Source organism: Aotus nancymaae, unplaced genomic scaffold (genome assembly GCF_030222135.1).
Source record: "Aotus nancymaae isolate 86718 unplaced genomic scaffold, 86718_ANA_hifiasm-v0.15.2.pri h1tg000079l, whole genome shotgun sequence".
Lineage (NCBI taxonomy): Eukaryota > Metazoa > Chordata > Mammalia > Primates > Aotidae > Aotus > Aotus nancymaae.
In genome coordinates this window covers 8,052,427-8,154,256 of record NW_026988494.1, presented here as the reverse complement: position 1 = coordinate 8,154,256, position 101,830 = coordinate 8,052,427, and the positions used below count along the sequence as shown (strand labels likewise).

Here is a 101,830-nt window from a genome sequence, read left to right as displayed (position 1 = left end):
ATGGAAAGGAAAATCTTGAGTTCTCTCAAGGGACATTCCAGGCACCTAACTTCCTCGAGAAGTCAATGAGCAACCTCATAAGAAGATAATAAAAGCTCAAGACAGTAACCAAGGACGTTAGATTCACAAAATGTTAAGTTCCCTATAGAAACTAAAGAGGACGATGTCCCTGAGTTGTTTTTTAGAAACCTGGACCCTCACCAAATGGAAAGTGCTGTCCACTGGCACGGAGACTTCAAACTATCTATCTTTGTTCTAAATTTCTTACTGAGGAGCCTGGAAAAATTCACAAAGGTTTGCCTCCTTAACCAGTTGCAAATCAGAAAATCTTTGAATCCACCTATGACCTGTGGGTCCCTGCTTCAGATATCTTGGCTTTTTAGATCAAACTCATGTATGGTCTCCATGTATTGATTTATGACTTTGCCTGTAACCTCTACCTCCCTGCCTTTAAAAACCCTTACCTGGGCTGGGCGCAGTGGCTCACACCTGTAATCCCAGCACTTTGGGAGGCTGAGGTAGGTGGATCACCTGAGATCAGGAGTTCGAGACCAGCCTGGCCAACATGGTGAAACCCGTTTCTACTAAAAATACGAAAATTAGCCGGGCATGGTGGTGGGCACCTGTAATAATCCCAGCTACTCGGGAGGCTGAGGCAGAAGAATCACTTGATATCAGAAGGCAGAGGTTGCCCTATGAGCCAAGATCTGGCTATTGCACTCCAGCCTGGCGACAAGAGTGAAACTCAGTTTAAAAAAAAAAAAAAAAAAAGGAAACACACACACAAAAAACCCTTACCTGTAAACCATCAGGGAATTGGGGTCTTAAGCATGAGCTGCCTGATTCTTCTTGCTTGGTGCGATGCAATAAATGCCTCACTTTCTCTCACTGCAAGTCCCAATGCCAGTGTTTGGCTTTGCTGTGCTGGTGGGAGGACCTAAATTCAGGTAACATGAGCAGCTGCTAGCTGCCAGATGCCTGGAATAGCACGTGCTAAATGATCATACTGTGTCTATTAGAGGTACATACTACTGCTACTGAACCTTCCAGCATGGAAGGTAACATCCGATATCAGAAGGCTTCTTATGTTTGCTAACTTCCTAGCTATGTTTTTGAGCAATCATCAAACCTCCTCAAGCCTCAAATTCTTCATCTGTTAAAATCAATAAAAGGCCTGACTTTGTGAAGATTAAGTTTAAAAAGTGCCTCCCCAATAGTACGTTGTGGGAGTGATGTGTTAGTTGCCTTATCCCTCCTAGGGAACAATTACAGAAGGCTTTAGAAAGGTGGTATTTGAACTGAATTTTCAACCTTCTCCCTAGGCAAAACCTTGAAGTTGCCTGGAGAAGAGGAAAGAAGGCCTAAGGAAGTGTGTGTGTGTGTGTGTGTGTGTGTGTGTGTGTGTGTGTGTGCCAGAAGACAAATGGGTGAAAGTCCATTCATTGCCTGTTTGGAAAGCTATAAATTCTCCTAGCAACAGAAATAGATCACATTGTTGGAAATAAGGCTGGAAGAGCTTCTGCTCTCAAGCAACTTGTAAATAGTAGCAAACCAGTTAAAGTACAAAAAGTGATGAAATAATACTGGTGAGGTATCATTACAATAGATATTACATTCTCTGAGGAGGTTAGTCTATAAAGCTTTAAAGGAGGCTGGGCCAGGTGCAGTGGCTCATGTACTTGGGAGGCTGATGTGGGAGGATCACTTGAGCCCATGAGTTTGAGACCAGCCTGGGCAACATGGCAAAACCCTGTCTCTAGAAAAAATCAGCTGGGCATGGTGGTGCATGCCTGTAGTCCCAGGAGGCTGAGGTGGGAGGATCATTTGAGTCCAGGAGGCAGAAGTTGCAGTGAGCCGAGATTGCACCACTGCACTCCAGCCTGGGCAACAAGTGAGATCCTGTCTCAATAAATAAATAAACATAAATAAATTAAAAAGGAAGCTGATTTTCAGCTAAGCTTGGAAAGCTCAGAACAAAAGTGAGAATGAGAATATTTTCAGTGTTCCTAGAGAAGATGGACTGAAAACAAAATATACCCTGAGGGCAAGTGGGAACTGTGGATAGTAGTTAGGGAGGGAGGTCCTGGAAATAGAAGCAAATGTGTTTGAAATTAATGTGAGAGAATGTTCTTGAGAGTTAGAGGTGAGTAGATGTTTGTGAAAATAGTACTTCCAAGAAATTTAGTCAAGTAGTGATGTAGAACAAAGAAAAATACTTTTAGTGCTTCCTATATACGGATGTTTTTACATGTAGCTTCTCATTTAATGCTCCAGTAACCTCCTGAGGCTGGTGTTATTACTTTCCATTTTACAGATGAAAAAAAGACAGGTAGAGGTTTAAATACATGTTCAAGTCACACAGATAGTACCAGCGGAGTACAGATTAACACATACATATGAGTTCCACTCCATGCTTTATGCTTAATGTTCTATGGCCCCTACAGTGTGCATGGGAGCATGGAAAGCCCGAGAATGGCAAATTGGCCAAGGGGCTTGGTGACTGCAATATCAGTTTCTGCTATTTTGGTTGTGATGGCCTCTTAATTAGAAATAAGAACAATAATTCTTTTTTGTTTGTTTGCTTTTTTGAGATATAGTCTCACTCTGTTGCCCAGACTGGAGTGCAGTGGCATGATCTTGGCTCACTGCAACCTCTGCCTCCTAGGCTCAAGCGATTCTCCTGCCTCAGTTTCCCGAGTAGCTGGGATTACAGGTGCACACCACTACCGCATGGCTAATTTTTGTATTTTTAGTAGAGATGGGGTTTCACCATATGAGCCAGGCTGGAAGAACAGCAATTCTTCAACTTATTTTTTTGCTTTTTGCTTCTGTCAGGGGTGTGTGTGTGTGTATGTGTGCACGCGCACGTGTGTATGTGTGTGTGTTCTCCTGCAGAACATAACCATGAACCTCCAATCCTTGGTAAATTACTTGTCATGCCAAACTGCACTTAATCTTAGGTTTATAGGCCAGATCTAATTTTCTTTGTTGACCCAGAAGTTTTCTTATTTTTATTCTGTTTACCTCTCTCTTTTTGGTCAAATAATACAAAAAAAACTTCCATAGATCATTTTCCTTAAGAGTATGTGTCAGATTTTCTTCTTACACAATTGACTAGGCTCTTTTAAAATATACAAACAGGTTGGACGCAGTGGCTCACGTCTGTAATCCCAGCACTTTGGGAGGCTGAGGCAGGTGGATCACGAGGTTAGAAGTTTGAGACAAGCCTGACCAACATGGTGAAACCCCATTTCTACTAAAAATACAAAAATTAGCTGGGCATGGTGCCGTGCACCTGTAATCCCAGCTACTTGGGAGGCTGAGGCAGGAGAACTGCTTGAACCCAGGAGGCAGAGGTTGTGGTGAGCCAAGAGTGTGCCATTGCACTCTGCCTGGGCAACAGAGCAAGACTCTGTTAAAAGAAAAAATATATATATATATATACACATTGATATTTTTCTTAATATATTGTATACCATTTAAAATATGAAATATGAATCATTTTTGTCTTGTAATGTATCCAGAGAATTATATGCTACAATTATACATTGTATGGGTCTAAAAATGATTCTTCTATATCACTGTAATCCCCAAATGATTAAAGAAATATTTTTACTTCCAGTTCAAATACCTTCTGATACTTAGAATGTGAATATGATATTATTAAAATTGTCACAGGGAATTCTGCATATCTATTGATAATGATTATAAAAATTAAAATTAAAATAGAAAAAGCCAAATTGGGAATTCTTTCTTTGTATTTAAAAACAAATCACAACCAATAAAAAGATCATAGTTCTCATCCTCTCTTCTCACCCTTCTGTCAAAAAATGTAGTTCTAAAAACTTTTCAAATTTATCAACCAAGAGATGGAATTATTCAAAGACAAAGGAATCAGAGCAGATACTATGTTGAACATTTTGTTCTTCTTTGTTGACCTCAGTAAAAGGGCTGGTTCAAATTTCTTACTACAACATACAAAAGTGGAGTCCTTTATATCTTTAAACATTTTTATACCCAGCTATTCTATGTTATGTACCTGACAATTTTTAAGTGACTGAAGATGTTTTTCTTGTTTCCACTGACTCTTACTCATAGGGGTTTGCCTTCTAGTGTATATGAGTTCACAGCTTAAACAGATTTTGTGGGATTCCTGTGGGCCCACCTTGGGAAGGCTTATCTTCTAGAAAGTTTGCATCTCTCTCTCTGGTAGTCAAGACATATCCTTAATCCAGTACCACTTCCGCCAGAGTTTGGCTCACAATGAGAGTGTCAGATCCCCTACCTCACTGCAGTTTCAAGGTTCAGTGTCCTTACAGCAAAGTTGCTTTAGGAATTCAATCTCAGAGGAATCTCACACCTTCTGGCAGACACCAAGTAGCTGGGATTACAGATACCCACCACCATGCCCAGCTAAGTTTTGCATTTTTAGTAGAGGCATGGTTACACTGTGTTGGTCACGTTTTCTTTATTCATTCGTCCATTGGTGGACATGAAAGCTGATTCCGTATCTTGGCTATTGTGAATAGTGCTGTAACAAACATGGGAGTGCAGATATTTCTCTGATATACTGATTTAATTTACTTTGGATAAATACCCAAGAGGGGAACTGCTGGATCATATGGTACCTCTAGACTTCATATAAGAGAAAAAGAAAACTTATATTTAAGCTACATTTGGGAGTTTTGTTATTTACATTGGAACACAAACTTGACTGATGCAATTGGGTACTATTCATTTTAAGCTTTGACCAAATGGTAGCTGAAAATATACTTTTTTGTGGTTAGTGGGGTTTAGCAACTATTGATGTTTTTTTGACACTTAGGTATTTTCGTGTGCAAATTGAGTGTTTATTAGGTTTTTCACTTTCTTATTATTAATTTATAGGCTGCTTAATATGTATGTTTCAAGTATTTTCCCCAGTTACTTGGATTTTGTATTTGAGTCTTGGCATACAAAAGTTTTAAATCTTTGTATCATAATAAGAGTACGTATGAATCAGGTGGTGGTCTAAGTGCTTAGATTATTACTTCATTTATTCCCTTCATAACAACTCTATGAAGTAGGCTATTATTATCATTCTGATTAATCAGATGGGGATACTGAGGTAGAGGTCACAAGTGACTGGGGCCGAGTTCTCTCACCTTGAGCTGGGAAATGAAGCCATGTGGTCTGACTCAGAACCTATGTTCCCCCTATTCTCTCCTTCACCAATCCTGTCAGTAATTTTGCATAAGCTTATTTAGAAAGGTTCCCCTGTCCCAAGATTGCATGAATATTATATCATATATTTAAGTGAAATAGATAATTTATTGTGGATTTTCTACTAAAATCTCTTTACAACTCAATTTCTTTGATGGTTTTGGTTACTGGAGCAAAATATAACATTTACCATGAAACCATTTTTAAGCAGGCAATTCAGTGGCATTAAGTACATTCCCAATGTTATGCACCCATCACTACTATCATCTCTGGAACTTTTTCATCATCCCAAACAGAAACTCTGTACCCATTAAGCAGTAACACCCCATTTAGCCTAATATACTTACATCTTCTGATAATATACATATTACTTGCTGATATTAATAGAAAAGTCCTACCCTAACACCTCAAAGAAGCTTTCTGGTTTTTATTCTAATACTCTTGAGTTACCTGAAGTCTTGGTTTAATTTCCATTTGCATTTTCCCATATATCATATTTTGCTGATTCTAAGTTACCATTTTTTCAGTTTGTCTCTAAAATTAATTTCATAATCAACGGAATCTTAGATTAAAAAAATAGCATATTTTAAAAAATCAACTCTATTGAGGTATGATTTGTGTGCAATAGTTATTTATCAATTTAAAATGGGCATTTAGTTGAACTGTAACAAATGTATACAGTCATCTACCCATCACCCACCACACAATACTGATGTAGAACACTTCCTTCAACCTGAAACTTCCATGATGTTCCTTGTGACACTCCTTTCCCCAACCACGACCCCTAGCAACCACTGATCTGCCTTCTAACATCATAGTTTACCTTCTTCTGGAATTTCATACAAATGGGATAAGTCTTGTGTGTCTGGTTTCTTTAGTTTATATAACTGTTGAGACTCATTTAAATGGTGTATTAGTTTGTTCCTTTTTATTGTCCAGTATTCCATGATATACTATAATTTATTCAATTTGCTTATCCATTCATAGGTTGAGGCATCCTTGGGTTGTTTCCAACTTTTGGTTATGAATAAAATTGCTATGAACATTCAAATACAAGTGGTGGGTAGACATATGTTTCCATTTCTCTTTGGTAAATGTCTAGGAGTGGGTTTTCTGGGTCATATGGTGATTGCTTAAAGTTTCTGTCAAGCAGTTTTCCAAAGTGGTTGTACAACTCAGCATTCCCACTAGCAATGCGTGAGAGTGCGAGTTACACTAGGTCTTCACTAGAACTTAGTATGGCCAGTCTTAAAAGTTTAGACATTCGGCTGGGCATGGTGGCTCACGCCTATAATCCCAGCACTTTGGGAGGCCAAGGCAGGAGGATCACCTCAGGTCAGGAGTTTGACCAGCCTGGCCAACATGGTGAAACCCCATCTCTACTAAAAACACAAAAAATTAGCTGGGCATAGTGGTGGGTGCCTGTAATCTCAGCTACTTGGGAGGCTTAAGCAGGAGAATCACTTGAACCCAGGAGGCTGAGGTTGTAGTGGAGCCAAGATCATGCCATTGCACTCCAGCCTGGGCAAAAAGAATGAAACTCCATCTCAAAAAAAAAAAAAAGTTTAGACATTAGGTGAGTGTGTTATTGAGGTTCTCTTTCTCTTTGGGTTCATTGAGTTTCTTGGAACTGTGGGTTTATAGTTTTGATCGTTTGGAAACTTTCATCTATTATTTCTTCAAAACCTCTTTTTTTCCTGTTCCTGCCTCACTCTCCTCTTATCCTTAGACTGCTTGGTATTGTTTCACAGGGCACTGATGCTCTGGCGTTTTGTTTTTCTTTTCCCATTCTTTTTCGTCTCTGTGCTTCATTTTGAGTAGTTTCTATGGTTATGTTCTTAAGTCTACTGATTTGTCTTCTTCATTGTCTAATCTTCTCTTGTACCAGTGTATTTTTCATTTCAGATAAAAGTTCCTTTTGCATACTTTTTATATCTTCCATTTGTCTCCTATGTTATTTGCCTCTATATTCTTGACCATATGAAGTATATTTATAATTGCTGATTTTATATCCTTGTTCAGTAATTTCATCATTTCTGTCATTTCACTGTTTGTTTTCCTAGCGATGGGTCATATTTTTGTGTTGTTTTGCCAGCCTAGTAATGTTTGATTAGATGACAGATGAATTTTACACGTTGATTGGATTTTGCTGTGGTTATTTAACTAGTGTTGAGCTTTGTTCTAGTGTGTGATTACTTGGAATTAGTTGGATTTTTTCAAGGCAAGTCTTGCTTTTGAGCTTTTAAAGGAGGGAGGGTTCAGAGCAGCTTTTAGTCAAGGGCTAACGTGGCCCCATACTAAGATGATATCCTTCTGAAGACCCTACTGTATGTTTTCTATATTACAAGGCCTTTTCACCCTAGCTGGTGGGAACACAAACTATTCCCAGTCCTGTATGAGCCTTGGGAATTGTTTCACCACAGCTTCCTGATGGTTCCTTCCCCTCGCAGACTGGGTAGTTATCTCAATGCATAGATTAGTAATTAGTCAAATACTTAAGAGGGCTTAATTTATACTGATATCTATTTTATTTTTATTTTTTGAGATGGAGTCTCACTCTGTCTCCCAGGCTGGAGTACAGTGGTACCATCTTGGCTCACTGCAACCTCCACCTCCTGGGTTCAAGCAATTCTCACGCCTTGGCTCCAAAGCAGCTGGGATTACAGACATGCACCACCACACCTGGTTAATTTTTGTATTTTTAGTAGAGATAGGGTTTCACCATGTTGGCCAGGCTGGCCTCGAACTCCTGATCTCAGGTGATCTGTCTGCCTCAGCCTCCCAAAGTACTGAGATTACAGACATGAATCACTGTCCTCATCCCTTTGAGGACTCTTATCCTCCCTTCTTCCACAATGAGACCTCTGACTCCCCAAAACATCAAATGACATTTACTCATTTGTTCAATTCGATATACATAAATGGTTTCAGAACTGCTATGCCTATTTATTGCTGTGAAAAATAAATCTACTAAAAAGCTTCCAAGACTTGTCTGTAGTTCTTTTTTATTCCTCTTATAACAGAATGAAAGTTTATAGCCCCTGCTCCTAGCATTAATAAATCCTTTGACAGCTGAATTTATAACTTTTACAGTCCTGGTTAGCACTATAGTTGGCTTGTTATATAACACTTTTTAAAACAGTTGAATTTTGGCTGGGCATGGTGGCTCATGCCTGTATTCCAAACATGTTGGGAGGCCAAGGCAGGAGGATAACTTGAGGCCAGGAGTTCAAGACCAGCCTGGGCAACATGGCAAGACCCTGTCTCTAGAAAAAAAAATTAAAAATTAGCTGGACGTGGCAGTGTGAGCCTGAAGTCCTAGCTACTTGTGAGGCTGAGATGGTAGGATTGCTTGAGCACTGGAGTTCAAGACTGCAGTAAGCCATGACCACACCACTGCAATCCAGCCTGGGCAACAGATCTAGACTCTGTCTCAGGGTGGGTAAATAAACAAATAAATACAGTTGAATTTTAAGTTGTCATAGTTACATGATAATTTTTTAATGCATGCATATAATGTATATGCTTTCATAGTTTGCTACAGAAATTAACTCCTTACTTTCCGTTTTAAAAAATTTTTACTACAATTTTTATTATCCTTCTCATATACAGAACAAAGTATATAAATTCAGACCATCAAGTTCTGGCAAAGAATGAGTCATTAACTCATGTTTCTTATTATTCTTTCTTCATACACTAAAAACATAAATTATGGTGCCCTAGGAGTCATTTGGGCCTCTCTCCTCTCTGTTATCACTTATATCCAATCAGTCACAAAATCCTGCCAACTCTTTCCTTCTCAAATGCCTCTAGAATCCAATCCTTCACTCTCACAGCCACCCTCTAGGCAGGGCCCTTATCACACTAGGCTTGGTTTGGCACAACAGACTTACACATAGATCATCTACTATTGCTTGCCAGATGTTTCAAAATCTACTAATCAATCTCATGTAAGAATTATCTCTCCATCTTTGTATCACTGCAAATCTAGACAATTTTTTTTGTGGCCAACATTTATTTAAACTTTTAACTTTAGGTTTGGGGGTACGTGTGGAGGCTTGTTACATAGGTGAACTTGTGTCATGGGGGTTTGCTGTACAGATTATTTCGTCACCCAGGTATTAAGCCCAGTACTCAATAGTTATCTTTTCTGCTCCTCTCCCTTCTCCCACCCTCAACCCCTAACTAGACTCCAGTGTCTGTTGTTCCCACCCTCAACCCCTAAATAGACTCGAGTGTCTGTTGTTCCCTCCTTTGTGTTCATGAGTTCTCATCATGTAGCTCCCACTTATGAGAACATGTGGTACTTGGTTTTCTGCTTCTGCCTTAGTTTGCTAAGGATGACAGCCTCTAGCACAATCCAGGTTCCCATATAAGACATGATCTTGTTCTCTTTTTATGCTGTATAGTATCCCATGGCATATACGTACCATATTTTCTGTATTCGGTCTGTCATTAATAGGCATTTAGGTTGATTCCATGTCTTTACTATTGGGAATTGTGCTACAATGAACATTCACATGTGTCTTTATGGTACAATGATTTATATTCCTCTGGGTACATACCTAGTAATGGGATTGCTGGGCCAAATGGTAGTTCTGCTTTTAGCTCTTTGAGGAATCACCATACTATTTTCCATAATGGTTGAACTAATTTATCTTCCCACTGACAGTGTCTAAGTGTTCCCTTTTCTCCACAACCTTGCCAGTATCTGTTATTTTTTGACTTTTTAACTTAAAAATAGCTGCTGGGTGCGGTGGCTCACGCCTGTAATCCCAGCACTTTGGGATGCTGAGGCAGGCAGATCACAAGGACAAGAGATGGAGACCATCCTGGCTGACATGGTGAAACCCCATCTCTACTAAAAATAATTAGTTGGGCATGTTGGTGCACGCCTGTAGTCCCAGTTACTTGGGAGGCTGAGACAGGAGAATTGCTTGATCCCGGGAGGCAGAGGTTGCAGTAAGCCAAGATTATGCCACTGCACTCTAGCCTGGCAACAGAGCGAGACTCCATTTCTCACCAAAAAAAAAAAAAAAAAAAAAAAAAAAATGCATTCTGACTGGTGTGAGATGGTATCTAATTGTAGTTTTGATTTGCATTTCTCATCAGTGACGTTGAACTTGAGCTTTTTTTCATATGCTTGTTGGCTGCATGTATGTCTTTTTTTTTTTTTTTTTTTTTTGAGACGGCATTTTGCTCTTGTTGCCCAGGCTGGAGTGCAATGGCATCATCTCAGCTCACTGCAACCTCTGCCTTCTGGGTTCAAGCGATTCTCCTGCCTCAGCCTCCCGAGTAGCTGGGATTACAGGCATGCACCACCACACTCGGCTAATTTTTGTATTTTTAGTAGAGACAGGGTTTTGCCATGTTGACCAGGCTGGTCTTGATCTCCTGACCTCAGGTGATCTGTCTGCCTTGGCCTCCCAAAGTGCTGGGAATACAGGCGTGAGCCACTGCGCCTGGCTGTAATCTTTAAACAAATATCCTCAACTGACTAGACCATCTTCTCAATCTGAACTCTCATTCACATTTGAAAAAAGAAACCTGTCAAAGCCCTATATTCTTACTTAATAAAGTAGACTCCTAAAATATAGACTAAAATAGACTCCTAAAATAGACTCCTAAAAAATAATCACTGGCTAGGTGTGGTGGCTCATGCCTGTTCTCAGCACTTTGGGAGGCCGAGGTGGGCGGATCACGAGGTCAGGAGTTCAAGATCAGCCTGCCCAACATGGTGAAACCCTGTCTCTACTAAAAATACAAAAATTAGCTAAGCATGGTGGGAGGTGCCTGGAATCCCAGCTACTTGGGAGGCTGAGGCAGAAGAATTGCTTGAACCTGGAAGGTGGAGGTTGCAGTGAGCCAAGATTGCACCACTGCACTTCAGCCTGGGCGACAGAGCGAGACTCTGTCTCAAAAAAAATTTTTTTTTAAGTTCTAGGGTACATGTGCAGGATGTGCAGGTTTGTTACATAGGGTAAATGTGCTATAGTGGTTTGCTGCACCTATCAACCCATCACCCAGGTATTAAACCCAGCATACATTAGCTCAATAAAGGTAAATAGACTTTAAAAATAAAAAAGTGGCCAGGTGGCATAGTTCACATCTGTAATCCCAGCACTTCTGGAGTCTGGGGTGGGAGGATCACTTGAACCCAGGAGTTTGAGATCAGCTTGGGTAACATGGCAAAACTCTGTCTCTATGAAAAATATAAAAATTAGCTAGGCATGGTGGTGTGTGTCTGTAGTCCCAGCTACTTGGGAGGCTGAGGTGGGAGGATCACTTGAGCCTGAGAGGGTGAGGCTACAGTGTGCAAAGATCATGCCACTGCACTCCAGCCTGGGTGACAGAGACCCTGTCTCAAAACAAGTTAAGGGCCAGGTGTGGTGGCTCATGCCTGTAATCTCAGAACTTTGGGAGGCCAAGGTGACTAGATCACGACATCAGGAGTTCAAGACCAGATGTCCAAGATGGTGAAACCCCATCTCTACTAAAAATGCAAAAATAAGCCAGGCATGGTGGTGGGTGTCTGTAATCCCAGCTACTCAGGAGGCTGAGGCAGAAGAATCTCTTGAACCCAGGAGGCAGAGGCAGAAGAATCTCTTGAACCCAGGAGGCAGAGGTTGCAGTGAGCTGAGATTGCTCCACTGCACTCTAGCCTGGGAGACAGAGCAAGACTCCATCTCAAACAGACAGACAAATAAAAAAAGTTATGAATCTGAAGATAAATGCTGTTTGCCATTTTAAAATGCAGGGTTTCTTCTTCTTTTTTCTTTTTTTGTATAGATGGGGTCTTGCCATGTTTCCCAGGCTGGTCTTGAACTTTTGGGCTCAAAAGATCCCCCTGCCTTGGCTTCTAAAGCATTGGGATTACAGGCATGAGCCACTATGTCTGGCCAGAATGCAGTATTTTGAGATTAATGGCTCTACAGGTTATCTTAAAGAAGTCTTCTGCCTGGGTTTGGTGGCTCACACCTGTAATACCAATGCTTTGGGAGGCTGAGGATGCTTACCTTGTCAAAAGAGGCCATCACTGAATATCTCAGTTTATGTATCATCCATTCTCTGGTCCATTACTTAGTTTTTCTTTCTTTTTTTTTCTTTTTTTAACATACCACTGCTTATGACGCAAAATAATTATACATGTGTTATTTGTCTTCCTTGACTGGAATGAGAATTGTAAATGAGGGCAGGGACTTTGGCTTGTCATATGAAACTGCAGGCTGTAATGTAGTTTTTAACATCGAGAGGAAAGGGCGGGGGTGAAGGCAAACGCAGCTGGAGCGGAAAAGGTGTTCCAGCAGTTTATTTAGTTATCTAATTGCTAAGGTTTGAATGTATCCCCCAAGGTTCATATGTTGGAATGTTAATCCCCAATGCCAACATTGTTGACAGGTGGGACCTTTAAGAGGTGATTAGGTCATGACGGCTGTGCCCTCATGAATAGATTAATGCCGTTGTTGTGGGAATGGGTTAGTCTGTGGCAGTGCATCCTTATAAAGGATGAGCTCAATCTCTTGCTCTCTCACGCCATTTTATGCTCTCACAAGATGCAGCTCCTTAGATCTTGGACATCCCAGGTTCAAGGACTGTGAGCCAAATATATTTCTTGCCTTTATAAATTACCTAGCCTGTGATATTCTGTTACAAGCAACAGAAAATGAAGTAAGACACAAGGTCAGTTCCTCGTGGATTGTTTTTACTGTAATAGGTATGTGTAAACCTAGGACCACCTACATGTTTTTTGTTGTTGCTTTCATTGAGACAGTGTCTCGTTCTGTTGCTCAGGTTGGAGTGCAGTTGTACTATCTCAGCTCATGGCAACCTCTGCCTCCTGAGTTTAAGCTATTCTCCTGCCTCAGCCTTCTGAGTAGCTAGGATTACAGGCACCCACCACCACGCCTGGCTAATTCTTGTATTTTTAGTAAAGACAGAGTTTTGTCATGTTGCCCATGCTGGTGTTGAACTCCTGACCTCAGGTGATCTGCCTGCCTCAGCCTCCCAAAGTGTTGGGATTACAGGTCTGAGCCATCACACCCAACCCATATTTACACTTGTTATTCAAGAAATACAAAAGAAAAACCCCTGAAACTAGAAGGAATCCAGTTTATTCAAATAATTCTTCTTTAACAAAAATATTTACAAACAGGTTTTTCTTGTTTATAAAATTTGCTCAATTTTAATTTGTTCTATTTTAACATTTAGAATCAAACCATATAATTGAGAGAAAAATATTCAATTTTTTAGTATTCTGTCAAGTACAGATTTTTGAAAAATGTAACTGAATATTCTTTAAGAGAAATTAAAACCCATGAAAGAAAAATATCACAAAGACAATGTCAACAGAATCTGAAAGTTTAGAGTCCTTAACAAGAATGTTTAATTTCTGGTTTACCTATTAGAAGTAGTATTAACAATAAATGCTGTAACATCTTTCCATAACCAAACATAAACCAAATGACTGAGGGAAGCATAAATCAAATGGCTGTTATTCATTTTTGAATACCAGTTAATATTATTGCTTTCCAAGTTGTTCAGGAGTTCCGATTCTGACAGACTATTTTAAAATAAAACTACATGACCAAAATATAAATGTTATTTTAATATTGCTTTAACTCTATCATCTTTTCAAATCCCTGATTTCTTTCAGTTACTGTTCTTTGCTTGACCTTCAGCTTTTTAAACATCTGTATGTTAAAGAAGCAGCTTAGGTATTCTGAATTCCATCCTAGTTGGTTAAAGTGACTATAAAGAGGCTTATCCTGGGGATTCTCATTGTCTTTCTAAATTGAAAAATTATTTTTTGTTTACATTAAGTAGAATTAGTCTGTTCAAAGGCCTGTGCCAGATAACACAAAAAATTTGCTTATATAAAAAGTTTGCAAAAACACTGAAGTTTTGCTAATTATTTGTTTAGATTCAGCCAAACCGATTCTCTGTCACATTTTAGGGCTAACACTTGGGAAAGGTCTATCCAGTTGTAAGGGCTTTGTCTGACTAGGGTCTTACAGAAAACAGGAATAGTTGTTGAGCAAGAAAGGTAATGTATGAACAGAGACCACTCAAGACTGCAGTTACATACTATATACTATGCCCTATGATGATTATTACTAAGAGAGCTTTCACTTTTGCAGAATGTAAAAGAAAAATTTATGACTGGAGCATGAAAAAACTGTATTTGTGCTACATTTTAAAAATTATTATAATAAACTAACTGCATAAGCATAAACATTGTTCTAGATTGTCTGCTACAAAATCATTAAAATAACTATTTAAATTGTGAAATCCAAAAACAAAATAATCTTCTGGAAATGGCTCTTGTAGAAAAAGGCACTGAAAGTGCTTCAATGCCAATATAATTAACTACAATTGCTTCCAATATAAAAGTTAAAAAAATCTGTACTCAAGGAAACACTGAAAGTATGCAAACCAATTTTTCTTATTAAAAATATTTTACGAGTAAAAACTATAAAATATTGAAATTGAAGGAATTTGCCATATATGGCATAGAATTGTAAATTATATAATAAAGTGTCAAGAATTATCAAATTGTTGGTTTGATGACTAATGAAAAAAATCCTACTTTCAGCTCAAATGGCACAATGCCATCAACAATGTATTAAAACATCAGAAGCAAGAATGCTTTAAAGATTTTACCACTACTGCTTAATCTTGATCATAATATCTTCCCCTTATAACTGCATGGAAATAATGCTGGTATATCAGATGTTAGAAACTGACGTCCTATGTGATATGTGCTGGACTGTTTTATTTGCATATTTTACAAAGAACCATATGAGACACATTAAAAATCATTAAATGTTAAAAAAAAAAAAAAGTAAAAAATACTTGGAAAAACTTGTTATGTCTCCTTTATTTCAGTAGACAGAAGACTATTTTCAGTGTCCTGGATGAAAGGATTGTTGGTGCCATGGAGCTGGAAGGAAAAACACCGCAAAGATTTAAAGAAGCAAATAATTTAGACTAATGGTACATGATAGTATAGTGGAAAGAATCTGAGTTTAAATTACAGCTAAAGAGATCAAAGTGCTTATCTGCCCTTAAGTAGCCATAGGATCACTGGATCCTATGAAAGTTATTTAAGGCTCTCTGAGGAGTGGTTTCCTCATCTGTAGAAGAGCAGTATTTCTGCATCTCTCTAAGGTATCCTGTGAAATTAAATGTAATAAAAGACATAATGTGACTGGGACACAGGGCTCACTCAAGCACAGTCCTTTAGTTCCATTTTCCGGTGTTGAATACAAGAACCATGAAAAATGCAGTGACAAATGGGTCCAAGAGATTTTCACATATTTAAGAATGCCGTTCCCATTAAGTGTGAGAGGTGATTTCTGTGGATTATTTGCACTCACGGTAACTCAAAGATGTGCTTATAACATTGCAACTGCCTCCTTAACTTTTTCAGAGCGACTTTTGGATATTATAATAAATAAATAATTATTTCTTTTTCTTTTATTTTCACTGGACTAATACAACCAAGGAGGTAATTCCAGAGCTATCTTTTTTTTTTTTTTAACATCACAAATAGCTTAACTATTAAGAACAAAAGAAAACCCAAACTATGAGAACCTGTCTGTCTGAAGCAATTACAATCAAGATTTCCTATCTCAGAAATTAAAGTATCTACTTTAATTCATAGGTTTGCCCCATCTACTATGCTTTGTGTTCATCCTTACAGCATCAGCAATGGTATCAAATTAATCAAAAAGGAAAAAAGTCATTATAGACTTTCTTCCTCTTTTTGCTTCTTTTTTTTTCCTTTGAGATGGAGTTTCACTCTGTCACCCAGTCTAGAGTGCAGAAGCGTGATCTTGGCTCACTGCAACCTCCGCTTCCTGGGTTCAAGCCATTCTCCTGCCTCAGCCTCCCAAGTAGCTGAGATTACAGGCATGCACCACCACATCCGACTAATTCTGTATTTTTAGTAGAGACAGGGTTTCGCTAAGTTGGCCAGGCTGGTCTTGAACTCCTGACCTCAAGTGATCCGCCCACCTCGGCCTCCCAGAATGCTGGGATTACAGGTGTGAGCTACTGCACCCAGCCTTTTCTCCCCTCTTTTATCATTTTCCTTATGTTCTACCTTAGGTGAAAAATTTCTAGCCCTGTGTAAAGTCATTTACAGTGGTAGGGAAGAAAGGGAAAGATACAGAGATTATTACGATGCCGTTTAATACTCACATGTCTTACATGAAAAAAGCACACAAAAAGTACTACAGAAGTACGAAACAGATTGTCCTATGGGAGAACATTAAGCTGTCCAATGTGGCTTGAATGCAGAAGTGGAAGTGGTGGGAGATAAGGTTGAATATACAGGACTGTGAAGGGCTCTGCATTACAGGCTCAATTATTTGAATTTTACCCTATAGGTTATAGTGATCAGTGATATAACTCCAATGCAGAGGTACTGATGTAATCAGATTTCTCAATTAGAAATAGAACTATGTGAACAGGTTGCTTCTTGCTCAATTCAGACTTATGGCCTCTCATTTTTTTCTACATATTAATTTGTAACAATATCCAGGGTTTAGAAACTTTTTAAATGAAATTCTCTGGGCCTGATGCCTTACACCTGTAATCCCACACTTTGGAAGGCAGGGGCAGGAGGATCACTTAAGGCCAGGAGTCCGAGACCACCCTAGGCAACACAGTAAAACCTCGTCTCTACTAATATATATATCTCCCTCTGTCGCCCAGGCTGGAGTACAGTGGCATGATCTTGGCTCACTGCAACGTCTGCCTCCTGAGTTGCAGTGATTCTCATGCCTCAGCTTCCTGAGTAGCTGGGATTACAGGTGTGTGCTACCACGTCCAGCTAATTTTCGTATTTTCAGTAGAGATGGGGTTCTGCCATGTTGGCAGAACTCCTGGCCTCAAGTGATCTGCCCACTTCCACCTCCCAAAATGTTGGGCTTATAGGTGCTCAGCCTCTACTAAAAATTAATTAAAAATAATTTGCTGGACATGGTGGTGCATGCCTGTAGTTCCAGCTACTTGGGATGCTGAGATGGGAGGATAGCTTGAGCTCAGGAGTTTGAGGTTTCAATAGCTATGAACATGCCACTGGACTCCAGCCTAGGCAATGGAATGAAACACTGCCTAAAATATATATATATATATCTTGCATTTCTCTGTATATTAAAAGATGGTTATTTTTATTTAAAGTACTTTTTATCTCCGATGGTAGAATATTTGGTTGTTAGTGTAACTTCTTCTGCAGGATTAATAATTGTTTTTATATTTTGCTTTAACTCTGGTAAATGCACATTTCAATGTAATTAAAACACCTATATTCTTATCATGGTATTTTACAAGTAGAATTAAGCATTTTAGAGGGAAAAATTTTCATGTTACAGAGCAAACTACCAAGTTCTTTACCAATACATTTCAGTTAACTCTATTCACTTACACTAAGATACTGTATTAGATAACTGAGAGAAAGAGAAGAATTAATTTAAATTTCTTTTCCCATTTTAGTTCTTTACTGTGTTTTTCCTCTAATTATCAAAATAATGTATGTTTCACAGTAGATAATCTAGAAAATACAGGAAAACATTCTCTACATATCCCAAATTTTATTACCTGAAGACAGACGAATTAAAATATTGGTATATTTTATTTCAGTATGTCTATGTATTTCCAGATTTATGTAGGTAAGTTTGTATGATATATTTTTAAAAAATGTCACATTATTAATGGCCGGGCATGGTGGCTCATGCCTGTAATCCCAGCACTTTGGGAGGCCGAGGCGGGCAGATCACCTGAGGTTGAGAGTTCAAGACCAGCCTGACCAACATGAATAAACACCTTCTCTACTAAAAATACAAAATTAGCGGGCGTAGTGGTACATGACTGTAATCCCAGCTACTCGGGAGGCTGAGGCAGGAGAATTGCTTGAACCTGGGAGGCAGATGTTGCAGTAGCTGAGATAGAGCCATTGCACTCCAGCCTGGCCGACAAGAGAGAACTCCAACTCAAAAAAAAAAAAGTTACGTTATTAAAAACCCTTCAATGGTTGCATCATATTTCACTGTATGGATTAACTGTAAGTTACTTAACTATTCCCTACAGTTGGGTTTTACTGAAGAACACATGAAGAATATATTAGTGATACTACCAGGTTTTTTTTGCTTGAATTTTCGACAACCTAGATTTTCACCCTTTCTGCCCAGTCCATGAGCAATTCTACAGATCTGTACAGAAAAATGACTGCTTTCTCTCCTTCTAACTCATCACTTACTGTAAATTCTACTTACATAAATGGACATAGTTAAAAGTAACAACTCGATAAAGCAGGCATTAAAATGTGAAACTCACCATAAGTCCAAGGAACTTCTGGAGGCACATCTAGATTAGCAAGGTAAGGGTATGTAGCTTGTGGTAATGGCTGATGAGAAGCATATTGTGAAAAAATTGGTTGCTGAAAATTATCAGCAGCAGGTATTTGAGATTGACAATACCCATTCACTGGCACAAAATTATTTGCTTGTGGCTCCCTAGCAAAGTAAGTAAAATATTGCGAGGACAGAAGATTAGAATGTGTGCTCTGGGTAGTACTTGCCACTGTGGTCAACAGCCCAGAAGAAGGTGGCTGTACTTCATATGATGTTATTTCTTGGTATGTCTGGGTAATGGCATTGCCATTGCTGCTGCTGTAATGATAAACATACCAAGAATAGTATGGATATGAAGTTCCAAATAAATTCTCAGAAGAATTATATACTGGAGTACATGCAGACTGTGGAAGTTCATTCCAATATGTGGCAGCATTCTGAGGTAGGACTTTGGAATTTTCGTCATTCTGTTGTTCAGAAAAAGAGTACTCTGCTGTTTGATTCACATTAAGAGTTATAGGCCCAGATGCTCCAAAAGTATGTACTATATTGGGATTCAATGTATCCTTCATGTATTTGTCCTCTGACTCAGTTTCTGCAGGCTGTAGTTTATTTATCTGTAGAGTAGGAATTTTGTTCTGGATAAAAATGGGTTCTGGAGAAGTCATGCATGTGGAATTTTTAATAGATGAATTTACTATATCATTATCTTGAAGTTTAAAGACTGTGTCATTCATTTCTAGATCAATATGGCCATCTTTCTCAAAACAGATAATTGACTTTGAGAGCACTGATGTATCAGGCACAAGAGAAACATCAGTTCCTGGGTTCATGTCAGAAAGACAGGATTTTTGGGTGGGATCTGGGGAATTTTTAAGAAATTTCTTCATAACTGTCTCATGGTCTGGAGAAAATGTGCCATGTACACTTTTTTGGTCACAAATTGCAAAAGCAGCACAATCTTTGTTATCACTTTTTGTTTCAGCAGCGCTGAAGTTCACATTTGTTTTCTTTATGTTAGTTAAATTTTCCTGTTGTCCAGTGAAGTGTTCTGACACAGTTAAGTCTATTTTGATTTCTGACTTTGACGTGCAAGTGTCTTTTGGGTTCTCTAAAAGTGAGCCAGGTAATGATCTTTGCATTTCAACCTTTTTTGGAGTTAAATGGTTTCTTTTCAGATTGTTAGATGAACTTGATACTATTTTCTTTTCACTTTCGGGTTGAGATCCTGTAGTCCTATTAGGTGCAATACACACATAAAAATGACTTTAAATATATAGTGTCACAACATTTTAATGGAAATATATATTTGAAATTTTTACCTAGGAGAAGAGTTCTTAAGATTTACATTTTCTCATTCTATTGGCGCTATACAAGTAACATATTTTCCCAGTTTTGACTGCCGTGGTTTGGATTTAGATAATTTTTCCTACCAAAGATGATATGCTCTACATTTTAAATACATTTCCAATATTGTAATAAACTATTTTGTGCCTTAGACATTTTCTAATGGAGGCTTTTAAAAGTAGGAAACTGATCACTAGTCAATTGTTCAGTATAGCTTTTTAAATTCATATGCCTCCTGCCTGCTGATGATCCTCATTACTTGTAAATAGCTATAAATAACAGCAAACTACTAGCTGTGGCCCCTGCCTTCTCACCAAAGACTTCTTCCCTCTCTGTTATAACAGACTAAGATGTTTTTGTCTGTTCATCTTTGAGAATAGGAAAAGCACACCTCCAAAATTTCTTGCCAACTTAATAGCCTTGAAATTATTAGCTAAATTCAGACAGTCTCAAGCAGCTAAGAGAATCATCCATTGGACGGGCATGGTGGCTCATGCCTGTAATCCCAGCACTTTGAGAGGCCGAGGCAGGTGGATCATGAGGTCAGGAATTCAAGACCAGTCTGACCAACATGGTGAAACCCCGCCCCTACCAAAAATACAAAAATTAGCTAGGCGCGGTGGCGCGTGCCTGTAATCTCAGCTACTCAGGAGGCTGAGGCAGAAGAATCACCTGAACCTGGGAAGTGGAGGTTGCAGGGAGTTGAGATCGCACCACTGCATTCCAGCCTGGGCAACAGAGTGTGACTCTGTCTCAAAAAAAAAAAAAAAAAAAAGAAGTATCCATATGGGAATGTCTAGAGCCAGAAAGTTAATGCAGGTCCCCAAGATAATTTTATATATATAATATATATGAAATATTTCTGTATTTTTATATATATATATATGCATATATATATATATATATTTAATTTATTCTTTTGAAACAGAGTCTCATCTGTTGACCAGGCTGGATTGCAGTGGTGCCATGTTGGCTCACTGCAATCTCCGCCTCCCGGGTTCAAGTGATTCTCCTGCCTCAGCCTCCCAAGTAGCTGGGATTACAGGTGCCTGCCACCGCGCCTGGATAATTTTTGTATATTCAGTAGAGATGGGGTTTCACCATGCTGGTCAGGTTGGTCTCAATCTCCTGACCTCAGGCGATCCACCTGCCTTGGCCTCCCAAACTGCAGGAATTACAGGTGTGAGCTACCGCACCTGGCCCGTAATTATATTTTTTGGTGCTTTATGAAATTGTTAAATTGTATGAGGAAATATGTTGAGATGGGAAAAGAAGTACTATTTCTCTATAGTCAAGAGGAATTCATCTTTGGCCTGGAATTCCTATGTTTCATTCAAGAAACTAAAAGCCCCATATTTTATTGAATTCATCCCCACTGAAACATCACTATAAACACAATTAAAATCAAAATTATGCTTTCTGAGAACTCAAAGTATTATATGGGAATTGATGACGATGTAGGTTCTCATTAAAATGGCAATTTTGAAATCTGCTGTTCTTCAAAATGCACAAGTTAAAAAAAAAAGTAGGCCGGGCACGGTGGCTCACGCCTGTAATCCCAGCACTTTGGGAGGCCAAGGTGAGCGGATCACAAGGTCAAGAGATCAAGACCATCCTGACTAACATGGTGAAACTCTGTCTGTACTAAAAAAATACAAAAATTAGCTGGGTGTTGTGGTGCACCCCTGTAGTCCCAGCTACTCGGGGCTGAGGCAGGAGAGGCTTGAACCTGGGAGGTGGAGGTTGCAGTGAGCCGAGATTGCACCACTGCACTCCAGCCTGGTGTCAGAGCAAGACACTGTCAAAAAAAAAAATAATAATAATCTTATCACTTGTCCTATTTTTAAAAGTCCCTTTTTTGTTTTAAAAGTCCTTTTTTAGTAAACCAGTTACTAAGCCCTATCAATTCTTTTAAGTATTGTCTATCAGATATGAATTTTTCTTTCTTATTCTGTGAAACAATGACCCTTTTCTAAGCCTTGGCTGACTTACTTCTAACAATACTCAGAATGTATTAAGTCACTGAAAAAACTTATTTAACTTTTAAGTCACTGAAAAAACACATTTCACATGACTTTAGCCTTTAATACTTATAGAATGAAGTTCAAACTCCTTAGGCTGAATTTCAGAAACTGTATAATTTCAAAGAAATTTCTTTTTTCTTAGCTTACTCTTATCCCTTAAGTTATACGTATGATCCAATGGCATTATATATAAACAATTAGTTTATTCTAGTTGTTCAGTATTTGCCCAATTTTGTTCATTTTTTTTTCACATAAGGCTGATGGCAACTCCTACCTTGGATGCTTGAAAGTTGCCTTTTCTCTGCTGATTTTTGTGACATCTTTCATGTCCACCTGTGTTTAAAAGATACAAAGAAAATCTACATTAGTGATGACAAACTATAATACAAATAATTATTATTTCAATATTAGATATTTGTAATTTCTTGTTCTGACATCATCTGAAGTTAACTCATTAATTATCACCTTCCTGCAGAAAGCAGTGACTCTCCTAGACTTCCCATATTTCACATATGTTTGGAGTAACTTTAAAAAAAAGAAATTTGCAACATAATTCTTATCCTCACATCTTTTTTTTTTTTTTTTTTGAGATGGAGTCTTGCTCTGTCACCCAGGCTGCAGCGCAGTGGTGTGATCTCGGCTCACTGTAACCTCCACCTCCTTGGTTAAAGCGATTCTCCTGCCTCAGCCTCCCGAGTAGTGGGGACTAAAGGTGCCCACTACCACACCCAGCTGATTTTTATATTTTTAGTAGAAATGGGGTTTCACTATGTTGGCCAGGCTGGTCTCAAACTCCTGACCTCAGGTGATCCACCTGCCTCAGCCTCCCAAAGTGGATTACAGGCATAAGCCATGGTACCTGGCCCTTAAAACTAATCTTGAAGTCCATTTATGACTGCTTCCTCCCTCTTTTATGCCCTTTCTTGTAAACCAGTTGCTAAGCACCATCAATTCTTTAAGTCATGTCTGTCAAATATGAATTTTCCTTTCTAACACCTTTTTCTAAGCTATGACTAACTTATCACTATAAGTATATAGTACTACTATATATAGTACTACTACTTACTACTACAAATACTTTTATAGAAGATGTATATGACTTATATACTCAGAATCTATCCATTACACCATTGGAAAAAAACATTTCATATGACAGTATACTTCAATGTGTACAGAATGAAGTTCAAACTCCTTAGTTCTAATTTAAGACATTCCATAATCTAAAATAACCTTCTCTAGCCATAGATTATTCTTACCCACTAAGTTAAATTGTTTCAGACTACAAATATATTATTTTTTTCTTGAAACAGAGTCTTACTCCGTCACCCAGTTTGAAGTGTAGTGGTGTAATCTCAGCTCACTGCAACCTCTGCCTCTGTGCTCAAGCAATCCTCCTACTTCAACCTCCCAAGTAGCTGGGAGTACAGGTGTATGCCACCCCACGTCCAGCTTTTTTGGTATTGTTAGTAGAGACGAGGTCTTACTATGTTGCCCAGGCATCTTAAACTCCTGGGCTCAAGCAGTCTGCCCGCCTTGGCCTCCCAAAGTGCTGGGATTACGGGTAGGAGCTATTGTGCCCAGCTGCATATAGGTTTCTTTTCTATACTTCTGAACTAAGAAGTCTTGAACAGTTTGTAAGAGAAACCTCTTACAGCAGAGCTGGGACAACTGTCAGTAAGGGATGTGGAGGCCAGACTGCCTTCTTTAGAGCTGGGTGCTCCCATTTACTAAACTCTGTGACCTCGGATACTCATTTCCTCTATGTCCCAATTTCCTTATCTTTAAGATAACAGGAGATACATCATAAGGGATTTTGTATAAAATAAATCACTGCCAGGTACATATTAAATGCTATAGACAATTTGTTAAAATGTATTTAACATAGAACTTTTAACTCCTTGATAATTATCTCTCGAAAAATATTTGTCATATTTCTCCATTCAGATGATAATGGTCAAGAAGACAGACTTTGTTAGCCAGTTTTTAACATTCACTATACTGGGCATAGGCTTGTTATGTAGAAGCTACACAGTAAATACTGGTCATTCACTTAATATTCATAATATTGAACTCTCCCTTAAGAAGCTATTAAAATTCATGTGCTTCCAAAAGATGATTTCTAAGTTAAAACATTTATGTTTAAAAAGTAGACATTTTCAAGGTATCACCTATATATATATATCATCTTATAGATAATATGAATAGTTTAATTCAATATTATAGTTAGTAAATTCATTTTGCCAGACAATACATCATTCTCAACTTCTAGAATTCTGCAAACTACTTGTCTGCTTAATGAGTAAACCTGTTTTCAAAAAGAATACTTACGAAAGTTTTGTTTAAAACATTCATACCTTTAGCTTTTTACAACAGGAAACAGTATTTTTCTGTTGTTCTTGAGAGTCTTCACATTTGTCTGCACTGCTAGGTGGTTTTTTAGAGGACTTTGAAATGTTTTTGATTAAGCACTCTGATATTGGGGGAATCATCATAGAAATACTAGACTTATTGATATTTTCCTCAGGTTTTACAACATGAATATTCAAGTTTTCTTTTCTCTTCAGCTGTAAAATCTTCCTTCGGTTCCATAGCATTTGGTATAGAATAAAGGAAATGGTTAATTCAGCATTTTTAGCACATATAATCTTCATATGTTCAATCGTTTTCAAGACTTTCATAATATGGGCCATTTTTCCTAAATCTCTCCTAGGGGCAGACATTATATTCTTCAGCAGTGTAGAAAATTGATTGTAGTTGTATTCTAACTCCGTAATAGTGCTTCCATAATTTATGGATGCTATATATGGCACAAATTCAATATATGTGGAAGTGGGATACTCGGACTTCCTCAGAAGCTTTTTTATTTCTGAAAGTTCTTGAAGTTCTCTTGAGAGTAAATGAAGAGCATATGAGCAATTAACAGCTTCATTACATTTGTAGATAATATCCAGATCTTTCTTAAGTTCAGAAATAGCAGTTTCTATCACTTTCCAAAGGCAAACATCTGTTGAGTATTCTTTAAGAAATGAAAAAGAAGCCATTTTTTCTTGGCATTGAACCAGCTCAGGAAGAAGTGACAAATCAAACCAAAGCATACCTCGAAACCTCTGTTTCTCTAGTTTCTTTGCTATTGAGTTTTTAAGAAAGTGAATTGTTTCTGAGACCATGACGATTTCAATATACATTTCAATAGCTTCAGGCTTTAAAATTACAGCTGCATGGCTGTGGTTTTTCACCGTATCTAAAACATTTTCTTCTGTGATAAAAATATTATCTATGTTATCATCTTGCAACATCTGAAAGTATTTTTTTAAAATTTCTAAGTGATCTGTACAACTCAAGGTGAGATCCTGTAATTTTTTAAGGTCTGCAAATTCAGCTTGATCCAATATTTCACTAATACAACAAATATCTGGGTGTGCAAGCAAAGTACTGTTAAACTTACAATTTTCTGTGCTAATTGTTGCTTTGTTTATTGGATGATTTCTGGAAGCAATTATAGTATCCTCAAGTCCAATACTGGAAATTTGTTCATTGTTTAAATCTTTAGACAAAGTATCATATATCTTCTGCAATTTAGAAAAAGCATATTTATTCACTGTGAGTAGTCTTTCTTCATCCTTTTTTTGTGAGTTTTTGCTGAAAGACTGTCCTCTCTCTTTCCAAACAAGATTTTTTGCAGCATCAAAAAAGATATGTTCCAGACCATAAAGAGATATTTTAATACATACTACCTCATTGTTCTTGATAAAATTAACCTTTGAGGAGATAATTTCTATGATAATCCACAGATGGTCCTGTTTTCCTGGATATGAATGAACTTTAGGAGAGTCCCCATGTACACTGATCAACTTTAAAGTACTTCTTCTTAAGATTTCCAGGTCTTCTAAACTATCTCCAAAGTTAACTCCACAAGTAAATGGAACAGAAAGAGAAAAGTCAAAGCAATCAGAACAATGCTTCATTATGGCTTCACATTCATTAACCTGTCGCTTGTACTTTAAGAATGCATAGTATGAATTCTTTTCCCTTTTTGTTTCTTCGAGCAATTCAACTAATTGATCATGGTAAGTCTGTAACTCACAGAATGCATCGTATTTTAACCTTCCTTGAAAACCAGGATAGAAATTAGACTGCTGTTGAAATCCACGTGGTTTTCCAAGAAGCTCAGCGTACAGCGTCTCATCATACCAAAGCAAGCTTCGGAATGTTGGTTTACCTTCTAAGCGCCTTTTTTTGTTTTCAATGAATTGAATTGTTTCCATCATCATTTGAAGTTCTACCAACGTGTCAACAGCACATGGTTTTAATGTGTGTTTCCAATTATTCCACAGGTTTTGGTCTACTAACAGTTCTCTTGAAATCAGGATTTGTTCAACTGAACATTCTTGCTTTCTTTCAAAAGCTTCCACAAATAAAGGGAGAATATTTAGACAAACCTTAGTTTCTTCCTGTAGAATCTGCAAAGATGATGCTTCATCTGCCCTCTGCAAAATTTGAGACAGTTGAGCTATAAGGGCTGTATGATTAGCTGAGGAATGTTTGTCTTTAAATTCACTCACATATGATGTAGGTTTCTTCAGAAAAGTAGTGACTTTACAGGTTTCAGAGTGAGCAGGTAAAACAGGCATATGATTAACTCCTAGAATCTCTGGTTTGGAAATACAGGCTATTTCTGAATGTAACGTCAAGTCAGACTGAGAGATATTACTAACTTTAATTTCCCCTTTCTTCTCTCTTTTGTTAAGTGGATTAGAAACCGTGTTCTTCAAAGAGATTGACTCAGTAGTAGTACTTTCAGAGCTTAGATGGGAATCAATCAAGTTAGTTTTAATCATTTTCTCATTTAAGGATTCTTCTGAGATCTGATTCTTTTGATTTTTGTACTCAGTCTTAACAGTTGATCCTTCAGTCATGCTTTTGTAAACAGAACCTTTTGCTTTTTCTGCTTGTTTAACTTTCTGCATTATCCTGTCCTCAGTGTCTTTCTTTACAATACATGTTTCTGAAGAAGAGCCCTTTACAGTATCTTTTAAAAGCAGAGAACTATCACTGGAAGATAATTTCACTATATTTTCCCCATAACTTTTACTTTCTTCAGTTACTGATGTTACATCCAACTCATAATTCTCAGTGACATTTGTTTCACTCCCATTTGTATGGAGGCAATTACCTGAAGAGCACTGTTCTGTCTTTAGAAGCTCCTTTCCTCTACAGCTTTGCTCACAATTTGATACAGTAGTGGATGCTGCAAAAGAATCTATAGTAAGAATTCTCTGCTTATCCAAGTAAGATTTTGAAGATTCTCCCTCACTATCTGTCACTGCAGCGGCTGATAACAATTGAGGAACACTATACTTTTTACTTGCTATCAAGGTTCGGTTTAATGGGTCCATAAGGAAGTTTCCCGTAATAATGTTTTGTTTGGATCTCTCAATAGGAACTGTACACTTTTCTATAGGAAAATTGACTTCCAGGTTTCTTTTACAATCAGATAAAATAAGGTTATTTTGTTGGTAGAGATCAACATTTAAAAAGTGCTCCATGTTTGAATCTAAGACTGAAATAAGTACGTCAGTTTTCACCTTTGTGTGATCCATGCAAGTGGCATCATAATTGTTGCCTGTACTATAATCTATGTTGTTTTCTTTTATGCAACTTGAAGATATGGAATTACTTTCATTTATTACTTCATTAATCTCACAACTGTTTTCTTTAGTTGCATCTTTATGATTTGCTGAATGGTTCTCAAGCTTTTCATATTTACCAATGCTAGATAAAAATTCTGTATCAATTTGATTTTCTTTTTCAATTAGTTTCTCATCTGAGTGGTTTGGGGAAAACAGACATCTAGTTTTTCCAGAAAAGAGCTGACGCTCTTCTGATAAACTTGGATTGCTAACACTGCTATTATAATAAACTGACTGACTTGTAATTTGAGATGTGGAGGATACAGGCAACTGTGATTCAGGGTGTTCTTGATTACTAAATTCTCCCATGTGAATAATGGGGTGACTTTTTGAGACACTGCTAGCCATACTTTTCCTGGAAAGGCACTTTTTCCCTCTACTTGTTTTATAAGACTTGTACTTGGACACATGGGTTAATGATTTAGAAGTATCAGCTTTTAGAGCTCTTTTCTTTCTCTGTTTGTCATATTTTCTTTTTGACAAAAAATGCTTGGTAGAATAGTATCTTCTTTGAGACACAGAACTACAACCTTGAAGGTCACAACTTTCCCAAAAATTATTGCATATTATTGCATATGATTTTGGTAATGGGCCCCTTCCCTTTTCTCCTACTTTAACCATAAGCTGCAAAGATGTATGAACTCTTCTATGAGCTTTTTTTAAGTGAATAACTGCTTTGTCTAGTTTTCTGGAAAGACGTTTGCTTTTACATAAAGATGCTTCATCTCTTAGGATATCTAGGACACTCTTAATGTGCTTTTCCGACTGTGAAAATGTTTTAATTCGTTCTTGGGATAATGAAGAAAAACACTCAGATGAGTCTTGACTGGTTCGCCTCCTCTTCCTCCCACAAATTTCATGCCGTCTTAAATCTTTATGTGATATGTTCTGATCCCTGGAAGATGTATCTAGCTTCCTTTTGTTACTTCTTGATTCTACCTCCTTTTTATTTTTGGTATCATTATAGGCAGTTTTTGATTTTGTAGAGAAAGATCTGCTTCCATCATCTATTGCTGTGACATTAGAAGGTTCAGTAAACAAAGATTCACTGTTTTGATTTTCAGACATATGATTCACATCTGTATTATTACTCAAGTCAAAAGAAAGGGCGATTTCAGCTTTACTCACTAGTCCTGATTCTTGCCTTATATTACCAACTTTATCTTCACAAGGATAATCTGTATTTTCACCAGAAGGCTGGGAATAAATGCCAAATCCTAGAGTTTCTTCATCTTCCTTATTTATTTCCAGTTTTGTGGCATTAATTATATGTGTGCAAAAATTATCTTTCAATGCAAGGGAGTCAGCTGTGGGGCTGAATCCTGGCCTAAATATATTATTAGTAATTCTAATTTGTAGATCTGGAAGTAAAATTGGGCTGGGAAGCTCTGTTTCATTGTTTTGTGCAGAGGAATAAAAATAGTTACTTGCCTTAGAATAATGCTGATCACTATTCTCCCTTCCTGTGGTGCTTTCCAAAACTTCTATCTCCCCATTATCAAGTGCTAACAGACCTTCCCAAGTGATACGAGACTTCAGAGCCTTATAAGAGGTCACAAATTCTTCACAAAGTACATTTTCATGGCTATGTGTACCTAGTTGAAATACAAAAGCATCGTCACAATCTTCTAATTCTATTTCAATTTCACTTTCCAATTCAATACTTTGAAGAACTAAGTTCTCATTTATTGATTGATGAAATGATTCTTGTAATTTATTTTTATCCATATCAATTTCACAACCAGAAACCCTATGTTTTACTAACAAACCAAAATCTGGACTTTCAGAAGAACACGTTTCTTTAAACTGGTATATTTGGTCATCTTCATTATCTGTGCTTAATGCAGGGGAAGTAGCACTAGCTATCTGTACTGCAGCATTTGAGGCTACACACACTGAAGAACTTGCAATTTCAGGAAATGTTGTGGAAGCCAAATGCTCTATACTTCTTCCAGTATTTTCAGTATCTTTTTGTTTCATGGCACTAATGGTATCTTCTTCACTCTCTAAAAATGCAGTTTCTGCTGATACATATTTTTCTCTGCAAATCAAGTTAAATGTAGTAGAAAATTCTTCAGAACTCAAAATTTCTATATTGTAATTTTTGTCCTCTTCCTTTTCATCTATAATGCTGAAATTTTCATTTGTGTGAGAACCCCGCTTTTTGTCTCCATGTATATTCTCTAGGTTGTTTTCTTCAGATGAAGCATTATTTTCTTTAGCCTCATTTTGGTTTTCTTTATAATTATCTCTTTGTTCTTTGAAATTAACATTCAGGCATATATTATTGTTTAACTGTGAGTTACAGAACAGACTATGATCTTGACCTTTATCTTCAACATAAGCAGTTTCTTTATAGTCTCTCTGACTGTTCTCTAATGACACTGGTTCATTTTCATTTTTCCTATAGATACATACATGTTCTCTAGTTATGTTGCAATTTGAATCGTCATGAGCTGTTTCTATGTTATAAGATGAAATAACTGTATCAATGAGTGTTTCTTTGGCCTGGGGTACTTCTTTTGGTTTCTGGAAAGCTTCAGTTATAATGCTAGCACAATTTTGATTTATTTTCCCCAATTTCAGTTCCATTAGCTTTTGAGCAATAGCTAAATCTGTATGAATGTTATCCTCATTCTCCACAAAGTGTTGAGGATACTTTTGTGATGGGCTCTCTAAACTTGGAGTAACTTGCCATTTCAATGCTGGACGATCTAGTTCATCCTTATCCTTTATGGTAGATGTAGAAGATTCTGGTATTTCTAACTCTTGAGTAATTAATGTTTTATCACAGCTTTTCACAAAATAATTATGACTCTCACTCTCTTTATATTCTTGGTGCAAAACAATGTAATTATCTATTGGACTCATTTTTGTTTCATTAGTGAAATCATTCTCAATTTTTTTCCTCGATGTTTGCTTTTCTTCATGTTTAGAATCGTCTTCCAGGTCAGTGAAGTTTTTCACCTTTCCAATATTTTGAAGGTATTCATCAATGCTTACTTTCTCTTGGAGTGGAAAAATTGTAGACATTTGGTAACCAGTCTGATAAGTGGTTTTTAAATTAGAAGACTGCAATTCCTGAGAAATGTGACTATTGTACTCTTTTGTATAAGCATTAACCGACTCCTGTTGGGCTCTCTGAGCCTTCTCCTCACTGTGGTTTTGGTTCTTAACCTCTGACACTGCATTTGACACAGAAATTGGGAAGGAAAAATTGCCTTGGTCCTTACATTGCCCTGCCATGGTAACTTTATCGGGAGGTATACAGTCATAGTCCTCAGAGTCTATGTTGTGAGCCCAAGATTGTGAATCATCAACAGAAATGTTAAAGCAAGGAGCATCCAAATAATTAGTAAAAACAGCACGATCACCAGGGACAACTTCTGAGGAGGAGGTAGAATTAGACTGTGTAGATGACAGGTTTATTTCTGAATTAACATAATCTAAACTCTTCTCAAATTGCAAAATCTCATTTAAGCCTGCACTATTACTCTGTTCTCTCGTACTTTCTTCTCTCTTCATCAGTCTTGGGTCTTTGAGGAATTTTGAAGTAGTAACTGTGCTTGAGCCAGTATTGTTGTGAAGAGGAAAAGTAGCATTAAGACCACTTAAAATATTTTTAAGACTTGTCCAATTTAACACAAAGTCACCATTAACACTTGCTTTGGCATCACTGGGCGTAAGTGAAAGATCTGCATCATGTGAGAGTACTTGAGAAGTGTCTCTAATTTCTGCTAAATTGTGCTCTGTCTGTCCACTGTATGTTTCAGGTATAGAAATGTTTCCATTCTGTACATTTCCATAGGAGTTAGAAATATTTGAGTTGGAATGGTTTATCTCTGAATTTGGTACACTGTATAAACAGTTTTCTTGAACAACTGGATCTACAGGTTTCTTGAAATGCTCAAAGATGACAGTAGCATCTTTTCCTTTTCCAATTCTTTTGGCCACTGTACAGTTATCCAGAGAGCATGTCCTTTCTGTGGAAATAATAAGACAAATTTGAAAAAAAAAAGCGTTTCTATAGACAACTATTAATACAGGTACCCTTGTTGAGTGATTTTAATTGAAAGTTCAGCTAATAACCTAATGATGATTAAAATGTGTTTTCAACAGAAAAAGCAAAGAGAGAAGAGGATGATTAACGAACGAATAAAATATAAATGATGTAGCATGAAATTCTCCTAGTCTAGAAACCTTAATAAAGCCATAAAAATTAAATTCTGACAAATAACAGAAAAAAACTAAATAGGGGCCAGGCATGGTGGCTCACGCTTGTAATCCCAGCACTGTGAGAGCCCAGGCAGGTAGATCACGAGGTCAGGAGTTTGAGACCAGCCTGGCCAACATGGTGAAATCCTGTCTCTACTAAAAATACAAAAAAAAAAAAAAAAAAAATTAGCCAGATGTGGTGGCGGGTGCCTGTAATCTCAGCTACTCAGAAGGTTGAAGCAGAAGAATCACTTGAACCCGGGAGACAGAGGTTGTAGTGAGCTGAGATGGTACCACTACATTCTAGTCTGGCCAACAGAGCAAGACTTCATCTTGGTGGGAGGGGAAAAGAAAAAACTAAATAGGAATAAAAACATTTTCCCAATAGACAATATCTTTCTTATATTAATTTTCTTTATTCAGATATTTAATAACAGCATCTACATATAAGAAGGCAAAATAATTGCCTTCTATCTACTGTTACTTTGCTTCTTTCCCCTCTACCATGGAAGAAAAAAAAGGAAAGGGGAATGAGGTGGAAAAATAGGGAAAGAAAAATCCAAAAAGTTCTATAAAATCCTTCCCAGGAGCCAAAGAAATAAATAGTCCTGCAAATAATGTGTATATATATATATATACACACATACATATATATATATATATATATCAATAAAAACCTGGAAATAAAAGCAAACTTTAAAAATAATTTATAAAAATGTATTCCTAAAATTTCCTAAGAAACCTCATGTAATAATGAAGGAACTTATAAAAATGCATATTAAACAAGTAAATAATAATTTCTCATAAATGTTCATAAAACTTCCATAGCTAAGTAACACCCTAAAAATACCTTTATTAAAACAGTAATTAATGAGAAATTGCTTGTGAGATCTATAAAATATATGAAGTTATCATGTCACTGAGGAGTACCGTAAGGTTCTTTTTCACAGTAAGAGAGATATGTTCTATAAATTCTGCAACCATTTGTGATTTTACTACTTATGGTAAGCTATCGCAGAAATATGACCACATATGAAGAGATGTAATTCTTAACAGTGAGGAGTAAAATGGAGAAGAAAATGGAAATGTAGATTCCTGTGCTACCTTACGCCAATCAAAATAAAATTCACTATTTTAAAAAACCCAGAAAAGTACTAGAAAAAAACATGAATGGATATTTTTATAATCTTGGCATACGATTAAAGCATGACTGAAAATCAGAAAACATAAAAGTAAAACATGTCAATTACATAAAAATTAATAATAGGTCAAAATGCATGATAAACAACAACACTCAAAGATCAAAATGGGCAAAATTGTCAACAAACACAAAAAGATGCCTCAACCCCACTAAATAAGCAATAAGATCCATTAAAAAAAATTTTTAAACTGGGAAAAATTTGAAAAGATGATTAACACCATACAAATGTAAGCACTTTTTATTATGGTTCATGGGAGTATAAATTGGTACAAATTTCTGAGAAAACAAGCTGACAGTATTCATCAGTATGTTGGTATGTATATGTAATCATCTATATTCATAGCAAATCTACTCTTACTCATTTACTATTCTGATAAACTTGTATATACCCAAAGTTCATGGACAAGAATATTCAGTAAAATAATCCAAGACAGCTGAAAGGTAGAAATCTAATTATACATCTACATGAGACTGGTTAAATGAATGACATATCAAAAATGATAAAAATTACTATGAGCATACGTTATAACATATGTCCTAGAAGACAGTATGTTATGCAGCTATTACAAAGATTAAGATGGATTAATATGGCCAGGCGAAGTGGCTCACACCTATAATCCGAGCACTTTGGCACCAATATGGTGAAACCCTGTCTCTACAAAAAATTCACAAATGCTGGATGTGGTGGTGCACACCTGTAGTCCCAGCTACTTGGGAGGTTGAGGCAGGAGAATCACTTGAACCTGGGATGCAGAGGTTGCAGTGAGGTGAGATCGTGCCACTGCACTCCAGCCTGGGCGACAGAGTGAGACTCTATCTCAGGAAAAGAAAAAAAAGATGGATTAATATATACCAATGTGGGGGAAAAAACCTAATTACTTAAGTTTAGGCTGGGCACAGTGGCTCACATCTGTAATCCCAGCACTTTGGGAGGCTGAGGTGGGCAGATCTCCTGAGGTCAGGAGTTTGAGACCAGCCTGGCCAACAGGGTGAAGCCCCGTCCCTACTAAAAATACAAAAATTAGCCAGGCATGGTGGGGCATTGCCTACAGTCCCACCTACTTGAGAGGCTGAGGTGGGAGGATTGCTTGAACCCAGGAGGCAGAGGTTGCAGTGAGCCGAGACGGTGTCACTGTACTCCAGCCTGGGCGACAGAGCAAGACCCTATCTCAAAACAAACCAACCAAAAAAAACCTAATAACTTAGTTTTAATAATTTCACTTTTACAAATGTGTGACAAATGCATATTAACATACACATGTTAATAATAACTTATAAAATGCTTAATATGGATGCTAGGTCCTGTTTTAAGTGCCTGATGTACATTAATTTAATCTTTTTTTGAGACAGTCTTACTCTGTCACCCAGGGTGGAGTGCAGTGTTGTGATCTCAGCTTACTGCAACCTCTGCCTCCCGGGTTCAAGTGATTCTCCTGCCTCAGCCCCCTGAGTAGCTGGTATTACAGCTGTGTGCCACCATACCTGGCTAATTTTTGTATTTTTATTAGAGATTGGATTTCACCATGTTGGTCAGGCTGGTCTTGATCTCCTGACCTCATAATCCACCTGCCTTGTCCTCCCAAAGTGCTGGTATCATAGGCGTAAGCCACGGAGCCCAGCCTCATTTAATCTCAATAACACTTCCACTTTATTGATGAGGAAGTGAAATTAAGAGTAATTTATTGGCCACTGAGATGGTAAATATATATATAAAACAAGAGTAATTTGCCCAGAATCACACAGTTTATAAATAGTAGAACCTTGATCACTATATTGTGCTATCTCTTTAAACTTGATAATGGCATTTTTACTTTATTCTCTTTTTTTGGCATTCTCATAAAATGACAAGAATTGCGGAACATATCCAACATCTCAGGTGCACCAAAATCTCACAAATCACCACTAAAGAAATTACTCATGCAACCGAATACCATCTGTTTCCCCAAAAACCTATGGAAATAAAAAAATTAAAATAAAAAAGAAGGAAGAAAAAATCCCCAACAAATCCAACATCTTCAATAAAATAAGGAAACTAACCAAACCATATTACAATCAATAAAGTACACTACCAAATAGTTATTAGTACCATATATTCAGTGATGACAGAAATGTCACACGTGGTTAATGAGCATTGACATATGCCTGGTGTGACTGATAAACTGAATTTATAATTTTATTTAATTTTAATTAATTTAAATTTGAAAAGCCACATGTGACTACTGGCTACTGTATTAGGTAGTGTAGATCTGGTGTTCTCTAGAGGGATAAGAGTATGCTGATAGCCAACACATGTGGCTTTGATTTTGGGCATAATATAGGTTTTCTCTAAAGTTCATCACCCTGAAAGGTATCATCCTTTGATTAAAGTAATAAGCTACTATATGGTGGGGATGGGCTGCAGTAGAAGTGGGGAAAAGTCCCTATCTATTTTCTCTAATATAAGCACTTCTGGCTGAGGGGAAATGTGGACAGAACAACTAGGTAGAAAATCATCAAGGAAACAGAACACTTGAACAAACTATAAACCAAGGAACACCTTGCCTGGAAACAGCAGAATATAGTATAGTTGGTCCTATGTACTGGTGGGTTCCAAATCCACAGATTCGACCAACCATGGGTGAAAAAGTAAAATAAAAACACAATAAAATAACAATAACAAAAAATAATACAAATAACACAGTATAATAACTACGCAGCACAAATATAGTATTGGTATTATAAGTAACATAGAGATAATTTAAAGTATATGAGAGGATATGTGTAGGTTATATGCAAATATTGAGCCAGTCTGTATAAGGAATTTGAGCATCCACAAATTTTGGTATCCATGGAAGGTCCTGGAACCAATTCTCCCCAAAAGATACTGAAAGACTACTGTACATTCTTTTCAGTTGCACATGGATCATTCTCCATGAAAGCCTATCTGCTAGGTTATACAACAAACCTCAACAAACTTAAAGGAAAAAGATAATACAAACTGTTTTCCAACTACAATGGAATAAAATAGGTATCAATAACAAAAAATTTTTGGAAATTTGCAAATACAGAAAAAACATAGTCTGAGAAAAACCAATGAATTAAATAATAAGTCAAAAGGGAAATTAGAAGGTAAATTTGAGATAAATGAAAATTACAACATAACATATATCATGGGACACAGCTAAAGTAGTTGCTTCTAGAAATTTATAGCTATAAAGACCTATATAAACAAAGAAGAAATATCTGAAATCATAACCTAACCTTTCACCTTAAGACACACACACACACATGAAATAGCAAACTAAACCTAATGCAAACAAAAAAAATTTGAGAAAAAAATTAATGAAATAGAGAATAGAATAATAGCAAAAAGAATAAAACCAAAATTGGTTCTTTGAAAAAAAAGCAACAAAATTGACAAACCTTTAGCCAGACTGAACAAAAAAAAAAAAAAAAAAAAAGAAGACTCAAACCAGTAAACTCAGAAATGAAAGAGGGGACATTACTACTGACAGAAATAAAAAGACTATGAAAGGAATACTACAAACAAATGTATGCCAATAAATTAGGTAACTGAAATGAAATGGACAATTTCCAAGAAAAACAAACTACTGAAAGTGATGCAAGAAACAAAATAAGAACAGACCTACAGTAAGTGAAGAAACTGAATTAGTAATTGAATACTACCCACGAAGAAAAACCTAATCTCAGATGGCTTCCTTAGTGAAGTCTACCAAATGTTTAAAGAAGAAATAATACCAATTCTTCATATATTATTCCAAAAAATAAAAAAGGAGAGAATAGAATACTTCCTAACTCATTATATGGAACAATATTGCCCTACCACCAAAACCAGACAAAGATATCACAAAAAAGACAGACCAGTATTTCTTATAAATATGGACACAAAAATCCCCAATAAAATTGCAGCAAACTGATTCCAGGAACATATAAAATGAATTATACACAATGACCAAAGGGGATGCAAGGAATGTAATGTTAACATTTGAAAATCAATTAATGTAATATACTACATCAATTAAAAAAACCCCACACAATCATCTGAACACTTGAGAAAATCCAACAGTCTAAAAATTCTCTATAAACCAGAAACAGAATCAAATTTCCTCAACGTGATAAAGAGCTTCCATAAAACCCCTATGACTGACATCATACTTTCTGGTAAAAGACTGGATGCTTTCTGCCTAAATTCAGGAACACAGACAAAGATGTCTGCTCTCACCACTTCTCTTACTAGAGGTACTTAGCCAGGGCAATTAGGCAAACAAACAAAAAAAAAATTGGAAAGCAAAAAGTAAAACTCTCTATTTAGAGATGACATGATCCTATATATAGAAAATCCCAAAGACTCCACTAAAAAAATCTATTAGAATAGTGAGTTCAGGAAGGCTGCAGGATACATTATCATTACACAAAAGTCAATTATATTTCTGTACATTTGGAATGAACAATACACTCATAAAGAATTCCATTTAAGAATAAAATAGTTAGAAATAAGCTTAACAAAAGAAGTGCAAAACTCATATTCTGAAAACTATACTTCACACCCACTAGGATGGCTATAATCAAAAAGTCAGATAATAAGTTATGACAAGGATATAAAGAAACCCTAACTCTCAGATACTGCTGGTATGAATGTAAATGGAGTGGCCACTTTGGAAAATAGTCTGGCAGTTTCTCAATCAGTTAGCGCAGAGTCATCAGCAACTCCACTCCTAGATATATTATACTCAAGAGCAGTGAAAACACATATCCATGTGAAAACTTGTATGCAAACATTCATAGCAGAATTATTTATAATTGTCAAAAGTTGGAAACAACCCAAATGTCGATCAACTGATAAATACAATATGGTGTATTTATACAATGAAATAGTATTCCAAAAAAGAAATAAAGTACTGATACATGCTACAACATGGATGTACCATGAAAACATTGTTAAGTGAAATAAATCAGGCACAAAAAAGTCCAAAAATTATATGATTCTACCTAAATGAAATGCTCAGATTAGGCAAATGTACATTAGTAGCTCCTTACAGCTCAGGGTCATAAGGGAATGTGAGGGAAAAGGGATATAATAGTTTCTAAAGGGCACAGAGTTCCTTCCTTCCTTAGCTTCTAAGTGCACAGAGTTCCTCCCTCCCTCCTTCCTTCCTTCTTCCCTCCCTCTCTCCCTGCCTTTCTCTCTCTCTCACTCTCTCTCTTTCTCTCTTTCACAGTTCCACCCAGGCTGGAGTGAAGGGGTGCCATTTCAGCTCACTGCATCCTCCAACTCCTGGGTTCAAGCGATTCTCCTGCCTTGGCCTCCCAAGTAGCTGGGATTATAAGGTGCCTGCCACCACACCTGGTACATTTTTGTATTTTTAGTAGGGTTTTACTATGTTGGCCAGGCTGGTCTCAAACTCCTGACCTCAGGTGATCCACCTGCCTTGGCCTCCCAAAGTGCTGGGATTACAGGCGTGAGCCACGGTGCCTGGCACAGAGTTTCTTTGAAACATGAGCTTCGGCTGGGTGAGATAGTCCTAGCAACTGGCATCTGTAGTCCTAGCTACTGGAGGTGGAGTCAGGAGGAGTGCTTAAGCTTGGGAGGTGGAGATTGCAGTGAGCCATGTCGTGTCACTGCACTCCATCCGGGGTGACAGAGTGAGATCCTGTCTCAAAAACAAAATAAAACAAAATACCTTGAGTTTCAAAACTGTAGTGATGATTGCACATATTTGTGAATATACTAAAATCAACTGAATCTCCCTTACACTTTTAAATCAACTGAATTGACATACATCAACAATAGAAAATAAAAGAAAACAGCTATCATTTAAAATAGCATAAAATGTAAAATGTTTAAAAATAAAACAAGGCTGGCCGGGCGCGGTGGCTCAAGCCTGTAATCCCAGCACTTTGGGAGGCCGAGGCGGGTGGATCACGAGGTCAAGAGATCGAGACCATCCTGGTCAACATGGTGAAACCCCGTCTCTACTAATACAAAAAATTAGCTGGGCACAGTGGCGCGTGCCTGTAATCCCAGCTACTCAGGAGGCTGAGGCAGGAGAATTGCCTGAACCCAGGAAGCGGAGATTGCGGTGAGCCGAGATCGCGCCATTGCGCTCCAGCCTGGGTATCAAGAGCGAAACTCCGTCTCAAAAAAAAAAAAAAAATAAAACAAATAAAAAAAAATAAAAAAAAATAAAACAAGGCTGAGTGTGGTGGCTCATGTTTGTAATCCCAGCACTTTGGGAGGCCAAGGCGGGTGGATTACCTGAGGTCAGGAGTTTGAGACCAGCCTGGCCAACGTAGTGAAACCCTGTCTCTACTAAAAATACAAAAAATTATCTCAGCGTGGTGGCGCATGCCTGTAATTCCAGCTTCGGGGAAGGCTGAGGTAGGAGAATTGCTTGAACCTGGGAGGCGGAGGTTGCAGTGAGCTGAGAATCGCACCATTGCACCTCAGCCTGGGCAACAAGAGTAAAACGCCATCTCAAATAGATAAATAAAACAAAAGACATGTAAGATGCTACAGAGAAAATTATAAAACTGAAATACATTAGAGATAACTGAATGGGGAGAAATTGTTAACAGATGAGAAAACTCAACAAAGAAGACAATTTTCCACAAATTAGTATATAATCAATGTCAATCAAAATTCTAATAGATTTGTTGGCAGACCTTGATAAGCTGATTCTAAAATTTCTATGAACAGTAAAGAAACAAAAACAAAAAAAATTTTTTTAAAGATGAAGATCAGTTATATAGGTATTAGCATTTTTTTCTCTCTCATACAAAGTCAGGTATTAGTATTTTTTTTTTTTTTTTTTGAGATGGAGTTTTGCTCTTGTTACCCAGGCTGGAGTGCAATGGCGCGATCTCGGCTCACCGCAACCTCTGCCTCCTGGGTTCAGGCAATTCTCCTGCCTCAGCCTCCTGAGTAGCTGGGATTACAGGCATGCGCCATCATGCCCAGCTAATTTTTTGTATTTTTAGTAGAGATGGGGTTTCACCATGTTGACCAGGATGGTCTCGATCTCTTGACCTCGTGATCCACCCGCCTCGGCCTCCCAAAGTGCTGGGATTACAGGCGTGAGCCACCGTGCCCGGCCCAGGTGTTAGTATTTTTAATGAAGTTACAATAATCAAGGGAAGACACTCATGGCAAAAGGATAGGCAAAGAGATGAAGAGAGAACTCACCAGGAGATCTCTGCAGCACCTGCAGCCAACTGATTTATTACAGAGGTGGTATTGCAGTATAGATCAGTGGGGAAAATGGATTCCCCAATAAATTGACCTAAGACAACTGGGTAAGCATATGTAAACTAAAATAAATTGGGACTTTAAAAGAATCCTATCACACACCAAAGTCGTTTCCAGGTAGATAAACCAAAAATGGGAAAACATACCCATAAAGTTTAAAATAAACATAGAAAAATATCTTCATGTCCTAGGAAAAGCATTCTTATGAAAGACACACGTAGTAGGACTTTTCATAAAAAGACCTATTTGATATTAAGAACCCTTGTTCATCAAAAAACACTGACAAAAATGAGAATACAAAGACACAAACTCAGAGAAAACACTCACAACACATACAACTGACCCACTATCCAATATGTAAAAGAATTCCTATAAATCAACAACGAAATAAAAACAGCTCAATTAGAAAAAGTAGATAAAAGATTTGACCAGGAATTTCAGAAAAGTGGAAAACTAACGGCCAATATACCTATCAAAAAAGAGCCTAACTTATTTAGCATTTGAGGAAAAGCAAAATATAAAAGCAATGAAATGCTGCACCTAATAGTATAGCAAAAACATTGAAAAAGTCTGACAGCACTAAGTTTGGTGAGAACACGAAAATCCTCAACTTCATTAATTAGGGAAAAGCAAATTAAAACCACAATGAAATAACACCAGACTCATTAGGTTGGCAGAAACAAAAATAAAAAGTATAACGTGCTGGCAAGAATATACAGTGATTGATTATGTCCTCTGATGCAAACCACTTTGGAAAACCATTTGATGCTGTCTTTAAGTTGAACATTCCTGTCATAAATATATAGTCTATGGAAAAATTCTTGCACACACGCAATGAGACACTTTTAAGAATGTTTAAAATAGCAATGTTTGGAATAAGAAGAAGATTGAAAAGTGCCCAAATATCCTCTGTAGGATAGTGTAGAGTGTATTTGCACAATGGAATACTCTCTCCATTCATTCATGAAAATGAATAAACTACAGTCACACATATCAATAGGGAAGAATCACACAAACCTAATACTGAGGCAAAGTACCTGCAGTATGATTCTAGATCTATAAAATGTAAAACAGGTAAATCGCAATTATTTTACTTAGAGATCCACTACTTTTTTTTTTTTTTGAGACAAGGTCGCCCTCTGTCACCTAGGCTGGAGTGCAGTGGTACAATCTTGGCTCACTGTAACCTCCACCTCCCGGGTTGAAGTGATTCTCCTGCCTCAGCTACCTGCATAGCTCAGATTACAGGCACATGCCACCACACCTGGCTTATTTTTGTATTTTACTAGAGATGGGGTTTCACCATGTTGGCCAGGCTGACCTCAAGTAATCTGCCCTCTTCCATTTCTTAAAGTGCTGGGATTACAGGCGTGAATCATTGTGCCCAGCCAGAAAATAATATTGAGAAATTTCAAGACCAGCATAAATGCTAATGAGATATAATCATAAATGTGTCTTACCAGCTCTCTTAGGAAATCCTGTTGAAAGGAATCTCAAAGATGTCATAAGGTGTCCATTATCTGCTTTTGAACCAATAAATTTTACTGTTACTACTGCATATGGAAGACACTGCCTAGGTTTATCTACAGGCTTTGAAAGGACACTGTATTCATAAAAGTACACCTGAAAGATAATTAGAAAAAGAACAGGTTCATGCTGATTAATTCTGGCAATCGGACTTGAATAAGCTCATATTTTTAAAAAGTCAATATAATTGTGTATTATTTATCTACTTCCATATAAACTTCTCCAGCTGCCTTGTTTAACCCTAATATTTTTGAAGATGTACAGAATTCCTTTTTTCCCCCACATTTTTTTTTCCTTGGTAGGCTACCAATGTCCGCAGAAAAAGACACAATTCGTTTTTAAATAAAAAATATTTTTTCATTAAAAGTTAAATGTTTTGCATACAGTCTCAACTACTGTATTTTATTTGGTAGGAAAAATTAGGAAAATAACAATAGATAGTATGTTTTACATGTGGGAGCATGGATATACTTTCATAGAGAAGACTTATCTTCATTTAATCATAGTATAATTATACATAATCCACATATAATTTAATATTCTGTATAAAATTTTTTCTTTCTTTTTTTTATGTCTGCTTCTTAATTCCTTCAGCATATTCTGTATAAAATTAAAGGTCCACAAAATATCTATGTGAAATTTGACAGATTACTGTTTCATCTAATGACTAATATGTAAGCCTTTTCTTTTTTCCTACTTAGTACAAAAGATCAAAATACTGTTTCAAAAAAGCCTTGTTTTCCAAAATTAACATTATTTATTATTATTGATTTTTTATTACATATATTTATGGGACACAATGTGGTATTTTGATACATGTATACAATGAGGAGTAATTAAATCAAGGTAATTAACATGTCTACCACCTCACCCATCACTTTTTATGGTAAGACACTGGAAATTTACTCTCAGCGATTCTGAAATATGCATTATAAATAACTATGGTTGCCCTGCTATGCAGCCTTGTTTAAAAGAGAAGTAGGTCTATTTTTGAAAGGTAGTAATTAATCTATGTAATATCTAAATAAAAATAGCCACTGTACTTTTAAGAGTTAAATGTAAATTTTCAAACTTCTTCACTAATATTCTCATACAACAAATATTAAAATAGCTTTCACTGTTTGTTTAACATATTATATTCAACGAATTAAGAGATTTCATTTAATATTTTGGGAATTTAAGTCTTAAACAATGTGAAACATGTACTTTTCAAGAAATCAAATGAACCATTAACATACTGTTGAACCGTAGGCTTGTACTTCAATGGTATCTTTCAAAGAAGGTGCATTTCTTGACATATGGCAATCAAAGTTAGGAGAAGGATCCAAAGAAACTTTATTTTTATCCACAGAAGGCTGGATTTTCTTCACTTTTCCAAAGAGAACCTAAACAAAGAAGCACCCCCCCCCCAAAAAAGTAAGTAAGAATATACCAAAACACTTCTAAACTGTCACACTTCAAACATAAAAGGCTAACGTTGTTTTGTTTTTCTGAGACAGGGTCTTACTCTGTCACCCAGGCTGCAGTTGCAGCCTCAATCTCTCAGACACAAGTGATCCTCCCACCTCACCCCCATTGAGTAGCTGGGACTACAGGTGCACACCAACATGACCAGCTAATTTTTGTAGGGACTGGATTCCACCATGTTGCCTAGGCTGGTCTTGAACTCCCGGGTCAAGCGATTCTCCCGCCTTGGCCTCCAAAAGCAATGAGATTACAGGCATAAACCACTGTGCTAGGCCCTGATTTTTTAAGAAGAAGAAACCTAAATGGAAAGATAATCCATTTTCTAGATGAATGGGATGATTTAACATGGTAATTATGTCAATTCTTCCCCAAATTAAACTATAAGATTAGAATAATTCCAATAAATATTTCACAGAATCTACTTTTTTTTGAGACGGAATCTCATTCTGTTGCTCAGGCTGGAGTGCAGTGGCGTGATCTTTGCTCATTGTAGCCTTCACCTCCCAGGTTCCAGCAATTCTCCTGCCTCAGCCCCCTGGGTGGCTGGGATTACAGGCATGCGCCACCACGCCCAGCTAACTTTTGTATTTTTAGTAGAGATGGGGTTTTGCCATGTTGGCCAGGCTGGCCTCGAACTCCTGACCTCAGGTAATCTGCCTGCCTTGGCCTCCAAAGATGATGGGTTTACAGGTGTGAGCCACTGTGCCCACTGAGAATCTACTTTTAAAAATGGGTTTTAATTTAACAAATGTACTTGGAAGAAAAAACAAACAAGAATAGCTCAGAAATTTAAAAAAAAGTCTGGGTTAGCAATTGAGAATGATGAAACAGCACAAATGACTTGCAACTCCAGATATAAAAACATTTTTTAAAAGGATGGTACTATAAGAAAAAGTAAAGAAAAGATCAAAATGAACAAAAAACAGAATGAAAGAAAAAGCTTGAAGTAAGCTCACACATGTATTTAAAATACTAAAAATACAGTATATTAATGATACCATTTAAATAAGAATTGATGATTCAATTAATGATGTGGGACAACAGAAAAAATTAAATTCTTTTCTTAAATGTTAAAGATTTAAGTATTAAAAACGTAATGAAAATACTGTACAAAGAAATATAGGCCAATATTTACTCAATCTCAAAGTGACAAGTGTTTTCTAAGAACATGTGCCAAAAAATATGAACCAAAAACATATAAACTTCATAACATCATAATATTCTAAGACTTCTGCCTATAAACAACAAATGATTTAAAAACTAAAACCATGAACGTAAGTGACAGTATTTTATTACTGTTATTTATTTATTTATTTTTTTGAGATGGAGTTTCACTCTTGTTACCCAGGCTGGAGTGCAATGGCGCGATCTTGGCTCACCGCAACCTCCGTCTCCTGGCTTCAGGCAATTCTCCTGCCTCAGCCTCCTGAGTAGGTGGGATTACAGGCACATGCCACCATGCCCAGCTAATTTTTTGTATTTTTAGTAGAGACGGGGTTTCACCATGTTGACCAGGATGGTCTCGATCTCTTGACCTCGTGATCCACCCGCCTCGGCCTCCCAAAGTGCTGGGATCACATATTACTGTTATTTTTAATAGATTAGTACATTCATTCAACAGTCAAAAAATACTAAATATAAAGTTGCATTCTGAATTGGATCTTGGAACAGAAACAAACATGAATAGAAAAATATCACCCGGCATGTAAAGAAACAGAAAATTATAGCCAATTCAAAGGAAAAAAATAAACAGAAATTGTCCCTGAAAAAGACCTGATGGCTGATCTACTAGACAAAAACTTTAAAACAACTGTCTTAAAGATGCTCAAAGAACTAAGTATGTGGAGACAGTAAAAAAACAATGCATTAACAAAATGGAAATATCAATAAAGAGAAAACTTTAAAAAACCAAAAAGAAATCCTGTAGCGGAAAAGTACAGAGGCTGAAACGAAAAGCTCACTAGAGGGGTTCAAAGGCAGATTTGAACAGGCAAAAGAAAAAAGAAAGAATAAGCGATTTCGAAGACTGGAAAATCAAAATTATTGAGTCTCAGGAACAGAGAGAGAAAAACTAAAAAAAAAAAAAAAAGTGAACAGAGCCTAAGGGACATGTGAGACAATATCAAGCAGACGAATGTACATGCTGTGGGAGTCTGAGGAGAGAGAGAGAAAGGACAGAGAGAATATTTGAAAAAATGAAGGCTGAAAACTTCCCAAATCTGATAAAAGATGTATATATTAACATCCAAAAAATAGGAGGATCGCTGGAGCTGGGAAGTTTGAGGCTATGTCCACAGGAAAAAAAAAGAAGAAAGTTTTTTACTGTAGCCAGCAAACTATTCTTCAGAAATGAAGGAGAAACTGAATGGCTGACCTTCAGCAGGGCTGCAGCTACTGTGTTCTCTCGCACGGGTGTCGCTGGGCTATTGGTGTGGACCTTGCAGCCGCGATGGATTCAAGTTCGAAATATGGCAACTTTGAAAGATATTACCAGGCGACTAAAGTCCATCAAAAAATCCAGAAAATTACCAAGTCTATGAAAGTGGTAGCAGCAGCAAAATATGCCCAATCTGAGACAGAGCTGAAATCAGCTCAAATATATGGATTGGGATCTTTATCTCTGTATGAAAATGCTGATATCAAGGTGCCTGAGGACAAGAAGAAACACCTCCTTATTGGTGTGTCCTCAGATTGAGGACTGTGTGGTACTATTCATTCCTTCATTGCTAAACAGATGTAAAGTAAGGTTGCTACACTAACAGCAGCTGGGAAGGAAGTTATGCTTGTTGGAATTGGTGACAAAATCAGAGCCATACTTTATAGGACTCATTCTGAGCAGTTTCTAGAGGTATTCAAAGAAGTGGGAAGGAAGCCCCCTACTTTTGGGGATGGCATTAGCCATTGCCCTTGAATTACTAAATTCTGGATATGAATTTGATGAAGGCTCCATCATCTTTAATCAATTCAGGTCTGTCATCTCCTATAAGACAGAAGAAAAGCCCATCTTTTCGCTTAATACCAGGCAAGTGCTGAGAGCATGAGTATCTACAATAATATTGATGCTGATGTGCTGCAAAATTACCAAGAATACAATCTGGCCAACATCATCTACTACTCTCTGAAGGAGTCCACCACTAGTGAGCAGAGTACCAGGATGACAGCCAGGGACAACACCAGCAAGAATGCTTCTGAAATGATTGACAATGACATTCAACAGTACCTGCGCCAAGCTGTCATCACACAAGAGCTGACTGAAATTATTTCTGGTGCTGCAGCTCTGGATTAATGAAAATCAAGTTCCATCCTCAGACAAGAGGTAAAGAAGGAAAATTCAGCCAGCTGATTTTGTTTTTAGCTTACTGCTGTCTTTGTCAGAAGAAACTGTTCCTTCATTGTTTGAATTACTGAAGCCAGCCAAGATATTTGTAAATTATCTTACAATAAACAACTTAAGGGGGAAAAAAAAAAAGAAATGAAGGAGAAATACTTTTCCAGACCAAAAAAAAAAAAAAAAAAAAAAGCTGAAGGAATTTATTGCTACCAGACCTGTCTTACTAGAGATACTAAGGGAGTTCTAGCCAAAAGAAAATGATGCTAATATGATTGCTATACTAATATTGTAACCATGGTGTATAAACCACTTGTGTCTTTTTTAAGAAGACTAAATGAAAAAGCTTAAAAATAATAACCACAATTTTTAAGAGACAAGCAATATACATAATGCAAATTTTGATTATCAAAAATTCAAAATGTGAGAAGAAAAGGAAATTAGTGTTACAGATTTTTTTCCTTTGCAATTAAAGTTAAGTTGTATCAGTTTTAAATAACTCGTTATGGATGCAAAATGTGTTTTGTAAGCCTTACCATAAGCAAAAAGCAAAAATACTAAAAATAAAAAGCAATGAATTAAAACATATTACCAGAGAAAATCAACCACAAAGGAAGACAGGAAGAAAGAGTTACAAAACAACTAGAAAACAAGTAACAAAATGGCAGTAATAAGTCCTTACCTATCAATACCAATAACAACATTGTAAATAAAAAAATTCTATTAGCACCAAAAGGAAGTAGAAAAGCGAGAGCAAACCAAACCTAGAATTAGTAAAAGATCAGAGAAGAAATAAAATTAAAACCAAAAAAGTACAAAAAGATTATTGAAACAAAAAATTATTTTTTAAAAAAGGTAAACAAAACATACAAACAGTTAGACTAAGAAAATAAGAACAGACGACCCAAATAAATAAAATCAGAAACTAAAAGGAAACACAACTGAAACCAGACAAATACAAAGGATCATTAGACACTAGTATGATATCTAAATACCAATAAATTGGAAAACTGAAAATACATTCCTGGACTTCTAACCTATTTGAGACTGAACCATGAAGAAACAGAAAACTTGAATAGATAAATAGTGAGTGACAAGATCAAAACAGTAATAAAGTCATCCGACAAAGAAAAGCCCAGGTCCTGATGACTTCACCAGTAAATTCTAACCAACATTTAAAGAATAACTAATGCCAATTCTAATCAAACTATTCCAAAAAATTGAAGGGGAGGAGATACTTCCAGACTCATTCCACAAGGCCAGTATTACCTTGATGCCAAAACCAAAGATAACAAAAGAAGCTATGAGCCAATATCCCTGATGAGCAGAAATGTAAAAATCCTCAACAAAATATTAGCAAATTGAATTCAACAACATATTGAGTATCATTCATCATGACCAAGTAGGATTCATAGCAGTGATGGAAGGATGGTTCAAGTTATGCAAATCAATAAATGTAATAAATCACATCAACAGAATCAAAGACAAAAATCATATTATCATTTCATTAGATGCAGAGAAAGCAATAAAATTGAACATCCGTTCACAAAAAGTCTCAACAAATTTGGTATAGAAGGAACATACCTCAAAACAACAAAACTCATGTATGACAAACCTACAGTTAATATCATACTGAATGGGGAAAAATTGAAAGCTTTTTCACTAGGATCTGGAAGAAGACAAGGATGCTCACTTTTACCATTTCTATTCAATATAGTTCTAGAAGTACTAGCCAGAGCAATTAGGTGAGTGAAAGAAATAAAGTGCATCAAAATTGTAAAAGAAGAAGTCAAATTATTATTGTTTGTAGAGGACATGATCTTATATTTAGGGAAACCCAGTGTCATAAAAAACACCTTATAACTGATAAATTCAGTAAAGTTTCAGGATACAAAATCAACAAACACACATCAGTAGTATTTCTATATGATAATATTGATCAATATGAAAAGGCAGTCAGGAAAGCAATCTCATTTACAACAGCTACAAATGCTGCACTCTGAGTTTGTACCACTGGACTCAGCCTGGGTGACAGTTAAGACTCTGTCTCAAAAAAAGGAAAGGAAATGGAAGGGAGAAGGGAGAAAGAGAAAAAGGGAGAAGGAAGAAAATGGGAGAGAGTGGGTAAGGGGAACAGGAAAGAAGGGAAAGGGAAAGGAAGAGAAGGAAAGAAACATTTATTACAGGATATTTGGAAAATGCTAATTTGGAAAACTAGAAAGTACAGAAAATTATATTGTCATGATCCAAAGATCATCACTAATAACAAGTGCATTTTATATCATCATCTTGATGATACCTCATTTTTTTTAAATTTAAAAAGTTAAACATGATTGCGTAAACATTTTCCTGTATCTTAAAAAATTCTCCATAAACCCAATTGCAACGGATACTTCTTATTCCAGAGACAGAATATATAATAAGTTCATAATACATTATTGCTGGACATTTACATGGTGGCTATTTTTCTCTACTATACGCAAGGCTTTGACACACACACACAAAATAGTTGAGAGGTCTATATACCCTGTGCTCAGCTTTTCTTAATGTTAACATCTTATGTAACCACAGGAAAATTATAAAAGAATTTAACACTGATACAATACCATTAACTAAAATAAACTGCAGGAGTCTAAAAATAATTAGCTTAAGCCAAAATTATTATAACATAATGCTTTAGAGGAGGGTACGTAAAGCACTATAGTACTTATTTATGATAGAAACAAAAGAGTAAAAGAGAGGCAGGTCAATTAGAACAGAAAACTATATATATTGAGAAGACAAAGATGAAGGCTGCCTTTGCTTTTTTTTTTTTCCTTCTGCTTTGTGCTGTACACGCAGGTAAAGAGGAAAGAGGAAAATTTTGAATAATGATAACAAAAATAATAAATATAATTATTACTTATTTAATATGCTGTAATTTAAAAACACTATCAACTTATATTGAAAGGATAATATGTTCAGATCAATTTAAAGCAAACTGTCCATATACTTTATTTTATGCTACCTACCTTAAAAATTAAAATACTTTCTACAGTAATGCTTCGACTGTGAGAATAATTCAAGGCAATATCAACATGTCTAAACATGTAAATTCCAAGAAGAGGATTTCCTAGTATCTTCAATGTAGATGCTCTGGTACTTATTCCATTCTGATATATCTCTGCCACATCACTCTGAGGAAGTGCTAAAAAGCAGAAATGTTCTTCGAGTTCTCTGCAATGTCTTCCACTTTCACGCATCTCTGACCTAAAGTAAAACAAATAATGTACACGGTTAAAGATGAACATCAATAGTATTTTCAAGAAGATACATATTTCCACTGACCATAGTTAGAAAGCAAGAGAAGTATTGATGATATTCAGAGGTACTACACTGTGATGATAAATTAGGCTGAAAATGATCTTAGGAACAAATTCAGGATTACTTATCCAAGATTTATGAACGTTATTATCATCCCTGGTATAAAATAACAGGGGCTAACATTTCTTAAATGTTGCTAATATAACCAGTACAAAGTCTTAAGCAATACATGCATCTTCTCATTTCATTCTCAAGCTCTCAAGAAGTTTTTATAGTTTATTTTGTTGCTGTTAACATTTTTAAAATGAGGAAAGTCAGGTTCAGAAAGTTAAATCTTGCTGAAGTAGGAAAATAACAGAGTTGGAATTATACACACCAACTCTTAGTCTGTCAGGTTCCAGAGCTCAAGTTCTTGTTAATTATGTTACAGAGGGAAGAATGTGCATTTTCTAAACAAAATATCTTGTCTATATTATATATCTCTACATATCTGTAGACACAAAAATATACACACATGCACACATATAGTCAATTATTAGGGACATTCTCCATTCCTCAGGATTTAGATAACAGCTGGGAGAAATAGACCAGTATTTGATTAAAGAATCCTATCTTAAGCAAAGAAAATTAGGAATCATCCTCAGAAAAGATAATAATTTGAAGTATAGATAACCCCCAATTCTACCACTTCTATTACAAGACCCATTTAAACATAATATAATATGTTAACAAAATATATATCCCTTCCCTAAAAATGACAGATTAGATATCCTATACAGCTTGCTCAGGAGTAGAGGCAGCAGAAACTGCCACACCAGGTGATACAATAAAAGTGATTCAGACACTAGGGTCCAAATGATTATCTGTAACGGAGAATTTACAGAACCTAGCAAAGAAATGTATATACCACAAAAGGAAAATTGTTCTTGAGAATGACATGCTTCCAAGATTTATTTCCTGAAACATCACTTACAGAATTTGTTTAAAGTATACTGTGGACTTAATATATTAATACTTATTTTATTTTCAAGAATGACTCATCATTAACGGTAGACTGGGCCACAAAACATATGGTAACAGTTATAAGCAAGACTAACTGATTAGATAATGATTAATTCTATTTCCTGGCAATGTCAGCCTTAACTTTTGGCTCCACAAATCAGCATTTCCTGCTCTTGGTTTCAACTTGACATCAGTAGATTCTGTGAACCACTAAGATCTCTGTTGACTGCTAAGGTTTAATTCTCATAGAAGAAAAATTATGCTATCTCTCATTTTTCTGACTTTTCTGGAGGCTTTTCTTGGGATTTAGAAAAACATTAACTTTCTGAGCAAGCCCTAGAAGGAATTTCCATATGGAAAGGTAAACAACAATAGAAGAAAGAATGAAAGGGAGGGAGGAAATTGAAGAATACTGTTCTAAGATTCTTACATCACACATAAAAGTAACATTTAAAAGTACACCAGAATAAATTAAAGACGTATAATGTAAACCCTACAGCAGAGTTTTTCCACAGTGTCACCGGGGATATTTTGGGCCAAATTCTTTAAAAAAAATTTTTTTTAAACCTATTCATCTTCCTGACTACTACTATATCATCATAAGGGCTTCAGTGGAATTAAAAAAATTTAACAATAAAAATCTGATCCAGGGCCACAACATCCTATGTAAATTGAAATAGAAAATATTCCCTGGAGTTTTGCATTGGTAATTACACTACTAACACATTTTATTTTTTAGTATGTCTTAAGAATTATATTTGAAAAAAATTGGGCCTAAATATGTTAATAAAAATAACCTATAAAAATCAGTTTTCGATCTGTTTCTGGCTTTAAAATTGCATAAAAGGTTGACTTTACAAATTTATTCAGACGATAGGCTCTAAGTCACCATTTTAAATGACAGAAACTCTTGAGTCTTAAGACTTCCATTTCAGAAACAATACGTAATAGGAGCCTGAAGAGTCTTTTCTTTCTTTTTTATTTATTTATTTATTTAAAAAATTTATATATTTTATTGCACTTTAGGTTCTAGGGTACATGTGCAAAACATGCAGGATTATTGCATAGGTACATACATGGCAATGTGGTTTGCTGCCTCCATCTCCCCCATCACCTATATCTGGTATTTCTCCCTGTTATCCCTCCCCAACCTCCCTACCCCTCACTGTCCCTTCCCTATTCTCTCTCAACAGACTCCACTGTGTGATGCTCCCCTCCCTGTGTCCCTGTGCTCTCATTGTCCAACACCCACCTGTGAGTGAGAACATGTGGTTTTTCTGTTCCTGTGTCAGTTCGCTGAGAATGATGGTTTCCAGATTCGTCCATGTCCCTACAAAGGACACAAACTCATCGTTTTTTATGGCTGCATAGTATTCCATGGTATATATGTGCCACATTTTTCTTGCCCAGTCTATCATCAATGGGTATTTGGGTTGGTTCCAGGTCTTTATTATTGTAAACAGTGCCACAATGACATATGTGTGCATGTGTCTTTATAACAGAATGATTTATAATCCTTTGGATATATATCCAGTGATGGGATTGTTGGGTCAAATGGAATTTCTATTTCTAGGTCCTTGAGGAATTGCCACAGTCTTCCACAATGGTTGAACTAATTTACACTCCCACCAACAGTGTAAAAGTGTTCCTGTTTCTCCACATCCTCTCCAGCATCTGTTGTCTCCAGATTTTTTAATGATCGCCATTCTAACTGGAGTGAGATGGTATCTCAATGTGGTTTTGATTTGCATTTCTCTAATGACCAATGATGATGAGCATTTTTTCATATGTTTGTTGGCCTCATAAATGTCTTCTTTTGAAAAGTGTCTGTTCATGTCCTTTGCCCACTTTTGAATGGATTTGTTTTTTTTCTTGTAAATCTGTTTTAGTTCTTCGTAGATTCTGGATATCAGCCCTTTGTTAGATGGGTAGATTGCAAAAATTTTTTCCCATTCTGTTGGTTGCCAGTTCACTCTAATGATTGTTTCTTTTGCTGTGCAGAAGCTCTTAAGTTTAATTAGGTCCCATTTGTCTATTTTGGCTTTTGTTGCCAATGCTTTTGGTGTTTTAGTCATGAAGTCCTTGCCTATGCCTATGTCCTGAATGGTTTTGCCCAGGTTTTCTTCTAGGGTTTTTATGGTGCTAGGCCTTATGTTTAAGTCTTTAATCCATCAGGAGTTAATTTTAGTGTAAGGTGTCAGAAAGGGGTCCAGTTTCTGCTTTCTGCACATGGCTAGCCAGTTTTCCCAACACTATTTATTAAACAGGGAATCCTCTCCCCATTGTTGATTTTTGTCAGGTTTGTCAAAGATCAGATGGTTGCAGACGTGTGGCATTGCCTCTGAGGCCTCTGTTCTGTTCCATTGGTCTATATCTCTGTTTTGGTGCCAGTATCATGCTGTTTTGGTTACTGTAGCCTTGTAGTATAGTTTGAAGTCAGGTAGCGTGATGCCTTCAGCTATGTTCTTTTTGCTTATAATTGTCTTGGCTATGCTGGCTCTCTTTTGGTTCCATATGAAGTTAAAGGTGGTTTTTTCCAGTTCTGTGAAGGACGGTCATAGGTATCTTGATGGGGATAGCCTTGAATCTATAAATTACTTTGGGCAGTATGGCCATTTTCCCAATATTGATTCTTCCTAACTATGAGCATGGAATGTTTTTCCATCTGTTTGTGTCCTCCCTTATTTCGCTGAGCAGTGGTTTGTAGTTCTCCTTGAAGAGGTACTTTACATCCTTTGTTAGTTGTATTCCTAGATATTTTATTCTCTGTAGCAATTGTCAATGGCAGTTCGTTCTTGATTTGGCTCTCTTTAAGTCTGTTATTGGTGTATAGGAATGCTTATGATTTCTGCACATTGATTTTGTATCCTGAGACTTTGCTGAAGTTGCTTATCAGTTTAAGGAGATTTTGGGCTGAGATGATGGGGTCTTCTAAATATACAATCATGTCATCTGCAAATAGAGACAATTTGACTTCCTCCTTTCCTAACTGAATACCTTTTATTTCTTTTTCTTGACTGATTGCTCTGGCTAGAACTTCTAATACCATATTGAATAGGAGTGGTGAGAGAGGGCATCCTTTTTTAGTGCCAGATTTCAAAGGGAATGCTTCCAGTTTTTGCCCATTCAGTATGATATTGGCTGTGGGTTTGTCATAAATAGCTTTTATTATTTTGAGATACGTTCCATTGATACCTAGTTTATTGAGAGTTTTTAGCATAAAGGGCTGTTGAATTTTGTTGAAGGCCTTCTCTATATTTATTGAGATAATCACGTGGTTTTTGTCTTTGGTTCTGTTTATGTGGTGGATTACATTTATAGACTTGCATATGTTGGACCAGCCTTGCATCCCCAGGATGAAGCCCACCTGATCGTGATGGATAAGCTTTTTGATGTGCTGTTGCAATTGGTTTGCCAGTATCTTATTGAAGATTTTTACATCTATGCTAATCATGGATATTGGCCTGAAGTTATCTTTTTTTGTTGAGTCTCTGCTGGGTTTTGGTATCAGGATGATGTTGGTCTCATAGAATGATTTGGGAAGAATCCCCTCTTTTTGGATTGTTTGGAATAGTTTCAGAAGGTGTGGTACCAACTCCTCTTTGTATGTCTGGTAGAATTTGGCTATGAACCCATCTTGACTGGGCCTTTTTTTTTGGTTGGTAGGCTATTATTAATTGCTGCCTCAACTTCAGCCCTTGTTATTGGTCTATTCAGGTTTCAACTTCTTCCTGGTTTAGGCTTGGGAGGGTGCAAGTGTCCAGGAATTTATCCATTTCTTCCAGGTTTACTGGTTTGGGTGCATAGAGTTGTTTGTAGTAATCTCTGATGGTAGTTTGTATTTCTGTGGAATTGGTGGTGATATCCCCTTTATCGTTTTTTACTGCACCTATTTGATTCTTTTCTCTTTTCTTATTAATCTGGCTAGCAGTCTCTCTATTTTGTTGATCTTTTCAAAAGAACCAGCTCCTGGATTTACTGATTTTTTGAAGGGTTTTTTTGTGTCTCTATCTCCCTCAGTTCTGCTCTGATCTTAGTTATTTCTTGTCTTCTGCTAGCTTTTGAATTTTTTTGATATTGTTCCTCTAACTCTTTCAATTTTGATGATAGGGTGTAAATTTTACATCTTTCCTTGCTTCTCATGTGGGCATTTATTGCTATAAATTTTCCTCTAGACACTGCTTTAAATATGTACCAGAGATTCTGGTACGTTGTGTCTTCATTCTCGTTGGTTTCAAAGAAGATCTTTATTTCTGCCTTCATTTCATTGTTTATCAGTCAATATTCAAGAGTCAGTTGTTCAGTTTCCATGAAGTTGTGCGGTTATAAGTTAGTTTCTTAATCCTGAGTTCTAATTTGATTGCACTGTGGTCTGAGAGACTGCTTTTATAATTTCCGTTCTTTTGCATTTGCTGAGGAGTTGATTTACTTCCAATTATGTGGTCAATTTTAGAGTAGGTGTGATGTGGTGCTGAGAAGAATGTATATTCTGTGGATTTGGGATGGAGAGTTCTGTATACGTCTATTATATTTGCTTGGTCCAGATCTTAGTTCAAGTCCTGGATATACTTGTTAATTTTCTGTCTCGTTGATCTAATATTGACAGCTGAATGTTAAAAGTCTCCCACTATTATTGTGTGGGAGTCTAAGTCTCTTTGTAGGTTGTTAAGAATCTGTTTTATGTATCTAGGTGCTCCCGTATTGGGTGTGTATATATTTAGGATCATTAGGTTCTCTTGTTGCATTCCTCCTTTTACCCTTATGTAATGCCCTTCTTTGTCTCTTTTGATCTTTGTTGGTTTAAAATATTTTATCAGAGACTAGGATTGCAACTCCTGCTTTTTTTTTGCTCTCCATTTGCTTGGTAAATCTTCCTCCATCCCTTTATTTTGAGCCTATGTGTGCCCTTGCACGTGAGATGCGTTTCCTGGATACAGCACACTGATGGTTTTTAACTTTTTATCCAATTTGCCAGTCTGTGACTTTTGATTGGGGCATTTAGCCCATTTACATTGAAGGTGAACATTGTTATGTGTGAATTTGATCCTGCCATTTTGATGCTAGCTGGTTGTTTTGCCCATTAGTTGACGCAGTTTCTTCATTGTGTCGATGCTTTTTACCATTTGGTATGTTTTTGGAGTGGCTGGTACTGGTTGTTCCTTTCTATGTTTAGTGCTGCTTTCAGGAGCTCTTGCAAGGCAGGCCTGGTGGTAACAAAATCTCTCAGCAATTCATTGTACGTAAAGGATTTTATTTCTCCTTTGCTTATGAAACTTAGTTTGGCTGGATATGAAATTCTAGGTTGAAAGTTCTTTTCTTTCAGGATGTTGAATATTGGCCCCATCTTCTGGCTTGTAGAGTTTCTGCCGAGAGATCCGCTGTGACTCTGATGGACTTCCCTTTGTGGGTAATCCGACATTTCTCTCTGGCTGCCCTTAACGTTTTCTCCTTCATTTCAACCCTGGTGATTCTGATGATTATGTGCCTTAGGGTTGCTCTTCTTGAGGAATATCTTTGTGGTGTTCTCTGTATTTCCAGGACTTGAATATTGGCCTGCCTTGCTAGGTTGGGGAAGTTCTCCTGGATAATATCCTGAAGAGTGTTTTCCAGCTTGTATTCATTCTCTCCATCACATTCAGGTACACCTATCAAACTTAGATTAGGTCTTCTCACATAATCCCATATTTCTTGGAGGCTTTGTTCATTTCCTTTCACTCTTTTTTCTCTAATCTTGCCTCTCATTTTATTTCATTGAGTTGATCTTCAATCTCTGATATCCTTTCTTCTGCTTGGTCAATTCAGCTATTGAAACTTGTATGTGCTTCACGAAGTTCTCGTGTTGTGTTTTTCAGCTCCATTTAGTCATTTATATTCTTCTCTAACCTGTTTATTCTTGTTAGCCTTTCATCAAACCTTTTTTTCAAGGTTCTTGATTTCTTTGCATTGGGTTAGAACATGTTCTTTTAGCTCAGAGGAGTTTGTTATTACCCACTTTCTGAAGCCTGTTTCTATCAATTCATCAGACTCATTCTCCATCCAGCTTTGTTCCTTTGCTGGTGAGGAGTTGTGATCCTTTGAAGGAGGAGAGGCATTCCGGTTTTGGGTGTTTTCATCCTTTTTGTGCTGGTTTCTTCCCATCTTTGTGGATTTATCTACCTGTGGTCTTTGTAGTTGATGACTTTTGGATGGGGTCTCTGAGTGGATGTCCTTTTTGTTGATGATGAAATTATTTCTTTCTGTTTTTTAGTGTTCCTTGTAACAGTCAGGCCCCTCTGCTGTAGGACTGCTGGAGATCCACTCCAGACCCTGCTTGACTGGGGATCACCTGCAGTGGCTGCAGAACAGTAAGTGTTGCTGCCAGTTTCTTCTTTTGTTATCTTCATCTCAGAAGGATACCCACCAGATTTCAGCCTGAGCTCTCCTTTATGAGGTGACTCTTTGGATATACAAGGGTCGGGGAGCTGCCTGAGAAGACAGTCTATCCCTCATAGGAGCTCATGTGCTAAGCTGTGAGCTCTGTTGTTCTCTTCAGAGCTGCTGGGCAGGTATGTTAAAGTCTGCTGCAGCGGAACTCATAACCACCTTTTTTCCCAGGTGCTCTGTCCTGGGAAGGTGAGGCTTTATTTCTAAGTTCCTGACGTGCTGCTGTCTTTTTTCAGAGCTGCCCTGCCCAGGAAGGAGGTAGCCTAGTCACAGTCTGCCAGCAGAGGCATTGCTGAGCTCCTGTGGGCTCTGCCTAGCTGCCGTGTGAACTTCCTTGCAGTCTTGTTTATAGAGGTATAGTTAGAATTGCCTCGGTAATGGCAGACTGCCTCAGTAGTGACAGAATGCCTCTGTAATGGCGGATGCCCTTCCCTCAACAGAGCGGGACCGTCGTGGGTCCAGCTGCACTTGCTGTGAAACTCTCAATCCAGAGCATTTCGGATTGCTGCTCTTTGTGGGGGTAGGACCCACTGAGCCAGATCATCTGGCTCCCTGTTTTGGCCCCCTTTTTTTCAGTTGAATGGGTGGCTCTGTCTCCTAGGCGTTTCAGGCACCAGTTGAAATGGCCGCCCAGATTTGTGTGAGTTTTTATGTGGAGACCCGCTGCACTGGCTGAAATAGCCATGCTGGAAACTTGTGGTGCTTTTCAGCCTGGAGATCTCTTCGTCTGTGGGCAGTAATAACTCATTGGGAAATGCGGTGTTCACTCACCCTCTGTGTTGTTCTCGCTGGGAACTGCACTCCAGAGCTGTTCCTATTTGGCCATCTTAGATCCTAAATGGAGTCTTTTCTATACACAGTAGCATGTAATTGGAACTGTGCCCCCAAGAGTTAAAGAAACCACTGACTAGCAGAAATTCTTAAGCTTGCAGGATGGCATATAAGAAAACTTACTGAAACACTCACACTCCCTCCATTTGTAACAATACCGGCCAAAATAATTTGGAACCAATATGCCAAATGAAGTTTATACAGAATGAGCTTGCTGGCATCATAGCCTGAATCTCCACTGTGTGTTTTATACGCATTCCCCCTAAATTTGCACACGGGACCCATGAGGAGGCATGAAGAGACAACTGTGCATGCCCAAGGATTTTCTACACCTCCCTTTCCTTCCACCAATCACCTAACGATCCCAAGATCCACCCCCAAACCATTTCTAATAAAACTACTGCTTTAAAGTTAGCATGGGGAGACAGATTTGAACTTGACCTCCTGTCTCCCTGTGAGTCTACTTTCAATGAAAGCTTTTCTTTTCTCGAAAACCAGGTATCATGGTATTGACTTCTAGTATATCAGGTGGGGAATTTCATCTGCTTGATAACATAATTGGGTAAGAATCTGAAGAACTAGCATAAACAAAGTACTCTTTTACCAAGAAGCATTAATAAGCATCAGATTCTATGCTAAAATAGTATTTATATTATCTTAAATTTAAAAAATACATAAAAGAGTAATTTTCTAGAAATATTTCCCCATGTTTTTCTGCAGCAATACTAATGAGGGATAAATGTCAAAGTCTGTTACCTCTGAACCCTGCATGTACTTTAAGCTCTGGGGTAGGAAGCTCAAAATCAACACAATACTCAAGTCTCAGAATTGATAGTTATACTCTTGATTGTGGGTTTTTCATTTTGGTCATTATTTTTTAACTAATATTTTATTAAATATTAAGTAAATATACGCAAAAGACAGATGAGAAAACTCACATGAGAGAGAAGGTGAGTGGAAGAAACAGGACTGGAATCTTGTATTTGTGCTACCATGCTGCTGTCTCCCTATTGAAGCCAACTACAACAAAGTGTAAGTGCCACGGCCGGAATGCCTATGTCATAGTTAATTACATCATTTAGAATAGATTCCAAGACAACCTACATATAGCAGGTAATGTTTTGTTCAGTAAATGAAACTCTGGGAAGTATTTTATCTCTACGTTTAAGTGGAAGCACAAGTTCATACAAAGTATTTAGCTATGCAGCAGGAGGTGCCTAAAGCAGAGATTAAAAGTATTCAAGTAGGTATTTTTTTAATAATAAAGAAAATAAAGTTATTTCTTTGGAGATCTTTAAAGAGAATTTAGTAATTTTCAAATCCATCTGATTGCTAGTGATAAGAACTCAGTATCCAGCTGGTCCAAAGTGCAATATAAGAACCAAAACACTGACAGCTAAGAGAAACTGTGATTCTACATTATTTAGGAAATGTGATAATGCTACACAACTCCAGAGATAAGACTTTATTTCCTATTGCTGCGATAACAAATTCTCATAAACTGAATGGATTAAAAGGCATAAATGTATTATTTTAGTTACATAGATAAGTTCAGATATGACTCTCATTGGGCTAGAATCAAGGTATCATCTTTCTGGATTGTGTTCCTTTCTGAGGTTCTAGGGGAGGATCTATTTCCAAGTTGGCAGAATTGAATTACCAGCAGTTGTAGGACTGAAGTCCCCATTTCCTTGCTGGCTGTAATACAGCACAGGACATTTCCCAGCTTCTAGAATTTATCTACAATCCTTGGCTCATAACCTCCTTTTTTCATCTTCAAAGCCAGCAAAGGGAAGCTGAGTCCCCTTCATATCTCTTTTTTCTTTCATCTCTGCTCTCTGATCCATTCTTCTGCCTCCCTCTTCTGTTTTTAAAAGCTCCTGTGATTAAACTGGGCCCACCTAGATCATCTAGGATAATCACCTATCTCCAGGTCTGTGACCTCAATCACACCTGCAAAGACCTTTCTGCCATGTAAAGTGATATATTCACAGGTTCTGGGGATTAGGATGTGAACATCTTTGGTGGAGCATTATACTGCTTACCACAGGCAGATTCTGAACTTGGCCCCTCAATGATATTAGGAACTTGTTTCCCACCCCCCCGCCAACTCTCCCTCTGCTGTACACAGCTTTATCTTTATCCACATCCAGCTCCCATCACAGTTGCAAGTGGGAAGCTGGTAGCAACTAGGCTTCCTTGCTCACAGCTACCAGAAGAGAAACAGACTTCACCTCCCCAGGATTTCCAAGTAAGTCTTATGCTATGTTCTATTTAACTATAATGACTAGGCTTGTACATCAATAGATTCATAAAGTAAGGGGAATTTGACAAAAAAATGGTTAGACTAATTATAAAAGATGATCTAGAATTGTTAGGAAAACTGTAGTAAACTACGGTCTAATCATTTGGCTACCCCTCTTCATACACACCCTTCTTCTAACACATATACTTTCAAAAATGCTCATTCACACAAACTACTTTCAATCCACCTCACAAGGAGGGAACAACCCAAAGCCTCACTGAATTACTACACATCCAACTCCAGATCCATGATAACCACATGGACAAAATGCCTTCATTTCCAATAGATCTGGATATACATCTAAATAACCAACATTCATTTAGGTGACATATGGCTAAGTTTAAATTATCTACACCCAAAATACAATGTTGAAGGAAAAAAAAGAATACAATTAAATTCTAAAAAGTAAAGAATGCTAACAATTGTCTGTATTAACTGGTTATCCTACTGTAAAGAAGTAGCTGGGATTCCTTGCTCTCAAAATTCCAAAGGCTAGTAACCATAGCAGGAGATCTTATTAAGAAAATGGTTGAAACTAAGAATGTCTGTCTCTTGGCAACAAGCCTCTGGACCTCCCCATCAGCCAAGGCCCTGTATCTGTAACGAACTTCATGTACTGAATTTCAGTTTGAAACTATCAATTTCTACCCCCAGATTGCATTTAGAACACTGTCATGTGCCATAGTAGACATTTTTGTTAATGACAAACCAAAAGTACAATGGTGGTTCCATAAGATTATAATGGAGCTGAAAAATTCCTATTGCCTAGTGATATCTTAGGTGTCGTAATGTCATAGCATAATGCATTACTTTCATGTCTGTGGTCATGGTGGTACACTGCCAGTCATATAAAAGTATAGCACATATGATTATGTACAGTACATAGTACTTGATAATAATAAATGACTATGTTGTTTATGTATTTAGTATACTATAATTTTTATTCTTATTTTAGAGTATATTATCTCTCCTTATTAAAATAAATTAACTGTAAGACAGCCTCAGGCTGGTCCTTCAGAAAGTATTCCTGAAGAAGGCATTGGTATCACAGAAGATGACAGCTTCATGCATGTTACTGCTCCTGAAGATCCTCTAGTGGGACAGATATCAAGGTGGATGTCAGTGATATTGATGATCCTGACCCTGTGAAGATTTAGACTAATATGTGTGTGTGTCTTAAGTTTTAAATAAAGAGTTCTAAAAGTTAAAAAAAATAAAAAAATAGCAAAAAAGTATATAGAATAAGGATAAAAATATTTTGTACAGCTGCACAATGTATTCGTGTTTTAAGGTAAATGTTATTATAAAAGGGTCAAAAAGTTAAAACTTTTAAAGTTTATACGGTAAAAGTATTATAGTAAGCTAAGGTTAATTTATTATCGAGGAAATTAAAAATACGTTTAGTGTACAGTATTTATAATGTCTACAGTAGTAATAGGCTATACCATATGGCTGAGGTGTGTAGTAGGCTACACCATCTAGGTTTGTGTAAGTCTACTCTATGATGTTCACACAATGACAGAGTTGCCCAATGATGCATTTCTCAAAGCATATTCCTGTCATTAAGCAACATGTGACTGTGTATCTTTACTACATAAACTTGAGTAGTTCCACATACCAGGCTGAAAATATTTAAAAGGAGGTATTCCAGAAAGATTTAAGGCAACAAATTTGTGCTTTACCACATCCTTATCCCCTGTTAAAGCTCATTCCTTTTAAACCCATATTCACCCTAACTTTGGAAAAGATTAATTCTCTACTTCAAGCTAATCTTGTGAAGCTGAACTGTGAAACTAGGCCACAAACAGACTGAATTTTTTTTTTGAATCTGAGTTTTCTATGATTTAAAAAATGATCTTCCTTGAGTCTAAGCAGGAAATGGTCAAGACACTCTAAATATGCTGAGTTTTTGGTAGAATTTTTCTCAAAAACTATAGCCTCATGAAACACATGATCTGTGCCCCAAGGTACAGATTATCATCAATTTTCCATTTGGGAATACTGGTAAGGGAGTCCTCATTGCCCTCTTCCCTTGAAGTAAATCTATTTTTAGAATCTCTTACCTACAAGTATCCCTTTCCCAGTACCAAATTCAGTTCCAACTGGGTTATCGCTGACTTCAAGTACACAAACTCATTCAAACTGGCTTGTGTTGTCAGACTCAGTTTTACGCTCTGAACACAAAAACAAGTAAGATAAAACTAAAAATATACTGGGAGAATGAGACACAAATCAATATACTGTGGTAAGTACCATAAAATGAGTATAAATAACTGTGGGAAACATTGAGTTTTTCTCTAATTGGGCAAATAGCTAAGAAAACAATAAATCCTATACATGTTGGTCATTCAGAATGCTCTAACATGTCCTGTCTATCACTGGGTACTTGTTCTAACTTTTCTGTAACACTAACGGGGAGAAATAACTGGTTTCAAAAGACAAAAAATTTAATATCGAAAATAAGCAAAACCAAAGAACAGTGTCAGGAATTCATTTATGATCAAACTGTTCCTTCAACTTGGAAGTCACAGGATATACCAGTCCTTTTCACTTACAAAGCTGTATTTTTTAGAGGAAAGACAATATGCCACAACAAATTCTGTCATTACCATCAATTCCAAATCTCCAAACTGACATCAAGTGTGGCAGCATGTTTGAGTCAAGAGGAATCAATTGTAAAATAAACAAGCCAAAACATTCCAAAATGAGTTCTACATGTGGGTCTATCAAGTTCTAGTTAGAGTTTAAGTTAAACAGTGAGAAATGGCAAACACGACAAGTTAGAAAAAAATAGAAATGCCAAATTATGCTCACACAAAATCTATACCTATAAATACAAAACGTTTATAACAACTTTGCATATGCTCTTATTCTTTATCAAAATGACAATACTGTACCTTCCAAAAAAAACTGGAGACGTACTTTAAAAAATTATGCATCAGAAATGCCATCAACATAGAAAGAATAGTTCTAGTGGAATAGCTGGAAACAGCTGGCTACAATCCTCCCAAATTAAACCATCAACTCAGTATCTTAAGGGTTCAAGAGTAAATAGAATTATTTTTTGATTACTTCAATTGCTGTTTACATTATTCAGGAGGTATGAGGGATCTACAAATTGGCTGCTTAATAAAAGGTGCTGATGCATGCTTCTGAAAAAATTTATCAAGGTTAAAAAATTGGAAGAGGATGTACGAAATCTGACTATGTAATTACTTAAAACTTACTAACTGGGGACTTGCGCCAAGATGGCTGGCTAGGAGCACCTCAGGACTGCAGCTCTCAGTGAAAGCGCAGAGGGTGAGTGGACGCCGCATTTCCAGACGGATTTTTATTGCCCACAGACCAGGAGATTCCCAGGCGGAGGAGCCCCATGGGTCACCAGGGCGGCTGTTTTGGCCGGCGCGGCTGTTTTGCCTGCGCCCCGGCGCAGCGGTTCCCAGTGCAGAGTAAACGAGACTGTGTCTCCACTTAGCCAGCAAGGGGAGCTGAAACAGGGAGCCAGGCCAGGAGATTCCCAGGCAAAAAAGCGCCACGAATCTCAGAGCCACGGTTTCAGCCAGCGCAGTGGGTCGCCGCATGGGAAAATACACAGATCCCGGTGCCTATTCAACAGGCGACCAGGTCACCTGGTAGACAGTCGACTGTTCAACTAAAAAACAAAAGGTTCTGAGGCAGGGAGCCAGGTGATCAGGCCCAGCTGGTCCCACCCCCACAAAAACAAAAACAAAAACAAAAAAACAGCAATTGGAAATGCTCTGGGTTGAGAATTTCACAGCAAGCACAGCTGAACCCAGGACGGTCCAGCTCTGTGGAGGAGGGGCGTCTGCCATTAACGAGGCACTCCACAACTACAGAGGCAGTCCGCCATTCCTGAGGCAGCCTGCTGTTGCCAAGGCAACCCGTCGTTGCCGAGGCAACCTGCCATTACAGAGGTGGGCCACCATTGTGGAGGGAGTTCTAACCACATCCATATACACAGGACTGCAGGGAAGTTCACATGGCACCTGAGTGGAGCCCACAGCAGCTCAGCGAAGCCTCTGCAGGCTGAGAGTGACTAGGCTGCCACCTTGTGGGCAGGGTAGCTCTGAAGAAGAAGAAGAAGAAGAAGAAAAAAGGCAGCAGCACAGCGGAAACTCATAAAGCCCTAACTCGCTGGGGCAGAACACTTGGGGAAAAAAAAAGGGGTTTATGAGTTCTGCTGCTGCAGACTTAAACTTACCAAAATCAGAAAGTCAGCAAATACAAAGTCAACAGGTGGATAAATCCACAAAGATGGGAAAAAAACAGCGCAAAAAGGATGAAAACACCTGAAACCAGAACACCTCTCCTCCTACAAGGGATCACAACTCCTCACCAGCAAGGGAACAAGACTGGATGGAGAATGAGTGTGATGAAATGACAGAATCAGCCTTCATAAAGTGGATAAAAAGAAACTTCCGAGAGCTAAAAGAACATGTTCTAACCCAATGCAAAGAAACTAAGAAACTTGAAAAAAGATTTGACGAAATGCTAACGAGAATGGACAACTTAGAGAGGAATATGAGTGAATTGATAGAGCTGAAAAACACAACACGAGAACTTCGTGAAGCATGCACAAGTTTCAACAGCTGAATTGAAGCAGAAGAAAGGATATCAGAGGTCGAAGATCAACTCAATGAAATAAAACGAGAAGGCAAGATCAGAGAAAACAGGGTAAAAAGGAATGAACAAAGTCAACAAGAAATATGGGACTATGTGAAAAGACCTAATCTACGTTTGATAGGTGTACCTGAATGTGACGAAGAGAATGAATCCAAACTGGAAAATACTCTTCAGGATATTATCCAGGAAAACTTCCCCAACCTAGCAAGGCAGGCCAATATTCAAGTCCAGGAAATACAGAGAACACCACAAAGATATTCCTCAAGAAGAGCAACCCCAAGGCACATAATCGTAAGATTCACCAGGGTTGAAATGAAGGAGAAAATGCTAAGGGCAGCCAGAGAGAAAGGTCGGGTTACCCACAAAGGGAAGCCCATCAGACTCACAGCAGATCTCTCAGCAGAAACCCTACAAGCCAGAAGAGAGTGGGGGCCGATATTCAACATCTTTAAAGAAAAGAACTTTCAACCCAGAATTTCATATCCAGCCAAACTAAGCTTCATGAGTGAAGGAAAAATAAAATCCTTTGTGAACAAGCAAGTACTCAGAGATTTCATCTTCATCACCAACAGACCTGCTTTACAAGAGCTCCTGAAAGAGGCACTACATGTAGAAAACAACAACCAGTACCAGCCACTCCAAAAATATACCAAACGGTAAAGAGCATCAACACAATGAAGAATCTGCATCAACCAATGGGCAAAACAGCCGGCTAGCATCAAAATGGCAGTATCAAATTCACACATAACAATATTAACCCTAAACGTAAATGGACTAAATGCCCCAATCAAAAGACACAGACTGGCAAATTGGATAAAAAGCCAAAACCCATCAGTGTGCTGTATCCAGGAAACCCATCTCACATGCAAGGATACACAAAGGCTCAAAACAAAAGGATGGAAGAAGATTTACCAAGCAAATGGAGAGCAAAAAAAAAAAAGCAGGAGTTGCAATTCTCATCTCTGATAAAATAGACTTTAAAGCAAAAGATCAAAAGAGACAAAGAGGGCCATTATATAATGGTAAAAGGATCAATGCAACGAGAAGAGCTAACGATCCTAAATATATATGCACCTAATACAAGAGCACCCAGATACATAAGGCAAGTTTTTAATGACTTACAAAGAGACTTAGACTCTCACACAATAATAGTGGGAGACTTCAGCACACCACTGTCAATATTAGACAGATCAACAAGACAGAAAATTAACAAGGATATCCAGGACTTGAACTCAGACCTGGACCAAGCAAACCTAATAGACATTTACAGAACTCTCCACCCCAAATCCACAGAATATACATTCTTCTCAGCACCACATCACACCTACTCTAAAATTGACCACATAATTGGAACTAAATCACTCCTCAGCAAATGCAAAAGAACGGAAACCATAACAAACAGTCTCTCAGACCACAGTGCAATCAAGTTAGAACTCAGAATTCAGAAACCAACCCAGAACCGCACAGCTTCATGGAAAATGAACAACTTTCTCCTGAATGTTGACTGGATAAACAATGAAATGAAGGCAGAAATAAAGATGTTCTTCGAAACCAACGTGAACGAAGACACGACATACCAGAATCTCTGGGACACATTTAAAGCAGTCTCTGGAGGAAAAAATATAGCAATAAGTGCCCACATGAGAAGAAAGGAGAGATCTAAAATTGACACCCTATTGTCAAAACTGAAAGAGCTAGAGGAGCAAGATCAAAAAAACTCAAAACCTAGCAGAAGACAAGAAATAACTAAGATCAGAGCAGAACTGAAGGAGATAGAGACACGAAAAACCCTTCAAAAAATCAATAAATCCAGGAGCTGGTTTTTTGAAAAGATCAACAAAATAGACCACTAGCCAGATTAATAAAAAAGTAATAAAAAAGAAAAAAGAGAATAACGAAATAGATGTAATAAAAAAATGATAAAGGGGATATCACCACAGATTCCACAGAAATTCAAACCATCATCAGAGATTACTACAAACAACTCTATGCACATAAACTAGAAAACCTGGAAGAAATAGATAAATTCCCGGACAGTTGCCTCCTCCCAAGCCTAAACCAGGAAGAACTCGATACCCTGAATAGACCAATAACAAGGTCTGAAGTCGAGGCAGCAATTAAGAGCCTACCACCCAAAAAAAGCCCAGGTCCAGATGGGTTCACAGCCAAATTCTACCAGACATACAAAGAGGAACTGGTACCATTCCTTCTGAAACTATTCCAAATAATCCAAAAAGAGGGAATCCTTCCCAGATCATTTTATGAGACCAACATCATCCTGATACCAAAACCCGGCAGAGACTCAACAAGAAAAGAAAACTACAGGCCAATATCCATGATGAACATAGATGCAAAAATCTTCAATAAAATACTGGCAAGCCGATTGCAACAGCACATTAAAAAGCTTATCGACCATGATCAAGTAGGATTCATCCCGGGGATGCAAGGCTGGTTCAACATACACAAGTCTATAAATGTAATTCACCACATAAACAGAACCAAAGACAAAAACCACGATTATCTCAATTGATGCAGAGAAGGCCTTCGACAAAATTCAACAGCCCTTTATGCTAAAAACCCGCAATAAACTAGGTATCGACGGAACATATCTCAAAACAATAAAAGCTATTTATGACAAACCAACAGTCAATATCATACTGAATGGCCAAAAACTGGAAGCATTCCCTTTGAAATCTGGCACTAGACAAGGATGCCCTCTCTCACTACTCCTATTCAATATAGTACTGGAAGTTCTAGCCAGAGCAATCAGGCAAGAAAAAGAAATAAAGGGTATTCAGTTAGGAAAGGAGGAAGTCAAATTGTCTCTATTTGCAGACGACATGATGGTATATCTAGAAGACCCCATCATCTCAGCCCCAAATCTCCTTAAACTGATAAGCAACTTCAGCAAAGTCTCAGGATACAAAATCAGTGTGCAAAAATCACAAGCATTCCTATACACCAATAACAGACTTAAAGAGAGCCAAATCAAGAACAAACTGCCATTCATGATTGCTACAAAGAGAATAAAATACCTAGGAATACAGCTAACAAAGGATGTAAAGTACCTCTTCAAGGAGAACTACAAACCACTGCTCAACGAAATAAGGGAGGACACAAACAGATGGAGAAACATTCCATGTTCATAGTTAGGAAGAATCAATATCATGAAAATGACCCCACTGCCCAAAGTAATTTACAGATTCAACGCTATCCCCATCAAGCTACCAATGACCTTCTTCACAGAACTGGAAAAAACCACCTTAAACTTCATATGGAACCAAAAGAGAGCCTGAATAGCCAAGTCAATTCTAAGCAAAAAGAACAAAGCGGGAGGCATCATACTACCGGACATCAAACTATACTACAAGGCTACAGTAATCAAAACAGCATGGTACTGGTACCAAAACAGAGATATAGACCAATGGAGCAGAACAGAGGCCTCGGAGGCAACACAACATATCTACAACCATCCAATCTTTGACAAACCTGATAAAAACAAGCAATGGGGAAAGGATTCCCTGTTTAGTAAGTGGTGTTGGGAAAACTGGCTAGCCATATGCAGAAAGCAGAAACTGGACCCCTTCCTGACACCTTACACTAAAATTAACTCCAGATGGATTAAAGATTTAAACATAAGACCTAACACCATAAAAACCCTAGAAGGAAACCTAGGCAAAACCATTCAGGACATAGGAGTAGGCAAGGACTTTATGACCAAAACACCAAAAGCATTGGCAACAAAAGCCAAAATAGACAAATGGGACCTAATCAAACTCCACAGCTTCTGCACGGCAAAAGAAACAGTCAATAGAGTGAATAGGCAACCAACAGAATGGGAAAAAAGTTTTGCAGCCTACCCATCTGACAAAGGGCTGATATCCAGAATTTACAACGAACTAAAACAGATTTACAAGAAAAAAACAAGCCCATTCAAAAATGGGCGAAGGATATCAACAGATACTTTACAAAAGAAGACATACATGAGGCCAACAAGCATATGAAAAAATGCTCATCATCACTGGTCATTAGAGAAATGCAAATCAAAACTACATTGAGATACCATCTCACGCCAGTTAGAATGGCGATCATTAAAAAATCTGGAGACAACAGATGCTGGAGAGGATGTGGAGAAATAGGAACACTTTTACACAGTTGCTGGGAGTGTAAGTTAGTTCAACCATTGTGGAAGACAGTGTGGCGATTCCTCAAGGACCTAGAAATAGAAATTCCATTTGACCCAGCAATCCCATTACTGGGTATATATCCAAAGGAGTATAAATCGTTCTACTATAAGGACACATGCACATGAATGTTCATTGCAGCACAGTTTACAATAGCAAAGACCTGGAACTAACCCAAATGTCCATCGATGATAGACTGGACAGGGAAAATGTGGCACATATACACCATGGAATATTATGCAGCCATCAAAAACGATGAGTTCGCGTCCTTTGTAGGGACATGGGCAAACCTGGAAACCATCATTCTCAGCAAAGTGACACAAGAACACAAAATCAAACACCGCATGTTCTCCCTCATAGACGGGTGTTGAACAATGAGAACACATGGACACAGGGAGGGGAGCACTACACACTGGGGTCTGCTGGGGGGAAATAGGGAGGGACAGCGGGGGGTGGGGAGTCGGGGAGAGATAGCATGGGGGAGAAATGGCACATATAGGTGAAGGGGAGGAAGGCAGCAAATCACACTGCCACATATGCACCTATGCAACAATCTTGCATGTTCTCCACATGTACCCCAAAACCTAAAATGCAATAAAAAAAAAACTTACTAACTAATCAAATCTCACACTTAGCTTTCAACGTTACAAAAGGCTATGAGAACATAACAAAATAATCTGTGTTTTCTTAGTAATAACTTACTAAATCTCAAATGGTAGAAATAAATTAGCATAAAACTCCATAGTAAGAAACATAACAAATCTCAAACACGTTTAGATCGCAGTAACTTACCTCTTAGCTGTAAAATTTTTTTCCAGCTCCTCATTGTGAATCAGTTTTGTATCCCCAAACTGCCATAATGACTGCAGATTACAGCTTACATCAAGCCTGTGCTGGTTAAGAGTATCATGTATAAAACTATACTCTCTACTATTGGTGCAACAAGGTGACAAGTAAACTAAAGGCAGAAAAAGAGAAAGCAGTTGTTTTTAAAATGACATTAATGGACATCTGTACAATGACAACTGTATATCTTATATAAAACACAAAATAAGTACTGAAATTTTTATTAACAACATAAGGTAACAATTTGTATTTAGAGTTCTACAACAGTAATATAGACCTTCTATACTTGATATAAATGAAAATATGAACCTTGATTTTCTCCACATACCTATTCAGAGTTCTTAAAAGTTGACACATACAGACAGGACAGTCCTAGAATTTTCAACTTAAGATGTTGCAACTCTGACTCTACAATGAGCATCATTACACAAACCTGGCAGCTACTGTTAGTGCATGAGTATTTGCCAAGTAAAGATAAGGCAGTCTACACATTAGAAAATCATTTGGTTATTTTGATCTGCAAAAGTACAAGAACATGTGTATAAGATGTTGCCTGATGTAGTGGCATGTGAAAGAGGAAACAGATATATATATATTTTTTTGAGGCAGAGTCTTGCTCTGTTGCCCAGGCTGGGGTGCAATGGTGCAATCTCGGCTCACTGCAACCTCCACCTCCTGGATTCAAGCAATTCTCCTGCCTCAGCCTCCTGAGTAGCTGGGATTACAGGTGCACACCACCATGTCTGGCTAATATGTCTATTTTTAGTAGAGACGGGGTTTCAACATGTTGGTCAAGCTGGTCTCAAACTCCTGACCTTATGATCTGCCTGCCTCAGCCTCCCAAAGTGTTGGGATTACAGGCATGAGCCACTGCACCTGGCCAAGGAAACAGACTTTCTTAGGACAATGAGTGTCTCCAACATTGGTGTAGTAAATCGATGCATAAAAGGATAAAACTCTGTGGAAGTGAACTCAGAGGAAAGCAAGGAGCAAATACAAATGACTCTTGATATTTTTGGTAGTTATAGTCTACAAATTTCCCATCAATACTGAGTCACAACACTATGTCACATACTAATGTTCTTGGGGGAAAGGAAATGGTTAAGTTCCTGTGGACAGCTGGTCAACTTTTTTTTTTTTTTTTTCCTTAGAGACAGGATGTTGCTCTGTAGCCCAGGCTGGAGTGTAGTGGTATGATAATTTCTCACTGTAACCTCTAACTTCTGGGCTCTAGTGATCCTCTTGCCTAGGCTTCCTGTATAGCTGGGACTACAGGCACAGGCTCACCATGCCCAGCTAGTTTTTCTTTTATTTTTTTGTAGAGATGGGGTCACTATGTCGTCCAAGCTGGTCTTGTAATTCCTGGGCTCAAGTGATCCTCTCCAACCTTGGCCTCCCAAAATGCTAGGATTACAGGCAAGAACCCATCCTGGTCAAATTTTTGACCACCAAAATTCCATCTGCATTATATAGATTATTCTGCCAACATCCTTATAAAATAAACCAATCTCAGCAGTGTTGAAAACGTGTTCTTTCATTTTCCTATGTGACATTTACCAAGTTATTTAAAGAAATTCTTCCTTAATATCTTGATCTGCAGAACCCACTTGTCTGCAAGTTCATTTTTTCATGTTGCATCTATCATCTTTTGAAATGTTTGGCACTAGCCAAAAGGGTTTAACATTTTTCTGACTTTAACATTAATATGACCTAAGTACGTCTGGCTTTTAGCTTCACAACAATGCTGTCAACTATGTTTTTTTAGATTAGCCATAATGAAATCTCTGCAATCTATAAATTTAGCTGCTTTTCTATCATTCCCATAGTTTCATCAGGCACTATAAATGCTACGTTAGCACTTTTTGGTAAGGCCTGATGTACAGATTGGCAAGTTTGTTCCTCCTCTCCCTGGATGTACATTAACATTGAACTCAGGCCTGAGTGAAGCTTATCTAAAATGCGTTCTCTCTCTAAGGCACAACATAACCTTCTTGAGCTTAGAAACACTAGACCACACTTCACCATTATACCTGGGGACCATTTATAGTCAAATCACCCACAAAAATGTTAACAATTGATATAGTTTAGCTGTGTCCCTACCCAGCTTTCATCTTGTAGTTCCCATCATCCTACATGTCATGGGAGGGACCCAGGGAGAGGTAATTGAATCATGGGAGCAGTTACCCCTATGCTGTTCTTGAGGTAGTGAGTTCTCACAGATCTGATAAGTTTTATAAGGGGCCTTTTCCCCCTTTGCTCAGCTCTTCTCTCTCCTGACTCCATGCAAAGAGGGATGGTCTGCTTCCCCTTCTGTCATGATTGTAAGTTTTCTGAGGCCTCCCCAGTCATAGGGAACTGTGACTCAATTAAATCTTTCTTTCTTTTTTTTTTTTAAAAAGGACTAATACAACAATGTGGTACCAATACTAGGAAAAGAACACTTATTGCAGTATGAGAGCTGAAACAAGGCAGAGCATGGCCTCATCTGATCTTAGCTGAGAATGCATGCATTGGGTGACTCAAATTCTTGACTCCTTTGTGTATGTCTGCAAAAGTACTGCTGAGTATCAAGTTTGCACAAAAAAGCACTGCTGACTATTGATTGTGAATTTTACCAAGTAGGAAATTCACAAATGTGGAATCCTCAAATAATGAAGATTGACTATTAGGTTTAAGGCAATTCCCACATAAATGGATCTAATTAACAATTTGCCCCCTTATATTTAGCTTATCAATAGAAGTTAAAACAATGACAAAACTAATATAAAGTACTATAACCAGCTGTTTTCAGTAACAACTCATTCCTCATTTCCATTTTTAATTCTATTATTGACCCCCTAAAATGATTTTCATTTTAATATTTGTAATAATTGTTACAAATTTTGTAGTTTCATAACATATGATAATTTTATGGATGTGTAACTTTTTATTTTGAAATAAATACAGATTCACAGGAAGTTGCAAAACAGTACAGAGAGGTCCTGTGTACCCTTAACCCAGTTTCCTCCAGTGGAACCATGTCACTATTATTCAATATCAAAACTAGGAAAATGACATTGGTACAAGCCACAGACCTTATTAAGGCTTTACAACCAGTTTTACATCCACTTGTGTGTAGTTCTATGCAGTTTTATCACATGTAGGTTTGTGAAACAATCATTCTAAGATACAGAACTGCTCTATCACCAGGGCCATCCCTTGTGCCACTCCTTTACACATTTTTTCATACTGAAACTCTTCCCTACCCCCATTCTCCTACCCTGTCCCTAAATCCTGAAAATTAATATCCTCTCCATATCCATATTTTTGTCATTTCCAGAATGTTTCATAAATGAAATTATGTAGTATGAGACCTGTAGAGATTTTTTTTTTTTTTTGCTTAGCATACTGCCTCTGAAATTCAACCAAGCTGTATGAGTAGATTGTTCTTTATTGCTAAGTAGTATGCCATCATATGAATGTGCCATAGTTTAACCATTCACTCACTGGACATTCGGGTGGTTGTCAATTTCTGATTATTACAAATTAAGCTGTTATGTACATTCATGTGTAGGTTTTTGTGTGACCATCATTTTTTGTTTGCCAGGGAAAAATGCCAAAGAGAAGGATGGCTGGATCATATAGCAGCTGCATGTTTATTTATTTATTTTTTTAAAGATTGGGTCTTGCTATGTTGCTCAGGATGGCCTTGAACTCCTGGGCTCAAGCAATCCTCCTGCCTTGGCTTCCTGAGTAGCTGAAACTACAAGCACATGCCACTGTTTATGACTGTATGTTTAGTTTTTAAAGATACTGCCAACTTGTCTTCTGGAGTGGCTGTGCTATCTTACATTCCCTGGTGGCAATACATAGGTGATTGATGTCTCCCATCCTCACTGGCATTTGGCACTGTTATCATTTTCTTTTCCAGCTATTCTAACAAGTGTATAGTTACATCTCATTGTGGTTTTCATATGCATTTCCTTAATGGTTATGATGTTGAACATTTATTTTTTGGAGACAGTTTCACTCTTGTTGCCAGGCTGGAGTGCAATGGTGCAATCTCAGCTCACCACAACCTCCACCTCCCGGGTTCAAAAGATTCTCCTGCCTCAGCCTCCCAAGTAGCTGGGATTATAGGTGCCCACTATCACGCCTGGCTAATTTTGTATTTTTTAGTAGAGACGGAGTTTCTCCATGTTGGTCAGGCTGGTCTCCAACTTCCAACCTCAGGTGATCCACCTGCCTTGGCTTCCCAAAGTGCTGGGATTACAGGTGTGAGCCACTGTGCCTGGCCTGAACATCTTTTGATAAGCCCATTTGCCATCAGTATATTCTTTCTGGTGAAAAGTCTGCTCGTGTCTTATTCTCATTTTCTAATTGGATTGCCTCTCTCTTTTTTTTTTTTTTTTTTTTTTGAGACGGAGTTTCGCTCTTGTTACCCAGGCTGGAGTGCAATGGCGCGATCTCGGCTCACCGCAACCTCCGCCTCCTGGGTTCAGGCAATTCTCCTGCCTCAGCCTCCTGAGTAGCTGGGATTACAGGCACGCGCCACTGTGCCCAGCTAATTTTTTGTATTAGTAGAGACGGGGTTTCACCATGTTGACCAGGATGGTCTCGATCTCTTGACCTCGTGATCCACCCGCCTCGGCCTCCCAAAGTGCTGGGATTACAGGGCCTCTCTTTTTTTTAATATTGAATTTTGAAAGTGCTTTATATGTTCTAGATGTAAGTCCTTGCTCAGATAAATGATCTACAAATGCTTTTTTCCCCAATTCCTAGCTTGTCTTTTCACCTTCCTAACAGTCTTTTGCAGAGCAAAAGTTTCTAATTTTGATGTAAGTGAATTTATTCTTTCTTTTATAGATTGTGTTTTTCGTGTCACGTCTAAGTACTCCTCATCCAGGCTGAGATCCTGAAGATGTTCTCTCGTGTTTTTTTTTTTAGACGTTTTATAGCTTTACATTTTACATTTAAGCCCAGGGTTCATTCGGAATTATTTTTTGCATGAGGTTAGAGTAAAGTTCATTTTTTTGGCCTATGGATGTCCAATTGCTCTAGCAATGTTTCATGAAGACTACTTTTCCTCCACTAAATGCGCCTTTGTTAAAAATCAATGGAACGAAACCAACTGAACATATTTGCGAGGGTCTATTTCCAGAATCTTTATTCTGTTCCACAGATTTGTGTGTCTATCCCTATGGTCACAATGTCTTTATTACTGAAACTATATGCTAAAGCTTAACACTGGATAGAATAATTTCATATACTTTCTTCTATTTCAAAATTGTTTTAGCTATTCTAATTTCTTTGCCTTCCCAGGAAAGTATCAGAATAAGCTTGTCTGCCTATAAATATCTTGTTGGAATTTTGATAAGAACTGCAATAAACCTTCAGATAAATTTGTGGTGAACCGACATCATTATGTTGAGTCTTTTAATCCATGAACACAGTACATCTCTATATTTATTTAGATTTCCTTTTTAGAAACATCAGCGTTTTATAGTTTATAGCATAGAAAGCTTATATATTTTGTTATATGTGTACCTAAGTATTTCATTTTAAAGTTATTTCATTTTATTTTGAGATGGAGTCTTGCTCTGTCACTCAGGCTGGAATGCAGTGGCATGAGCTTGGCTCACTGCAACCTGTGCCTCCCAGGTTCAAGTGATTCTCATGCCTCTGCCTCCCAAGTAGCTGAAATTATAAGCACCCACCACCATGCCTGACTAATTTTTTTGGATTTTTAGTAGAGATGGGGTTTTGCCATGTTGGCCAGGCTGGTCTCGAACTCCTGACCTCAGGTGATCCACCTGCCTCAGCCTCCCAAAGTACTGGGATTACAAGCGTGAGCCACCACGCCTGGCTGCCCAAAGTTATTTTAAATGGTATTTAAAAAATTTTTATTTCCATGTGTTCTTTGCTAGTATTTAAAAATATAGTTGATTCTTGAACAATATGGATTTGAACTGTGCGGGACAACTTACAGTTGGATTTTCTTCCACCTCTGCTACTCCTGAGACCACATGACCAACCTCTCCTCTTCCTTAGCCTACTCAATGTGAAGATGAAGACCTTTATAGTAATCCACTTCCACTTAATGAATGGTAAACACATTTTCTCTTCCTTTTGATTTTCTTAGTAACATTTTCTCTAGCTTACTTACTGTAAACATATAGTAGTATATAATACATATATAAAATTACGTGTTAATTGACTGTTCATGTTATCAGTAAGCTTTTCAGTCAACAGTAGGCTATTTGTATTAAAAGTTAAGTTCTGAGGGAGGAAGAGTTATATGCAGATTTTTTGACTGTGCGTTTTGTGGAGGAGTCAAGAGGTAGGATCAGTGCCCATAACCCCTGCGTCATTTAAGAATCAAATGAGGCCGGACGCAGTGGCTCACGCCTGTAATCCCAGCACTTTGGGAGGCCGAGGCGGGTGGATCACGAGGTCAAGAGATTGAGACCATCCTAGTCAACATGGTGAAACCCCGTCTCTACTAAAAATACAAAAAAATTAGCTGGGCACGGTGGCGCGTGCCTGTAATCCCAGCTATTCAGGAGGCTGAGACAGGAGAATTGCCTGAACCCAGGAGGCGGAGGTGGCGGTGAGCTGAGATCGCGCCATTGCACTCCAGCCTGGGTAACAAGAGAGAAACTCCGTCTCAAAAAAAGAGAGAGGAAAAAAAAAAAAAAAAAGAATCAAATGAACAATTGGCTCTTTTCTGTTTTCATCATATCCAGTGACCTTGCTGAATTTACTAGCTCCAAGTTTTCCTTTCTTTTTTTAAGATTCCCTGGGATTTTCTACGTAGAACATCATGTTCTCTTCAAATAGGGATAATTTTATTTCTTCTTTTCCAATCTGAATGCTGTTAATTCCTCTCCTTGGCTTTTTTGCTTGTACAACTTCCAGTATTATGTCAAGTGTGATGAAAGATAACATTCAGCTCTCAGTTGTGTGTAATAATTCATTTTAAATATCAAATTCCATTTGCTTATATTTTGTTTAGGATATCTGCATCAACTGTCATCACGGACATTGTCTATGGGGCGTTTTCCATATTACATTGACCTGGTCTTTGAACCATGGTAATATTAATCTCATGTTATTCTCTCAATTTCTATTTTCTAGAAGAGATTGTATAGAATTTCTGTTCTTTAAATCTTTAGAATTCTCCAGTGAAACCACCTGGGCCTTAGAATTTCTTTTCCAACTGTGAATTACATTTAATAGCTATAAGACTATTTAAATGATCTATTTAGAACTACATGTGTTTAACAGTTTGTACTTTTGATACAACCTGTGGGCCAGTAGTGTTAACTCATTTAATTCTTGATAGAGGTAATTTATGGCTATCTTTTACCTTTGTCAGACTTGATAAAGGTTTGTCAACTTAATTCATCTTTCCAAAGAATCATCTTTTTGTTGTAGTTTTATTATCCTTTCATCTTGACTGCTTTTGGGTTTTTTTGTTCTTTTTCTGTTTTCTGTTTGTTTGTTTGTTTTTCAGATAGAGTCTCACTCTGTTGCCCAGGCTGGAGTGCAGTGTTGTGATCCTGGCTCACTGCAACCTCCGCCTCCCAGGTTCGAGCGATTCTCTTGTCCCAGCCTCCTGAGTGGCTGAGATTACAGGTGTACACTGCCACACCCAGCTAATTTTTTATATTTTAGTAGAGACAGGGGTTTCACCGTTTTGCCTAGGCTGGCCTCGAACTCCTAAACTCAGGCAATCCACCTGCCTCAGCCTCCCAAAGTGCTAGGATTACACATGTAAGCCACCATGCCCAGTCTTTCTTTTTCTGGTTTCTTAAGGTTGGAAGCTTAAGATTATTTATCTGAAGCATTCCCTCTTTTCTAATATAGACATTTAGGCTATAAACTTCCTTATTAGCAATGCTGTAGCCACGTCCCTCAAAGTTTGGTATGTTGCATTTTCATTTTAATTTAGTTCATGAATTTATTTCCTTTAAAATCCCATGACTATTTCAAAATGTATTATTTACTTATTTTTTGCAGAGATAGGGTCTCACTATGTTTCCCAGGCTGGTCTCAAATTCCTAGCCTCAAGCAAGCCCTATGCCTCCTATTTACTCTCCAAGTGTTTGAAGATTTACTTATTTTTCTGTTTGCATGTTGTCAGAACATATATTCTGTATGATTTCAATTCCTTTAAATATGTTGATATGTATTTCATGGCCCAAGATATTGTCTATTTTGATCCATGTTCCACAGGTGCTTGAAAGGTCTATTTTGCTGCTGTTAGGTACAATAATCTATACATGTCAATGAGATCCTGTTGATTGACAGTGTTAGATTCTTCAATATTCTTCCTGATTTTTGCTTAGTAGTTTTATCAATTGGGAGAGGAGTACAAAGTCTCCAACTATAATTCTAAATTTGTCCATTTCTCCTTTCAGTTTTGTCAGTTTTTCTTCATATATTCTGAAGCTTTGATGTCTGTATTTACATACTTAAGACTGCTGTACCTACTTGGTAGACTGACTCTTTCATCATTAAGTAATATCCCTTTTTGTTCTAGGAAATTTTCCTTCCTCTGAAGTCTACTTATCCACCATTAATACAGTCACTCTTATTTTATTATTTGTATGGTCTATCTTTTCTCATATGTCTACATTCCAACTTATATCACTATATTTGAAATGAGTTTGTCAACAGTAGTTGGGTTGTTTTTTTAATCCATTCTGTCAATGTGTCTTTTAAGTGGTATATTTAGATCACGCATGTTCAATATAAGTAATGATATGTTAGGGCTTAAGCCTACGATTTAATTATTTATTTCCTGTTTTTCCTATTTCTATTTCATTTTTCCTGCCTTCCTGTGGGTTATCTGAACATTTTCAAAATTCCATTTTGATTTACCTATACTGTTTAAAACAATTCTGAGATATTTAGATTCACTTGTAAAATATAATGCAGAGAGATCTCATATACCATTCTAGTTCCCTCTAATAGTAACATCTCACATTATGATTATCTGAAATACCTCCTCCATATTCACCGAGAACCATAACGAAGAATGTTGTTATTTGTGCTACAACTGCCAAACATAATTTGGAAACTCAAGAGAAGGATGATCTATTATATTTACCTATATTTCTATGCTTTCTTTTACTTCTTCCTTCATTCCTAATGTTCTCGGTTTCCTTCTTTTACTAGATTCTGTTTGGAGAATTTCTTTTAGCTAGTCTTTAAGGGTAGGTGTGCTGATGAAAAATTCTTAAGTTTTATTTTATCTGAGAATATGTGTTTTACCTCCATATCTGAAAGATATTTTACTGGGTACAGAACTCTGAGTTGAAAGTTATTTCTTGCATTTGAAAAATGCTGTGTTACTTCCTCTGGACTCCATGGTTTCTAATGAGACATCTTTTGTCAAATATTTTTTCCCCTACATATAATGTGGCTTCTTTCTAGTTGCTTTCAAGATTTTTTCACTGTTCCTTGTTTTTAAAAGTTTTATGATGATGTGCATTAGCATGAATTTTTGGGGGGTTTTATGTTTGGAGGTTTTCAGCTTCTTTTATATGGTATGTAACTTTTTTAGATAGGCTGCAATCACTCACCCAATCTAAAAATGTGACATGTGCCTTTAAGTTTCTTCCATTTCTCTTCGTAACTTGAGAGTCATTTCTTTTTTTGGTACTAAATAATATTCTATTGTCTGGATGTACTATTTTATCTGTTTATCTACAGAAGGACATCTTGGTTGCTTGCAAGTGTTAACTATTAAAAGTAAAGCTGCTATAAACACCTGTGTGCAGGTTTCTATGTGAACATAGGCTTTTAACCGATTTGTGTAAATACCAAGAAGTATAATTGCTAGAGCATATGGTAAGAGTATGTTCAATTTTGTAAGAAACCACCATACTGTCTTCCAAAGTGCTTGTACTATTTTGCATTCCCACTAGCAATGGCTCAGAGTTCCTGTTGCCCCATATCCTCACCAGTATTTAATGTCATCAGTGTTCTGGATTTGGGCCATTCTAACAGGTGTGTACAGGTATTTCACTGTTCTAATTTAAATTTTCCTGATGACATATGATGTAAAACATCTTGTCATATGCTTATTTGCTGTCCATGTATATTCTTTGGTAAAGTGTCTGCTAAACTCTTTGGCTTGTCTTTGTTTTTTAAATTTTTTATTTTTTGAGACAGGTTTTCGCTCTTGTCACCCAGGCTGGCATGCAATGGCATGATCTTGGCTCACTGCAACCTCTACCTCCTGGGTTCAAGCAATTACCCTGCCTTAGCCTCCCAAGCAGCTGTAATTACAGGTGCCCACCACCGTGCCCAGCTAATTTTTGTATTTTTAGTAGAGACAGGGTTTCACCATGTTGGCCAGGCTGGTCTCAAACTCCTGACCTCAGGTGATCCACCTGACGTGGCCGCCCAAAGTGCTGGGATTACAGGCGTATCACACCCAGCAGGCTCATTTTTAAATGAACTTGTTTTCTTATGGTGAGTTTAACATTTTTTTAAAAAAATATTTCAGATAACAATCCCTTATCTGGTATGTGTTGTGCAAATATTTTCTCTTTATTCTCTTGACAGTGTCTTTTGCAGAACAGAAATTTTTAATTGTAATAAAGTCTGGCTATTCGATTCTTTCTTTCACAAACCACACCTTTGGTATTGCAATTAAAGTCATTGCCAAACCCAACATCATCTAGATTTTCTACTATGTCATCTTCTGTAAGTTTTGTAGTTTTGTGTTTTTACATTTAGGTCTGTGGTATATTTTGAATTAATTTTTTGTGCAGGATGTTAAGGAGGGCAATGTCGATTCCCTTTTCTGCATGTGGATGTCCAGTTGTTCCGGCAATATTTGTTGAAAAGACTTTGTTCCATTTTCCTGCCTCTTCTTGGTCAAAGATCAGTTTATATTTATTTATGTGGCTCTATTTCTGGGCTCTCTGTTCTGTTCCATTGCTTGATTTGTCTGTTCTTTTGCCAATACCATCCTGCCTTAATTACTGTAGCTTTACAGTATGTCTTGAAGTAAAGTAGTGTCAGTCCTCTGACTGTTCTTTTTCAATATTGAGTTGGCTATTCTTAGTCTTTTGCCTCTCCATATAAACATTATTTTCTTAATTCTAATTTTATTGTAAATTGCAAAATTATAATTGTATATATTCAAGAGGTACAATGTGATGTTACATGTATAAAGCACAGAATTATTAAATCAAGCTAACACATCCATTGCCTTGAATACTTATTTTCTGTGGTAAAAGTATAATGTACTCTCTTAGCAATTTTGAGATAAACAATTATTAATTACAACCACTGTGTTGTGCAAGAAACCTTAAAATTTATTCCTTCCATATCTGAAACTTTGTGCCATAAAAACTTTAGAATCAGTTTGTTGGTATGCACAAAATAACTTGCTGAGATTTTGATTTGGATGGCAATGAATCTGTAAATCAAGTTGGAAAAAACTGGTATCTTGACAATACTGACTTTTTCTATTCATAAACATGGAATCTCTCTATTGGGTTGATTTTTTTCATCAGAGTTTTGTAGTTTTCCTCATACAGGTCTTCCATGCATTTGGTTAGATTTAAACCTAGGTATTTATTTTCTTTTTGATGCTAATATAAATGGTATATTTTATTTTTATTTTATTTTTTTTTATTGAATTTTAGGTTTTGGGGTACATGTGAAAAACATGCAAGGTTGTTGCACAGGTGTATACGTGGCAATGTGATTTGCTGCCTTCCTCCCCTTCACCTATATGTGCCATTTCTCCCCATGCTATCTCTCCCTGACTCCCCACCCCCTGCCGTCCCCCCCACTCCCCCCAACAGACCCCAGTGTATAGTGCTCCCCTCCCTGTGTCCATGTGTTCCCATTGTTCAACACCCGTCTATGAGGGAGAACATGCGGTGTTTGATTTTGTGTTCTTGTGTCAGTTTGCTGAGAATGATGGTTTCCAGGTTTGCCCATGTCCCTACAAAGGACGCGAACTCATCGTTTTTGATGGCTGCATAATATTCCATGGTGTATATGTGCCACATTTTTCCTGTCCAGTCTATCATCGATGGGCATTTGGGTTGGTTCCAGGTCTTTGCTATTGTAAACTGCGCTGCAATGAACATTCATGTGCATGTGTCCTTATAGTAGAACGATTTATACTCCTTTGGATATATACCCAGTAATGGGATTGCTGGGTCAAATGGAATTTCTATTTCTAGGTCCTTGAGGAATCGCCACACTGTCTTCCACAATGGTTGAACTAACTTACACTCCCAGCAACTGTGTAAAAGTGTTCCTATTTCTCCACATCCTCTCCAGCATCTGTTGTCTCCAGATTTTTTAATGATCGCCATTCTAACTGGCGTGAGATGGTATCTCAATGTAGTTTTGATTTGCATTTCTCTAATGACCAGTGATGATGAGCATTTTTTCATATGCTTGTTGGCCTCATGTATGTCTTCTTTTGTAAAGTATCTGTTGATATCCTTCGCCCATTTTTGAATGGGCTTGTTTTTTTCTTGTAAATCTGTTTTAGTTCGTTGTAAATTCTGGATATCAGCCCTTTGTCAGATGGGTAGGCTGCAAAACTTTTTTCCCATTCTGTTGGTTGCCTATTCACTCTATTGACTGTTTCTTTTGCCGTGCAGAAGCTGTGGAGTTTGATTAGGTCCCATTTGTCTATTTTGGCTTTTGTTGCCAATGCTTTTGGTGTTTTGGTCATAAAGTCCTTGCCTACTCCTATGTCCTGAATGGTTTTGCCTAGGTTTCCTTCTAGGGTTTTTATGGTGTTAGGTCTTATGTTTAAATCTTTAATCCATCTGGAGTTAATTTTAGTGTAAGGTGTCAGGAAGGGGTCCAGTTTCTGCTTCTGCATATGGCTAGCCAGTTTTCCCAACACCACTTATTAAACAGGGAATCCTTTCCCCATTGCTTGTTTTTATCAGGTTTGTCAAAGATTGGATGGTTGTAGATATGTTGTGTTGCCCCCGACGCCTCTGTTCTGTTTCATGGGTCTTTATCTCTGTTTTGGTACCAGTACCATGCTGTTTTGATTACTGTAGCCTTGTAGTATAGTTTGATGTCCGGTAGTATGATGCCTCCCGCTTTGTTCTTTTTGCTTAGAATTGACTTGGCTATGCAGGCTCTCTTTTGGTTCCATATGAAGTTTAAGGTGGTTTTTTCCAGTTCTGTGAAGAAGGTCATTGGTAGCTTGATGGGGATAGCGTTGAATCTGTAAATTACTTTGGGCAGTATGGCCATTTTCACGATATTGATTCTTCCTAACTATGAACGTGGAATGTTTCTCCATCTGTTTGTGTCCTCTCTTATTTCGTTGAGCAGTGCTTTGTAGTTCTGCTTGAAGAAGTGTTTTACGTCCCTTGTTAGTTGTATTCCTAGGTATTTTATTCTCTTTGTAGCAATCGTGAATGGCAGTTTGTTCTTGATTTGGCTCTCTTTAAGTCTGTTATTGGTGTATAGGAATGCTTGTGATTTTTGTACATTGATTTTGTATCCTGAGACTTTGCTGAAGTTGCTTATCAGTTTAAGGAGATTTTGGGCTGAGATGATGGGGTCTTCTAGATATACCATCATGTCGTCTGCAAATAGAGACAATTTGACGTCCTCCTTTCCTAACTGAATACCCTTTATTTCTTTTTCTTGCCTGATTGCTCTGGCTAGAACTTCCAGTACTATATTGAATAGGAGTGGTGAGAGAGGGCATCCTTGTCTAGTGCCAGATTTCAAAGGGAATGCTTCCAGTTTTTACCCATTCAGTATGATATTGACTGTTGGTTTGTTGTAAATAGCTTTTATTATTTTGAGATACGTTCTGTCGATACCTAGTTTATTGAGAGTTTTTAGCATAAAGGGCTGTTGAATTTTGTCGAAGGCCTTCTCTGCATCAATTGAGATAATCATGTGGTTTTTGTCTTTGGTTCTGTTTATGTGGTGAATTACATTTATAGACTTGTGTATGTTGAACCAGCCTTGCATCCCCGGGATGAATCCTACTTGATCATGGTCGATAAGCTTTTTGATGTGCTGTTGCAATCGGCTTGCCAGTATTTTATTGAAGATTTTTGCATCTATGTTCATCATGGATATTGGCCTGTAGTTTTCTTTTCTTGTTGAGTCTCTGCCGGGTTTTGGTATCAGGATGATGTTGGTCTCATAAAATGATCTGGGAAGGATTCCCTCTTTTTGGATTATTTGGAATAGTTTCAGAAGGAATGGTACCAGTTCCTCTTTGTATGTCTGGTAGAATTTGGCTGTGAACCCATCTGGACCTGGGCTTTTTTTGGGTGGTAGGCTCTTAATTGCTGCCTCGACTTCAGAACTTGTTATTGGTCTATTCAGGGTTTCGACTTCTTCCTGGTTTAGGCTTGGGAGGAGGCAACTGTCCGGGAATTTATCCATTTCTTCCAGGTTTTCTAGTTTATGTGCATAGAGTTGGTTGTAATAATCTCTGATGATGGTTTGAATTTCTGTGGATCTGTGGTGATATCCTCTTTATCATTTTTTATTGCATCTATTTGGTTATTCTCTCTTTTCTTTTTTATTAATCTGGCTAGTGGTCTGTCTATTTTGTTGATCTTTTCAAAAAACCAGCTACTGGGTTTATTGATTTTTTTGTAGGGTTTTTCGTGTCTCTATCTCCTTCAATTCTGCTCTGATCTTAGTTATTTCTTGTCTTCTGCTAGGTTTTGAGTTTTTTTGATCTTGCTCCTCCAGCTCTTTCAATTTTGATGAGAGGGTGCCAATTTTAGATCTCTCCTTTCTTCTCATGTGGGCACTTATTGCTATATATTTTCCTCTAGAGACTGCTTTAAGTGTGTCCCAGAGATTCTGGTATGTGGTGTCTTCATTCTCGTTGGTTTCGAAGAACATCTTTATTTCTGCCTTCATTTCATTGTTTATCCAGTCAACATTCAGGAGAAAGTTGTTCATTTTCCATGAGGCTGTGTGGTTCTGGGTTGGTTTCTGAATTCTGAGTTCTAACTTGATTGCACTGTGGTCTGAGAGACTGTTTGTTATGGTTTCCGTTCTTTTGCATTTGCTGAGGAGTGATTTAGTTCCAATTATGTGGTCAATTTTAGAGTAGGTGTGATGTGGTGCTGAGAAGAATGTATATTCTGTGGATTTGGGGTGGAGAGTTCTGTAAATGTCTATTAGGTTTGCTTGGTCCAGGTCTGAGTTCAAGTCCTGGATATCCTTGTTAATTTTCTGTCTTGTTGATCTGTCTAATATTGACAATGGTGTGTTGAAGTCTCCCACTATTATTGTGTGGGAGTCTAAGTCTCTTTGTAAGTCATTAAAAACTTGCCTTATGTATCTGTGTGCTCTTGTATTAGGTGCATATATATTTAGGATTGTTAGCTCTTCTTGTTGCATTGATCCTTTTACCATTATGTAATGTCCTTCTTTGTCTCTTTTGATCTTTGTTGCTTTAAAGTCTATTTTATCAGAGATGAGAATTGCACCTCCTGCTTTTTTTTGCTCTCCATTTGCTTGGTAAATCTTCTTCCATCCCTTTATTTTGAGCCTTTGTGTTTCCTTGCATGTGAGATGGGTTTCCTGGATACAGCACACTGATGGGTTTTGGCTTTTTATCCAATTTGCCAGTCTGTGTTTTTTGATTGGGGCATTTAGTCCATTTACGTTTAGGGTTAATATTGTTATGTGTGAATTTGATCCTGTCATTTTGATGCTAGCCGGCTGTTTTGCCCGTTGGTTGATGCAGATTCTTCATTGTGCTGATGCTCTTTACCATTTTGTGTGTTTTTGGAGTGGCTGGTACTGGTTGTTCTTTTCTATGTGTAGTGCCTCCTTCAGGAGCTCTTGTAAAGCTGGTCTGTTGGTGATGAAATCTCTGAGTACTTGCTTGTTCGCAAAGGATTTTATTTTTCCTTCACTCATGAAAGGAAATGAAATTATGGATATGAAATTCTGGGTTGAAAGTTCTTTTCTTTAAAGATGTTGAATATCGGCCCCCACTCTCTTCTGGCTTGTAGGGTTTCTGCTGAGAGATCTGCTGTGAGTCTGATGGGCTTCCCTTTGTGGGTAACCTGACCTTTCTCTCTGGCTGCCCTTTGTATTTTCTCCTTCATTTCAACCCTGATGAATCTGATGATTATGTGCCTTGGGGTTGCTCTTCTTGAGGAATATCTTTGTGGTGTTCTCTGTATTTCCTGGAATTGAATATTGGCCTGCCTTGCTAGGTTGGGGACGTTTTCCTGGATAATATCCTGAAGAGTATTTTCCAGCTTGGATTCATTCTCTTCGTCACATTCAGGTACACCTATCAAACGTAGATTAGGTCTTTTCACATAGTCCCATATTTCTTGTTGACTTTGTTCATTCCTTTTTATCCTGTTTTCTCTGATCTTGCCTTCTCGTTTTATTTCATTGAGTTGATCTTCGACCTCTGATATCCTTTCTTCTGCTTGGTCAATTCGGCTGTTGAAACTTGTGCATGCTTCGCGAAGTTCTCGTGTTCTGTTTTTCGGCTCCATCAATTCACTCATATTCCTCTCTAAGTTGTCCATTCTTGTTAGCATTTCGTCAAGTCTTTTTTCAAGTTTCTTAGTTTCTTTGCATTGGGTTAGAACATGTTCTTTTAGCTCTCGGAAGTTTCTTATTATCCACTTTCTGAAAGCTGATTCTGTCATTTCATCACACTCATTCTCCATCCAGTCTTGTTCCCTTGCTGGTGAGGAGTTGTGATCCCTTGTAGGAGAAGAGGTGTTCTGGTTTCGGGTGTTTTCATCCTTTTTGCGCTGTTTTTTTCCCATCTTTGTGGATTTATCCACCTGTTGACTTTGTATTTGCTGACTTTCTGATTTTTGTAAGTTTACATCTGCAACAGCAGAACTCATAAACCCCCTTTTCTTTCCCCCAGGTGTTCTGCCCCAGCGAGTTAGGGCTTTATGCGTTTCTGCTGTGCTGCTGCCGTTTTACCTGCCCACAAGGTGGCAGCCTAGTCACACTCAGCCTGCAGAGGCTTCACTTAGCTGCTGTGGGCTCCACCCAGCTGCCGTGTGAACTTCCCTGCAGTCCTGTTTATATGGGTGTAGTTAGGACTGCTTCCGCTATGTTGGCCTGCCTCTGTAGTGATGCACTCTCTGTAGTGGTGGGTTGCCTTGGAGATGGCAGATTGACTCAGGAAATGCAGGGTGGCTCTGTAATGGCAGACGCCCCTCCTCCACAGAGCTGGACCGTCCCAGGTTCAGTTGTTTGCTGTGAAAGTCTCAACCCAGAGTGTTTCCAATTGCTGTTTTTTTGTTTTTGTGGGGGTGGGACCAGCCGGGCCTGGTCACCTGGCTCCCTGCCTCCAAGCCTTTTGTTTTTTAGTTGAACGGTCGGCTCTCTACCAGGTGACCTGGTCGCCCGTTGAATAGGTGCCGGGACCTGTGTGATTTCCCGTGTGGCGACCCACCGCGCCGGCTGCAACCGCGGCTCTGAGATTCATGGCGCTTTTTTGCCCGTGAATCTCCTGGCTTGGCTCCCTGCTTCAGCTCCCCTTGCTGGCTAAGAGGGGACATTGTCTTGTTTACTCTGCCCTGGGAGCCGCTGCATCGGCTGAAACCGCGGCTCTGAGATTCATGGTGCTTTTTTGCCTGGGAATCTCCTGGCCTAGCTCCGTTTCAGCTCCCCTTGCTGGCTAAGAGGGGACACCGTCTCGTTTGCTCTGCACTGGGAGCCGCTGCGTTGGCTGGAACCGCGGCTCTGAGATTCGTGGTGCTTTTTTGCCCGGGAATCTCCTGGCCTGGCTCCCCGTTTCAGCTCCCCTTGCTGGCTAAGAGGGGACTCAGTCTTGCTCACTCTGCATTGGGAACCGCTGCGCCAGGGCGCAGGCCAAACAACCGCGCCGGCCAAAACAGCGGCGCTGGTGACCCGTGGGGCTCCTCCGCCTGTGAATCTCCTGGTTTGTGGGCAGTAAAAATCCGTCTGGAAATGCGGCGTCCACTCACCCTCTGCACTTTTACTTGGACCTGCAATCCCGAGCTCCTCCTAACTGGCCATCTTGGATCTCTCCCAAATGGTATATTTTAAATTTCAAATTCTACTTGGTCATTGGTGGTATATAGAGAAGCAGTATCATATATTGACCTTTATTCTACAACTTCCCCATAATTGCTTATAAGCTCCAGGAGGGTTTTTTGTGGATTCTTTTATATTTTCTATAGATATGATCATGTCATCTGTGAGAAAGAACACTTGTCTTTCTTCTCTCCCAATATGTGTACCTTTTATTTCCTTGTCTTGTCTTACTGCATTAGCTAGTACTTCCAGTACAATGTTGAAAAGCCATGATGAGAGACATCACCGCCTTGATCTTAGTGCTAAAACTTTAAAATTTTCACTGTTTAGTATAAAGTTAGCTGCAGGATTTTTGTAGATTTTAAAAAATCAAGTTGAGGAAATTCCTCTTTATTTCCTAGTTTACTGAGAGCTTTTAATATGAATGGGTATTAGATTTTGTCAAATGCTTTTTTTGCATCTATTGATATAATCATATGATTTTTCTTCTTTAGATGACAGATAACATTAATTGACTTTCAAATGCTGGACCAGCCTTACATACCTGGGATATATCCCAGTTGGTACTGGTGTGAAATTCTTTTTTTTTTTTTTTTTTTTTTTAAAGACAGGATCTTGCTCTGTTGCCCAGGCTGCAGTGCGGAAATGTGACTATGGCTTACTGCAGCTTTCCTCTTCCCTCCCTCAAGCAATCCTCCCTCCTCAGCTTCCCAAGTAGCTAGGACTATAGGTGTGCACCATATCAGCCTGATTTAAAAATTTTTTTCTAGAGACAGGGCCTTGCTATGTTGCACAGGCTGGTCTCAAACTCCTAGCCCCAAGTGGTCCTCCCACCTTAACCTCCCAAAGTACTGGATTACAGGCATGAGCCACAGTGTCCAGATGTAAAATTCTTTTTATACATTATTGAATTCAATTTGCTAATACTTGGCCGAAAAATTCTGTATCTAGCTTCATGAGTGATATTTGTCTGTGGTTCTTTTTTTTTTTTTTTTCCAGATAGGGTCTTGCTCTGTTGCCCACGTTGGAGCACAGTGGCACAGTGGCACAATCATGGCTCACTGCAGCCTTGATCTCCTAGGCTCAAGTGATCATCCCATCTCAGCCTACTGAGTAGCTGGGACCACAGGCGCATGTCACCATGCCTGGATAATTTTTGCATCTTTTGTAGAGGTGAGGTTTTTCCATGTTGCCAGGCTAGTGTCAAACTCCTGGGCTCAAAACAATTCTCCCACTTTGGCCTTCCAAAATGCTGGGATTACAGGAGTGAGCCACCATGACTGGCCCTGTAATTTTTTTTAATGTCGATTTTATTTATTTTTATCTTTCTCTCTCTCTTTTAGAGACAGGGTCTCTGTCACCCAGGCTGGAGTGCAGTGCTGTGGTCATAGCTCACTGCAGCCTTGAACTCCTGGGCTTAAGCCATCCTCCTACTTCAACTTCCCAAATAATGTTGAATTTAGACAGTAAATGTAGGCAGTTCTTTAAATTTAATCGGTTCTCATCCCATGGATTCAGAGACAACAGCTGAATATCCAGGAGATAAAGATTCCTGGCTATTCCTTCTCAGTAATTAAAAATTTTTACTTTAAGTTCTGGGATACACGTGCAGAATGTGCAGGCTTGTTACATAGGTATATGTGTGCCACGGTAGTTTGCTGCACCTATTGACCTCTGTCATCTACATTCTCTCCCCTTGCCCCTCTACCCTCCAATAGGCCCCAGTGTGTGTTGTTCCCCTCCCTGTATCTTCACTCTTCAATTCCCACTTATGCATGAGAACATGGGGTATTTGGTTTTCTGTTCCTGTATTAGTTTGTTGAGGATGGTGGCTTCCAGATTCAACCATATCCCAGCAAAGGACATGATCTCATTCCTTTTTATGGCTGCATGGTATTCCATGATGTATATATTCCACATTTTCTTTATACAGTCTATCATTGATAGACATTTGGGTTAGTTCCATGTCTTTGCTACTGTAAAGAGTGCTGCAATAAACACACACGTGCATGTGTCTTTATGGTAGAATGATTTATATTCCTTTGGGTATATACCCAGTAATGGGATTGCTGTGTCAAATGGCATTTCTGGTTCTAGATGCTTGAGGAATCGCCACACTGTTTTCCACAATGGCTGAACTAATTTACATTCTCACCAACATGTAAAAGCATTCCTATTTCTCCACAGTCTCACCAGCATCTATTGATTCTTGACTTTTCAATAATTGCCATTCCGACTGGTGTGAGATAGTATTTCACTGTGGTTTTGATTTGCATTTCTCTAATGATCAGTGATGTTGAACTTTTCATAGTTCTGTAGTTTTCTTTTCTTCTAAGTTCTTTGTCTTGTTTTGGTATTAAAATAATGTTCCTCTAAAAGAATGAGTTAGTAAGTATTCCCTCTACTTGTATCTTCTGAAAGATATTACAGAGAATTGGTATAACCTCTTCCTTGATAGCATTCACTAGTAAACCTATCTGGTCCTGGAGCTGTTTTGGAAGGTTATTAGTTATTGGTTCAATTTGTTGAATAGATTTAGGCCTACTCAAATCATGTATTTCTTCTTGTGTGACTTTCTGCAGATAATGTCTTTCAAGGAATTGGTACATTTCATCTAGGTTACCATATTTATGGGCCTAGAGTTGTTCATAGTATCCCTTATACTTTTAATGTCCATAGGATCCGTAGTGACGTCCTCTTTTGATTTCTTTTTCCTTTTTGTTTTTGAGATGGAGTCTCACTCTGTTGCCCAGGCTGGAGTGCAGTGGCATGATCTTGGCTCACTGCAACTTTCACCTTCTGGGTTCAAGCGATTTTCCTGCCTCAACCTCCTGAGTAGCTGGGACTTACAGGTGCCCACCACCACACCTAGCTAATTTTTGTATTTTTATTAGAGACAGGGTTTCACCATGTTGGTCAGGATAATCTCGATTTCCTGACCTCGTGATCCATGCGCCTTGGCCTCCCAAAGTGCTTAGATTACAGGCATGAGCCTCGGCACCATTCCTTGATTTCTGATATCAGTAAGTTGCAGCTTTTTTTTTTTTTCTTAGTTATCCTGGCTAGAGGCTTATCAACCTTACAAATCTTTTCAAAGACCCAGATTTTGGTTTTGTTGATTTTTTTCTATTAATTTCCTATTTGTAATGTCATTTCTGCTCTAATTTTTATTATTTCTTTTCTTCTGCTTATTTTGGATTTAACTTGTCCTCCTTTTTCTAGTTTTCTAAGATGTAAACTTAAATTATTGATTTTAGATATTTCTTGTTTTCTAATACATTCATTCAATGCTATAAATTTCTTCCTAAGTACTGCTTTTGCTTCATCCTACAAACTTCGTTTTCCTTTTCATTTAGTTCAAGGTATTTTAAAATTTCTCTTGAGATTTCTTCTTTGATCCATTTATTATTTAGAAGTGTGCTGTTTAGTCTCAAAGAATCTGGGTATTTTCCAGCTATATTTTGGTTATTTATGTCTAATGTATGTCTTCTAATTTATCATCTTAATTAATTCCACTGTGATCTGATATGGTTTGGCTCTGTGTCCCCATCCAAATTTCATCCTGTAGCTCCCATAATTCCCATGTGTTGTGGGAGGGACCTGCTGGGAGATGAATGAATCGTGGGAGCAGGTCTTTCCTATGCTGTTCTCATGATAGTGAATGGGTCTCATGAGATCTGATGATTTTAAAAATGGGAGTTTCTCTGTACAAGCTCTCTCTTTGCCTGCTGCCAACCATGTAAGATGTGACTTGCTTCTCCTTGTCTTCTGCCATGATTGTGAGGCTTCCCCAGCCACATGGAACTATAAATCCATTATAAACCTCATTCTTTTGTAAATTGCCCAGTCTTGAATATGTCTTCATCAGCAGTATGAAAATGGACTAGTAAATGGTCTGAGAGCAGACTGTATGTTTTACACTATTTCAAGTCTCTTAATGTGTATTATGGTCAAGGTATGGTCTGTCTTGGTGAGTCTTGTGTGTGCTTGAGAAGAGTGTCTAACAAGTTACGGTTAAACTGAATAGCCTACAGATGTCTATTACGTCAAGCTGACTGATGGTGTTGCTGAGTTCAACTTTGTCCTTAGCGATTTTCTGTCTGTTGGATATGTCCAACAGGGTATTTCTGATAATGGTATTTTCAACTATAATAGTGGATTCCTCTATTTCTCCATGTAGTTCTTAGTTTTTGATTGAGTTTTTATTTCAATTAGATAAATTTTCAGTTCTAAGTGTTCTATTTGGTTATTATATTATTTCATTTCTTTGATGAGATTTTCTAGTTTTTCATTTGTTTCAAAAGTGTTTTTAACTGCTTGTGCAATTATCTTTATGGCAGCTGCTTTAAAAGTCTCTCAGTTAATTGCAGTTCCAACACCTGTGTCAACCTTGATGCTGGCATCTATTGAATATCTTTTCTCATTCAAGTTGAGATTTTCTTGGTGTGTGGTAAGATGAGTGATTTTTATTATATCATGGTCAAATGGGGCATTTTAATGAGATTCTAAATTATATTTAATCTTGCACATCAGCAAGACTTTACTAAAGCTGTGCAGGCAGGAAAAACGGGTGGCAGGGAAGGGGAAGAACTGACTCTTTAATATTATGCAGAGGTGAAGTTCTGGCTTTCCACAGGGTCTCCACTTACACCCTGGGGAATATCCTGTTACCACTGGAAAGGGCTGAAGTGCATGGTCCCCACTCAGCCTCCACCAACATTGTAGAAGGAGGGCTTGTTACTGCTGGATGTGGTGGAGGTCCAGGCTCTCCACTTTATTCACTGACTCTAACCCTAGTGGAAAGGGGCAACTCATCACCACAAAGCAGGGGTAGATATCCACTGACATGGCAGAAGCAGGATGGTGGCAGGGAGGGGAATGCATTATTGCCATGTGTGGACCCTGTACTTGATCACCACTGGCACTATGAGGAAGAAAAGGGGTACCTTGTTAATGTTGGGTAGGAGGTCAGAGTCCAGGATCCCCACTCAACCTCCTTTGACATCACCCCAGTGGGAAATGGGAGGGGTGTATTTAATGTCAAATAGGTCTCCATCTTTCTAGGCTTCCCCATTCTTAGTCCACTGCCAAGAAAGAAGAGGTTTTTCTTGGAGCTTTTTGTGGAGGGTTCTGCATCAGTTGGCATTTCTGTGTTGGGGGCATCCAGTTTGAGATATGGAGGAAACAAAAAAAATCCAGGGAATTTACTGCTTTGTCATTCCCTGAGTCCCAAGGTCCCTAGGTGGTCTGTCTTCTCTTCAGTTTTGAAAGTTTTCGCATATTTGTTTTATTAAAACGTCCAGGGTTTTTAGGTCTACTTAGTGGCAGGGATGCAGAACATACATCTATTCTCTTTTGTGCAGAAATGTAAGTATATGTGTGTTTAAGGAATTAAAAACCTGAATCTACCTAATTTTTATATAGAGTCAAAATAAAAGATGAACATAAACTAAGAATCAGAAAAATACAGTAATAGTTACTAAAAAAATTTCCAACTTTCAGAGAAATATTACCTTTCCCAGCTTTCCTCTTGATCTTAGGAATGGTGAATTTCTTCAAAGGATTGACTTCACCAGTATTTAACAGGGGTTCATTAGTTGAGCTCATTTGCCACAGTGTATTCTCTTTAGCAGTTTCTTTCATTTCCATTTTGTTGGTGGCCTAAAATCAACCCAAGGTTATTAAGCAAAAGGTCAATAAATACATAAAATGCAATGGCAGTAAAATCATTTAGAAGTTCTTCAACAAAATTGAACAGTAAAATGTTCTTAGTCAACTGTCAGAAAGTTTCCATCTCAATTTGCTAGTTACCCAAAAACGAAAATGAGTTTACAACTTGGGTTTTTACATAATATTAAAAATATCAGCTGGGCCCGGTGATTTATGCCTGTAATTCCAGCACTTCGAGAGGCCGAGGTGGGCAGATCACCTGAGGCTAGGGCTTTGAGACAGTCTGGCCAACATGGTAAAATCCCATCTCTACCAAAAATACAAAAAAATTTTCTAGGTGTGGTAGCACATCCTGTAATCCTAGCTACTTGGGAGACTAAGGCACGAGAATAGCCTGAACCAGGGAGGTAGAAGTTGCAGTGAGCCATGATCACTCCACTGTCAGCCTGGGTGACAGAGCAAGACTCTATCTTAAAAAAAAAATACACACACAGACAGACACACACACACGCACGCACACACACGTATGTATATGTTTCATATAGGTATGAAATTTTGTTCCTAATGGATTTTTTTCCTTGTAATTTATGTAGCTGCAATTGGGTAACCAAAAGTTTCCCTGTTCCTGAAAAGCTCAAAAACATACAGCCATACAATTTTTATACATATTTGGTAAAATTCTTACCAAACATTCCTTGTCTTCCCACCTTTATTTCTTTTGAGACAGGGTCTGTGCTGCCCAGGATGGTCTTGAACTCCTAAGCTCAAGTGATCTTCCTGCCTCAGACTCCCAAAGTGCTGGGACTACAGGCGTGAGCCACCAAGCCCAGCCCAAATATTCCATTTTTAAAAAGCATTTTTTCCCCTATACATTTCTGTGGCTAAAATGATACTCTCTTTAAATCAAAATCTCTGGCTTTAGAAATTTTTAAAAGTTGTAAGCCAACTGTTGCTGACTATCCCTACAGCTGATGGCCAACAACAGCTAATCGCTTATTGGCTATTGTTCTATAGTATCATTCTATAAATGCTTAAGACAACATCACATATTGCTATATCAGAAGTACCAAAAATATTTCTCCCCTTCCTTTTTCCCTCTCCTTTCTCTCTCTCCCCAAACTCCCCCACAACCTCCACCCCCTGCCAAATATTGATTCTTAACCTCTTTAAGTAGAACTCAAACTAGATTTCAAAAGAAAGCTATGGAGTATACACACAGGGAAATATGTATATAAGCAGGTATTTTTCATACCATTTCATAACATGTTTGATGGCCCTCCTGACACCTATCAACTGCTTAGTTCAAACATTAGATCACAATCCAAATTAAAAGATGCCAAAATTCCACAAAAGGATCACAAAGGATAAGGTTCTATAGAAGGTTCACAAGGCTGTCCCCCTTAATCTCTTCCTCTGTTCTTTATGAAAGGTGGTATTGCAATCTCTCAATCAAACATGGATCAGGGAATGAAAGAAACCTCTAGAAAATAGAAGAAAGCCAGCCCTTCTTCCATTCAGCCACAATGACAGACACTAGTGGGGTACTGCCTTCTAACAAGAATACTCCTAAGATATACCAGCTCTAGAGATAAATGTCAAGGCTGCCATGTTCACCTGAAGTTTAGTAAGGGTCAGAATAGAAAATAGTTTAGAATGCCTTATGTAATAAAAATTTCTTCAATTAGTCATGATCTGTATCAATAGCACATAAAGGTAGAGAAGAATCCGTTGAATATACTTTACTGGAACAGCCAAGTGCTGGGACAATCCTCAATACTCCCTTTAACTACAGTTAAATTATATATTCAGGAAAGCTCGATGATTTCAGCTGTAGGGTTTCTCTAGTATAATTTACTAATAAAGGAAAGATTTATGAAGTTCAGATTCTGTTCCTCAGTGCTAACTTAGGATAACACTTTGCCACAAAAAGCTAAGTTTACAACTAATGATGAATAATCTGGACACAATGGTATTCAATATCCTTCATTAAATAAGTTGCACCCAGCAATTTTTCAGTTACTACCTTTCAAGTAGGAATAACATCTCTGTAACTTCAGCCCAAACTTTAGCCATGTTAAAGTGATAACTTCACATATTTCTTTTGTTTGGACAGGATATTAGACCTTTGATATATATTTCTTTATGCTCATGTATCACAGACCTATAACCTTCATGTTACATATCACAAATTATATCATATGAAATAGTTCTACAATGATTATATATGTATTTACATATTATTTATTTATATACATATATATAAGTAAAATCAGTAAGTTTGAAATCTGAGGATTCATGCTGAGGCTGTCTTCTGGAGTCCTGGGCTATTCTAAGTAGAGAAAGAAACCAATTCTAAAACCTTCAGGAATAGTTAATGTACATGGCAATGCATATAAGAAGTCTTTAACAGATATTCAAAATAACTAAAGAACAAAGGATCCAAAAACAAGAATTTGCTAACAATTAAAACATCTATTTATATAGGTTTTAACAAAATGTATGTTATGAACAACTCTAAGTCAATACATTTAAATGTTAGACAATATAATTATTAGGGAAAAAAAGCTAGCAAAATTGATTCAAGAATAAAAAGAATGAACTAATAATCCTATTATTAGGAGGAAATCAGTAGAAATTAAATCAATAGTTAAATAGAAAAGATAATACATCATAAATCAGGTGAGTTCATCTCAGAAATGGAAATATTTGCCATTGTCTAGCTCACCTCCCACTCCCTCCTCAATCTGCTTTGATTCCTACCTCCATTACCCTACCTAAACAGCAATCTTCAAAGCCATCAATGATTATCCACATCAGTCATTTGTGGCTCATGACTTACTTGGCCTCTCTCTGTTTGATACTCTTGACCACTCTGTTCTTGAAATAACACAGCTTGACAGACTTCTATGACTTCATGATCCTGATTTTCTTGGTCTCTTTGTAACTCACCTTTCTGTATCTAGCCTTTATTATTCACTAAGTTTTACTTAACATAAAATACCTTTTACATTTTTAAATATTTAATCAAACTTAACCTCTGAAAACTTAGTAAATAAAACAGAACTTTGTGCTTTTAGTTTGCATTTAATTCATTATCAGTGACATTGAGTTATTTTACTTTTCCTGTGAATCACTTGTTCTTATTTTTTAGTCCATTTTCCACAGAGAAGACAATATTCTAGTTAATGATTTGTAAGGACTCCATATACAAATAAATTATTTTGTCTGTCATATATATTTTAATATTTTTGTCTTTTAATTTTGTTTCTACATAAGGAAGAGTCCTCACACAGAAAAACTAATTTTTGTGTAGTCTAATTTCTGAATCTTTTTTTTTTTTTTCCTTTGAGACTAGCTCTCACTAGTGTTGCCCAGGCTGGTCTCAAACTCCTGAGCTCAAGTGATCCTCATACTTCAGCCTCCCTGGTGGCTAAGTAGCTAGGAGTACAGGCACATGCCAACTGTGCTTGGCTAATTTCTGAATCTTTTATTACAGATCATCACCAGGACTGAATGAGAGTTCTAATGTCTCTACATTCTCATCAACATTTGACGTTGGTAGTCTTTACTTTCTGCCAACCTGACGGAAGCAAACAATAACTCACTGTGGTTAGTTTGCATTTTCTCCCAATTTTTTTTTCTTTTGAGTCAGGGTTTTGCTCTGTCACCCAGGCTGGAGTGCAGTGGTGTAATCTCAGTGCACTGCAACTTCTGCCTCCTGGGTTCAAGCGATTCTCCTGGCTCAGCCTCCCGAGTAGCTGGGACTACAGGCATGCACAACCATGCCTGGCTAATTTTTGTTTTTTTGTAGAGGCAAGGTTTCACCAAGTTGGCCAGGCTGGTCTCAGATTCCTAACCTCAAGTGATCTGCCCACCTCAGTCTCCCAAAGTACCTATAGGCATAAGCCACTGCACCCAGCCCCTAATTTCTGAGAATGTTCAGGTATTGAGTATATTTATTGGTCATGCTTCCACATATGTGAAATACCCATTCAAGTTTTTTTAATCCACTTTTTTTTTTTTTTTTTTTTTTGAGACTGAGTTTTGCTCTTGTTACCCAGGCTGGAGTGCAATGGCACGATCTCAGCTCACCGCAACCTCCGCCTCCTGGGTTCAGGCAATTCTCCTGCCTCAGCCTCCTGAGTAGCTGGGATTACAGGCACGCGCCACCATGCCCAGCTAATTTTTTGTATTTTTAGTAGAGACGGGGTTTCACCATGTTGACCAGGATGGTCTCGATCTCTTGACCTTGTGATCCACCTGCCTTGGCCTCCCAAAGTGCTGGGATTACAGGAGTGAGCCACCGCGCCCAGCCCTTATCCACTTTTCTATCAGTTTGTTCATTCTATGTATTTGCAAGCAATCTTTATAAGAGATACTATCTTTTTTTAAAACCAATTATTATACTTAATACAAATAATCCCCCCATTTTTAAAAGTTGTTTTTTCAGCTGGGCACAGTGGCTCATGCCTGTAATCCCAGTACTTTGGGAGGCTGAGGTGGGCAGATCATGAGGTCAGTAGATCAAGACCATCCTGGCTAACACTGTGAAACCTCGTCTCTACTAAAAAAAAAAAAAAGGTATTTTCATTTTCTAAAACAGATACGTTTAATTCTAGTCCCAACTATGAATATTTTTCTTTATATTCTGTGCTTTCATTTTTGCTTTTCATCAACTTTAAGAAATAATTCTAAGATTACAAAGATAGCCCGTATGTTTTTAGTAAAACTTTCATAGTTTTGTTTTTTACTTTAAAGTCTTTACTCTGCCTCAAATTCATTTTTTGTCCATGGTAAAAAATAATGGTTCAGGTTTTCCATGTAAGTATCAATCTTCCCTATTCCTACTTATCTGTAATGCCATCTCTGACATAAATCCATTTTTCACATATGCATGAATTCTGAACTCTGTTTCATTGGTGTCTTTCTGTATTCATGCATCAACACCATATTGTAACAAATATTGAAACGTGCTTGGGCAAAACCAAAAGAAAAAAAAATCTGGTTCTTCCACAGCATCTTTGCACTTTTTAGTACACATTTTAAATTAGGCTTATCTAATAATACATCTTGCTTAGGTTTTAACTGGAACTTAACCTAGTGATTAATTTTAAGATAAATTAATATTGTTATATTAGTTTTCCTATCTGTGAACATGGTATTGATATCATTAATGTCTTTCAATAGTTTTATAATTTTTTTTCCGTGAGGGTTTTTACACTTCTTTAAAAGTATTTATTCTAAGGTGCTTTATAACTTTTACATTACTATATGTGATATCTTTTTTTTTTTTTTTTTTTTTTTTTTTTTGGAGACGGAGTTTCACTCTTATTACCCAGGCTGGAGTGCAATGGCGCGATCTCGGCTCACCGCAACCTCCGCCTCCCGGGTTCAGGCAATTCTCCTGCCTCAGTCTCCTGAGTAGCTGGGATTACAGGCACGCGCCACCATGCCCAGCTAATTTTTTTTTGTATTTTTAGTAGAGACGGGGTTTCACCATGTTGACCAGGATGGTCTCGATCTCTTGACCTCGTGATCCACCCGCCTCGGCCTCCCAAAGTGCTGGGATTACAGGCTTGAGCCACCACGCCCGGCCTATGTGATATCTTTAAAAGTTACTTTATTCACTACTGTGTTTAAAATAATGTTGATACTGATAATAAAAATGGCTAACATATACAAAATACTTACCAGGTACCAGACACTTTTCTAAGTGCTTTAGATATATATTGATCCATTTAATCTTCACAATATCCCTATGAGATACCTTATTTTAAATTCGAAAATGAAAATGCAGGAAAGTTAAATAGTATCTCCAAGGACACATAGCTAGCAAGTGTGGAATCTGGAATTCAAATCTAGGCAGTACGGCCCCAGAGTGAATACACTCAATCACTAGGCAAATGACTCTCTGAAACCAATTTATATTTATTGGCTACCCAGCAACCTTGTTAAGCTCTTATTAATTCTAATAAGTAATAATGACTTACAGTTTTGTTTCTTCCTGTCTGATTCTTATGCTATTGATTTCTTGTGCCTATTACGATGTTGAATATAAGTGATAATGGCGGTATCTTGATCTTGCCCCTGATTTTAAAGGGAATGTTTTAAATCTTTTACAATTTAATATGATAAATTATTTCCCATCTGATTCTTAGGCTATTTATTTCTTGTGCCTAGTGCAATATCGAATATAAGTAATAATGGCAGGTATCTTAATCTTGTCCCTGATTTTAATGGGAATGTTTTAAATCTTTTACAATTTAATATGATAAATTCTATTCTTTAAAAGACATGCTACCATCAGGCTTACTTTTCCTGGGTAAAAATTCTAGAATGACTGCTATTTTCTCTCAGCACTCTGAAGATGTAATCACCTTCAATTTAATTGTCACTCATTTATGGGCAATCTTTTCCTCTTGCCGCTTTTACTATCTTCTTTGTCCTGCATTTTCATCATGATGTTCTAGTCTAAGTATTTAATGAATTTCTTATATCTAACATTTGGTATCTTTCGACAGTTACATGAAATTATCAGAAATTTTATTTCTAAATATTGTTGTGACATCATTCTATTTCCTTGGTATAGATCTTCTAATTACCTATGTTCAAACTCCTGTCTTTATTCTTGTTTCTTAACACTCCTTCATATCTAACAATCATATCATGTTTTTTCATATCTAACATCTGGTTCACTGACTCTTCAGCTAGGTCTGATCTGCTTCTAGTGCATTGAGTTTTTAAATTATAATTATTACTATTTTCATAAATAACAGTTATATTTGGTTCTTTAAAAAAATCTGCTTCTCACATTTTAAAGCCTTTTCATTCTTTAAAAAAATATATTGTATTGCTTTACGAGGAAGACGCGGTCATAATTGTTGCGGATTGTGCATCCGCACGGCTCCTGCTCCTGACTCACTGCTCTTCGCATTCGCCGAGGAACAAGTTGGTTAGGAAGCCGCAAAGCAGCCATGGCCTTAAAGGATATCGAGAAGACACCTGTGGAGCCGGAGGTGGCAATTCACTGAATTCGAATCACTCTAACAAGCCACAATGTAAAATTCCTGAAGAAGGTATGTGCTGACTTGATCAGAGGAGCAAAGGAAAAGAATCTCAAAGTGAAAGGATCAGTTTGAATGCCTACCAAGACTTTGAGAATCACTACAAGAAAAACTCCTTGTGGTGAAGGTTCTAAGACTTGGGATTGTTTCCAGCTTAGAATCCACAAGTGACTCCGACTTGCACTGTCCTTCTGAGATTGTTAAACAGATTACTTCCATCAGTATTGAGCCAGGAGTTGAGGTGGAAGTCATCATTGCGCAGATGCCTAAGTCAACTATTTTAATAAAATGATTACTAGTTGTTAAAAAAAAAAAAAAAAATATATATATATATATATAGTATTTAAACTGGGTATGATGGTTTACACCTGTATTCCCTGCTACATGGCAGGCTGAGGTGGGAGAACTGCTTGAGCCTAGGAGTTCAAAGTTGGAGTGAGCTATGACTGCACTCCAGCCTGGGCAACATAACAATGCAGCAAGAAAAATAATTCTGTCTCTAAAACCCATATTTGATAATTCCAACATCTTAAGTCTCAATTCCATTTCTTTTATTTTTTATGTGTTATCATTTGCTTTTAATACCCTGCTTCCTGTATGATTGATATATATTATTAATTCATTCACTATTTCCATAACTCATATTCCTTCAAGCTTGGAACAGGTACAAAGACAGACATCTAAGACCAATTAAAGAGGAAAAAGAGTTCCAAGATAAACCCTCACATATATGGTGAAACGATGTTCTACAAGGGTGCCAAGACCATTCAGTGGGAGAAAGGACAGTCTGCAACATCACTATTTCCATAACTCATATTCCTTCAAGCTTGGAACAGGTACAAAGACAGACATCTAAGACCAATTAAAGAGGAAAAAGAGTTCCAAGATAAACTTTCACATATATGGTGAAACGATGTTCTACAAGGGTGCCAAGA

At 37.7% G+C, this 101,830-nt stretch overlaps 1 protein-coding gene and 2 pseudogenes across 1 annotated transcript; 2 read left to right on the top strand and 1 right to left on the bottom strand.

The window, feature by feature from the left end:
- Window positions 1–15,104: 15,104 nt before the first annotated feature.
- On the bottom strand, window positions 15,105–93,810 carry TEX15 (testis expressed 15, meiosis and synapsis associated). The gene is made up of 9 exons (XM_012468798.3): window positions 93,675–93,810; window positions 70,087–70,252; window positions 49,614–49,851; window positions 43,046–43,192; window positions 41,741–41,903; window positions 24,283–31,601; window positions 22,203–22,261; window positions 18,541–19,793; window positions 15,105–15,142 (listed from the first exon to the last, which is right to left on the bottom strand). The coding sequence occupies exons 1-9, from the start codon at window positions 93,808–93,810 to the stop codon at window positions 15,105–15,107; spliced, it is 9,519 nt and encodes a 3,172-aa protein (XP_012324221.3).
- Window positions 45,728–46,633, top strand: LOC105728429 (ATP synthase subunit gamma, mitochondrial-like; annotated as a pseudogene).
- A 6,995-nt stretch (window positions 93,811–100,805) lies between the features above and the next one.
- Window positions 100,806–101,187, top strand: LOC105728424 (small ribosomal subunit protein uS10-like; annotated as a pseudogene).
- The last annotated feature ends 643 nt before the right edge of the window (window positions 101,188–101,830 follow it).

Bases quoted from the DNA above. Each gene is read 5' to 3' on its own strand.
- TEX15 (XM_012468798.3), bottom strand. From the start codon at position 93,810: ATGGAAATGAAAGAAACTGCTAAAGAGAATACACTGTGGCAAATGAGC. The intron at 43,193-49,613 runs GTAGGTAGCATA...TTCTTTGTTTAG, and splicing joins AAAGTATTTTAATTTTTAAG to GTTCTCTTTGGAAAAGTGAA. The intron at 41,904-43,045 runs GTATGTTAATGG...ATTATCTTTCAG, and splicing joins TACAAGCCTACGGTTCAACA to GTGTACTTTTATGAATACAG.